General features: G+C 43.9%; 2 protein-coding genes and 3 long non-coding RNA genes across 9 annotated transcripts in view; 2 read left to right on the top strand and 3 right to left on the bottom strand.

Annotated features, from left to right (window-relative positions):
- The window catches only part of LOC118373669 (uncharacterized), an 11,791-nt gene extending 9,752 nt beyond the window's left edge, over positions 1-2,039 (top strand). For all 4 annotated transcript variants that reach the window (XR_008140414.1, XR_008140415.1, XR_004823463.2 and 1 more), the window contains exon 3: positions 85-2,039. This is a non-coding gene — a long non-coding RNA (uncharacterized LOC118373669). The remainder of the gene's footprint in view (positions 1-84) is intronic.
- A 40,472-nt stretch (positions 2,040-42,511) lies between these two features.
- LOC118373664 (sortilin-related receptor-like) lies at positions 42,512-127,629 on the bottom strand. 2 transcript variants are annotated; one of them, XM_052522917.1, is made up of 48 exons: positions 127,233-127,629; positions 107,804-107,920; positions 106,217-106,351; positions 102,964-103,125; positions 102,456-102,523; positions 100,325-100,505; positions 83,567-83,668; positions 83,011-83,180; positions 81,597-81,789; positions 80,349-80,466; positions 76,155-76,228; positions 74,875-74,963; positions 74,197-74,375; positions 73,755-73,941; positions 72,291-72,419; positions 71,019-71,104; positions 68,191-68,363; positions 67,862-67,993; positions 62,553-62,644; positions 62,052-62,298; positions 61,396-61,534; positions 60,984-61,157; positions 59,988-60,101; positions 59,542-59,664; positions 59,189-59,308; positions 58,907-59,032; positions 58,573-58,683; positions 58,058-58,189; positions 57,634-57,765; positions 57,407-57,541; positions 55,817-55,969; positions 55,412-55,585; positions 54,938-55,066; positions 54,406-54,532; positions 53,162-53,331; positions 52,345-52,457; positions 51,904-52,005; positions 51,705-51,771; positions 51,277-51,359; positions 51,095-51,185; positions 50,750-50,940; positions 50,143-50,262; positions 49,744-49,908; positions 48,528-48,702; positions 48,054-48,160; positions 47,738-47,930; positions 47,214-47,426; positions 42,512-46,545 (listed from the first exon to the last, which is right to left on the bottom strand). In XM_052522917.1, the coding sequence occupies exons 1-48, from the start codon at positions 127,614-127,616 to the stop codon at positions 46,478-46,480; spliced, it is 6,765 nt and encodes a 2,254-aa protein (XP_052378877.1). In that variant the 5' UTR covers positions 127,617-127,629; the 3' UTR covers positions 42,512-46,477. The 2 variants fall into 2 exon arrangements, with proteins under 2 accessions (XP_052378877.1, XP_052378883.1); XM_052522923.1 differs by having other exon boundaries at positions 55,412-55,582.
- LOC127931224 (uncharacterized) lies at positions 63,236-64,831 on the bottom strand. The gene is made up of 3 exons (XR_008140416.1): positions 64,750-64,831; positions 64,377-64,421; positions 63,236-63,767 (listed from the first exon to the last, which is right to left on the bottom strand). It is a non-coding gene; the product is annotated as an uncharacterized LOC127931224 (long non-coding RNA).
- Positions 127,630-130,805: 3,176 nt separating the features above from the next.
- Positions 130,806-132,831, top strand: LOC118373667 (uncharacterized). Its single transcript, XR_004823460.2, has 5 exons — positions 130,806-131,039; positions 131,413-131,512; positions 131,730-131,841; positions 132,135-132,186; positions 132,431-132,831. It is a non-coding gene; the product is annotated as an uncharacterized LOC118373667 (long non-coding RNA).
- Positions 132,219-140,081, bottom strand: LOC118373665 (carotenoid-cleaving dioxygenase, mitochondrial-like). Its single transcript, XM_035759867.2, has 13 exons — positions 139,970-140,081; positions 139,513-139,714; positions 139,180-139,391; positions 138,944-139,059; positions 137,402-137,504; positions 137,087-137,224; positions 136,702-136,862; positions 136,364-136,531; positions 134,443-134,580; positions 133,907-134,089; positions 133,647-133,757; positions 133,423-133,547; positions 132,219-132,509 (listed from the first exon to the last, which is right to left on the bottom strand). Exons 1-13 carry the CDS (start codon positions 139,989-139,991, stop codon positions 132,425-132,427), a joined length of 1,764 nt encoding a protein of 587 aa, XP_035615760.1. The 5' UTR covers positions 139,992-140,081; the 3' UTR covers positions 132,219-132,424.
- Positions 140,082-144,179: the final 4,098 nt, after the last annotated feature.

Raw genomic sequence — 144,179 nt, 5'->3', positions numbered from 1 at the left:
ATGGCTGATCTGTTATTATTGTCTTCTGTGGGATTCATACAATTTTGGACAGGTTTAAATGCTCTTTGTTCTTTGTATCCATAGACCCAGTCGGTGTTAGATGTGGTGACCCCACCTGGTGAAAAAACCTGTGGTTACCCGGGTGGCTAACTGCAAAAACTGTGCTCACAGCAAAACAGAAATGTGCTCATTCCCAGTCGGTGAAAGATAGAAAGTCGCCTGTGGAGAATACAACCTGTAGTTACCTAGGTTACCCCATTGGCTCACAGAAAAACGTGGCATTTTTCAAGCGCAATTGTCTTGTTGTCTGCTTGTTTTAGTCAATTACAACACTACATTTAAGAAAACATTTCTAAAGATGACTTTTCAACATTGCCTGCTCCCGAGCGTTCTCACTACTTAGAAAAACATAATATTGTAGGCCTTCCCTCATGCCTCTTTTCATGACGATGCTAACAGCCACTTGAGTGAGTGAGTGCTAGCTATCTACTGACCGGAACATTAAGCTAGCTAAGGCCTACAACACAAACAAACGGACGATGCAGCTACAAGTAGTGAGTGGAGTTACAAACAGACAGTACTAAACAAGTTAAATGCCTTACCTGTGATGACATTTTTTCCACACACATAGCTACATGTAGCCTACTTGGACACCATGTCCCCACATTTTCCACACTCCCACACCGAGTAGCCTGAAGTGTGTGTGTGTGTGTGTGTGCACGCAAGTGTTAAACTTCAAGAACATTGATAAGAGGGAGTAGGTGTATGTTACAGTGACTTTTGTGTTGTTTATGGTGAAAATGCTATTTAATCATTCTGATGTAGATCCTTTTGTGTTGTTTATGGTGCCATTAAAAACCTTCTGATGCAAATGATTTTGTGTTTCTTTCCCTCACAATCAATACATAGCCTGCCTATAACTCAATGCACTGCTTTTTAAATGGACAATTGTTTATTTAGGGACAAATTTGAGCAAATTTTAAATTGCAATTAAGGGATGCCATTAAGTTAATTAATTATTTTAATGGTTTGACAGCCCTAGGTTATACTGTACCCTAGTGAGTTAGGGGAGTGGTTAACGTCATTTTTAAAAATGACCAGTGATTGATGACGCTTTGACAGTGCATTATAAAACCTTTCACTTAAACTTTTAGATATAAAGATGAATAGGCTGGGGAAAAACAATGCCAAAATATCAAGTCAGCCTTGATATTTTGAAAATGTTGTTTTAGTATAATTTTCAGATAGGATAGTCCTACCGATTTAGATGAGATGTTGCTATACTGTACACTGAGTGTTCAAAGCATAAGGAACACCTGCTCTTTCCATGGCATAGGCTAACCAGGTGAAATCTGTGATCCCTTATTGATGTCACATGTTAAATCCACTTCAATCAGTGTAGATGAAGGGGAGAAGACAGAGTAAAGAAGGGTTATTAAGCCTTGAGACAATTGAGACATGGATTGTGTATGTGTGCCATTCAGAGGGTGAATGGGAAAGACAAGATATTTAAGTGCCCTTGAACGGGGTATGATAGAAGCTGCCAGGCACACCGGTTTGAGTCAAGAACTGCAACGCTGCTGGGTATTTCACGCTCAACAGTTTCATGTGTGTATCAAGAATGGTCCACCATCCAAAGGACATCCAGCCAACTTGACACAACTGTGGGAAGCATTGGAGTCAACATGGGCCAGCTTCCCAGTGTAACGCTTTCGACACCTTGTAGAGTCCAGGCCCAATGAATTTAGGCTGTTCTGGGGGTGCAACTCAATATTAGGAAGGTGTTCCTAAAGTTTTGTACACTCGATTGTATACCAAACCTAGCTTGGTGTCTCAGGTTCTATGTGGGGTTTTAGAATACATATCTTACAGGAAACCACCTATTTATAATGATATAATTGTATGTCTTTCTCTTTTAAGTGTATACTTGTTCAGAATATCTCAGATTGATGATGTACTGCATGTAAACAAAAACATTTCCAATTGCATTTGCAATTTGCAACATTGCTGTTTTCCAACAATAAAGATTCCGAAACATGTCTTTCTGTTGTTGTTGTTTAAATTCTGACCTTTTCTGACTTGGAAATGGAAACGCTTAGGAATGGGAATGGAAATCATACTTATTGTTTTAATCTATGAGGCAATGACAATTATTTCACAAGAAATACAGTAGAACACCAGTGGTAATAGGGTTGGAAAATAAAATGTGAACTATTCCTTTAAGTTAACACACATAATATCAGCAAAACCTCCGAAAGGATGGTGTTCACACATATCGCAAATGTCAAATTGATAGAAAATGTTATTGAACTACAATAAGGTGACAGACATTCAAACATAATATAAACAGCAGTCAATGGTGATGCTGGTCACGTATATCCAAGTGATATGATTCGGAATACAAAACCTGACCATATGCACTGTAGTATACAAATGTAGATGAACAAACTTCCCTTCCCTGAACAGCTCATAAATAATCTGATGGAGAGGGAAGAGTTAGTCTCTCTGACACAGATCAGACATTTTGTACGCTGTGACAGTGTGTAGGACACGCTGTTCACATCAGCTCAGACTGTATATTTCAAGAGATGCCAGCCATGTAGGAGAGGAGTGTGTCTACCCACCCGCAGGGATGGGACAGAACAGGAAGCTGCTCTCTTGGACACACAATGGCCATAGCTGTGTCGTCGTCCGTCCTCTGCCATCTACCAAAGGATTAACCAGGAACATCATGGGAAAATAGACATCTTTGTTTCCTTCTAATGTTGCGTTTCTGTACCACGGCTTCACTGCTTCGATGAGGTTTTGGTTGATGCCATTTTACTGAAGCTCACAGCTATAATGCTTTATCATTTGTTTATTATCTGTGGTAAGCATCTATGTCTCGTGTCGTGTCATAAAGCTCACGTCTGTTATATAGTCAGAATTCTCAAAATCGCGGTTATTTAGTCAGGATCATTAGAAGGCGATAATGCTTATGATAAGTGTTGAATATGAATGATTCAGTAACACTTGACTTGACGTCTAGCCTCATAACACGTTATGACACAGTCATAACCGTGTCGTAATGTGTCAAAACAGTTGACGTAACATGTCATAACCTGTCATAATATGATCATAACACTGTCATGTCCCATATACTTACCTGTTGTGACATATATTGTGTTATTTTATGTCTGGTTATGACACCTACATAAGAGTGTCAAACCTTTTTTCCCTGCAAAATAAGATTCCTTTCGTTTGAAAGTTTGTTTCTTAAATTCTTTGTTGTTGTTGTAATGAATTCTTTACAGTCGTGTTTTGTTCGTCATATTTGAAATGAAATATACTTTATGACACTGTCAAGAAGCATTATGACCGTCACAATCATATAGGCCAGATAGGCCTATCACGTACATGCTCTTATGTCAGTCATTAGTCACAACGAGGGTGTCTTGTCCTGCTCCTGAAATCTACTCTTGCATTCATCCCAGTCATCAGCAACCGAGCATTGTGGTAGGTGCATGTCTGACATCAATGTGTGTGCAATTACATTTACAATGATAATTTAATATGGTCAATTTCAGAAAATGCTATATTACATAAGCATACTGTTGACAAAATAATGCAATACAGTTAAAGTCGGAAGTTTACATACACCTTAGCCAAATACATTTAAACTCAGTTTTTCACAATTCCTGACATTTAATCCTAGTAAGAATTCCCCGTCTTAAGTCAGTTAGGATCACCACTTTATTTTAGAATGTGAAATGTCAGAATAATAGTAGAGAAAATGATTTATTTCAGCTTTTATTTCTTTCATCACATTCCCAGTGGATCAGAAGTTTACATACACTAAATTAGTATTTGGTAGCATTGCCTTTAAAATTTTTAATTTGGGTCAAACGTTTTGGATAGCCTTCCACAAGTTTCCCACAGTAAGTTGGGTGAATTGTGGCCCATTCCTCCTGACGGAGCTGGTGTAACTGAGTCAGGTTTGTAGGCCTCCTTGCTTGCACACGCTTTTTCAGTTCTGCCCACAAATTGTCCATAGGATTGAGGTCAGGGCTTTGTGATGGCCACTCCAATACCTTGACTTTGTTGTCCTTAAGCTATTTTGCCACAACTTTCCACATAATTTTCCACCCTCATGATACCATCTATTTTGTGAAGTGTACCAGTCCCTCCTGCAGCAAAGCACCCCCACAACATGATGCTGCCACCCCCATGTTTCACGGTTGGGATGGTGTTCTTCGGCCTGCAAGCCTCCCCCTTTTTCCTCCAAACATAATGATGGTCATTATGGCCAAGCAGTTCTATTTTTGTTTCATCAGACCAGAGGATATTTCTCCAAAAAGTACGATCTTTGTCCCCATGTGCAGTTGCAAACCATAGTCTGGCTTTTTTTATGGCGGTTTTGGAGGAGTGGCTTCTTCCTTGCTGAGTGGCTTTTCAGGATATGTCGATATAGGACTCGTTTTATTGTAGATATAGATACTTTTGTACCTGTTTCCTCCAGCATCTTCACAAGGTCCTTTGCTTGTTGTTCTGGGATTGATTTGTACTTTTCGCACCAAAGTACATTCATCTCTAGGAGACAGAACGCTTCTCCTTCCTGAGCGGCTGCGTGGTCCCATGGTGTTTATACTTGAGTACTATAGTTTGTACAGATGAACGTGGTACCTTCAGGCATTTGGAAATTGCTCCCAAGGATGAACCAGTCTTTGGGGGTCAACAATTTTTTTCTGAGGTCTTGGCTGATTTCTTTTGATTTTTACATGATGTCAAGCAAAGAGGCAAAATGTTTAACTCAAGTTTGAAGGTTGGCCTTGAAATACATCCACAGGTACACTTCCAATTGACTCAAAGGGTGTCAATTAGCCTATCAGAATCTTCTAAAGCCATGACGGCATTTTCTGGAATTTTCCAAGCTGTTTAAAGGCACAATCAACTTAGTGTATGTAAACTTCTGACCCCCTGGAATTGTGATACAGTGAATTATAAGTGAAATAACCTGTCTGTTAACAATTGTTGGAAAAATGACTTGTGTCATGCACAAAGTAGATGTCCTAACCGACTTGCCGGAACTATAGTTTGTTAACAAGAAATTTGTGGAGGGGTTGAAAAATGAGTTTTAATGACAACCTATGTGTATGTAAACTTCCGACTTCAACTGTATATGTAACAACAGGTAAATATATGGACCACGACAGTGTTATGACCATATTATAACAGGTGTAGGCCTCAAGGTGTAGGCCACAAGTTATGTCAGCTGTTATGACATATTATAACATGGTTATGACCGAGTCATAACACGTTTTGACTAGGTGTCAAGTGAAGTGTTACCAATAATAATAGAAATGAGGTGGGTGCTAATATTTGTCCTATTTCGCAGATGTACAAGTGTGTATTAATACATGTGGGAATTGAAAATGTGTTGTTTTTTTGCATATCCCAACTCCCCCTGAGACACCCTCGGAGAGCGTGGTCACAGCCATAGAAGTCTTGATATTATACGGCATTATAACGGAGTCCTCCTAATGCATTATACCTGTTGGCTTTGAGTGAAGCGTTACCAGTGGTTTTTCCCTTCTGGAACAGTTGATTATGGAAAAGGAGAAGCTGTAAAGGCAACGTTTATTAATAGACCATCTACTCCAGTAAAATCAGTGAATTAAAAAACACATCCGACATACATTATTAATCATAATGGTGTTGTTTTTGGACAAAGACACCAGAAACAAATATAGAATGCACTGCTTTTTCTTGATTCAGGAGAAAAAAAAATTCAAGATGGAAATGCAAATATAAGCAAGTATATTTGAATACTATCTATAATACAGGGCTCGATTGATTGATGGTTTCATTTGTTGGAAAGATGTAGAAAATCTGCCGAATGAAGGCACAGGAATCTACAAGGCACCCAGGGCTTTACTTGATGTATACATTCTGCTGACAATATGTTTTGTATTGGCTCACATATTAAACCGTGTCATTATTCTAAATAAAGGTTGTCTTTGAAAATAATCAGCACTTTTTTTCTCCTCTCAACAGCAACCTTGTTGGATGTATAGTTTTTTATGCGCTCTCTCTCCTTTCGTCTCTCCTTCTCTCTGTTTCTCCCTCGAATGGCTTTTGGCCTACTTTCTGAGGCAGAGAGCTTCAGCGTGTATGAGCGACTGCTCTGCATGGATTTTGAGAGAGAAGGGGAGAGAGATAGATTGGGTTTAAAAAAAGAAAATTACATCCATTTTTGGCTCTGTATACCTTTTCATGTTCATGTGCATATTGTGAGCCGCTACTTTCATTTACAGAATATCCCACCGGACACTGCATTTTCCATATGCGTTATGAGGAGGGTGGTGCAGGAAAGCAAAGCTGTGGTCTGGTTATTTAATATAATGTATATCATTTTGGTCTCGGCACATACATTTTGATAATCAGAAACTTGGTAGGACAATTTATGTAAAACTAACACATTTCAATGAATGCCTTCAGGCTATTTGCAGGAGGATCCTATTCAAACTTGAATACTTATATGAGTTGAATGATCCTGAAAGTTGTATCTCAATGTGTTTGAAATAGAGGCTGTTGGACCGTTTTTCACAAAATGGCTTCTTTGAACTCCTCCAAAGCCGCACCACAGACAGTATCCAGCATCCACCACTCAATGAATATCTTGAAAGGACGTCTTCCCATTGAAATCTAGTGTATTGTCATCCCGCATGGCCGTCTGGTCTGAGACTCTTCTGGATTCTACATACACCTTCTTTCTTTTTTTCTTTCTCTCACAAAACCGTTGCTGTAATGAAATTGTAACGATGCCATTGAGTTGGAGGAGCCTGCCAGAGTAAACCCATTGACCTTGAGGAAGCAGCATGACAGCCTCTGTGTGTTCCTAACAGGCCTCTTGAGCGGGTGCTTTGAGTGCAGGCCTCCTCCTTTCCTCCTCTCCTCACAGACCCACTCCCCTCTTGGAGTGGGGAGAGGAGAATGTTTCCAGCTGCTTCTGCCTAGCCCACCACCACCCAATCCCCCTCCTTCGCCCCCAGGCCAAGATGTTACTGCAGCTACTGCATATGATGTGGGCTTCCACTATGGTGAAGAAATATATGGTATATTATACTGATACGACAGAGTTGTATTGTGTTCTACTATGTTGACCTTTAATGGCCTGTCTATGTCTTGCATGCTTTATGTATTTAATTGCGTCCTTTAAGTACAATGATATTGCAAAATTCTGCAACTAACAATGTAAGTTAGTTTGTCGAAGTTGGCATCCAGTCTCTGATTAAGGCGTATCCCGAAACATAAGCCTATCGTTTGTTTACCTTTCAATAAATCTATCATATTCTCCCGAATAGTCACCAGTTCAAGTATCCTGGGGTATGGAATGTTTTTTTTTGTGTGTGTGTGTGTGTGTGTGTGTGTGTGTGTGTGTGTGTGTGTGTGTGTGTGTGTGTGTGTGTGTGTGTGTGTGTGTGTGTGTGCGTGCGTGCGTGCGTGCGTGCGTGCGTGCGTGCGTGCGTGCGTGTGAGTGTGTGTTGGTAACAGGGGAACGAGGGGTCTTTTCCGTGTACTCTGAAAAAGCAAAGCTATCCATTTCAAATTGAAATGGTGCTTCCTGTTCCATAATCATTTCCACCTTGGTTCCAGACAGGGGACCCTCTACAGCACAGTGCATTATGGGTCTAACAAACGGTGAGGTTGAGATGGACGTGACGTTCTGCTGAACCATAAACTACTCAGTGACTTGGCAATTTTTAGTGAATAGGAAATATTTGGTAACATTTTCACCCATCCATGTTTTGGATGTTGATATTATTCAACTTCCCCCCTGCCGCCAAAAAGTGCTTTTGAATATCTGCCAATCATGTTGGGCCTGAATCGTCATACACTTGTGCCTTACCAAAACTAGTGCTGGAATTCTCATAGCATTATTTAAGGGAGGGAAAATACTAAACCAAATAGAATACTGTATATCAATTAAATACAAGTGGTGGAGAGCACATATTTGGATGATTGAATTAATGATTTATACATTTTACTTTTAAAATACACATTTAAAGATAGACATATACAAGTTTTGTATTGGAGCATTGGGCACAACTATGGACATGTGATTGTTAATGATATGCTACTAAAAATACAGTAGGACATCAGAGATACAAATATGTTGGGAATGGAGGTTGTCTTGAAAATGTTTAACTATGAAATTTACAGTAAAACCACATCAACCTTTCAAATAAATGATGCCTTGCATATGTACATGCATTTTGTAACGATGTAGGAAGATCTAATAACTTTCAGGTTTGTCGGTACCATATAGTTATTCTGTTTTGTTGTTTGCATTTAATCATAAATGTCTTGGTTTGATATCCGCTCAGTTGACCGGTCAATCCGTAACTGGTTTGTATGAGGTTCTACTGTTAAGAAGAATGAAATGTGTGGTAAATCTTCCTTTTCTCAAGTAAAAATGTTCCCTCCCTCCTTCTTTTCCCTCCCGTGGCACAGTGTGAGAGTAACCCCTCTCCCGCTGTCCAGCTCTCCTCTCACTGTCAAGTAAAGTCCCTTCATAATGAATGACAGTGTAGGATAATAGCCTGTTGTTGCCATGGAAACCAGACTGCAGTTCTGGGTGCTGCATGTTTTTTTTTTTCAGGTGGAAAATGACAGTGGAATCCGAGGTGAAAAGCACTCTCCCTCCCCCCTCCCTCTCTCTCCATCTCTCTCCCCCGACCACCCCCAACCCCTCTCTCTCTGTCTGATACAAGCCTAATCTTCCAGTGAGCTACAGCCTGTTATAGAGCAGAAAGCCGGGGCAAACGTTTATGTTCATGTTTGTATGTTGTTATTGATGTCCTCTATTAAACTGTGATTTGAGAGGGGGACTTTGACAATGGAGAATTAGAGAATGCCTCGTGCTAAGCGGAGGGAGAACCCAGACTCTCTTCCAATGCAATTGTCGCAGGCTTTCTATGCATATAGCCTATGAACGTTCTTGTCACTTTAAAGTTTTCAGGAGAACAGTTTTTTTTCTACCTCCTTCAGCACATAATGTATCATCAAAGCTGGGATTAAAATGTTTCTAGATGAACAGCTCTGACTGCTGGAAGATTTAAGCTTATTAGCTTTAAAACCAGGATGGGAGTTTTCAACTGATGTATGGCAAACTTCAAAGATGTTTTAATCTGTCAGTATACATGCTTTGCACAGGCTATTTATATTGGGAAGCAGTGCTTCTCTTCGCCCTGGCTCTTCCCAACCCAGGGTTTGTCTGGCTGGGCTGGGGCTGGGGCAGGAACTGGAACTAAGGGCTGAGGCTAGGGTGAGACAGCTGCCTCATAATGAACCGAGACATAATGTATGTACCTACATTGACATGTTATATTTATTAAGTCATTGAGCATTCAAGTCATTGAGCATTTAAGTCATTGAGCATTCAAGTCATTGAGCATTTAAGTCATTGAGCATTCAAGTCATTGAGCATTTAAGTCATTGAGCATTCAAGTCATTGAGCATTTAAGTCATTGAGCATTCAAGTTATTGAGCATTTAAGTCATTGAGCATTCAAGTCATTGAGCATTTAAGTCATTGAGCATTTAAGTCATTGAGCATTCAAGTCATTGAGCATTCAAGTCATTGAGCATTCAAGTCATTGAGCATTTAAGTCATTGAGCGTACCATTAGCAATTTACGATCGGTGCATTCATTTGAGGTATATGAAACAAGCACATATCACAATCCTCAAAATCTGTTGTATATACCGATGTATAAATCATTTCAATATATTATTGCATCTTCAATTCCAATATGTAGTGTATAAGATGTACTATCAGTTTCATATCAACTGTGTACTAAATATTACTACACCTACTCTGAACAGTAACTGAATAAATGCTTTGTTCGAGTCGATCGGATGTGTCATTGAAGTCTTTTAATCTTCAGGAAACTCCCGTTAGTCATAATTAAAGGAGAAGAGCGATTGTGTTGAGTCATTAGTATCGTTAAGGATTAGGGACACAATAAGTCCATTTCCCATTAATGAAGAACAGTGATGTATCTCTTCGTACCAGGAGTCCACTAATGATAAGCCTAATGTTTGCTGCTATGGAGAAGACAGATTTACGGGGCGGTTATCACTGTAAGTACATGATCAGATCACAAAGCTCCTTTACTAAGTACACCTTAACGATGTTCCGGTGCTACCCACCACTGCAAAAATGGGTCATGCTATAAGGAATGTCCCGATGTCACCTGCTCAGCTTCTCAGTGAACATGTGTTTTTCATTTATACTGGTAACAAACCCTTGATGGTGACGCTTTTCTGAAAGAGACAACAACTCATTTTCATTCAATCATCTGACTCATCGGTAATGTGTAGGCCTTAAAGGTTATTAGCAGATTGACTGGCTGACCTAAATCGTCTTTTTAAATCAAGATGATATAAGAGGTAACCTATTCTCTACTTCTACAGGTGTATCCTCTTTAAGACTGAATGCAGAACATGGAAATTGAAATAAACAAATGAAGAATGACAATTGTATTGTAATTATTTTGTTGTGAGATGGCTCTTGGTACTATGCCTTTGGATGTAAATTGTTGAGAACAATAAACTTGAACTGTGCAGATGTCTCTCTTGTTAATATGCATACATCATCTACATTCAAATTAAAAAAGGCACTCGTCCTTCTGGAAGTTCACATCCACTGTATCACCTCTTGACTGTGTAATTGTGCGTTTAACTTACTGAAATGACAAGTCGTCTTTAGAGAGGGATAGTTCGAACAACCTCCTGTCCACTAGCAGGCCTATTACAGTCTGGTAGCAGTGTGTTAATTCAGTGGTTGTTAAAGCAATACTGTAGGTCACCTCGATGTCATTATTAACACTAGTTCTGTTAATAAACATTTAAAACAGGAGCATGACCTGCTACAATTCATAGTCTTCCAATGGTTACCATCAGTCACTTCACATTTGTTTAGCAGACGAATAAAACTAAAAGATTGGATTTAGTATAGTTGTATTTACAATGTTTAAAAAAATAGTTTTTATTAGTCCTAGTTTTTCTAGCGAGGTCCATCCTCTGTTTCAACCTGGAGGAACCTTCATTGGACTATACAACTATAGTGTAGCTGTGAATTACACTCCCTTAACATTGCAGTGGCTGATTAGTATTTAATCCAGCTGGTAGGTTGCGTCCCAAATGCCACCCTATCCCTATACAGTACGATAATTTCCTGCAGGACCTGGAAAAAAGTAGTGCACTAATAGGTTGCCATTTGGGACATATCCATAGTCTGGGTCAGTGGCGAGGTGATGTCATCGTTTTTCATTCTAAGCGAAGTGTGGCTGTGTGATTTCATGCGTCTGGGAGAAGTCGGAGTGTGTTTTTTTGTGACTGGCTATGAATAGCTGATAACAGCTCTTTCCTGTGCTAGAAATAGAGTCTCCGGAATTGGACTCACACTTTCCATTAAACAGCACTTTCCATTAAACAGGGAAAAAAATGCAAATGGTGCATCGCCATGGTAATAATTTACCATGAACTGAAGCTCAATATTCCATAATACTGCCACCCATATCATTGCTGCATACAGAAAAATTACTTTGTCATTTCTGAAACTCTGAGGTAATATTAATTTCCCCTGCCATGGGATGTCTTGTTACTTATACTAAATGATACTATACTATATAATGTCTAGTTACCGTGCCTTCACACACGTTTACTTTTTCCACATTTTGTTATGTTACAGCCTGAATTTAAAATGGATTCAATTGAGATTTACTGATTAGTTAAAAAATGCCAATCTAAAATGTCTTGAGTCAATAAGTATTCAAGCTGTTGTTATGGCAAGCCTAAATAAGTTCAGGAGTAAACATTTGCACTCTGTGTGCAATAATAGTGTTTAACATAATTTTTTATGACTATCTCATCTCTGCACCCCACACATACAATTATCTGTAAGGTCCCTCAGTCGAGCAGTGAATTTCAAACAGATTCAACCACAAAGATCAGGGAGACTTTCCAATGCCTCCAAAGAAGGGCACCTATTGGTAGATGGGTAAAAATTAAAAAAAGCAAACATTGAATACCCCTTTGAGCATGGTGAAGTTATTCATTACACTTTGGATGGTGTATCAATACACCCATTCACCGCAAAGATTACAGCCTCGATGCAGGCCTCCCAGAAGGAGATAATAGGCTTTATGTGCTACTTGAGCACCTGTGTTAAAGCCCAATTGCAGCTGAATAGGAGCGGGGCTCTCCTCTCTATCTAATCACCCTCCATGTGCAGCACAGCTCTCCTCCATGGACAGACCCCCAGCCTATTCACCTGCTGGAGCTCTCTGGGCAGAGTTTAATGGCTGTGATAGGAGAAAACTGAGGATGGATCAACAACATTGTAGTTACTCCACAATACTAACCTAAATGACAGAGTGAAAAGAAGGAAGCCTGTACAGAATAAAAAATATTCCAAAACATGCATCCTGTTTGCAACAAGGCACTAAAGCAAATCCAATAAAACACATTACTGAGTACCATTCTTCATATTTTCAAGCATGGTATTGGCTGCATCATGTAATGGGTATGCTTGTAATCGTTATGGACCGGGCAGTCTTTCTGGATAAATAAGAAACAGAACGGAGCTAAGCACAGGCAAAATCCTAGAAGAAAACCTGGTTCAGTCTGCTTTCCACCAGACACCAGGAGATAACCTAAAACACAAGGACAAATCTACACTGGAGTTGCTTATCAAGAAGACAGTGACGGTTTTTCTGCTTGAAAATCTATGGCAACACTTGAAAGTGCTTGTCGAGCAATGATCAACAACTAATTTGACAGAGCGTGAATCATTTAGAAAAGAATAATGGGAAAATGTTGTACAATCCAGGTGTGCAAAGCTCTTAGAGACTTACCCAGAAAGACTCACAGCTCTAATCGCTGCCAAAGGTGATCCTATCATGTATTTATTCAGAGGTGTGAATACTTATGTAAATGAGATATTTCTGTATTTCTTTAAAAAAAAGAAAAAAAAAGAAAAAAACATGTTTTCACTTTGTCATTGTGGGGTATTGTTTGTTAGATGGGTCAGATAAAGCATATTCAATCAATTTTGAAGTAACGCGACAAAATGTGGAATAAGTCAAGGGGTATGAATACTTTCTGAAGGCACTGTAAATACTCTTCGCCTTTCGCAGGAGGCATGGTCTGTGGAGGGAGTGAATGGGGATGGCTTCTCAAAGCTTTAGTTGTATGACTGCATTGTATGACACTTATCAACAAATTCATGTCCACTTCCGTTATCATTGACGACAACCCTTTCAGACATCATATGACGTCTGTGGAGCTTCAGCCATCTTTTCCCGGTGGCCTAGGTCACAATGCCTGACCTGAATAACAGCTGCCACGCTTGCATTAAGACCATAGACTTCACCAATTCCTAGCTAGTTGATCAGTGTGGAAGCTAACCTGTACTGTAAAATGTGTTTCTAGAGGCTCGATTCAATCCGTAGCGTGGAAGTTCAGTGCTATAGCGCGATTGAAGTTTAAAGTCAATGCACCTGTGTTCGCAGAGATGGTAAATGCTGCATATATCAGCACAATCAGAAATATGGATACAGATTCAATCAAGCCCTAAGTGGATGCAACAGCACCTTCAGGGGCATATTTCTGAAATGTATGTCATTATATCATGGCAGGTAGCCTAGTGGTTAGAGCGTTGGACTCGTAACTGAAAGGTTGCAAGATCAAATGCCTGAGCTGACAAGGTAGAATTATGTTGTTCTGTCCCTGAACAAGGCAGTTAACCCACTCTTCCTAGGCTGTCATTGAAAATAATATATTTTTCTTAACTGACTTGCCTAGTTAAATAAAGGTAAATAAATATATGGGTTATGGTAAGAGGATTGCTAATGCACTTGGCGTCACACTTACCCATATGCAACAAGGCCCTTTGAAAAGGGAACTTTTTAATAGCCTGAACTGTGTGTGTCATAGAGGATCCTAACAAACATCCTCACAAACAGAGGCGATGCTTCTGACTTAAAGACCTGGTGCTTCGGGCAGTGTGAAAACTGAGAAACTGTAGTTTCCCAAGATGTCTGACATAACAGTGAATATCGTAATAAGTGGTGAGATCTCATTCAGACATGTTTTTTTAATTTCACAAGACGTTCACTCACTAACTGAAGTGAGCCAATAATTCCGTCCTTAATGTTCTCTTCTACTACTGTACACATAAAACATCACTTTTTAAGCCATGTATTGACTGCTTCTTCAGATTTGAAATGATACCGTTGTAAATAAATATGAACTATAAATGTTCCTGGGGAGGTAAGTAACTATGTGTGTGTGCGTGTGCGTGTGTGCCTGTGTGTGTGTGTGTGTGTGTGTGTGTGTGTGTGTGTGTGTGTGTGTGTGTGTGTGTGTGTGTGTGTGTGTGTGTGTGTGTGTGTGTGTGTGTGTGTGTGTGTGTGTGTGTGTGTGTGTGTGTGTGTGTGTGTGTGTGTGTGCGTGCGGGCGGACAAAGCAGAGTTGTGAATACTGTGTGTGGTAATCTCGGGCCGGTCTTTGATCCAGCCCTTTCTCTTGTCCCGTTTCAAAAGGAGCCCGAGAAGAGAAATGGGTGTGCAGTGAAGGAGGAGAAGGTGGAGGGGGTCGAACCATTGAAGTGTTAAGAGTGTGCAACTTTCTTCCCCTCTCTCTCTTTCATTCCTCCCCCCATACTATAAGAGCCTTATTATGTCTGTGGAGAAGTGGTGGAATGGGCGGCCGTGTGACAGGCAAGGCTCTCTCTCCTGTTTATTAATAAAGGAAGCAGGTTCCCACACAGCTAACAATACGTTAGCCAAGCGAGGCGGCATTGTCTGAGTGGTTTGGTAGAGTCTGAAACGTTATACTGCGGCAGAAGGCGATGTCTGGAGGGGACAGGGAGCAGTGAGAAGCAACATGGTCCGTGATGTTAACATACCATCCACTGAAAGTGCATACTGTACAAGACGCAGCACATAGAGTTGGGATGTGTTGAGTCTATCTGGAAATAATTGTCTGTGTGTATCTGTACACTGTACCGTCAATACATTTCACCTCTATTGCCTTCAAAGGAAAAAAATACCTAATTGACTGGAACATTTTCTTTCCTTCTACCTCTCTTTCCTTGTTCTTGCCACAACTCAACAAAGCCCAAGCATTGCTCCGGCTGTAATGTGGTAGCAGGCTAGATAATACATACAGTGGAACCCGGAACCGAGTCAGAGGAAATAGCAGATGCTATCAGCCAAGTTCTAGAGCACCTTGTATTCTCCCCTTCCTGCGATTCTTTTTTCCCTCTCCTCTCTCCCAGGGCCACTGCACAAACGGCCGTCAGCAAGGTATATGACTCTCCATTGATTGTGTGCTGCAGGGGGTCCCTCAATTCAAACCAGGCCCCTCTAAAAGGAGGCTGCCAAAGTCCCACCGAGTCACCTCCCTGAGCCGTGAGCGGAGGGGACAGGCGTGACCGGGCCACGGCCAGGACTTCAAAGTGGGGCGTGGTGGCGTTGTGCCTCCATCCTGCCGACATGCCGCTGACCCTGTCACCCCGCTGGCTTGGAGGGACATCCTTCATTAGGGCAGGCGGGTGGCCGATCACTGAGGCACAAAAAAGTAATTTTCCCGAAATGGAGAATACCTTGCCATATGTCAGCTACTGTATATGGCCGAGTCACTGCATCAACAAATACCCAGGCGACAAGGAGTTATATGACAAAGCCACTTATTTCTCTTAAGACAAAGCCCAGGGACAGAGGAGGGCAGGGGAGCCCGAGGGGGGGGCTGCCCCAACAGCTCCAGCAGGTGAATAGGCTGGGAGTCTGTCCACAGAGGAGAGCTGTGTTGCACATGGAGGGTGATTAGATAGAGAGGAGAGCACCGCTCCTTTTCACCGCAATTGGGCTTTAAACACAGGTGTTCAAGTGGCACATGAAGCCTATTATCTCCTTCTGGGAGGCCTGCGTTGAGGCTGTTATGCAGGGCGAACAATATGAAACAAAGCTAAATCTGAGCCAACCACAGCTCCATTCTCCAGTGGTATTAAGGTGGCTCTAATGAGAGTGTTGTAGTTTACCGTATGTCCCTGTAAAGCTGCAGTAACTACATACTACACCATGCTGCACTCTGATTCAAACACCAAGGCTCATTTGGAAAATGGGTAAATCTACACTTTAACAAATTCTTTGCAGGGCATTTCAAATGTGGTATGGGGCTAATGTTGTTAAACATGTTTGGTTAATGGTCTCTGCAGTAGCTTGACGTGCTGTTTAGAGTGCTGCTCACATGCTGCTAGAATGTTCCTAATTTATGACGAATAACTCTGAGTTGATATTCACGTAATAATAAGGAATTCCTCTAGACCACACCCACAAATTGGGGAAAACAAACATTCTTTCCTATTGACCCCCATTGTAAGAGAGTCAACTTCGTCTTAGATTTTTTTGTCATACAGAAATAATAATAAATGCCGAAATGCTGCTTTGTTGTTCAATGTAAATGTAACCAGGTCAAAAATCCTGACCTGGGTAATAGACCCTCAGAAAATAACCCTGTGGCTTCAGGCTATTCGGTGTGGGAGATTGGGAAATGTGGGGCCCTGGTGTCCAAGTAGACTGACTACAAGTAGCTAAAGTTGAAGTCGGAAGTTTACCTTACCTTATACACCTTAGCCAAATACATTTAAACTCAGTTTTTCACAATTCCTGACATTTAATCAGAGTAAAAATTCCCTGTCTTAGGTCAGTTAGGATCACCACTATATTTTAAGAATGTTAAATGTATGAATAATAGTAGAGAGAATGATGTATTTCAGCTTTTATTTCTTTCATCACATTCCCAGTGGGTCAGAGGTTTGCATATACTCAATTAGTATTCGGTCACATTTCCTTTAAATTGCTTAACTTGGGTCAAATGTTTCAGGTTGCCTTCCACAAGCTTCCCACAATAATTTGGGTGAATTTTGGCCCATTCCTCCTGACAGAGCTGGTGTAACTGAGTCTGGTTTGTAGGCCTCCTTGCTCGCACACACTTTTTCAGTTCTGCCCACACAAATGTTCTATGGGCTTGATGTCAGGGCTTTGTAATGGCCACTCCAATACCTTGACTTTGTTGTCCTTAAGCCATTTTGCCACAACTTTGGAAGTATGCTTGGGGTCATTGTCCATTTGGAAGACCCATTTGCGACCAAGCTTTAACTTCCTGACTGATGTCTTGAGATGTTGCTGCAATATATCCACATCATTTTCCACCCTCATGATGCCATCTATTTTGTGAAGTGCACCAGTCCCTCCTGCAGCAAAGCACCCCCACAACATGAAGCTTCATGGTTGGGAGGGTGTTTTTCGGCTTGCAAGCCTCCCCCTTTTCCCTCCAAACATAACGATGGTCATTATGGCCAAACAGTTCTATTTCTGTTTCATCAGACCAGAGGACATTTCTGGGGATCTTTGTCCCCGTGTGCAGTTGCAAACCGTAGTCTGTCTTTTTTATGGCGGTTTTGGAGGAGTGTCTTCTTCCTTGCTGAGTGGCCTTTCAGGTTGTCGATATAGGACTCGTTTTTCTGTGGATATAGATACTTTTGTACCTGTTGTTTCCTCCAGCATCTTCACAGGGTCCTTTACTGTTGTTCTGGGATTGGTTTGCACTTTTTGCACCAAAGTACGTTCATCTCTAGGAGACAGAACGCGTCTTCTTCCTGAGCGGTCTGAAGGCTGCGTGGTCCCATGATGTTTATACTTGCGTTCTATTGTTTGTACAGATGAACATGGTACCTTCAGGTGTTTGGAAATGGCTCCCAAGGATGAACCAGACCTTTTTTTCTGAGGTCTTGGCTGATTTCTTTACATTTTCCATGATGTCAAGCAAAGAGGCGCTGAGTTTGAAGTTTGGCCTTGAAATACATCCACAGGTAACCCTCCAATTGACCCAAAGGATGTCAATTAGCCTATCAAAATCTTCTAAAGCCATGACATAACTTTCTGGAATTTTCCAAGCTGTTTAAAGGCACAATCAACTTAGTGTATGTAAACTTCTGACCCACTGGAATTGTGATAAGTGATATAATCTGTTTGTAAACAGTTGTTGGAAAATTACTTGTGTCATGCACAAAGTAGATGTCCTAACTGACTTGCCAAAAATATAGTTTGTTAACAAGAAATTTGTGCAGTGGTTGAAAAACAAGTTTGAATGACTCCAACCTAAGTGTATGTAAACTTCCAACTTCAACTGTATGTGTGTGGAGAACATTTCCTCACAGGTGAGACATTTAACTTGTTTAATTCAGTGAGTTTGTAACTCCACTCACAACTTGTAGCTGTATAGTCTGTTTGTTTGTGTTGTTGGTCTTGGCTAGCTAGCTATCCCTCATCATGAACGAATGCATGAGAGAAGCCCTACAATATTATGTTTTTCTAAGTAGTGAGAATGCTCGGGAGCAGGCAATGTTGAGAAGTCATCCTTAGACATGTTGTACTTTTCTTAAATGTAATTTTGTATTTGACTAATCAAATCGAATCAAATTGTATCGATCATGGTTAGCAGATGTTATTACGAGTATAGCGAAATGCTTGTGCTTCTAGTTCCGACAGTGCAGTAATATCTAACAAACAATTCCACAACAACTACCTAATACACACAAATCTACGTAAAGGGATGGAACAAGAATATATGCATATAAATATATGGATGAGCAATGACCGAGAGGCATAGGCAAGATGCAATAGATGGTATAAATAACCGTATATAAAACAAGCAGACAACAAGTAAATTGCTTTTGAAAAAGGTCAAGTTTTTGCTGTGAGTCAATGGGGTAACCTAGGTAACTACTGTACAGGATGTTTTCCCCACAGTCGAATTTCTATCTAACACCGACTGGGAATGAGCACATTATTGTGACACAAGATAATTAGCCTATGAGAAACCTGAACTCTGCCTATTTACAGTAAAAAGTAGGTTTGATAGAATGGTACAGTAGCCTACATACAGTAGCTGTTTAATCTTGTTCATAGTGACTGTGACAGTAAGTGTACAGTGCATTCAGAAAGTATGCACCCCCCCCACCCCTCTTCTCTGCAGATCCTCTCAAGCTCTGTCAGGTTGGATGGGGAGTGTTGCTGCACAGCTATTTCCAGGTCTCTCCAGAGATGTTCGATCAGGTTCAAGTCCGGGCTCTGGTTGGGACACTCAAGGACATTTAGAGACTTGTCTCGAAGCCACTCCTGTGTTGTCTTGGCTGTGTACTTACGGTCGTTAGAAGGTGAATCGTTGCCCCCAGTCTGAGGTCCTGAACGCTCTGGAGCAGGTTTTCATTAAGGATCTCTCAGTACTTTGCTCCGTTCATCTTTCCCTCGATCCTGACTAGTCTCCCAGTCCCTGCTGCTGAAAAATATCCCCATAGCATGATGCTGCCACCTCTATGCTTCCCCGTAGGGATGGTGCCAAGTTTCCTCCAGACGTGACGCTTGGCATTCAGGCCAAATAGTACAATCTTGGTTTCATCAGACCAGAGAAACTTGTTTCTCATGGTCTGAGTCTTTAGGTGCCTTTTGGCAAACTCCTCCAAATGGGCTGTCATGTGCTTTTTACCGAGGAGTGGCTTCCATCTGGCCACTCTACCATAAAGGCCTGATTGGTGGAGTGCTGCAGAGATGGTTGTCTTTCTGGAAGGTTCTCCCATCTTCACAGAGGAACTCTGGAGCGCTCTCAGAGTGACCATCAGGTTCTTGGTCACCTCCCTGACCAAGGCCCTTCTCCCCCCGATTGTTCAGTTTGTCCGGGCGGCCAGCTCTAAGAAGAGTCTGTGTTTGCAAATGTCTTCAATTTAGAAATGAGGAGGCCACTGTGTTCTTGGGGACCTTCAATGAGGCAGAAATGTTTTGGTACCCTTCCCCAGATCTGTGCCTTGACACAATTCTCAGAGCTCTACGGACAATTCCTTCGACCTCACGGCTTGGTTTTTGCTCTGACATGCACTATCAACTGTGGGACCTTATATAGACAGGTGTGTGCCTTTCCAAATCATGTCCAATCAATTGAATTTACCACAGGTGGACTCCAATCAAGTTGTAGAAACATCTCAAGGATGATCAATGGAAACAGGATGCACCTGAGCTTAATTTCGAGTCTCATAGCGAAGGGTCTGAATACTTATGTAAATAAGGTATTTCTGTTTTTTAGTTGTAATAAATGTGGAAAGATTTCTAAAAACCTGTTTTCACTTAGTCATTATTGGGTATTGTGTGTAGATTGATGAGATTTTATTTTATCCATTTTAGAATAAGACTGTAATTTAACAAAATGTGGAAAAAGTCAAGGGGTCTGAATTCTGTCCGAATGCACTGTAAATGTTGTAATGTTGTTGTCTATTAAACCACAGGCTATATTGAATGTGCTGTCTGTACTGTATGTTTGTTTGGTGCCAAAATACCACATGAAAAGTAAATGGCAAAGCCTAGTGATAACATTTGCTAACATATAATATTATATCCCAAGCAATTTAGCATGTGTCATTGTGTATACATTGTGTATATGGGTGTCCCCAGCGGGAATTGAACCCACAACATTTGGCATTGCAACCCCCATGCACTACCGACATGAGCCAAACAAATCACTTACAATCCACACTCAACACCAATTAATCTGTTAAGATAATGACATCAAAACCACTTCTACTGTTAATCTACTGTTTTCAATATTTAGCATTAGTTTGTGTTTGTGTTTGTTTGTGGGAGGGTGAGGATTTACTCTGTTCTCATGAGCTGCACAGCGTGATAGTATCACAATGGGTGCCACAGGCGAGGTCATTTCCGACATCCATACTCATATTACCGTTTGTTTAGATGAGATTGGATAAAACTACTGTACATAAACACTCTTTGCCTAGAAGGTTCGAGTCATTAGCAACTAAGTTACCAAGCAACCCCTTGCCTTTCAACTTTTCCCCGCAGAGATAAGTACAATTTCAGACGTTTTTATCGGTTAGGCTTGTGCCTGCACACCACAGGCATGAAAACAACGTGACCACAAGTGCCTCATGTACTGTAAACAACCTTCAGAATGTACTGTACACCACTGTGCGTTTAGTCCATGCCACACGCCATAAGATCCTACTGGGCTCAAAGGCTCAATGACACGATCAGTTGTAGCTAATGGTTCTTCACACAGTACTTACATTATCTTGATGATCCCATCATACTTACATTATCGTAAATGCTTCCGTCTTATTCTCCATTATCTTACATGATCACATCTTTCTTACATTATCTTACATGATCCCATATTATCTTAAATTATCTTACATTACACTAGTTCTTCAAATTGCGTAGGAATAACAGGTGCATTATCGAATTGAAGTTTTATTGTGCTTCAACTTAGTTACATTTTGAAACATACATTTTACAGCTACATTGAGCATTTGTTACTGAAAAACACACAATTGAAAAGCAAATTAAATATCGAATTAACTTTGAATCAGAACATTGCATTTTTAAAAATCTAAAGATGGAGACAATCACAAAAGCCACACATCATTTGACTTGCCAGATGATGAGTTACATATGTAGGATCTGAATTTGAGCCAGTTAGCTACAGCAGGAACAAAATCATGCAGCAACAGGAAATGTGGATTATAATTATGTGGATAATAATTAATGGACATTTTCATAGGGGTTGATACATTTTTCGTAAGGGAAAACCAAGTCTGAAATTTCTACGTGGAAATTACAAACTCAGAGCCTTTTTAAACCTCAAACACACTACAAGTTAAACATGTCCTGCATTGCAGGAAAGTTCTCCTGCAATAGGGTGATCAAATCTGTAGCTACTACCTGTGTCTCATTTCAATTTTGGCATAGCCTACAAATGTGTGAAAAACCCATATCCCCCTATGGGAAATATGTGAAAATAAGAAAAAAATTGTGTGGGAGGTAAGTGTAAACAATTAATTAGACAACTGTCTCACATGATCATTATCTCTCTCTCTCTCCCGGTCTCTCTCTCTCTCTCTCTCTCCCTCCCTCTCTAACTCTCTCTCTCATCCTCTCTCTCCCTCTCCCCCTCTCTGTAAGGGATGGGGGCTCTTTTTGCTTTTGTAGTTGAAATTGCCTTACATTCTTCAGATTAGTCTGCGCACAGCAAGAGCCAGCCCAGAAGTTGCCAGAGAATGTAAATTCCCTCGAAGTCCCTCCATGCCAAAGACCCTGAGGGAGGAACAGTGATATGCAGTAGAGAGCGGACACCACTGTATTAAGGCTACAGTCATACACCAAACCAAAACTTTAGCCATAGCTGCTGAGAGCCTATAGGTTAATTGGTCAATTTATGTCTGCTCTCAGGGATAAAGAAAATATAGACGGATGGGGTTAGTGTTATAGCTTAATCTCTCTAGATTTTACACACACACACACACATAACATATTTCATTATTTTTCCTAATTCAGAATTGTACTTAATTGTACTTAAACATAATGCAACATCAAAACTTGACATTATAGTTAACATTACTAATCATTATTAGATTCTGTATAGTCTACTAATGTAACAGGCTTCTACGGGAGTATAACAATATGAATATATTTGAAATTGCCCTAAACGGACAAATGATAATGACTTTCCACTGTATCCCAGAATCAGAGAACTACACTTCCTAGTCCATCAGTACAATAAGAACTCCAAACAAATCCTTTTCGTTGCATCGTTATAGAAAATAATATCTTTGCATCCAATTGCACTAAGTTATGTTGAACCAATTGGAGCCGGCAGTACTGTAAGGATAATGATGTTATCTACCAAGACAGATTACCTCCCCTTGTGTTGGGTGTGCGGGGGGAATATGTGAATCCATGAAAAGTGAAAGATTGCTGCTGTGTGTATATCCGCGCTGGCTGGCTGGGTGATACTAGCTGAGTGCAATGAGCCATTGGCATTTGAAGGCAATTAGCATGGGGGGAATACGTTCCGGAACTAGCCAGCCTATACAAACAAACTGCTCGTCATAATGAGCCTTGACTAGACTGGGGAGGGGTTACCATGGAGACCCCTCAACAAGCTGTCTCAGTATCATCCCATTTTGGAGAACCCGTCTTTTATTGGATGCGTTTAGCAGTAGTAGTGCATGTACTGGAGTATGCTTTGTCAGATGTGTGGCAAGTAGAAAGTCTATGATTACATCAAAAATATATGCTACAATTCAATTCAAAGACACATTTTTCACTGCACTATTTTTTACACAGAAACACATTCACTAAGTTTGAGATTCCTCAAGCGTCTCCCATCCTAAGCCTTAGAACTGCGTTGCCCAGCCAACCCTGACCTGGAACAACAGGCCAGGTGTTTGAGGCACTGTTCTGATCCCTCGGAAGGGGGTTCCTGCTCTCTGCTGGGAATGCACACACAGACACAGGGACACACACAGACACAGGGACACACACAGACACGGGGACAGACACACACACAAAGCTCACCGCATTCAAACTCATTCATCGACTCCCACTATGCGCAATTCTTCTGTTATCCCATTCAGTTGTTTCTATAGGCTAGTGGTGCTTCAAGATTGTTTCCAAATATCATATTGATATGTCATGCATCTATTTTATTCACATTTTTATTTTGGAGATGCAGTGTTTACGTAATATATATATTTTTTTATCTCACAGGGACCTATTTCATGCCAATATTATCTGACCAATGATACATGCTTTTTGTTGTTTCATATTTGAAGACATGGACTATGCTTGTCTCTTGCAGTAGCCCATTCTTGTTTTCACTGAATACTGTAGGAATTGAGGAGATCAATATGTGAGTGAAATGATCGTAATGACTTTGCACAGACAGACAGACAAAGTGGTTGTTGGTCCACTGGTTGGAGGTCGGAGGTCTCAGACACAGTGTTCCAGCCCAGCCTGCCGAGCTCAGCAGAGCAGCCTCCTGTCCTGTATGGTGCCCTGGTGCTGTCCAGTCACTGCACAGTCCCTCCCGGCTCCATTTGTCCGCCAGTGGCACATTCCTTCCTCTTGGCCACTCTTGTGTTTATTTCCAAGGAGAAGTCTTTTTCCCAGGTCTCTCTTGGCCTCCGACCGAAGGCTTTTGGCTGAGATCCACGCTAGACAAAAAGGCCCGGGCATTCCAGCTGTCTGCGTGTAATCCTCTGTGTCAGCTCGTGTTAATGTTGCAGTGTAAAATCTGAGGGCGCAAAGCGGCATGGAATATTAAAACATCACCCTCAGAATTCTCTGGAAAGGCAACTAGTCTGCTGGTGGCCACTATACTGTAGGAAAGACTAGCCACTGGCTATCCTTACAGTTCTAAGTGTGTTTTTGTGTGCGTGTGTGTGTTTTTGACTTGACTATCCTTGGATAGTCCCCACTTGTCAGAATCGCTAGATAATAAAACAATGAACATTCGGACATTTCACCTGTTCCCACAAGGAAAAAAGGCTATTTTAGGCTAAAGGTTTAGGATTATGGTTACAATTAGGGTTAGTGTTAGGAGTTTGGGGTTACGGTTAGGGTTAAGTTTAAGTTTAGGGTTAGGTTAAGGCTTAGGGTTAGGTTTAGGGGTTAGGGAAAATAGGATTTTGAATGGGATTATTTTCTTTGGTCCCCTCAAGGATAGTAAAACAAACGTACAGTATGTGTTTGTATGTATGTGTGTACGTGTAGCGAAGATTGCAGTTGCACTATCAGTAAGGAAAACCGATAAGATTCAAGGAGAATCTCATCCAAACCAAGAAAAGGAAGGAGATAATTGACTAATGCGAGGCTAAATCAGCATTTCCGTTTATCTGAAGGTCCTCCACAGACTACAGAGGCAGACAATGGATGAATGACACGGTTCTGTGGATGGTTCATTATCCAGACTCCCCCCCTCTCTGCTCCTGTCCAACACACCCCTCATCCCACACACCCCTCGTCCCGCACCCCTTCTCACTACTGCACCACCTCCCGCCCCTGTCCCCACCACCCAAATCCGCTTTTATTCACCAAAATGCATTGTCTGCAATAATGTGTTGCATGCAATATCTGTCTGAGGAAGGCATTGACTTCAGCTTCACGGAATCCATTCTTTGATTAATCGTGGCTTTGGATCGTGTTTATGCGTGTGTGTGTGTGTGTGTGTGTGTGTGTGTGTGTGTGTGTGTGTGTGTGTGTGTGTGTGTGTGTGTGTGTGTGTGTGTGTGTGTGTGTGTGTGTGTGCGCGCTCCTGCATGTGTGCGTGTATGTTTGGTATGTGTGTGTGCAGACGTGTGCGTACTCCTGATACGATGGTTCACGTTTGTCCTTTCTTCTTTGTCTACTTTCCTGTTTCCCTCAGTCTGTCTGCCACCCAGGATGTTCTCTCTCCTGATGCACAGCCAGTCTGAGATCATCGTTGGCACATTGAGTGAATAGAGATTTGGGATTTATTTACTGAGCAAAGCAGCTTTGGGATGCAGACGGTTTCTGGTTGTGTTTGGATAGTTTGGTTTAGAGAGAGCTGACACTGCTTCCAGCACTAGGAGAGGAAGAGAGATCAGGAGAGTCAATCATATCATGGATGATGTCTCACACAACGATACACACACACACACACACACACACACACACACACATACACAGGTTGATTAGCTAGTGTATAAAGAGAGTGCAGAGCAGACAGAGAGAGAGAGAAAGAGAAAGCTACGATGGAAAGGCACTGTGTGTGTCTCTGGGAGACTGGGAGGGGGCCACTGTTGCCAGCTGCTGTGCCTGCTTTCTGATGACTTGTCAGTTTGCGAAGGACAGGTTGTTTTTCTGTGCTGCTGGGCAAGGGCCCTCATTATCACATCAGTGTCATCTTTCTCTGTTTTCATCCACAAGGCAGCTCACACCCCTGCGAGAGGAGGACCATACCGGCCCTCATATCTACCGCCTCATACAGATGGGGCTGGCCATGTCAGTGCGTGTGTGCATGTGCATATTCTATTCTGTTTCATACATTTCATCCATGATAGTTTTTGGCATGAGTTTATGTGGAGGTAGGGGCTGAAGTGTTATAGATTTAAAGGTAATTCCCGACTGAGCCATCATATGCAGCATTTACAGTGAATGCAGTCTCCGCTTAACGCCTTTAAAATTCAGTTACGCCTTTGAATAGAGACCGAAGTTGTGGACTTTTCTTTAAATAAGGGACCATTGTAAATTGTTTTGCAGGAACCAAAGCGTTGGTTTTATTTTTACTTTCAGGTGAGAGAATGGACTTGAACTTGGTCTCCCTAACATTGTGACAAATGCAACTTTTGACCTCTTTTGTCCTCACAGTTCAATAACACAATACCAGTGTATTGCATATCATATAACTTGTCTTAGGTCTTCCTTGTGCCAAAAACTGGTACAACAGAGGTTATTTGATTTGCTGGGAAATTATGTCACAGGAAAACGTGCTCCAAACATTTCTGTTCGGAGACCAATTAGACCCTTTGGTTTGAGCAACAGTTTGGCTCTGTGAGCTCTGTTTAGACATCGAAGGAATACCTGTGTAGCTGGCTCTGTAGACCAGGTGTCTTCAGCACCGTCTGGGGGCACGGGGGGAGGTGTTGACCGCTCCTTTTGACGAAGAGACGGAGTCAGTACGCAACTGCATCGTGTTTCCCAGCTGTTCCAGCCCCTTGTGTCAGAACGCGATTAGCCCGATCTAGAATGAACCCAGACTGTGTTCTTAACACTTGCCTATCTGTCCCTCTTATCTATGCCCTAGATGCGAGGCTTCCGTTGGTACCTGTTCTAAACAAGAAAATGAGGGGGGAGAGAACACGAGGACAAAGCTGGGAGCAGAGGAACAGAACACAGTGGCTGTTGTGTACGAGGGGGAGCCCTGGCACAAACACAGGCTTTTCTGTAAGAATATCCCACTGCTCCTAGCTCTCTGCCTGGGCCCTCAATAAAGCCTTTGTCCTCTCACATCACCAATGACATTGAGAATCGGCACCCAGCAACACCTGGCCCCTCGCACCAGTGATAGCACTTTCTCTCCCAGCAGGCCACATGCAGCTCATGAGTTATGGTATAGAGAGGAGAGGAAGGGGGGATGAGGAGGACACTGTGGCTTTGTGCAACTCGTCTCACCTCTTCTCATTTCTTTTCTTCTCTTCTCGTCTTCTCTCCTTCCACTTTCAACAAAATGCCACCTATGTTCATTGGGTAGGCTACACTTCTATACTTATAATCAGGATACAGGAGACTCGTCTTCTCCTGTAATTTTCCTAGCAGCCATCTTTTGTGTGTGTGTGTGTGTGTGTGTGTGTGTGTGTGTGTGTGTGTGTGTGTGTGTGTGTGTGTGTGTGTGTGTGTGTGTGTGTGTGTGTGTGTGTGTGTGTGTGTGTGTGTGTGTGTGTGTGTGTGTGTGAGTGTGTGTGTGTGTGTGTGAGTGAGTGAGAGAGAGAGAGAAGGAGAGCGACACGGAGAGAGAGAGTGGGAGGGGAGGAGAGTTGCAGAGGCGGTCAGTCGGCTTTTCCTTTTTGCAACCTGATCTCTGTAACAAGGAGGTTGGGAGAGATAAAAGGAGAAAGGAGCCCTGTCTGAGCCTGACTACAGGAAGAAGGCCATTAGAGGTGAGTCAGTATCAGGTATGCGGTCAGAAATCCCAGCCAATCACAAGTTCAGTACATTAGGGAGACGGCAGCTCGTCTCCAGTCCCCCCTCCTCCCTCCCAACTGCTGCCCCATCAGAGTACAGCAATAACACACACACAACGTTGACGTATATCGTTCATGGTTGCACTGACCTATCGTGTTGTTTTCAGGTGTCTCAGCCTATAAGGGACATCCTGGCACATCAGTATAAAAAAACGGACACCCCATTTCCTACTTGCCACTTCCTGCCGTTCCGAAACTTCGGAGTGAGCGACAAATGGACTCCGGAGGTTGTGTCATTACGATGATCTCCTTATCAGAATGGCTACTGCTGAAGAGGATCAGGGGCAGCAGAACCTCTATCTGATCATGGCTGTGTCCAAAATGGCTCCCTATTCCTAATATAGTGCGCTACTTTTAACCAGAGCCCTATTAAAAAGGGAATAGGATGCCATTTGGGGCATAGTCCTTGACGGGTATAAAGCCTCCAACTCCTGCAGCTGGGAAAGTCTAGGAGAGCAATGGGGGCTTATGCCTGCCCGCAGGGGGTTCAGAGAGGGTGGAGGTGTGTGTACAGTATGTATGTGTACTGCTGAGGAATGCACATCTTTCAGACCACCTGACCCACTAGTCTCTGGGGTCTGTATAATTGAACCCAGGCTCAGAATAGAGCTGTCGCAAATACACTAGGTCCAGTTGCTTCACTTATTTTTAGATGCTTGCATTTTCTATTATCGGAGTACTCGGACAGGGTCAACAAAAATGGGTTGTTTCTTTTCCTGGTCTGGAATGTAAAGAACTGTCATTCGTCTTTGGGTTGGCTATCAATAATGTGTTGATGTCAGCATTGGTCAGACGGACCTATACAGTTCAGGTTATATTCGATACACATGATTGGATTGATTTCAATCCTGGGCAGAAAATGTACATGGAGGTTGACATTCCTCCTCACATGCTACTGCCACCTATCTCATTCAGTTGCTGTAGTCTATAATGTGATATTTTTGTACACATAACAAGATGGAGGGGATTCCATTCAATCAGAGAAACGTTCAGTCCTGAAGGTATTTACTTTACACTTTGAATTCAACTTTTTATTAGCATCCCCATTTGCTGACACAATAATGTCAGCTACTCTTCCTGGGGTCCAACACGGAACTAGAAATACATTACAAACAATACATTTACATTAAGACATTACAAACATTTAACAAGTAGACAGAATAGTCATTGTTTTTGAAACCAGCAAGCCAAAAACACTTGGAGACACAACCCAGGCCAGTAAAAAGTATGTGTGAACGGGTAAGAATTCAGTAGTATTCAAAGAGATGCACGAAAATATTTCCTAATATGACTGTGGGATTCTCTGTGTTAGGATTTCATGATCGTTCAATGGTCTTCCATTGATCTTGTGTAAAATGTTTTCCTGCGCCTCTCTTCCCTGTCAAGTAGTCACAAGTAGCCATCTGAATGCACATACTGTACTTCCAGCCAATGCCATGCCAATGTGGGAGGTTTGCTCCGCTCAACAGGCAGCCACAGAATACCCATTCAAATGTCACTGCAATAGCCAACAGATGGTTTCCATCTATATCACAAAGTGACCACACATGTCAGTTCTCTCTCTCTCTCTCACTCTCTCTCTCTCTCACGTGCAAATGCGCACGCGCACACTAACACGCACTCCTGGATTGACATGGCTGTGCATGGGACTGGGGGCCCCAGTTTTCCTCCTTTTCACCAGTAATGACATGTGAAAGAAGCTGGCACGGCCTAATGTGGCACCGTGTCCAGACCAGAGAGACATTTTCTCCCAGGATGCCCGTTGCCCCAGCCACATCCCCAGACGCTGTTTGGTAATGGCCTTCGTGATTGAATGGTAGCGGAGGGCTGGGAAGAGGGGGGGGGGGGGCAGAGAGAGAGAACATTTTGTGTTTTTATTAACTTGGGAAGTTGGCAGATTGGGGCAGAGTGTCAGAAATGAACCTGATGAGGACGGAGGAGTCATCAAGGTGATGGGGTGAAGGTTTAAACGGTCAACTGTTTCCCTATAACAGTGCACAATTTTTTATTTAATAGACAACCTATTCCCTACATAGTGTGTCGGTCAAAATTAGTGCACTTTATTGGCAATAGGTCATTTCAGACGCATCCTATTATGAGGGGGCCAATTACGTGTATTTTTGGTTCACACTCAAGTCATCTTTCATCTTTGGCCGTTTCAATGCCTCTCTGCAATCTTGCTAGTCCCAACTTCCCATCTTAGATGGAGAGAGCCTTACCCTACATGGTAGCATTAGCTTTAGGTATTGTGGATGAGACTGACTAAAAAAGGGCTTGAATGGCAGCTGCTCTGCTGTGTTCACCCCGGAGAGCAAGGGAGAGAGAGACGTGGACTAACTGCAGCCATCCCACACTGCAGAGCACGATGCCCATCAATCCCCCTACTGTCCCACACAGCCTCCCATTGTTGGGGTTCCTGAGAATCAAGAAACACGTTGGCAACCTCTGTTTGTTTTTTGTTCTCCGAAGGGCCCTGCAATAACCATCCCTTTGTCCGAGTCGTATTGATGGAATCTGGAGAATAAGCAGATTTGCAACGGATATTAATGTGCCAGAACAATAGGTGATCAGTGGTGCAACACAGGTCAAACAACAAGCGTGGCTTTTATGTTGCCAGGATACCGTGTGCTTGGGGGTTATTCACTCACAGGAGGAAATGATCATATCTACACTGGGCCTGTCTGTAGTCACCCAGGTCCAGGCGGCACACCCTTGACAGATGGACGGACAGACAATCACTCTTGAAGACCAGAGAACCCTCACAACGACTGAAGGAACAAGAGTTCACAGGAAAAGAACATCAAATGCACATGCAAGCAAAGCATCGACTCGGTAGGTTGTGCCTGTGCTGTTAACGTCTTCATTTCAAACTCGTACCCTCCTCAGAGATGCCTATGGGGCTTACTATAACCCTCTCGCCACATGGAAGGGATTGTATTGGTTTAAGCCACAGGGAGTCTCTGTAGCTACAGAACACCTCCAGCCTTGTTCAATGCTGGGGAGATGTCTAACATTGGAGACCAAAAAACAAGATCTCACAAGGCTCACATTTTAGGCTATGCAACATTTTTAAAAGCACCAATGACATTAAGGAATAGACATTTACGTCTACAATGAGCAATATGCGTAAAACGATTTATACGTACATGCATATATATGGTTTGTGCTTAGTAGGCCACCTTACGTAAGGGAGTCTGTGATTTTGGCAAACAAGTATGTACTTAGACACAGTGTTAAAGAGGTGAAAATGATTCAGTAGAGTGCCAACAGCCTTCTTCAAATATTTACGAATCATTTAAAAAATCTGTATTAATGTGTTAAAACATTGCCAGGGCAGGGCAAGTGGCCAAAACTGTGGAAGTGGGAGGAAGCTGAATTAAACTTAAACCGGCATCTAGGAAAAGGACTAAATGCAGCTCATGAATTTGTTTGATGGGGGTACAGCAGGAATATCAGGACACTGGGATTGCTACAAAATTGTCTCACAAGAGGTCATGTTTGAGCCAGAGGGTTTAAAAGTCAAGTTTGGTCTTTCTCACACTTCACAGTTGTCATTAAGTGGCCATTACGTTTCTGTGTGCGCACATCCATGTGTGTTTGTGCGTGCGTGTTTGTGAGTGCGTATGTTGAGCTGAGGGTTGACCCCTGAGCTTGATGCTGAAACAGCAGAAGGGCTAGGAGGGGGTAAGCCTTCTCAACCTTGTCCACTCTGTGAGGAGATAGGCAGCTAGCCCCAGTCCTGATGGAGACTCACTGAAACCTAGCTAAACATAGCAACCTGACCAGGCCCGCTATTATTAGGAAGTATGCACTGAAAGGGGTCAGCAGTCGCCATGGAGAGAATATGATAGTGGCCACTGTCCGGAGTGGTAGCACACCTCGAATGAGTCTGAAATGGTATTCTATGCCCTATAAAGTGCACTGTTTTAGACCAGGACCCATAGGGCTCTGGTTAGAAGTCATGCATTATAGGTATATAGGGGATATGGTGCCATTTGGGAGTTGGAGGAAGAGTCTAAGACATAAATGGATTTGTCATTATTGCGGCGATATAAATAAGATGTTCTGTCTCATGATATATCTCACAATATGACTGCACTGCAGACTATGGTTTCATCTACCCGTCTCTTTCTTTGACTTGGAAGATTTGACTTCATTTCTCTATTCTAATTCAAGTCCTCTCCTTTGTATCAATGATAAAGGCTTTTAAAGAAATTACAGAAAATGAATTGTACATGAGATTTTAGTTTCACTCAAGTCAAAGAAAAGACTGGTAAAATGATGCATCTTATGACACTCACACCAAGTAAGGACCTGTGTACTCTAGTCTACTGTTATTTATACTGTGGCCAGAGGCAGCTTCACAATTTGTGGACGGATACGGTATGTTTGATGACATAAAACCGTCAACGATAACAAGAATGAAAGACAGATGGACTGAAAGGAAAAAGAAAGAAAAAAAACATTTATTCTGGGTGTCAGTTAGCTAGCAGCACAGCACAGCTAGGGAGTCTTGTTGCTAGGAGAGGAACAGCACCAATCTCTCCAATTGGCTAGAAAGACCTGCATGATCCTCCAATAAAACCCCACACAGCACCAGGACAGTGCTAGCCACCGTGACAATTAATATGGTAGCCGAGTTCGGGGCTGAAGTGGATTGAAAGGTATATTTATTGGAAAGGTCAAGATTGGACTGATTGTGTGTGTGTGTGTGTGTGTGTGTGTGTGTGTGTGTGTGTGTGTGTGTGTGTGTGTGTGTGTGTGTGTGTGTGTGTGTGTGTGTGTGTGTGTGTGTGTGTGTGTGTGTGTGTGTGTGTGTGTGTGTGTGTGTGTGTGTGTGTGATGGTAGTAAATGGGAGTTATTAGAAATGTTGAGAATGCAAGGTGCTATTTTCCTGATTTGTATTCTCTGAAACCATAGTCATCACACATACTCCACACTAAGGAGTGGCTCCACACTAAGGAGTGGCTCCACACTAAGGAGTGGCTCCACACTAAAGAATGGTTCCACACTAAGGAGTGGCTCCACACTAAAGAATGGCTCCACACTAAAGAGTGGCTCCACACTAAAGAATGGTTCCACACTAAAGAGTGGGATCCACACTAAAGAATGGGATCCACACAAAAGAATGGCTCCACACTAAAGAATGGCTCCACACTAAGGAGTGGCTCCACACTAAGGAGTGGCTCCACACTAAAGAATGGCTCCACACTAAAGAATGGTTCCACACTAAGGAGTGGCTCCACACTAAGGAGTGGCTCCACACTAAAGAGTGGCTCCACACTAAAGAGTGGCTCCACACTAAAGAGTGGGATCCACACTAAAGAGTGGTTTGACACTAAAGAATGGTTCCACACTAAAGAGTGGTTCCACACTAAGGAGTGGCTCCACACTAAGGAGTGGCTCCACACTAAAGAATGGTTCCACACTAAGGAGTGGCTCCACACTAAAGAATGGTTCCACACTAAGGAGTGGCTCCACACTAAAGAATGGTTCCACACTAAAGAGTGGCTCCACACTAAAGAATGGTTCCACACTAAAGAGTGGGATCCACACTAAAGAATGGGATCCACACTAAAGAGTGGGATCCACACTAAAGAATGGCTCCACACTAAAGAATGGCTCCACACTAAGGAGTGGCTCCACACTAAAGAATGGTTCCACACTAAGGAGTGGCTCCACACTAAAGAATGGTTCCACACTAAAGAGTGGCTCCACACTAAAGAGTGGCTCCACACTAAAGAGTGGGATCCACACTAAAGAGTGGTTCGACACTAAAGAATGGTTCCACACTAAAGAGTGGTTCCACACTAAAGAGTGGGTTCCACACTAAAGAGTGGGATCCACACTAAAGAGTGGTTCCACACTAAAGAGTGGTTCCACACTAAAGAGTGGGTTCCACACTAAAGAGTGGGTTCCACACTAAAGAGTGGGTTCCACACTAAAGAGTGGGTTCCACACTAAAGAGTGGGTTCCACACTAAAGAATGGTTCCACACTAAAGAGTGGGATCCACACTAAGGAGTGGTTCCACACTAAAGAGTGGGTTCCACACTAAAGAATGGTTCCACACTAAGGAGTGGCTCCACACTAAAGAATGGTTCCACACTAAGGAGTGGCTCCACACTAAAGAATGGTTCCACACTAAGGAGTGGCTCCACACTAAAGAGTGGCTCCACACTAAAGAATGGTTCCACACTAAAGAGTGGGATCCACACTAAAGAGTGGGATCCACACTAAAGAGTGGGGTCCACACTAAAGAGTGGCTCCACACTAAAGAATGGTTCCACACTAAGGAGTGGCTCCACACTAAAGAATGGTTCCACACTAAGGAGTGGCTCCACACTAAAGAGTGGCTCCACACTAAAGAGTGGCTCCACACTAAAGAGTGGCTCCACACTAAAGAGTGGCTCCACACTAAAGAGTGGCTCCACACTAAAGAGTGGCTCCACACTAAAGAGTGGCTCCACACTAAAGAATGGTTCCACACTAAAGAGTGGGATCCACACTAAAGAGTGGGATCCACACTAAAGAGTGGTTCCACACTAAAGAGTGGTTCCACACTAAAGAGTGGTTCCACACTAAAGAGTGGTTCCACACTAAGGAGTGGTTCCACACTAAAGAGTGGTTCCACACTAAAGAGTGGGGTCCACACTAAAGAGTGGGATCCACACTAAAGAGTGGGATCTACACTAAAGAGTGGGTTCCACACTAAAGAGTGGGATCCACACTAAAGAGTGGGATCCACACTAAAGAGTGGGATCCACACTAAAGAGTGGTTCCACACTAAGGAGTGGTTCCACACTAAGGAGTGGTTCCACTTTAAAGAGTGGGTTCCACACTAAAGAGTGGTTCCACACTAAAGAGTGGTTCCACACTAAGGAGTGGTTCCACACTAAAGAGTGGTTCCACACTAAAGAGTGGTATAAGAGTGGTTCCACACTAAGGAGTGGTTCCACACTAAGGAGTGGTTCCACACTAAGGAGTGGTTCCACACTAAAGAGTGGTTCCACACTAAAGAGTGGTTCCACACTAAGGAGTGGTTCCACACTAAGGAGTGGTTCCACACTAAGGAGTGGTTCCACACTAAAGAGTGGTTCCACACTAAGGAGTGGTTCCACACTAAAGAGTGGTTCCACACTAAAGAGTGGTTCCACACTAAGGAGTGGTTCCACACTAAGGAGTGGTTCCACACTAAGGAGTGGTTAACTCCCAAGCTTTGGAATAATATAACCAGTATTACATGACAATAAAAGTCCCAACTGTGTCCCATCTGTTTCTCTGACGAGGTCAACCTGACGAGGTCAACCTGACAAGGTCAACCTACACGTCTCCCAAAGCAGAGGGAAGTGAAAGTTTGAACTTGGCTTTCGGCAAGAACTGGTTGTTCACCCAACACTTTACCCAGTGGGCAGAACTGGTTGTTCACCCAACACTTTACCCAGTGGGCAGAACCGGTTGTTCACCCAACACTTTACCCAGTGGGCAGAACTGGTTGTTCACCCAACACTTTACCCAGTGGGCAGAACTGGTTGTTCACCCAACACTTTACCCAGTGGGCAGAACTGGTTGTTCACCCAACACTTTACCCAGTGGGCAGAACCGGTTGTTCACCCAACACTTTACCCTGTGGGCAGAACTGGTTGTTCACCCAACACTTTACCCAGTGGGCAGAACTGGTTGTTCACCCAACACTTTACCCAGTGGGCAGAACTGGTTGTTCATCCAACACTTTACCCAGTGGGCAGAACTGGTTGCAATGACGTAAGGCGGATGTTTTTTTTTTGTTGTTGTGATATCATGGTACTGACTTTTACAACCAGAAATGACATCTTTCAATTGTAGTCCTTTAGCTCGTATCCAGAGCGACAAATAAACATCATTATGACTTCCTGTGCCAAATGTTGCCCACTTGGTAGGGTACACAGACAATCTATTTCTTAGCAAATAACTTATTACAAGTTGAGCATCATTCACCTTCAGAGAAATGTCACCTTCTTACTGAGCCAGGTTAGTCAATAATCATGTTTCCATCCAACCCTTTTTATGCAAGTAAAAAGTAGGCTGCCTGTCGGATAAAAAAAACAATTGCAATTGTCGGTAAACTTTCCTAAATGTTGACAAAACCAAAATAGGTTTTGAAAGGGTGGATCCTTATTTTGTCTGTGAAATACATCATGCGACAAATGGCAGTGAATTTTTATTTTGCGCATCTTTTGATAGAATAGCCATCATGTCGCAGTAAATGTGCAGTCACATGATGCTACGTTGTGTGGTCCTATGACAAAGTGCTTTTTATTTACACTACGTAATCATGCACAGCTTTTTATTTACACCATGTAATCATGCACAGCTTTTTATTTACACTACGTAATCATGCACAGCTTTTTATTTACACTACGTAATCATGCACAGCTTTTTATTTACACTACGTAATCATGCACAGCTTTTTATTTACACTACGTAATCATGCACAGCTTTTTATTTACACTACGTAATCATGCACAGCTTTTTATTTACACTACGTAATCATGCACAGCTTTTTATTTACACTACGTAATCATGCACAGCTTTTTATTTACACTACGTAATCATGCACAACTTTTTATTTAGACTACGTAATCATGCACAGCTTTTTATTTACACTACATAATCATGCACAGCTTTTTATTTACACTACGTAATCATGCACAGCTTTTTATTTACACTACATAATCATGCACAGCTTTTTATTTACACTACGTAATCATGCACAGCTTTTTATTTACACTACGTAATCATGCACAGCTTTTTATTTACACTACGTAATCATGCACAGCTTTTTATTTACACTACGTAATCATGCACAGCTTTTTATTTACACTACGTAATCATGCACAGCTTTTTATTTACACTTCGTAATCATGCACAACTTTTTATTTACACTTCGTAATCATGCACAACTTTTTATTCGCAACAAGCCAATTTGATGGAAACACACTGCTGCCTGAAAATGTTTGAATATTCTCTTTTTGTGTGAATATTAAAATATTCACCTGAAAATCTTTCGACAAATGGATGGAAACCTAAAGTAGCTATTGAGACAGATGTTTTCATATAAAAAACCAATACCAAGGTAAGTTAAAATGTCATTATCGTGACATGTCCACAAGGATAACTCTTTCAACCTGGACATCCAAAGATTTCTCAGAGTGAAAGTGCCTATTGAGTTCCCCCTACCAGTGGTCACAATAGACCACAATGGCTGTGGCTTGCTGTCCACAACGGCCTGCCTTCTCTATCGCAAGCCTGTCCTTGACCTTGACCAGCCATCAGTTTCCAGCCTAATGACCTTTCTGCTCCCAACCAATCAGTGGGTCAGGTACCTCTTGACCCCTGTGAAGTGGTAAAGGTGGACTCTCTTCCTCTGGTAAGTGGCTGTAGAAACTACACACCACACACGTGCACCCACACTGTTCACTGCCCGTCGCTGACCTTCAACCTCCTACTGAGTTGTACTGAGGAGCCTCTATGGTCCTCTGATTGGATTGGCCATGATAGAGCCCACTGTGTGAAGTGTCTAACGGTCTGATAATGGTAGGAACACTCATATAGATTGCGGTGTCATATAGATGATGACTCCGTGTGTGTGGTCATGGGGACATATAGCCGCGCAGCGTATAAACATGTTATCATCGACATACATGAGAGGCTCACTCGTCCCGCCAATTGGTTTGTCGGCGTAATGCTATCATAACGCGCTTAGCATAGCTTCCTCCATTTGTTGGAGGTTTCCCTCTCTTTTTCCTCGACTGATCTTTCACAGCTAAACTAACACAGTCAAACTGAGAAATCGCCAGCAGTAACTCTGATGTTGTCATGTTTCCATCTTATGAATTTAACTCAGATGTTTTCTTGTTAGCCTAGATTTGTAGTTTTACATTCAGTAACTGCAGTGGCATATTGTTTTAATATTTAGGTCGATAATGGTATTGATGTGTATGATATTGACATCTTAACACAAAGACTGCAAATTTGACTTTGATTATGGTAATTGTCTCATGTGCAATTATGCCATGAATGTTATTGTCTCAGTTTTGTGTTATGTTCAATGTATAAAATATATCCACACTACTTTGTTTTTCACCCCCTTTTTCTCCCCAATTCCGGGATTACGATCTCGTCTCATTGCTGCAACTCCTCGGGAGAGGCGAAGGTCGAGTCAAGCGTCCTCCGAAACATGACCCCTCAAACCACGCTTCTTAACAACTGCTCGCTTAACCCAGAAGCCAGCTGCAACAATGTGTTGGAAGGAAACACTGTTCAACTGACGACCGAGGTCAGCCTGCTGGCACCCGGCCCACCACAAGGAGTCACTAGAGTGCGATGAGCCAAGTAAACCCCCCCCCGGCCAAACTTTCCCCTAACCTGGACGACGCTGGGCCAATTGTGCGCTGCCCTATGGGACTTCTGGTCACTGCCGGTAATGACACAGCCTGGGAACAAACCCCTGCAATGCAGTGCCTTAGACCGCTGCACCACTCGGGAGGCCCCTATTTTGTATCATTCGAATAAAGTGAAAAACTTTGGTAACGTCTAAGTTCTGTATAATACAGGCTAATATAGCCTGTATTATACATTTTTTTTAACTAATTATGACTAAGCAGGAGATCTCCCTTCTCTCTCGAGGTAGCCTAGTGGTTAGAGTGGCAGGTAGCCTAGTGGTTAGAGAGGCAGGTAGCCTAGTGGTTAGAGTGGCAGGTAGCCTAGTGGTTAGAGAGGCAGGTAGCCTAGTGGTTAGAGTGGCAGGTAGCCTAGTGGTTAGAGCGGCAGGTAGCCTAGTGGTTAGAGCGGCAGGTAGCCTAGTGGTTAGAGCGGCAGGTAGCCTAGTGGTTAGAGAGGCAGGTAGCCTAGTGGTTAGAGCGGCAGGTAGCCTAGTGGTTAGAGCGGCAGGTAGCCTAGTGGTTAGGGAGGCAGGTAGCCTAGTGGTTAGAGTGGCAGGTAGCCTAGTGGTTAGAGCGGCAGGTAGCCTAGTGGTTAGAGCGGCAGGTAGCCTAGTGGTTAGAGCGGCAGGTAGCCTAGTGGTTAGAGAGGCAGGTAGCCTAGTGGTTAGAGCGGCAGGTAGCCTAGTGGTTAGAGAGGCAGGTAGCCTAGTGGTTAGCTAGGCAGGTAGCCTAGTGGTTAGAGCGGCAGGTAGCCTAGTGGTTAGGGAGGCAGGTAGCCTAGTGGTTAGAGCGGAAGGTAGCCTAGTGGTTAGAGAGGCAGGTAGCCTAGTGGTTAGAGAGGCAGGTAGCCTAGTGGTTAGAAAGGCAGGTAGCCTAGTGGTTAGAAAGGCAGGTAGCCTAGTGGTTAGAGCGTTGGACGAGTAACTGAAAGGTCGCAGGATCGAATCCCTGAGCTGACAAGGTAAAAATCTGTTGTTCTGCTCCTGAACAAGGCAGTTAACCCACTGTTCCTGGGTTGTCATTGAAAATAAGAATTTGTTCTTAACTGACTTGCCTTGTTAAATAAAAGGTAAAAATATATCTTAAGTCTCAGCATACAGGACACAATCATTTTCTTTTTGATTTTGAGGTCATTCACCTCTCTATACAAGAGGGTTCGACAAAGTAGTTGACTAATGATGTTTATCAGTTTGATTGGGTCTTGGAACACTATAATGTGGCAGTAATAAATGTCTTGTTGAGGAGGCAACACAGATGGTGTTATATCAAGCATGCCCTCTGCTGGAGGAGATTCCAGGCTGAGAAATAAACACTTGTTCAAGTTTCCTCCTCCCAAATCTCTGGCCAGTGAGAATCCTTAGCAATCTGAGGCCCACTAGAGGGGTACTGTAGGCTACAGGACTATGTAACAGGGTTGTTTGAGTACTTACCAGAAGCAATGTAGGAGTCTGAGAACCATGGTGCCGGAAAATTACTATATATGGGGCTGACAATTGTTAAATCGGAAGACGTTCATCCGAAACTGTGACATGCACACATTTGTGAACTGGGTAACCTATTGGTTTAAAAATACCTTGGGATGTGTGTGTGTTCTGCACTGTCCAGTGTGTGCTGTGTACGGTGAACGCTGCCTGGCCATGACAGTACGGGCTGTTTATCCAGACTACCCCTCTCACCCCCCTCCTCCCCAGCATCTGCTCATCGTCCTCCCAAGGCCCGGGCCTTTTCCTGGCTGCAGTACACACTGGAGCCCACTGTTGCGTCTGCTGGGGCTGATAAGAGGCACCGACCTCAATGCTGCTCCCTCCGATGCACTGACAGGTCACCAACAGAACAACTGGCTGTTGTATAGGGGGGAGTGGGAGGGAGAGTCAAATCGGTGACTGACATGAAATTACACCAGTTGAAGGGAGGGTCAGGGCCTGGCCGCTTATGTTTGGGGTCATTTCTTAAGCACTGTTTAGCAAATCATTGTTGTCTACAAAGGTCGATAGTGATACCATGGTGTGGAATATTCCATACAAAATCTAGAACTGATGGTCTCAAATCTTGAACAATGTAGTTTTCTCAGTGCATTGGCATCCGTTACTCACATAAACAGTGATTGTGATTTGGAAAGAGATGAATAACCCTCGACTTGAAAAGAGAAACAGGGAGGAATTAACTTCTTCAACAAGCAGGTCTTTCTCTGACAGCTCTGAAACCGAACACGTGAGACCTCTAGTGGTAGCCTTGAGAACGACAAAGCTTTTCCACAAAAGAAGAAAAGCTTGTCTGGATCCCAAATGGAGCCCTACACTCTAAAAAGGCAAACAAAAAAAGATAAAGACAAAGACAAAGAGCATCCCTGGTATGACGGCACAGTCACTGTGAACAGTTGAGCCGAGGAAGGAACTTTTCTGACTGCAGGTCTGTGTTTTCTGAACAACAGTGGGGGCTAAATGCATCACAGCGTCAGATAAATCCTGACACTCCGTGGTGTCAGTGCTCTCTGTCTGAGCTGCCCTCAGAATCTGATGGACCGATGAGAATGGAGAGGTGAGGAGAGAGGAGTACCGCAACTCAATTTAGAACGTCGTAAGAGTGGAGTGCTTTCTTTTTGGAGCAGAGAAAGAAAGAAAGAAAGGAGAGCAGTCTGTTACAGTACATCGTCATTGAGCTTTTAAAAGAATCTGTAGCCTACACAACAAATATACTTGGATTCATCCGAGCACAGCATGTCTGGGTCCGCTGTCTGTGGTTGACCAGGACGAGTCAGATCTGAAAATAAATACAGCCAGACGAGTTTAGTCAAGAGAAATAACAGAGAGGAGACAGTTGAGAAGGAGCAAACATTTCTAATAGCGGTTCCCGACAGGGTATTTTTGCTGAGGGAGACTGCCCAGTTGGTTACTCTTTGGGCAATATATGATAATGTCCCTTTCAGGATTTCATTCCCTGTACTATAACAGTGTTGTTTGAAGTCATGTTTGAAGTTCAAGATTATTAACTATGTTTGGGAGCGTTTCTTTCGGCAATGTCCGAGGGTTCTTTTCAGGTGGAACACAACAATGAGCTGGCTCAAAGGAATGAGGGAGATTAAAGAAGAGGTCATACAGAACTTTTGCCCGTTGGGGATGCTCTTGAGAAAAAAGGGCTAAGTGGACAAATATATCTAGAAGTGCACCTTGTTATGATAAAAATATTGTGTGTGATAATGTGCTGTATATGAACCATACAGCCAACATTCAAGTCTAAATTTAGCACACAATTAGGGAAAGGGGATACCACGTCAGTTGTACAACTGAATGCATTCAACCAAAATGTGTCTTCCGCATTTAACTCAACCCCTTGTAATCAGAGAGCAATTCAACTTCCATATTCAACTTCCAACGTTCGTCTTTAAGTCTTACAGTATTTATTTGATGAAGTTTGAACTGCTGTTGATATACTGAAAGCATGACATGCAGTATAGAAGTGTGAAGAGCGTCTTGCTAATGACCTTGTTAAACTTAGCAAAATCATGAACAGCGCTGTTTAAGTACACAATTATCCCAAAATAAAATAAATATGTACACTTGATTAAGGTAGCACTTCAAAACTTTGATCAAAAACACAAAAGATATTACTCTCTTTTGCAGTTATTGTGTTGTTCTGTTCTTTCATTTCATGGATGTCTTATTCCATTGATTACTGTACTTTGTACCTTCAAAGCACCTAGCCTGACAGTCTACTCTTCTGAGAAGCACACCTGCCTCTTTACTTAATCATAGAGCTGTCTGGGGAATTGTGCAGCCTGCATTAGAGCTGGAATGACCTCACTGTTTGTTTCTAGCCCTCTGTCTCTTTCTCAGAAGTTCCCCTGAGAGCATGGACAATGCCCTTCACTCAACAGTCATAAAAGCCTTATGAGCGTCAGTGGAGCTGTGGTCGTTCTGCGTGACTGGAGGAACGAGGGAGAATGAAAAGACCAGGAGATGAGACGCGAGTCAAAAACCACAGTGAGAGTGGCCTGATTAAGGACTGACCCCAGTTCATCTCCAGGACGTCCGTACTCTAGAACCTCTACACACACACATACACACACACACACACACACACACACACACACACGCATACACTACACCACACTGTCTACATGCACTCCTTCCTGTTTCACGCTGCCAAATACTGAAGGACTTACTCATAGCATTGTGGTTAACCAAGGCTGAGTTCGTCGTTGCTTTGTTAAGGGTCTTTGAGGAGACTCGAATAGGGGATTTGTTTATTTCTATCAAAAGCATTTGGAAGTTGGAAGGACATTGACTAAAGACAGTAAATTAAACAAAAATAATTAAATGATTTTAGAAAGCAGAGATCTTCAGTGTTGTTTTTGTCTATCCATCCATCCATCCATCCATCCATCCATCCATCCATCCATCCATCCAAACGAGGAAAATGAGGCTTCGGCACATTTCCAGTAAGTTTATTTCAGTAGAAGTGGTTTTTAAAACACTTCACACTGTACCTCAAACATCTCACTTCCTTGAGACCCCCATAAGCAAGCAAGACCAACATATTCAAATATGGCGGTGTCCAATATCATTATATTCTGTGCAAAAACTTTTTTAAGCATACTATTTTACAGAAAGAAAGAAAAAAGTACATTTTGGAAGGGTTGGGGGTTGAAACGGTCACAACAATCAAGAATTATATTTTGTACAATTGTCAAAACTTGGGACTACATGAGATAAAATCCATCAGGGGGCTTTAGATATGTGCCTTGTTTAAAACAGCCAATGCAGACAGGAGTAGTGACCTGTATAGAACAACAAACGACTTCTACTGCTCTCTCTTCAGTACAGATCATTCTCTTTAGCAATTGTGTAAGGATACTGAGTGTGTGTGTGTGTGTGTGTGTGTGTGTGTGTGTGTGTGTGTGTGTGTGTGTGTGTGTGTGTGTGTGTGTGTGTGTGTGTGTGTGTGTGTGCACTCGTGTCGTCATAAATACAGTACATACACACAAACTCACTGTGTTCTAATAAGGCATATGTGGCAAATCAAAGTCCACAGAAAATAAACAGTCCCATCAGTAACTTTACAGCACTATTTAAGGCCTGGAAAACAGAAAAGGGGGAGATAAAATCACAAGTACCTTAAGGAAAGAATGTCAAAACAATGTATTGAAAGCAGCCCTGCAGTGGCCGGGGGCCGGAGAGTGCGATGGGGGGACTGCTGTGACGTCACCCCCAGAGTGGGATGGGGACGTGGTCCTGGAGCCTGGGGGCGCGATGCCTGCCCTGAACCAGTCTACAGTCAGACACTATCAAAAGTCATTATCAGGTCTCTCTTCCAAGATTATAGGGGTGAACCATTCAAAGTAGAGTTCTTGGCTTTACAAAGTGAGAGGACTGCGAGTGTATCCATTTCACATGAGAGGTGGGAGGGAGAGGGGGGCACATTGCCTCGTAGCCATGAAATCACAGATATAAAATACATTCATGAACAAAACCCCAAAACAGGTCAATGAATAAAAGCATACCTCACATCAATTGAAATGGCTCTTTAGCATAGAGGAAAATACACGTTTCAGTTCATGACTACACAATAGGATGAGATGGGGAAGAGTAAAAACAAAAACATTTCCTGGCGCATCAAACTGACGTGAGGCGTTTTGCTAAACAGGGAGAGAGCCGGACACACAGTCCACTTCACTGTGACCTAAACATCATATTGTTATCCCAGCAAGCAAAAGTGGTTTCAATGACATCGTTATGATGTCTATTATTAAATTATGATCAGGTTGTAGATTAGACGTTTCCTTTTTTTTAAACAAAAAAACAAACAGCAACCACAAAATGCAATAATCTGGTTCTGACCAGATAACAACCAAAACATGACGTTTTTCCCCATGACATCTTGCTCTCGTCATGAAAAATATATCTTGCTGTAACAGAGACCAGTTCCTTGTCATCTGGTTTTATATTTTCAACCAGAAAACCAGTTTACAACAACATTACGTCATGCTCCAAATGCTGTCTCTAGGGTTACGATAGTACCTCAGTGAGGGTTCTGGCGAAAGACTCAGATGATGGTACCACGCCAGTGTCAGACCAGACAAAGACCCAGTTCCCTGAGAACATCAGAGACAAAGGTTCCAAACACTACAAACTAACGGCAGCAGATTGGGCGTAATAATATTTGAATAACAAGAATATTTACATCATGGTGGTCCTGAAAAAAACTAAAATCAAACTTTCCTATTGATGCAGCATTGGGAGTAGAGAAACACAACAGAATGATCGAGCTGACTTTTTGGAGTTAATAAATGTGAACAACTCCTCTGTGTTATTGTTACTGCTGAGTAGACTACAGCAACTCCTCTGTGTTATTGTTACTGCTGAGTAGACTACATCAACTCCTCTGTGTTATTGTTACTGCTGAGTAGACTACATCAACTCCTCTGTGTTATTGTTACTGCTGAGTAGACTACAGCAACTCCTCTGTGTTATTGTTACTGCTGAGTAGACTACAGCAACTCCTCTGTGTTATTGTTACTGCTGAGTAGACTACAGCAACTCCTCTGTGTTATTGTTACTGCTGAGTAGACTACAGCAACTCCTCTGTGTTATTGTTACTGCTGAGTAGACTACAGCAACTCCTCTGTGTTATTGTTACTGCTGAGTAGACTACATCAACTCCTCTGTGTTATTGTTACTGCTGAGTAGACTACAGCAACTCCTCTGTGTTATTGTTACTGCTGAGTAGACTACAGCAACTCCTCTGTGTTATTGTTACTGCTGAGTAGACTACAGCAACTCCTCTGTGTTATTGTTACTGCTGAGTAGACTACATCAACTCCTCTGTGTTATTGTTACTGCTGAGTAGACTACAGCAACTCCTCTGTGTTATTGTTACTGCTGAGTAGACTACAGCAACTCCTCTGTGTTATTGTTACTGCTGAGTAGACTACAGCAACTCCTCTGTGTTATTGTTACTGCTGAGTAGACTACATCAACTCCTCTGTGTTATTGTTACTGCTGAGTAGACTACAGCAACTCCTCTGTGTTATTGTTACTGCTGAGTAGACTACATCAACTCCTCTGTGTTATTGTTACTGCTGAGTAGACTACAGCAACTCCTCTGTGTTATTGTTACTGCTGAGTAGACTACAGCAACTCCTCTGTGTTATTGTTACTGCTGAGTAGACTACAGCAACTCCTCTGTGTTATTGTTACTGCTGAGTAGACTACAGCAACTCCTCTGTGTTATTGTTACTGCTGAGTAGACTACAGCAACTCCTCTGTGTTATTGTTACTGCTGAGGAGACTACAGCAACTCCTCTGTGTTATTGTTACTGCTGAGTAGACTACAGCAACTCCTCTGTGTTATTGTTACTGCTGAGTAGACTACATCAACTCCTCTGTGTTATTGGTACTGCTGAGTAGACTACAGCAACTCCTCTGTGTTATTGTTACTGCTGAGTAGACTACAGTAACTCCTCTGTGTTATTGTTACTGCTGAGTAGACTACAGCAACTCCTGTGCTGGTGGTAGGAGGAACATGGATCTATATGACACTGCCTGGTGCCATCGATTACATCTAATCGCTACTCATTGGTTGGTTACGCGGACGCCGAATGCTGTGTTCAGGCCAACGGACAGTTTCAAATCAAATATCGACAACAGATTAAAGTGATCTCATTCGAACAGACAGCAACATATTCAGATCGATTTCAGTATGGACACTAAACAACGTACCATGGGCAAATAGTATAGTCTTTAAAGTGACATAAATCCTGAATAAATACCATAAAGACTGTTAATTTATGCTGTGTCAAGAGCTTGTTTTCCTCACTCCCTTCAAGAAGCTTTTACTGGTAACTTTTGAACAATATTTTTTTTACATACAGTATATTGATTATGTGTATATTTTCTTTCCTTAGGTGTGTTTTTTTCTGCATTGGATATTCCAGTTGCTAGGTACTTATTTTGGCTTCAAGCAATGAACTGCTCTTTATGGAGTTAGTTTGTAGTTGGGTCTATTCTCCCAGAGCGACGAACACACGACTCGACTCGCCTGACAGACTCCTAATCCTTCACAGTTAGCATCAGTTCCCGACCAATAAAGTCTTTTGACCGATATATATATATATTATGTATAAAAAAATAAGTTATTGCGCATCCCAAAAAAGTGCATCGTTTTTTTTCTTTTAAAAAATATCTCTCGTTGCGTTTCACTTTTTCTTCCTTTGATCCGGAATCGTATTAAGACTGTTTCCTCGGAGGGGGTTGGTTGACGAAAGTGTTGGCGCACCTTCTTTCTTGACCTCTGACCTTTTGTCGTACCAGTGGGCACGGGCGCATAGGTGACGGGTTGGGACAGGCAGGGCAGAGTGTATAGTAGAGGGATAGAGGATGAGGAGGGGTGGTCCTGCTACGCAATCACCATGGGAACGTCGTCTGAGAAGCCGCTGATCATGGGGGTGTCTTCGTCATCGTCACCTTTAAGGAGGACGGGTAAACAAGAGAACAAGGGAGGAGGGAAGAATGACATGATAGTTGCATTCAGAACGATTCATGCTAAAATGTGGTTTATGATCCTGGTCATACCCATGAGAAATGAGTGGGGCCAGGAGTTTCTCCGGGCAATGGGACCTGACAAAGACAAACTACGGTCCCTAGCAGCACAGCCTTTAATTGGGGACCAGAGTTTTCCTGGTCAGGTCACACCATCAGGAGAAACTCCGGGCCCTACAAGTGATTTTTTTTTTTTAACCTTTATTTAACTAGGCAAGTCAGTTAAGAACAAATTCTTATTTTCAATGACGGCCTAGGAACAGTGGGTTAACTGCCTGTTCAGGGGCAGAATGACAGATTTGTACCTTGTCAGCTCAGGGATTTGAACTTGCAACTTTTCGGTTACTAGTCAAACACTCTAACCACTAGGCTACCCTGCCGCCCCAAAAGCCATGCCAATCAGATGGACGCAGAGCGGGATATCCGATGGGTGTTCGTTCACAAATAAAGACAACGTGGTTCAAGTCCAACACAGTGTAGACTGATAACATTAAGGCTCCTTAGCAGCCATCACACGCAGGCAAAACAAGGGAGTGACGCAATTACGGACGTATGTGGCTACTTCGATATAGAACTTAACCAAGGAGTCTTACCCAGCTCGTCCCCTGAGGAGAAGATGGCCGACCCCAGGCGGGAGTTGTAGTGGCTGTTGGAGAAGGCGGTGAAGTTGTTCTGCAGGCGGCGGTGCCTCAGGTACAGGACCACCAGGACCCCACACAGCCCCAGCAGCAGCAGGAACAGCACCGGCACCACCACTACCGCCATGTCCCCTGACTGACCCGAGCTCCGCACCGCGTCACTGGGACCTGCAGGGAGGAGTTACACCTGGTGAGTGACATTCACTGACTGACGTGGTTGACATTGCATATACAGCACATGAAGGAGCCATTATGAGAGATTCTTTATATACTTTTATCTCACAAAGTTGATTGATGAAGTAAGATGAACATGGAAAACAATCATCATATCCATCACATCAGTATCCTACCTCCTATACCTCTGTTGTATGAATGTCAGCACACATTGTTACTGAAACCGACGTTGAGGATTTATGGATGTTGGTAGTAAATCTGTCCCGTAACTTCCCATCCTCCCCAGTGTCCCCTCCCCGCCTCACCTTGTCCCAGCTGGTCGTAGAGCAGCAGGGCGGGCTCGCCACACAGCTGTCCGTTGAGCAGGCAGCGGGCCTGGACGTAGAAGGTGTAGTTGTGGCCCGCCAGCAGGCTGCTGATCCGGAAGAAGGTCTCCGTGGTGTTTCCCAGGAGCACGGTGGAGTTGGACAGGCTGTCGTACACGTGCACCTCGTAGCCCTGCGGAGAGACACCGAGCACAGATGTGCAGACAGACACAGACAGACACAGACAGTGATGGTGAATATCAGAGGAACTAAAATACAATGGGGTAGATCTGTCATCACTGTGTGTGTCCCTCACCCTGCTCTCATTGAAGCTCCTCTCCTTCACGGCCAAACTCTTCCAGAAGAGGAACACGTGGTCTTTCTCCGTCAGGATCTTCAGAGCCTCTGGAGCAGGCAGGGGCACTATGTCCACGCAGAGTAGAAGGAAAACGTTTTAACAACATACATTCATACAACTATGTTCATGTAAGAACACTAGGTTTTGAATGTGGTCTCCCCAGAGCTGTTGGTGCTCTAGCTTGAACTCCTTTAATATTCAAGAAACCTTGACTAGCCCCCAGCCACTATATAACAGACTGTGGGCGCGTTCCAGGTCGTCTATCTATATTGCAGTCGGGCTGCACATGCCAGAAGATCGCTACATTACATTAACATGACCCCTGAGATGTTTTAACTCTTTCCCGGGGGATTGTGGGAAAAAGAAACAGCTGATCGTCGGCTGCAATAAAGATGACCTGGAACGCGCCCGTCTCCGGGACATAAGCCGTACTTGTGTTGAGCGTGTAGCTGGCCTCCTTGCTCATGTTGCGCAGGCGGACGGAGACGCTGTAGTGTCCTCCGGGCTCCAGGCCCTTGAGGCAGTACTCCACCGTGTTGTTCTGGGTGGTCAGCTTGTAGCTGCTCTCGGTCTTACGCACCACGTCCTTCAGGTGCACCGCGTACGTCTGCACGGGACGGACACATTCAAATCAAACTTTATTGAAAGTGCATTTAACAATCTCAACAGAGTTTACAGTAATATAATACAACACAAGAACAATGAATGACAGACGTGTTGGCATCCAAAATGGCACCCGACTGACCAGAGCCCTGGTCAAAAGTAGTGAGGGACAACTGTTCATGGTACTACACTGAACAAAAATATAAACACAACATGTAAAGTGTTGGTTCCATGCGTCATGAGCTGAAATAAAAGGTAGACATTTTCCATACGCTCAAAAAGCTTATTTCAAATTTGTGCACAAATTTGTTTCCATCCCTGTTCGTGATCATTTCTCCTTTGCCAAGATAATCCATCCACCTGACAGGTGAGGCATATTAAGAAGCTGATTAAACAGCATGATCACAGGTGCACCTTGTGCTGGGGACAATAAAAGGCCACTCTGAAATGTGCACTTTTGTCACACAACACAATGCCACTGATGACTCAAGTTGAGGGAGTGTGCAATTGGTATGCTGACGTCAGGAATGTCCACCAGAACTGTTGCCAGAGAATTGGAGGCTAATTTCTCTACCATAAGCCGCCTCCAACGTTGTTTTGGAGAATTTGGCAGTACGTCCAACAAGCCTCACATCCGCAGAACACATTTATGGTATCGTTTGGGCGAGCAGTTTGCTGATGTCAACGTTGTGAAAAGAATGCCCCATGGCGGCAGTGGGGTTATGGTATGGGTAGGCATAAGCTACGGACAACCAACACAACTGCATTTTATCAATGGCAATTTGAATGCACAAACATTCCGTGACCAGGTCCTGAGGCCCAATGTGAGGGCCGTTTTTTAAGGTATCTGTGACCAACAGATGCATATCTGTATTCCCAGTCATGTTTCAAACAATGTATCCTTACACTGAAAGAAGTCAATGGACAAGGAGAGACTGCAATCCAGACATTGGGTATGTTTTGAAGTTTAAGCTTCAACTTACTTAAAAAGTTACCCATCACATTAACTGTATCTGAAAGAGCTGACGCTTGAGTTTGGCCGTACCAGAGGGGCGCTGGGGGAGTCGTAGGGAGGCTGCCACTTCAACGTAGCCTGGGTTTTCTCAACTCGCACCTTGTGCAAGTTACGAGGAGGAAGCCGCTCGTTGGGAATCATCTTAACCACCGCATACTCCGAGGGAGGGCCCAGGTAGGGAGAGATGGCCCGCACCTATCACACACACGTGAACAAGCACACACACATTGAGATATTGTTCTTCAGAAACCAAAATGTACACATTGGTTAACTGTGAGCGGATTTTCTGCAGTCGATCATTTTACAGTTCAGTTAGGACCAAAATGGAATCAGTGGCGATAAATGAATCAGTCTAATAAATTTGTCGGATTCTGTATCTGAGGCATTGAGAGAGGAATCAGGGTGAAGAGGAATAAGGGGTGAACTCACGAGGAACAGGTACTGCTCATCACTGTCCACAGTGACGGTCCGGCTACTAGCGCTGGTGTTCACACTGTGAGGGCTGCGGTACAGGTCCAAGAAGGAGGTGGCAAAGAAGATGCCATACACCTGTACAGACAGACAACAACCACACAGTACATCACTGGCTGCACAGGGAGCCAGAATACTCCAGCAGGGTGCTTCACAGTAGCGGTGGATGAGGAGAGTTCCCCCCTTACTATGGAATGAGCTTTGAGCATCTAAAAAATACATCCAATCAGTTATGTAATTCCTTATTTTATGTTGTTTGTGGGGACTCGCTTTATTGCTCTTGCGTAATGGAACCAATGAAACAGTGCAAACCCCGCCCATCGGGCACCCGAGACAGCCTTAATCAAATGCTTTAAGCATTTGAAATTATACTACAGATACTACTTAAACCCAGGGTCATGTTCATTAGGCACCAAATAGAAGAAAACAGACTAGAGTAGGGACTACCCGAACTTGTCCAAGAAGAAGCGCTCATTTTCGTTTTCAGGTCAAAAAACGTTGTATGATGTTTTCCGTTGTGAAGGATGTCTGTAATACAGTAGCTGTCATGCTGTACCCGTGTTACCTGTGCAGGGGATCCGGTTACAGTCCAACTGCAGTCCACAGAGCTCTGGTTGAGGGCCCGGGCCTTGAGGAGGGGAGGCTCCGGCTGAGTGCCTGTGGTCTGCTGGCGGGACAGGGCTGTGGGGCTGTCTCCTACACTGGTCTGGGCCCACACAGCCACCTCGTAGATGGTACCCGTGGTCAGGTTGGCAGCTGCAAGTGTACAGGTAGATACAGACAAGGGTTGGATTAGGATATTGAAAACACTTACGTGTGTGTTTGTGATGCATAACACGAAGTCATGTTGGAAAAACACTTGTTTTGTTGTCTGAAAATGTGTGGACACTAGTGGCAGACAGGGGCCTACCTTTCAGTACGCTGCCTCGCACAGTGTAGTTCCTGCTCTCCTTCACGTGAGCATCAAACACCCAGGACAGCACCACCACATACTGCCTCACCTGCACACACCCACGGAACAACGGTAGAATTATAGGGCAAGTTAGAATACATAGACAAGCACTAAGTCACTCAGAGACGCCACCAACTGACCTCATATTGGGAGTTAAAGCTGAAAGACAGGCTCATGGAGTCTTCTGTGATGCTGTCGGTGATAACTGAGGGAGGTGGTAGAGCTGAGAGAGAGGGAGAGACAAAATAAGCATCAGCTCCAATACATAAGGCACCTACATAGTGGTGGCCAGCAGAGGGCGATAGAACACTGTAAATCTCCACAACGCAACCAGTGGAGGAAGAGCACTGAAGGATGACAGCTCGAGACCCATATAAGTAATGTGCCATCCTCCGGTGACCCAAACTAAAAGGAAATAGCGTGTGATTACAGATACATTCTTCTAACTTGCGACCCACCTCTCACATACTTTAACAAACCATGGATTAGTGAATTGGTCAAATTTATCAAACTATCACATTGCCAAATTATATATTGTCAGGGCAATGATCATGAGAGATTGTCATACCTTTCTTGGGCATGATGGATTTAACCTCAGTCCAGTTCCCCATACCTCGACCCGTCACTGCTGCCACCTGGAGACACACAGGTTTACAACTCATCAGACAGGCTCACTACTCAACAATTCTAAGAGCTCATGTTACCTTGTTCTAATGCTAAGGACCCAAATGTCAATATGAAGCTGCTCTGAAAGACAGGTCTCTTACTCTAAACTTGTACAGAGTGCTGGGCTGTAGGTTTTTGACCTCCACACTGTTGCCGGTGCCTCGCTGAGAGAACCACTCCACACCTTTTTCACTGTACTCCACCTGTCACACACACACACACACACACACACACACACACACACACACACACACACACACACACACACACACACACACACACACACACACACACACACACACACACACACACACACACACACACACACACACACACACAGGAAAGACAGGGTTGAAACTCTTTTCATGTTCAAAGTCTTTCATATTTTTCTGGTGAACATCTACTTTGATATCCAGCAAAGCCAACGGTTGTGCGTATGTTTCTTCTTATAGCCCTGCTGCTCAGGACATGACACTAACGGAGAGGCGGTTAATAGGTTTACCAGAGGAAACGGCATCGAGTGTCTGGGCAGGCTAACTCACAATGTACTCCCGGATCAGGCCGTGGGCTTTGTCCGGAGCGCTCCACGAGGCCTCCACCGTGCCGTCCTCTCCGTGGTCACACGACAGCTGCAGGTTTCTGGGGGGGTCGGGCACTGCAACAAACATTACATAACAGTACTGTCGATCCACCATAATATTCCATTCGAAAACACTGTTAGCGGGCAGGCCACAAACTTCACAAGTAACATAACAGTGATATAAACACTAAAGAGGTATTTCCAAGACCCTTGGAGATTCTCCACTGAGCATCAGTCCGGGGGCTTAATCTGGGTCCAGAAAAACCTCTCTGTATTCCTTCTGTTACTCATTTTGCCTGTCAGTTAGCCGTGCAATTTACAAGTAGTGCATTCAACTAGGGTGAGCAAAACAACCACAATAATTACAACGTGTGAAATCAAACCTCAGACAAATCCTCTGCTGTGAATGGACACAGTGAAATGATCGTGTGTCTCGCTCCCCCTCATCGCTCCCCTTCCCCTCTACCCTCTCCATTTTAAGAACAGTGATCAGCAATAGCCAATGAGAGCTCGCCACGAGCAATGCCGTTCAACTCAAAAATGGATTGAGTATTTCAACTCTGTACGGCAAGTCTGACTAGCCACAGCTAACGTTAACAATCGAATCACATCATTGTTTTCGCGAGACAGCGTGGTGTCGAGAATCATCGCGGCCAAGTGAAGAATCTTGTAGTGTGCGACCCCCCCCGTCGGTGTCACATCGTTCAGCGAGCGCACCACTACGTCGGAAAGACAAAACCCCCGCAGGAGAGACGGTGGTTTAACGAGACAGTACTCACATCCCTCGGGCGTTCTCAGGGTCAACACATCGTTGGTCTTGTGCTGCTTGCTGAGACACTGGGTCAGAACCTTCACCTGGTACGTGGTGTCTGGCTTCAGCACCGACAGGGTGTAGCTGCTCTTGTTGCTGTGTGTGTCCATAGAGGTCCACTGCTGTGTGCCCACCAGCCTAGCACACAGAGACAGACATACAAACACAGTCAGACACACACAGTCAGACACACACAGTCAGACACACACAGTCAGACACACACAGTCAGACACACACAGTCAGACACACACAGTCAGACACATACAGTCAGACACACACAGTCAGACACACACAGTCAGACACACACAGTCAGACACACACAGTCAGACACACACAGTCAGACACATACAGTCAGACACACACAGTCAGACACACACAGTCAGACACACACAGTCAGACACACACAGTCAGACACACACAGTCAGACACACACAGTCAGACACATACAGTCAGACACACACAGTCAGACACATACAGTCAGACACATACACGCATACGCGGTTGCTTAGAGGCCCCGGCTGCTAGGGGCCCCCAAGCCCTAAAAACGCTAACTTTTTATTTTTGGGGGTCTCAACTTACTATTGAGAGTAAGAATATTAGAATACACCAGGCGTAATTTGAATTGGCTGTGCGTCATTCACAGACAGTCACTCAATTAGCCAAGTCAGCTGACAATTTTCAGATTGGTAGTTAGCTAGCTAGTTATCGAAACTTGTAGTAATCATGGCTGAATATGGAGCGGGCACGCAGGACATGTGACCAGGGCCCTGACATCCAGGGGGCCCCCCATTTATTTTGTTAGTCATCCTCACGCAGACATCATATTAATATGGCATAACTCATGGGGAAATGTGAAATACTATAGGAATTTAGCTTTAAAACTACATCTCCAACCCATGGGAAAATGAGTAGAATTGCAATGTGTTATAACAATGTTATACAATTTTTACAATTACAGAAAACTTGCTTTAAAAGTGCAAAATGTTTCTATGTCCCATGGCAAAATGTGTAGAATTGCAGGAAATTAACTAAAAACTTAAACTCTTCTCTACGCTGTCAAGAGAGGAGCCACTAAAAATGTTAACCGCAAGGTTGGGGGATCTTGCTTAGGGCCCCCAAAGGCTAGAGCTGGCCCTGGAGACACACACACACACACACTCAGTCACTCACTCACGACACTCTCACACAGACAGACAGAACACACAGACTGACCTGAAGTAGATGAGGAAGTAGCAAGAGGTCAGGGGCAGGTTCTTAGGTCTGGACCAGGTGAGGGTGATGACGCCAGAGAAGTCTGCCGTCCACCGCAGGTTCTGGATCTTGTAGACCAGAGAGTCCGCTACAAGACAGGTCAGAAACCCAGCCCCAGTACAAACGTTAGAGAGGAGAGATACTACGTCATCACCCTCACCTGGATGACTGAAGCCTCTGCTTATGTACATTGATTGGGGCTGTGACATGAGTTTCATTAAAAGTAGACTCAGCAATATGACGTCGTAATAGACAGCAGGGCCACTTCCGGAATACAGAAATAAACAATAACATTAGAATTGGCCAGGACTGCCTCTATTAGCTCAGTGTGGGTCTGTTTCAAGAGCCAATAGGGGCCGTCTTTCTTGGGCAGAGTTTTAATTCTGTTGTTGTTGACGTCTGTAAAGCAGGAAGTTGCCCGCAGCGTGTGATGGTTGTACATTCCCTCGTCTCCCTTTTAAGTGCGGAAGAAGCCTGGCTCCTGAAGACTCACTGGTGCAGTTGTCCTCGTCGCTGTGGTCGGAGCAGTCCATGAAGCCGTCACATTTCTCACCGTCCGGCACGCAGGCCTCCCCGTCAGCGCAGCGCGTGCCGTTCGCACATGTCAGAGGCCCTCGCGTGGCTACCAGACAGAGAGAGAGAGAGAAAGAAGACAGGGGAAGGAAGGGAAAGAGAGAAAAGGAGTGTGAGAACCACATCCCCTTTCAAGGTTTTACTTGGCACGCAGAGTGAAACGTCAACACTCCAGTGTCTTAGTCGGGTTTTTTTTGTGGTACTGACTCAAGATGGAACTGTGTTTTGTGCATTTTATGAATGAACACCGTTACTGGGTTGTGTATCAGACGCACCTTTCTGGCCAGTTTGAAAGTCTCCAAGACTTCAAGTCTGTGTACTGACTGGCTGGCTGATTTAGACCCCTGGCCCCATGAGGAGCATAGGTCCTTCACACTCTGTGTGTAACACTTACGACAGTGGGCTTCGTCCGAACCGTCGAGACAGTGTTGGTGGCCGTCGCAGCGCTGCCAGTCAGAGATGCAGGTGGGGGGCTTCCGGCAGAGGAACTGGCCCCTGCTGCAGTGGCCAGGGGGCAGGGGAGGCGCTTGGGTTAGCCACGGAGCCTGTGTCGCCGTGCCGTTGGCTGCTGCCATGGAAACAGAACATAACCACACGTCTGAAACTGAGATTCCACCATCAGTATTTTCCAATCGTTGCAGATGAATGAAAGGAGACAAGTAGCTCCAAAGTGTTTTCTGGCCAAGTCACATGGTCAGGAATAACCACCTGGCCCTACTTACATACAGCTATATAACTAGTCCTGAGCTGTGTAGCCAAGGTGACAAGCCCTTTGGTGTAGATGGAGACGGTGGCTCACCTGTGGGACAGCCCAGTTCATCACTGCCATCGGGACAGTCAGCGTAGCCGTCACACACCCAGGAGTTGACTATACAGGCTCCCGAGCCACAGTGGAAGCGGTTAGGGGCGCAGGACGACGGGCCTGGGGCAGGGGTGTGGGGCGTGACTCCTCCTAAGAAAACAGAGAGGAAGAGGTGTAGATACACATAGTACTTCAAATGGTTTGGTAATAGAGATCTGGCAGGAGTGACAGAGTAACAGAGAGAGAAAATGAGAGAGAGAGCGAGAGAGTCAGAGAGAGAGCGAGCGAGAGAGGCAGAGAGAGTGAAAGAGGCAGAGAGAGCGAGAAAGGCAGAGAGGCAGAGAGAGAGTCAGAGCGAGAGAGGCAGCGAGAGGCAGAGCGAGAGAGGCAGCGAGAGAGGCAGCGAGAGACAGCGAGAGAGGCAGAGAGAGCGAAAGAGGCAGAGAGAGCGAGAAAGGCAGAGAGGCAGAGAAAGGCAGAGAGGCAGAGAGAGAGTCAGAGCGAGAGTCAGAGCGAGAGAGACAGCGAGAGAGGCAGCGAGAGGCAGAGCGAGAGGCAGCGAGAGGCAGCGAAAGAGACAGAGAGAGCGAGAAAGGCAGAGAGTCAGAGAGAGAGCGAGCGAGAGAGGCAGAAAGAGCGAAAGAGGCAGAGAGAGCGAGAAAGGCAGAGAGAGAGTCAGAGCGAGAGAGGCAGCCGAGAGGCAGCGAGAGAGGCAGCGAGAGAGACAGCGAGAGAGGCAGCGAGAGAGACAGCGAGAGAGACAGCGAGAGAGGCAGCGAGAAAGACAGCGAGAGAGACAGCGAGAGAGACGGCGAGAGAGGCAGCGAGAGAGGCAGCGAGAGAGGCAGCGAGAGACACAGCGAGAGAGGCAGCGAGAGAGACAGCGAGAGAGACAGCGAGAGAGGCAGCGAGAGAGGCAGCGAGAGAGACAGCGAGAGAGGCAGCGAGAGACACAGCGAGAGAGACAGCGAGAGAGGCAGCGAGAGAGACAGCGAGAGAGACAGCGAGAGAGGCAGCGAGAGAGGCAGCGAGAGAGGCAGCGAGAGGCAGCGAGAGAGACAGCTAGAGAGAGAGTCAGAGAGAGGCAGCGAGAGAGAGCGAGAGAGGCAGCGAGAGGCAGAGCGAGAGAGACAGCGAGAGAGAGCGAGAGAGGCAGCGAGAGGCAGAGCGAGAGAGGCAGCGAGAGAGACAGTGAGAGAGAGAGAGGCAAAGAGAGAGCGAGAAAGGCAGAGACAGCGAGAGAGACAGCGAGAGAGCGAGAGAGGCAGTGAGAGGCAGAGCGAGAGAGGCAGCGAGAGAGACAGCGAGAGAGAGAGTCAGAGAGAGGCAAAGAGAGAGCGAGAGAGGCAGAGACAGCGAGAGAGGCAAAGAGAGAGCAAGAGAGGTAGAGACAGCGAGAGAGGCAGGGAGAGAGGCAGAGACAAAGAGAGCAAGCGAGACGGACACAGAGCGAGCGAGACAGACGGACACAGAGCGAGGGAGACAGACGGACACAGAGCGAGCGAGACAGACGGACACAGAGCGAGGGAGACAGACGGACACAGAGCGAGCGAGACAGACGGACACAGAGAGAGTGAGAGGGGGTACCAGAGCACTGAGCCTCGTCAGACCAGTCTCCACAGTCATTCTCTCCGTCACACTTCCACCAGGAGGGCACACAGCGCCCGTTACGACACTCGTATTGGAAGTCCCGCGTGCAGCCTGGCCCCTCAGTGGGGGAGCCTGAAACATACACACACTCAGGAATAATCTCATTTCTAGATACAAACACTTGATGCACGTGACACGCAAACACACACAACGTGTGTACTCACCACAGTTGGCTTCGTCAGAGTAGTCCCCGCAGTCGTTCATGCCGTCACACTTCCACCCCAGGCTCACACACAACCCGTTGGCACACTGGAAGTTGTAGGGGTCACACGTCTTCTCAAACTCCGGGTGAGTGGCTAGAGGGAGAGATGTTTCAATGCCTTTCTAGGACCAACAGATTCATTTCGTTTTTCCTGACCAAAACATGTTCCTGGTTCACGGAGAAAACGGAGTGAAACCAAATAAGGAATGAATGCTTGTTCCTTTTCCGTTGCACGTTTTTAAATGTTTCCCTCCGGATTTTGTCCTTTTGAACATGACCCAGGTTCGGTCACATGCACAGGAAAATATATGTGTATTTAGTGACTGTAGATATCAGCAACGTTGTAGTGTTTTCTGTGAAGGTGGGGTTAGCGGAGTAGGACTCACAGCAGCCGGCGTAGGCCACGTCCTCATCGGATCCGTCCTCGCAGTGTTTGGTGCCGTCACACACCAGAGACTGGAACAGGCACTGGGCTCGGTTCTGACACACAAAATCCATGTAGCGCGTACACAGGGGATCTGCAAGGAGGACACACACACACACGCACACACACACGCACGCACGCACACACACACACACACGCACGCACACACACACACACACACACACGCACACGCACGCACACACACACACGCACACACGCACGCACACACGCACACGCACACACACACACACGCATATATTACAATGGGATATACGTCTCAACCAAACGTTTCATTTAAACTCTTTTCTACGACAATAGCCCTCAAATGTTTCCGTTTTTCGAAAGACCAAAGTGCATCTGGGGTCGCAGGCGAAAAACAACACTAACGGTACGCATACACAATGTCTGCAGCATAGAAATAGATTCTATTTCTATAGTTTGCAGGGGTTCTAGTTCGACTTTCGGTTGGTCACTCACCACAGTGTTGCTCGTCGGCGCCCCCTGGGCAGTCCTGTACTCCGTTGCAGTGGGCGCTGGCAGGCAGACAGGTGCCGTTGGAACACAGGAAGCCATTACAGCGATCCCCCACTGTCAACAACAACACAGCATGTGTTAGTGCCAAGCCCTCCTATCAAAGGCTGGGCATAGAAATCTGGCTAACACTGGTTGAACTGTCCTTCATAAAGGCTACCGAACACTGGCATAGCATTGTCATAACAATGACATAACATTGTGGGTGTTGTTGTCAAGCAGAAAGAGGGCTGTGTCTGTGTGTGTGTGAGTTTGTGTGTGTGTGTGTGTGTCCCCTCACCGCAATGTGCTTGCTCCTCGTCAGAGCTGTCCTGACAGTCGTCATCACCGTCACACACCCAGCGCTTAGGGATACAGTGGCCCGTAAGACACTGGAAACTACTGGCCTCACAGGTGTGGTGACCCACTGAGACCGGGAGGGAGGGAGGGGGGAGGGAGGGAGGGAGGGAGGGAGGGGGAGGGAGGGAGGGAGGGAGGGAGGGAGGGAGGGAGAGAGAGAGTAAGAGAGAGACTTGTGCAACGTTCCACAGCGGATTCTTTTTTAACATGTTCCTGGTCGCACCTGTACAGTTGGCTTCGTCTGACCAGTCCCTGCAGTCATTGTCTCCGTCACATCGCCAGGCGTCGCGGATACACACGCCCCGCGCACACGAGAACTCCCCTGGTCCACACTGGTGACTCTCTGGGATACACACACACAGTCAGTCAGTAATCAGAGGAAGAATCACATAGGCTATATACAATCTCAAAAGTCATACAGGCTAGAGCACACGTTGTCAGGAAAAAAAAACATGCTTGGAAGTGCATGCACACGCACTCACACGCACACACACACACACACACACACACACACACACACACACACACACACACACACACACACACACACACACACTCTCTCTCTCGTCCTCGTACCACAGTGTTCCTCGTCACTGTTGTCCCCACAGTCGTCCTCGTGGTCACACTTGAAGGCCAGCGGGATGCAGGAGCCGGACGCCACACAGCGATACTGGATGGACGGGTCACAGGAGGTGGTGGCTGGAGGGGGACGGACAGGGGGCAGACAGAATGACAGGGTGTTGACATTGAGGTCAGAGAGAGAACAGCAGCAGAGACTCAAAGCAGAGTGTATTGTGACAGTGACAGCAACAAACTCTAGTCCGGCTCTATTGAACACTATCTGTTGGATCCATTTTATTCACTATGTACACAAACAAGAATTCAGCACCCAATCATTTTTTACAACAATAATAATAAACAGAATAATCTGAGTGAGTTGTCCATGGTCTGTGTGTCTGAAATGGCCTGACCCAAAGTAGTGCACTATATAGGAAATAGGATGCCATTTTGGCTTCACTCACGGCACTCCTGCTCGTCGCTCATGTCGCCACAGTCGTTGTCGCTGTCGCACTTCCAGATGCTGCTGATGCACTTGCCGTTGGCGCAGCGGTACTGGTTGGGCAGGCACGTGTGTTCTGGGGGAGTTGAATTTCATTACATTTTGGATTGCAAATAAAACGCACATCATCAAAGAAGTGTATCTGAATCCTGAAGGACGGCAACTAAAAGTGTCAATGAAAACACTTCTTTCCAAAGTGGTCCTTGCAGAACAACCACCAGTCACACAGCCAGTCAGGAAGAGAGGGGGAGGAGGGCAGTGGTTCTCTGCATTCACTGAGGCAGGGATCTTCAATCCCGCATCCTGGCGACGGGCCCACCGCAGGCTCTGCAGGCTTTTGGTCCAGCCCAGTACTAACACGCCTGATTACAACTCATCGCTTGGCGATTAGTTGAATTAGGTGACACAGGTGTTAGTGCTAGGTGGGAACAAAAGCCTGCACCATTGTGGATCTGTAGTAGTGTAGTAGTGTGATAGGGTCGCCTGAAGGACTATGTCGAGAACCTCAATACTTTATCATGCATTTGTTAATTATCTATGTGTAGTCATTTTACCACTATATCCATGCACATATTACCTCCATTACCTCGACTAACCCCTACCTCTGCACATTGACTTGGTATCGGTACCCCTTGTATATAGCCTCGTTATTGTTATTTTAATTGGGTTACTATTTTTTCATTAGTTTAGCTACAACATTTTTCTTACCTACCTTTTTCAAATTGCATTGTAGGTTAATCGCATGGCATGAATTAGTTAAGTGCTCGTAAAGAAGCATTTCACAGTAAGGTCTACTACACCTGTTGTTTTCGGCGCATGTGACAAATAAAATGTGATTTGATCAGTAGTATTTTGTGCCCACAGAGACCATTGTGTGTGTGTGTGTGCGTGTGTGTGCTTGTTTGTCTGTCAGAGAGCCAGTGTGCACGTATGTTAGTGTGTGTGTGCCAGGCCTTACCTGTCTTGACACAGGTGCTGTTGTGGAGCTGGTAGCCGGTGGGACACTGGCACTGGAGCTGTCCGTCGGGTAGGGTGGTGGTGGGCGCGCCGTCGGGGCATACACAGGTGTGGCGGTGCCCGGGCTGGGGCAGACACAGTAGGCTGCAGGGTTGGTCTGCACAGGCATTATGGCCTGGAAGAGTGGAGACACACATGGGTTTGTCATGAGCAGACAGGTACACTTAGATCCAATCATGCCATTCATCTAACTCTGCTAAAGTAGTGTGGCTGTCCAAACAAAGCTTCCAGTATTGTCCCTTCCAGAGCAGCATTCTGATAATATCTATTTAATGCTGACAATTGAAGTTCTTGGAAGGTGTACTTACAATGGGCATGGATTCTTAAATATGATTTCGCTGCTTGTCTCTCACCTCTGGTCTTGCCTTTGTAGAAGATTTTGAGGTCCATGACCCCGGTCAGTCTACCCACTATGAGTTCATTGTCCTGGGAGCCTGCTTTGGGAGCTTTGAAGATGCCCCTCCTTGACCAGTCATCCCAGTACAGGTCATTCTGAAAACACACACGTGCCAATGAGGATTTGCCCAGTAACTGTGAGATTATGAAAACAAACCTGGATATCTTTTACAGTGGGACTTATCCCCAGTGTTGCACACTCAACACTGGGGATATGACATCATCATACCCAGTTTGCTGACGTTTTGCTTCCAGCCATCAATAACATTCTTATTTGCCAAGACTGCCTCTATTGGCTAATTCTAATGTGGACATGCCTCAAGGGAGGGGAGGGGGCACATTTGGAAAAAGTCAATAAGGACAGTTCTGGGCAGATTTTAAATCTGTTGTTGATGACATCTGAAAGAAGGAAGTTGACAGGCTGTGTACGATGATGTCTACGGAGTCGACATCGAAAGACGTTAACACAAATTAACTAAGCTTGTAAAGGCATTTATAAGTGATATTCTTCAAGAATCAACGGGTTTACATTCATTTAAATCATCAAAAACGGCTATAAATATCACAGTGGGCCTGAATAGTCCATAAGCACACATCGACCGTACTACAGTACCTTGAAAACAGCAATGGCATAGGGGTGAGGCAGGCCCTCCATGACCACGCTGCGCTGCCCGCCGGCGAAGTTGGCCCGCTCGATGCGGTCGCCGTAGGCCTCGGTCCAGTATAGCCAGTTGTCGTCAGCCGTGATGCCGTTGGGCCAGCGGACGCCCTCGGACACGATGCGAGACACGTTGGAGCCGTCCATGTAGCCACGGTACACGCCGGCTGCACGGTCGCCCCAATCTGTCCAGAACATCAGGCTGGTAGGAGAGACGCATCACAGATTAAGGACGTATATCAGACAGATATTAGCATTGATGTTATTTATGGTAAAGGGGCAATCTGCAGTTCAAACAAAAACAAAGCGATACAGTCCAAGATGTATGTAGCGATCACAGATTGACCCTTTACCAGTCGGTCACGAGGGAGACATTTTTATGTGTAAAAAAAGCTTTCTAAATGTATTTGATTGAAAAATGTATGGTAGTTATTCAAGGTTATTAGACTGTGTTACCTCTCTCCTGGCATGAGGACCAGAGCTCTGGGATGCTCCAGCACTGAGGAGTTGAGCAGAGTGTGACGTAGGTCCCCATCAGGGTTAGACACCTACACAACAACACAAGGAGTGGGTCACCATCAGGGTTAGACACCTAAACAACACATACACAAGGAGTGGGTCACCATCAGGGTTAGACACCTAAACAACACATACACAAGGAGTGGGTCACCATCAGGGTTAGACACCTACACAACACATACACAAGGAGTGGGTCACCATCAGGGTTAGACACCTAAACAACACATACACAAGGAGTGGGTCACCATCAGGGTTAGACACCTACACAACACATACACAAGGAGTGGGTCACCATCAGGGTTAGACACCTAAACAACACATACACAAGGAGTGGGTCACCATCAGGGTTAGACACCTACACAACACATACACAAGGAGTGGGTCACCATCAGGGTTAGACACCTACACAACACATACACAAGGAGTGGGTCACCATCAGGGTTAGACACCTACACAACACATACACAAGGAGTGGGTCACCATCAGGGTTAGACACCTACACAACACATACACAAGGAGTGGGTCACCATCAGGGTTAGACACCTACACAACACATACACAAGGAGTGGGTCACCATCAGGGTTAGACACCTACACAACACATACACAAGGAGTGGGTCACCATCAGGGTTAGACACCTAAACAACACATACACAAGGAGTGGGTCACCATCAGGGTTAGACACCTACACAACACATACACAAGGAGTGGGTCACCATCAGGGTTAGACACCTAAACAACACATACACAAGGAGTGGGTCACCATCAGGGTTAGACACCTAAACAACACATACACAAGGAGTGGGTCACCATCAGGGTTAGACACCTAAACAACACATACACAAGGAGTGGGTCACCATCAGGGTTAGACACCTAAACAACACATACACAAGGAGTGGGTCACCATCAGGGTTAGACACCTAAACAACACATACACAAGGAGTGGGTCACCATCAGGGTTAGACACCTAAACAACACATACACAAGGAGTGGGTCACCATCAGGGTTAGACACCTACACAACACATACACAAGGAGTGGGTCACCATCAGGGTTAGACACCTACACAACACAACACAAGGAGGGGGTCACCATCAGGGTTAAACACCTACACAACACAACACATGGAGGGGGTCACCATCAGGGTTAGACACCTAAACAACACATACACAAGGAGTGGGTCACCATCAGGGTTAGACACCTAAACAACACATACACAAGGAGTGGGTCACCATCAGGGTTAGACACCTAAACAACACATACACAAGGAGTGGGTCACCATCAGGGTTAGACACCTAAACAACACATACACAAGGAGTGGGTCACCATCAGGGTTAGACACCTAAACAACACATACACAAGGAGTGGGTCACCATCAGGGTTAGACACCTACACAACACATACACAAGGAGTGGGTCACCATCAGGGTTAGACACCTAAACAACACATACACAAGGAGTGGGTCACCATCAGGGTTAGACACCTAAACAACACATACACAAGGAGTGGGTCACCATCAGGGTTAGACACCTACACAACACATACACAAGGAGTGGGTCACCATCAGGGTTAGACAACTAAACAACACAACACAAGGAGTGGGTCACCATCAGGGTTAGACACCTACACAACACATACACATAGAGGGTGTCACCATCAGGGTTAGACACCTACACAACACATACACAAGGAGTGGGTCACCATCAGGGTTAGACACCTACACAACACAACACAAGGAGTGGGTCACCATCAGGGTTAGACACCTACACAACACAACACATGGAGGGGTCACCATCAGGGTTAGACACCTACACAACACATACACATGGAGTGGGTCACCATCAGGGTTAGACACCTACACAACACATACACAAGGAGTGGGTCACCATCAGGGTTAGACACCTACACAACACATACACATGGAGTGGGTCACCATCAGGGTTAGACACCTACACAACACATACACAAGGAGTGGGTCACCATCAGGGTTAAACACCTACACAACACAACACATGGAGTGGGTCACCATCAGGGTTAAACACCTACACAACACATACACAAGGAGTGGGTCACCATCAGGGTTAGACACCTACACAACACATACACAAGGAGTGGGTCACCATCAGGGTTAGACACCTACACAACACATACACAAGGAGTGGGTCACCATCAGGGTTAGACACCTACACAACACAACACATGGAGTGGGTCACCATCAGGGTTAGACACCTACACAACACATACACAAGGAGTGGGTCACCATCAGGGTTAGACACCTACACAACACATACACATGGAGTGGGTCACCATCAGGGTTAGACACCTACACAACACATACACATGGAGTGGGTCACCATCAGGGTTAGACACCTACACAACACATACACATGGAGTGGGTCACCATCAGGGTTAGACACCTACACAACACATACACAAGGAGTGGGTCACCATCAGGGTTAGACACCTACACAACACATACACAAGGAGTGGGTCACCATCAGGGTTAGACAACTAAACAACACAACACAAGGAGTGGGTCACCATCAGGGTTAGACACCTACACAACACATACACATAGAGGGTGTCACCATCAGGGTTAGACACCTACACAACACATACACAAAGAGGGGGTCACCATCAGGGTTAGACACCTACACAACACATACACAAGGAGTGGGTCACCATCAGGGTTAGACACCTACACAACACAACACAAGGAGTGGGTCACCATCAGGGTTAGACACCTACACAACACATACACATGGAGTGGGTCACCATCAGGGTTAAACACCTACACAACACAACACAACACATGGAGTGGGTCACCATCAGGGTTAAACACCTAAACAACACATACACATGGAGTGGGTCACCATCAGGGTTAAACACCTAAACAACACATACACAAGGAGTGGGTCACCATCAGGGTTAGACACCTACACAACACATACACAAGGAGTGGGTCACCATCAGGGTTAGACACCTAAACAACACATACACAAGGAGTGGGTCACCATCAGGGTTAGACACCTACACAACACATACACAAGGAGTGGGTCACCATCAGGGTTAGACACCTACACAACACATACACATGGAGTAGGTCACCATCAGGGTTAGACACCTACACAACACATACACAAGGAGTGGGTCACCATCAGGGTTAAACACCTAAACAACACATACACAAGGAGTGGGTCACCATCAGGGTTAAACACCTAAACAACACATACACATGGAGTGGGTCACCATCAGGGTTAAACACCTAAACAACACATACACAAGGAGTGGGTCACCATCAGGGTTAAACACCTACACAACACATACACAAGGAGTGGGTCACCATCAGGGTTAGACACCTAAACAACACATACACAAGGAGTGGGTCACCATCAGGGTTAGACACCTAAACAACACATACACAAGGAGTGGGTCACCATCAGGGTTAGACACCTACACAACACATACACAAGGAGTAGGTCACCATCAGGGTTAGACACCTACACAACACATACACAAGGAGTAGGTCACCATCAGGGTTAGACACCTACACAACACATACACAAGGAGTGGGTCACCATCAGGGTTAGACACCTACACAACACATACACATGGAGTGGGTCACCATCAGGGTTAGACACCTACACAACACATACACAAGGAGTGGGTCACCATCAGGGTTAAACACCTACACAACACAACACATGGAGGGGGTCACCATCAGGGTTAAACACCTACACAACACAACACAACACATGGAGGGGTCACCATCAGGGTTAAACACCTACACAACACATGGAGGGGGTCACCATCAGGGTTAAACACCTACACAACACATGGAGGGGGTCAACATCATCACACACTGTATTGCCTGACACTGTATTGCCTGACACTATTTATCAGGTGAGGAAATAAATCTAAATCAAACAAGGCGTCAATAAGATGGAGAAAAAATATGAAATATTTAAGCAATAAGGCCCGAGGGGCTGTGGTATTTGACCAATATATCCAGGCTGTACAACATCTGGCTGTGATTGGGTGTCCCATCGGGTGACGCACAACTTGCCCAGCGTCGTCCGGGTTTGGCCAATTTTGTAAATACTATTTTTTTCTTAACTGACTTACCTAGTTAAATAAAAGGTTAAATAAATAAATATATATATATATATATATACCACGGCCGAAGGCTGTTCTTAAGCACAACGCAACGCGGAGTGCCTGGACACAGCCCTTAGCCATGGTATATTGGCCATATACCACAAACTCCTGAGGTGCCTTATTGCTATTATTATAAATTGGTTAACAACATAATTAAATGTTTTGTCATACTCATGGTATTCGGTCTGATACACCACAGTGTTTAGCCAATCGGCATTCAGGGCTCGAACCACCCAGTTTAAATATATATATAATCTAAATAAATATATATACATATATATATATACATATATATATTTATAAATAAATAAACACATTTCCTAAACTAATAAAAACACAAACTGAACAAAAATATAATCGCAACATGTGAAGTGTTGGTCCCATTTTTCATGACCTGAAATAAAAGATCCCAGAAATGTTCCATACGCACAAAAAGCTTATTTCTCTAAAATGTTGTGCGCATTTTTTTATACATCCCTGTTAGTGAACATTTCTCCTTTGCCAAGATAATCCATCCACCTAACAGGTGTGGCATATCAAATGACTTAAATGTAATGTAAATGTAAACAGCGTGATCATTACACAGGTGCACTCTAAAAATGTGCAGTTTTGTCACAATGCCACAGATGTCTCAAGAATTTGGCAGTAGAGAATTTGGCAGTACTTCCAACCGGCATGACAACCGCAGACCACGTGTGACTACGCCAGCCCAGGACCTCCACATCCGGCTTCTTCAGCTGCAGGATCCTCTGAGACCAGCCACCCAGACAGCTGAGGATACTGAGGAGTATTTCTGTCTGTAATAAAGCACTTTTGTGGGGAACAACTCATTCTGATTGGCTGGGCCTGGCTCCCCAGTTGGGCCTGGCTCCCCAGTGGGTGGACCTATGCCCTCCCAGGCCCACCCACGGCGGCAGACCTGCCCAGTCATGTGAAATCCATAGATTAGGGCCTAATGACCGTATTCAACTGACTGATTTCCTTATATGAACTGTAACTTAGTAAAATCACTGAAAATGTTGCATGTTGTGTTTATATTTTTGCCCAGTATATATAAAATATTGGACAAATCCCTGTTCCTCATGTTTACCTCAATCCTCTGCGCTCCGGCGTCCACCCAGTAGAGAAGCCTGCTGATGGGGTCAAAGGTGAGGGCCTCCACATTCTGCAGGTCCTTCCTAACGATCACTTCCTGTCCCGTACTGCCATTTAGACAAAGCCTCTGGAGGGGGAGAAGTGTGGGTATATGGTTTTCACTAATCACAATTCACTATGTACTTTTGGTCACTGAAGTGTGTGTAGGATAGATTCTGTGTCCGAAATAGCATTTAATTCCCTATATAGTACACAAGTAATGTACTATATAGGGAATAGGGTAAGTCATGGTTACAGCTGAGTGCCTTCTGTGAAGGCCCTAACCTGTATGGTGTCCAGCGAGATGTCGGCCCAGTAGAGGCAGTTCCTTTCGTAGTCAAAGTCCAGGGCCACGGCCTCGCGGAGACCAGAGAGGGGCAGGGCCTGGTCGGTCCCTGTGGCCAGATCATAGCGATGGATGGAGTTCCTCACAGCGTACAGGATGAACTCATTACTCTCTGGAGAAGAACGGGAGAAAAAAATAACACTTAAAACAATTCATTCTAATCTACATCCATGTGAAGAGTAACAACTGGTAACAAAATAGCAACAAATAGACTTTTATTTTGTAACTCGACTAACCGCTGCCCCCGCACGTTGACTCTGTACCGGTACCCCTTGTATATAGCCTCCACATTGACTCTGTACTGGTATATAGCCTCCACATTGACTCTGTACCGGTACCCCCTCTATATAGCCTCCACATTGACTCTGTACCGGTACCCCCTGTATATAGCCTCCACATTGACTCTGTACCGGTACCCCCTGTATATAGCCTCCACATTGACTCTGTACCGGTACCCCCTGTATATAGCCTCCACATTGACTCTGTACTGGTATATAGCCTCCACATTGACTCTGTACCGGTACCCCCTCTATATAGCCTCCACATTGACTCTGTACCGGTACCCCCTGTATATAGCCTCCACATTGACTCTGTACTGGTACCCCCTGTATATAGCCTCCACATTGACTCTGTACTGGTACCCCCTGTATATAGCCTCCACATTGACTCTGTACCGGTACCCCCTGTATATAGCCTCCACATTGACTCTGTACCGGTACCCTCTGTATATAGCCTCCACATTGACTCTGTACCGGTACCCCCTGTATATAGCCTCCACATTGACTCTGTACCCCCTGGTACCTCCACATGACTCTGTACCGGTATATAGCCTCCACATTGACTCTGTACTGGTATATAGCCTCCACATTGACTCTGTACCGGTACCCCCTGTATATAGCCTCCACATTGACTCTGTATCGGTACCCCTGTATATAGCCTCCACATTGACTCTGTATCGGTACCCCTGTATATAGCCTCCACATTGACTCTGTATCAGTACCCCTGTATATAGCCTCCACATTGACTTTGTACCGGTACCCCTGTCTATATCCTCCACATTGACTCTTTACCGGTACCCCCTGTATATAGCCTCCACATTGACTCTGTACTGGTACCCCTGTATATAGCCTCCACATTGACTCTGTATCAGTACCCCCTGTATATAGCCTCCACATTGACTCTTTACCCCTGTATATAGCCTCCACCGGTACCCCTGTATATAGCCTCCACATTGACTCTGTACCAGTACCCCTGTATATAGCCTCCACATTGACTCTGTACCGGTACCCCTGTATATAGCCTGTATATAGCCTCCACATTGACTCTGTACTGGTATATAGCCTCCACATTGACTCTGTACCGGTACCCCCTGTATATAGCCTCCACATTGACTCTGTATCGGTACCCCCTGTATATAGCCTCCACATAGACTCTGTATCGGTACCCCCTGTATATAGCCTTCACATTGACTCTGTATCAGTACCCCCTGTATATAGCCTCCACATTGACTTTTTACCGGTACCCCCTGTATATATCCTCCACATTGACTCTTTACCGGTACCCCCTGTATATAGCCTCCACATTGACTCTGTATCGGTACCCTCTGTATATAGCCTCCACATTGACTCTGTACTGGTATATAGCCTCCACATTGACTCTGTATCGGTACCCCCTGTATATAGCCTCCACATTGACTCTGTATCAGTACCCCCTGTATATAGCCTCCACATTGACTCTTTACCGGTACCCCCTGTATATAGCCTCCACATTGACTCTGTACCGGTACCCCCTGTATATAGCCTCCACATTGACTCTGTACCGGTACCCCCTGTATATAGCCTCCACATTGACTCTTTACCGGTACCCACTGTATATAGCCTCCACATTGACTCTGTACCGGTACCCCCTGTATATAGCCTCCACATTGACTCCATACTTATTTTCCACCATAATTTGCAAATAAATTCATTAAAAATCCTACAATGTGATTTTCTGGATTTTTTTTCTCTCGTTTTGTCTGTCATAGTTGAAGAAAATTACAGGCCTCTCTCATCTTTTTAAGTTGGAGAACTTGCACAATTGGTGGCTGACTAAATACTTTTTTGCCCCACTGTATCTATATAGTCTTAATTCATCATTCCTACTTAGATTTGTGTGTATTGGGTATATGTTGCGAAATTGTTAGATATTGCTTGTTAGATATTACTGCACTGTTGGAGCTAGAAACACAAGCATTTCGCTACACCCGCAATCACATCTGCTAAACATGTGTATGTGACCAATAAAATTAGATTTGGATAATTTATCTATTTGATTATGAATTTTAGGCCCTTTAGGTAATATTAAAATACTTCCTTTGGCCTTTACTACTATAGCCCATAGAAACACAAGGAATAACACATTCAGAAATGGCAAAAAATGAACAAGGTTCTCCCCTTTCCTTTGTGGCCTTTCAAAGGGAAAATAATTGTGAACCCAGTATCAAGCGTCTCAGAGTGTCTCTTATTCATTCATTCAGGTATCTCTTATTCATTAATTCAGGTGTCTCTTATTCATTAATTCAGGTGTCTCTTATTCATTGTGATCTAAAAGACTAAACTGATCTTAAATCAGCATACTCCCAGGTGCTTGATACCTGCGGCCCATCGTCTGATTGTATGTGGGTAAGTAAGTTGTGCACTAATGTTTCTTTTATTGGCCCATCCACCATGATGGCTATTGGTCCAGCTCAAATGACAGTTACTTAATTGAGAGAGGGGAGGCTTACCTCCTACAGGACAGGGCAGCATCTCTCCATCCAGTCTGGCTTCTACATCCCCTCCACTACAGCTGTCCCCAGAAACCTTCCTGTACCTGAGAGAACGAGAGAGACACACAAACAAACTTGTTGTGCACGGGGACTTACAAACGTTTACAAGTTCCCCATTTTATATACACCGAGTATACCAAACATTAAGAACACCTGCTCTTTCCATGACATAGACTGACCAGGTGAAAGCTATGATCCCTTGTTGATGTCAATTGTTCAATCCACTTCAAAATCAGTGTAGATGAAAGGGAGGAGACGGGTTAATGAAGGATTTTTAATTATTGAAACAATTGAGACATGGACTGTGTATGTGTGCCATTCAGAGGGTCAATGGGCAAGACAAAATATTTAAGTGCCTTTGAATGGGGTATGGTAGTAGGTGCCAGGCACACCGGTTTGTGTCAAGAACTGCAACGTTGCTGGGTTTTTCACGCTCAACAGTTTCCCGTGTGTATCAAGAATGGTTCACTACCCAAAGGACATCCAGCCAACTTGACACAACTGTGGGAAGCATTGGAGTCAACATGGGCCAGCTTCCCAGTGTAACGCTTTTGACACCTTGTAGAGTCCAGGCCCAATGAATTTAGGCTGTTCTGGGGGTGCAACTCAATATTAGGAAGGAAGGTGTTCCTAAAGTTTTGTACACTCAGTGTATGTCAAGATTTTGCTGGGACATTTCTCTCCTTATGACACTAGGTGGGGCTGTTCTCCATGATAAACGAGGGCTATGTAATGGAATGACGTCACTACTTCCTCTTCCCCACAGCACTAAAAAAGAACAAAGAGAGTTCCCCCCTGACAACAAAAGACGCCAATTACATAGAGTTCATATCATATTCATCAATAACCATGCTGATATCGAACGCTCATCTCCTGGTGGCAGTAAAAAACATAGAAGACTGGTACGCTAGGTAATGGCATTTGTTTTTGCAAGACATATGTCACTGCCAGTCTGCCACCAAGGACAAATGTATCTCAACCTTTGTTTCGTACGTCCCAAATGGCACCCTATTCTCTTTATAGTGCAATACTTTTTATTTTTATTACCAAGGCCCATTTGGGACACACTATGAATTCAGTCCAAACCCCTTCAGCCCACATTGCAAGGCCGTAACAGTCACCTTAACAAAAGGGTAAAGCCTATAATTATGAGCCTATAATTATGAGAAGGGTAAAGCCTGGTTTCTGATGAAGTGACAATATGTTAATACCAAAGGGATATTGACGTACCCCGTACTGCGACGGTAGGTAGTGCCAACGGGGCAGGGCACGGGAGGGGTGTAGAGGTTCCCCGAGAACTCGGGGTCGGGCAGGCACACCTGGAGGGACAGGTCCTCGCTCAGCTTGAAGCCATAGTCACTGAGAGAGAGAGAGAGAGAGAGAGAGAGAGAGAGAGAGAGAGAGAGAGAGAGAGAGAGAGAGAGAGAGGAGGGTGAGAGAGACAGAGAGAGATATAGAGAGAGTGTGAGAGACACAGAGAGAGATATAGAGATAGAGAGAGACACAGAGAGAAATATATATATATAGAGAGAGGAGAGAGAGAGAGGAGGGTGAGAGAGACACAGAGAGAGATATAGAGAGAGAGCGTGAGAGAGACAGAGAGAGAGAGAGAGAGAGAGAGAGAGAGAGAGAGAGAGAGAGAGAGAGAGAGAGAGAGAGAGAGAGAGAGAGAGAGAGAGACACAGAGAGAGATATAGAGATAGAGAGACAGAGAGAAACAAAGAGGGAGAGGAGGGTGAGAGAGACACAGAGAGAGAGAGAGAGAGAGAAAGAGACACAGAGAGAGAGAGAGAGAGAGAGAGAGAGAGAGAGAGGGAGAGAGACAGAGAGAGAGAGAGAGGAGGGTGTGAGAGACACAGAGAGAGATATAGAGATAGAGAGACAGAGAGAAACAAAGAGGGAGAGGAGGGTGAGAGAGACACAGAGAGAAAGAGAGACAGAGGAGGGTGAGAGAGACAGAGAGAGAGAGAGAGAGAGAGAGAGAGAGAGAGAGAGAGAGAGAGAGAGAGAGAGAGAGAGAGAGAGAGAGAGAGAGAGAGAGAGAGAGAGAGAGAGAGAGAGGGAAAGAAAGATACGCAGAGGGAGAGAGGAGGGTGAGAGAAAGAGACACCGTGAGACAGAGGAGGGTGAGAGAAAGAGACACCGTGAGAGAGAGGAGTGTGAGAGAAAGAGACACCGTGAGACAGAGGATGGTGAGAGAAAGAGACACCGTGAGAGAGAGGAGTGTGAGAGAGACACACAGAGACAGAGAGCGACAGAGAGGGAGAGAGACAGAGAGACACAGAAAGAGAAACAGAAAGAGATACAGAAACAGAGACAGAAACAGAAAGAGAAACAGAAAGAGAGAAACAGAAAGAGAAACAGAAAGAGAAACAGAAAGAGAGAAACAGAGAGACCCACTGTTCGCCGACCTAACTATGAAACTATGAACAGATAGAGATGAGTGGAAAAAGACCGTGGCCCAATTCCAATCAACCCCTAGCTCCTACCCTGAAATGATAGCATAGCTATAATTAAAGGAGAAACATTCCACCTAGTCCTAGCTTAATATAAGGAAACATGGAGCTGTTACCTTTCTAGACAGCAGCTTTCCAATCCTTTCATCCTTTTATATAAGGTGCCTCGGGGTAGATAGAGTTTAGGGATAGAGGCAAAGGGTGGATTTGGGCTTGGCAATGATGCCTCTGGTCTCACCACTCGTAGTCCTGGCGTGTGCAGGAGCAGTTGGACACGGTGACAGGGCGGTCAAAGTCTTCCCCGTTGAAGCAGGTGGCGTGGGGCGTGCGTCGCTTGTACACCATCTCTCTACCCAGAAGGCAGTCGTTGCCGTGCTCGTCTGACGGGGACCAGCGCTTGTAGTCTCCCTCGGCACACGGCACGCCTGAAGAGACACACAAATACTTGATTTGGGATTTGGTGATATTTTATTACCGTAGCATGTGGACAGAAGATTACATATGCCTGGACAGTGGACACACATGGACGCACAAACACACACCTCAGTGAGACTCTGGGTCAGTGGGCGTATGTTTCTCATTTGCGTTGTGAAAATGGAAGACAAACAGACGCAAAAGCACCAGGCTGAGCATACTTCAGTCATGACTTCTGCCCAGTAATATCGTGAGAGTCCCCTCACCGAGCACGTCGCTGGCGTTGACCTGCAGGATGAGCCAGCTGTGTCTCTGGTCGGCGTAGGAGCCGAAGATGGTAAAGACGGTGCTCTTCTCCCCCGGCTCCGTCAGCAGCTGGTAGACATACACCTCCCTGTCAGAGAAACGGAAGTCTGTCCACGTCTCCCCCTCATTGGTACTGAACCTGAGACAGAGAGAGACAGTAGGTAGGTAGCCTTGTCCGAGCCAGAATGGCCCGTAGGGAAAATCTCCTAATTCACCATCTGAACAGGATGCTAGTCTATAGATGGGCCGGCAGAGACAGTACAGAGATCAGAATTAGCATGGTTACAATATGTATACCCTTTTTACACTACTGAGCCAAGCCAAGCTGTAGTGCATTAGCCTGGTTACGTATCCCCATGACCTGTAGTAGCTGGAACCGTGCTGGAAAGGACAATGTGAAAATAACATTTCAGAGCCAGCACAGTACTGCTTGGGCTGGCAGTGACACAGTGGGTTGAGACGGGTATAATTCGCTGAACCTTTAATTGACAAGGTAAGCAGACTGAAAGTCAACATCCTAGGGCAGAGTTGCAGTGGGGAGTAGAGGGGTGCAATGAGGGGGTAATACACAGCACACTGTTCTGTTCTAGCAGTGGATATACAACAGCCCTAAATAAGGCCCCTGCTGTGAGACTCACTTGAGGTGTGTGCTGGAGCCCCCCTGGGCGATGGCCATGAGAACGCCCCCGTGGTCACCCCACGTGTAGAAGTGAGGACCTGCCAGCGCCTTGAAAAGGGGAAATGTGAGGAACACCCATTAAAGCCACACTCCATAAGATTGCTGGTCAATTGATATAGTTACCATAATAAGACGAGTACAACTGTCGGGCTGTATTATTACAAATAATATGACACTATGACATTCTGCTCTTGTGGACTGTGACATCGTAGACATCAAGAGCAGAGGAAAATGTTGTGGGTGCTTTTCCATTGTTTCTGTTTTTGAGGGTTCCCTTGTGTGGCTTTGTGGGTGCTTTTCCATTGTTTCTGTTTTTGAGTGTTCCCCCGTGTGGCTTTGTGGGTGCTTTTCCATTGTTTCTGTTTTTGAGGGTTCCCCCGTGTGGCTTTGTGGGTGCTTTTCCATTGTTTCTGTTGTTGAGGGTTCCCCGTGTGGCTTTGTGGGTGCTTTTCCATTGTTTCTGTTTTTGAGGGTTCCCCCGTGTGGCTTTGTGGGTGCTTTTCCATTGTTTCTGTTTTTGAGGGTTCCCCGTGTGGCTTTGTGGGTGCTTTTCCATTGTTTCTGTTTTTGAGGGTTCCCCCGTGTGGCTTTGTGGGTGCTTTTCCATTGTTTCTGTTTTTGAGGGTTGAGGGGTGCTCCCTGTTTTTGAGGGTTCCCCCCGTGTGGCTTTGTGGGTGCTTTTCCATTGTTTCTGTTTTTGAGGGTTCCCCCGTGTGGCTTTGTGGGTGCTTTTCCATTGTTTCTGTTTTTGAGGGTTCCCCCGTGTGGCTTTGTGGGTGCTTTTCCATTGTTTCTGTTTTTGAGGGTTCTCCGTGTGGCTTTGTGGGTGCTTTTCCATTGTTTCTGTTGTTGAGGGTTCCCCCGTGTGGCTTTGTGGGTGCTTTTCCATTGTTTCTGTTGTTGAGGGTTCCCCCGTGTGGCTTTGTGGGTGCTTTTCCATTGTTTCTGTTGTTGAGGGTTCCCCCGTGTGGCTTTGTGGGTGCTTTTCCATTGTTTCTGTTGTTGAGGGTTCCCCGTGTGGCTTTGTGGGTGCTTAATAATATGCTGTCAAAGAAAGTGTCCTCCGCTGGCCATTCAGCACTATGGCGAGGCGCTGCACAGAAACCCTTTGGCATATGAGGGGGTGGCATCGGCAGGAAAGAATAACCAACGTCATGATTTACAGCATGCTCATCATGTGCACAGTTACGTTTATGGAGCACACGCACAAATACAAGGCGCGCACAGACAGACACTGACCTCTCTCCATCTGGCCCCAGCACTGCTGGACACATACACATTGGGCTTGTTGGCCAGGTTCTTACCCACAGAGCCTGCAGGGGAGACAGACACAGACACAGGATGATCAGTGGAATGGCTGTGAGAGAGGAGGTGATGAATTAAACATTACACACAGAGAGTGATTCAGTAGGAACACTACTGCAGCTTCAGGTGGTCTTCAGTGCCAGCAGTATCCCGGGCGTTGTCCCAAACAGCACCCTATTCCCTACATAGTGCACTACTTTTGACCAAGGCCCCGGTCAAAAGTAGTGCACTACATGCATAGGGAATAGGGTGCGATTTGGGACGAATTCGAGCACAGCCCAGAGCCTACAAAGTGACTTGAGACGCAGGCCATGGAGAAAGGGGCTAGTGTAGCATGGCCCTATAGCTGGGTGGCTCTATGTAGGGATAGATTCTATCCAGGGTTTTTTAAACGGATGCTTGAGATCAAGCGATAGACCTGTGTTCCCGAAAAGTTCCTATTCTCTCGTGTGCTTTATTGTCAACATTAGATTGCAGTGTCAATACTCTGTCCTTACCATGTGCTGAACATACAGGCATGAATAATATCAACATCAGTCTGCAGTCATTCTAGGGGGAAGGCCCTAACGTGTGTAATGAGTCTAATGTCTAACATCATATATCTATTTATCCTACGTGGATGTAGACTACCATGTTGCACCTAACGGTGTGCGCGTACTGGTACCTGTTGTACAATTCACCAGTGCAATATGGATTACAGCAGGTATCAAAGCTCTGACTCCAACTCCTTATTGTTTTATGTAGTTGCGTACGGCTCTCTCTCTATGTGACACTCATCCTGAGAGCTGTTTAATGAAGCCACTGTATGTGAATGATGTTCTCCTCTCCTGCACCACCACTAATGACTGTCGCTCTTGGAGGCCATATTAACGGTGCTTTTTACAAATTAAGAAATTGTATATACAGGAACCAGTCACAAAACAAAACGCTTCGGTGGAAACATTCCCCCTGATAGGTGGTGTGGGGATGCTGGTCGTGTGTGGCTGGCTGGGTCCACACAAAGAGGGAGACGGTCTGTGTGTGCGTTTGCTTGTACACGCTGGGTGATGCAGAAGTAATTAGTGCATCTGTGTGTGAGCGATAACATGGACGAGAGAGGGCATAGTGTTTCCGCAGCCCTCCCTCCCTGCTCCTCTCTGCACTTCTCCCCGTGGCCATTATCTACTAATAATTTAATTAAGGGTTCTAGCAGCTCGCAGGGTGTAGAGGCTTCTTCCTCCTTCCAGACACAGCTACAAAGGAAATCAATGTACTCGGCCAAGCAGGCAGAAGCGCGACGAGGTAGAGACAGAGAGACAATTTTAGTGGTTGAAACACAATGGATGTGTCCAACTGCTCCTCGTGTAGCTCCAGTCAAAGTCTATTGCTCTGACCTGAGTACACGCAGTTATACACGCACACACACACACACACACACACACACACACACGCACACACACACGCACACGCACACACACACACACACACACACACACACACACACACACACACACACACACACACACACACACACACACACACACACACACACACACACACACACACACACACGTTCGCACAAACAATGAACACAAGAACTCAGAAAAAAAGCACTCAAAGATGAGCACTCAGGAAAAACGTGTGTGCGTGCACGCACAGCCACAGCCACACACACACACACACACACACACACACACACACACACACACACACACACACACACACACACACACACACACACACACACACACACACACACACACACACACACACACACAGTGAATAAGAATTTGCTTTCAACTGAATTGCCTGAATAAATAAAGGTTAACCTCTAAGTAAGGTTAAAATATATTTTTTTTTTTATGAACACAGGCGCAGACAAACAACAGGAAGGAGAGACTAGGCAGCTTCTCTATGCTTATAGTCTCATTTCCTGTGTGATTGGCTGATGAAGGAAGTGGTCCTCTCTATCAGATCAGACAACAGCGGAAGTTGCACTACCTTAAGAGAAGTCACGTATTCGCCATGGAAATGGTCATTAAGTGGCCTGGCGTGTATAGCTGTAATGCCGTAGCAGTATGGGCTCCCTTTAACGCAACCTTCCTCCTTCTTTCCCCACTGTCCTCGTCTCTCTCCATCTTTAAAGATATACGGTACCAGTCAAAGGTTTGGACACACTTACTCATTTAAGGGTTTTTCTTCATTTGTACTATTTTCTACATTGTAGAATAATAGTGAAGACATCAGAACTATGTAATAACACATAAAAAATAAAAAATAAAGTGTCTCTTGGGTCGACCCGAGAGTCGGCGCTACACAAAACGCAGAAATAAAATATAAAACATTCATTACCTTTGACGATCTTCTTTGTTGGCACTCCTAGATGTCCCATAAACATCACTATTGGGTCTTTTTTCCGATTAAATCGGTCCATATATAGCCTAGATATCGATCTATGAAGACTGTGTGATCAAGGGAAAAACAGCGTTTTATAACGCAACGTCATTTTTTTAAATTAAAAAAGTTGACGATAAACTTTCACAAAACACTTCGAAATACTTTTGTAATGCAACTTTAGGTATTAGTAAAATAATCTATCAAATTGATCACGCGGCGATGTATATTCAATAGCTTCACGTCTTCAAATCATGTTCAGAAATTTCTACTCCAAAACATCCGGTTGGAGACCAGAAGAAATGGGCTGTCTCTTGTTCGTTTGACCAAGAAACAAAGCCTAGGCAATTGACAAGACTGGTGACATCGTGTGGAAGCTGTAGGAATTGCAATCTCGGCTCCAGGTAATTTGGTTTCCATTCAACAATAGATGCAAGTGGCGCATTGATCATTTTTCCAGTTTTCAGTGATCAGTTTTTCTTCCGCTTTTCGATGAAACGCAGGCTCTGTTATAGTCACAGCCGTGATTTAACCAGTTTTAGAAACGTCAGAGTGTTTTCTATCCACACATACTAATCATATGCATATACTATATTCCTGGCATGAGTAGCAGGAAGCTGAAATGTTGCGCGATTTTTAACAGAATGTTCGAAAAAGTAGGGGGTAGGATTAACAGGTTAAAATATCAAAATATATTTTAGATTTTAGATTCTTCAAAGTAGCCACCCTTTGCCTTGATAACAGCTATTTTTTACCCCACACCTCCTCCTCCATGCTTCAAGGTGGGAACAACACATGCAGAGATCATCCGTTCACCTACTCTGCGTCTCACAAAGACATGGCGGTTGGAACCAAAACTTTCAAATTTGGACAGATTTCCACCAGTCTAATGTCCATTGCTCGTGTTTCTTGGCTCAAGCAAGTCTCTTCTTATTACTGGTGCCCTTTAGTGGTGGTTTCTTTGCAGCAATTTGACCATGAAGGCCTGATACACGCAGTCTCCTCTGAACAGTTGATGTTGAGATGTGTCTGTTACTTGAACTCTGTGAAACATTTATTTGGGTTGCAATTTCTGAGGCTGGTAACTCTAATGAACTTATCCTCTGCAGCAGAGGTAACTCTGGGTCTACTTTTCCTGTGGCAGTCCTCATGAGAGCCAGTTTCATCATTGCGCTTGATGGTTTTGCGACTGAAGAAACTTTCAAAGTTCTTGAAATGTTCTGGATTGACTGACCTTCATGTCTTAAAGTAATGGACTGTCGTTTCTCTTTATTTATTTGAGCTGTTCTTGCCATAATATGCACTTGGACTTTTACCAAATAGGGCTGTATACCACCCCTACCTTGTCACAACACAACTGATTGGCTCAAACGCATTAAGAAGGTAAGCAATTCCACAAATTAACTTTTAACAAGGCACACCTGTTGTTTGAAATGCATTCCAGGTGACTACCTCATGAAGCTGGTTGAGAGAATACCAAGTGTGTGCAAAGCTGTCATCAAGGCAAAGGGTGGCTACTTTGAAGAATCTCAAATATAAAATATATACCACTTTTTTGGTTACTACGTGATTCCATGTGTTATTTCATTGTTTTTTTGATGTCTTCACTATTATTTTTACGATGTAGAAAATAGTCAAATTTAAAAATAAAAAAAACTTGAATGAGTAGGTGTGTCCAAACGTTTGACTGGTACTGTACGTATTTTCAAATAAATAGTCATTGTAGTGGTATGATGCTAGTCTAAGCCTCCCTACCTGTAGCCATGATGAGCCCTGGTGCTGACTCTTTGGACAGTATGGGCATCCTGCGCAGCTGAATGTTGAGAAGCTGGCTCCAGCGCTGGGCCAGATGGAGGGAGCAGCCCTTGGAGAGCTACAGAGAGGGAGGGACAGGATGGGGGGGATAGAGAAGTACCGAGAGGGTATCGAAGAGGGATGGAGGGGAGGGAGGGATAGAGAGGAGAGAGATATAGAAAGAAAAAATGGAGGGATAGATAGGAAAGGTGAAGGGAGATCGAGTAGGGGGGAAGGGAGGGAAGGATGGAGAGGCGTTGTGGAGGGAGAGGGGAGAGATAGAGAGAGAAGTCAATGGAGACAACAATCTGGCAAAACCAAAAATAAATAAATACAAATATAAACTATTTTCTCAGAAGTGAAGCTACATTTACATCATAGTAAATTTAGCAGACACTTATCCAAAGCGGGTTATAGTAGTGAGTGCATACATTTTAGTACAAGGGACACAACCACTTTCTAAAACCAAACAGAACACATCTGTTTGCATCCAAACTTACTTCCCCTTCAGAATGCAAACACACCTTGTGGCCTCATGGCTGTTGTTCCTAACCACTAATGTAGGTTCATATTAACCCACCCCCAATTCCTACCTCAAAGGACTCATAGACTCAACACTTTGACAGTGTTACACACAACGAGGCAACTTCCTGCTTACAGACATCAACAAGAAAATAATTACATTCTGCCAAGACTGTCACTTTAATGTCTCTTCCCAATTTGTGCCCTCCCTTCAGGCATGCCTACATTAACAAGAGCCAACAGTGGGAGTCTTGGGCAGATCTTAATTATGGCTGGGATGATAATAGTATCGCGACACACGCTAGTATCGTGGAAAAGAAACAAAACCCGAAGCGGATATGATTTATTTAGGAAAACAGCCCTAATGCTGGAAACAAATATTACGTTGTCATCCAGACTCACATTTATTTATTTTCCAAGCTATAGCACACAATATTTTACATGCAGCGGGTTTTTAAAGGAACAAAGAGAATGGTCTGCTTCCTGTAATCCTGTTGTTGTCGCCCCGATGTGTATGATGTCACATTGCTGAAGCTGCCAGCAATGGTCTGTCAGGCAGCTATAACCTAGAGTCTGTGTTTCAGTATCCTGTATCAGTGGTTAGGGGAAACCCACCAGGGAGTAGGTGAACGCTTTCTCTAACCACTGATACAGGATCAGGTGTTACTGTAACAGCCAGCTAGCTACCTGGCAGTCCAGGGTTCCTCCCAGGCTGTCGGCGGAGGGGGCCTGCAGCAGTTCCCAGGTGCCCCCCTTGTCGAAGGTGATCACGGAGCGCATGTTGTCCTTGCTGAGTGAGCCGTTGATGAGCGTGGCCACGAAGACGCCACGCAGACCCTCCACACGGTGCAGGTCAGCAAAGGGCTCATTGGTAAAGTACCTGGGATGAAACACACACACACACAAACACAGACAGATGCACATATACACACAGACATGATAAGCATCAACAACAATACAGGATCACGTTCAGTGTATCTTGTGGCTATGTTGGTTAAAGGAAACACGTGTTCTGCTCCTGTCGTGAGGTCGCCTCACTATCAAGAAGCAATCAAGCTGCTCTCACAACACAACAACTCCAGGTAGCTGGAGACGTGTTGGGAACCTAGTCATTTGACTAATTATAGGCCCTGGACGCATTACACTACACTGCAGCGCCGTGACAACATGGACTCAGCAAACATCCAACATCCTGGTCCCTGGGATTTAAACATGTGAACACATGCAAAGGCCCTGCTGTTGTTGACCAACTCTGAGGAGAAAACGCGCACACACACACACACACACACACACACAGTGACTCATCGTCGTCACTAGGAATGCACACCAGGAGGTCCCCCAGTGCTGCAATGATCAGACGTAGAACAGCCTCCTCTCTCTCCAAAATAAATCAAGTTGGGTGGGTGCGCTTGATCAAGGTGGGTATAATTGATCCAAGGGTGTGTGTACTCGATCAAGGTGAGTTCTGTTACTTTGTTCCTAGAAAGACACTACAGATCTCATAGTGTTTCCTACTAATTAGGCTGCCTTAACTGTGAGTCACATCAGAATATTGAAGACTTCAAATAGCACTTGTTTTCTTTGAAATGCATTGGGTGATTGATTGAGCCTGCCTGGAGTGTCAGACGGGAAGGGTTTGCACTTTTGGGACTTTTCTTTTGATTCTGTTGTGTCAGGTAAGCTCAATCAAGGGCAGCTTAAGTATTTGAAAGATACCAATACTAATTGAACCCAGATCTCAGATCCATTGTTGCTTAGTAGAATACTGCAGTGTTTCCAAATCTGTTCCTGGGGGGATACACCAAAGGTGGCGCACATTTTGGTCCTACCCCAGCACTAACAAGCCACTAATCACAGTGATAAGCAGATTAGCTGAATATAATGGGTTAGTGCTGGGATGGAACAAAAATGTGCAACCTGCGATTAGTTAATAGATCAAATCAGGTGGGTTAGTGCTGTGCCGGCCTGAAACAAAAATGAGCAACCCGAGATTGGTTGATTAGGTCATATAGAGGAAGCAGTTGTGTAAGTGCTGGCCTGGAGCAGAATTGTGCAACCCCCCCAGTAGAGTATTGAGAAGCACTAGGAATATTGTACCTACCTGATGAGGGTGTTGCTGCCTGAACCCTCTGGGCTGTAGTATAGCACATTCTCCAGGGACAGGGAGAAGGACAGGCCCTGCGTGTCTGAGATGTACAGGTGGGTGACGTTGTTCAGGTGGTTGACGCAAACAAACACCTGGTCCTCCGAGGCGTCAGCGATGTAGTACTCCTGCAGGAGAAGAAAAGCGACGTTGAGCAGTTTTCCTTATTTGTGAAGGGCATGGTGTGATTCTCTCACAACTAAAAGCTGATGATTGTAATTAAACTCTTATTACACAAAAACAGGTTAATTTTTAAGATAAATAATGTCATGGAATTAAAATCTTTCTACTGTGAGTGGAGTGTAACGCCTTACAGTATTGTTCTTGTGATTTCTGGCTCATGTTGAGCTGTCAACTACATACTAGCTACATAGTCTAGTTATAGCATTTCCTTACAAACACATTTTCCCAATTTCATCAACGATACAGTGGCAGGTTTGTTCTCTAGACTAGGAATCAACTAGGAGCCACAGAGAGGATATTCTGGTGTGGCGAAGCAGGCCTGGAGACTCACTGTGATTGGGTGGCGGGTCATGAACTGGGCGGCTTTCATTGGCTGGCGGTTGTAGGACACCCACAGCTGGACGGAGGATGGTTCATGGCTCCCCAACAAAGTCTGGAACCAACAGATGTACAATTAATAAATCAATCAATGAATCAATAAATAAGAAACACAAAGAGCCATGGAGACGGCTTAATGACCACCTCCAAATTATGCCTAATGTGACAAAATGATTATAGAATCTGCTATTATTAAAAGGACCCCCCAGAGAAAGTTGACAACACTACATCAACGTAATTTCCTGTCCTAGAGAGGAAATGCACGTTTAGGTTCCATCTTCGAAGATTAACTACTTATTCATATTCACAAATTGGGTGTGGGCTTTTCCACGTGGCGTTTATAAACATCAGCAAATAGGGCACTGGCAGCTGGCAGTGTAGCTAGCTAGCATGCTAACCTTACTAGCTAATGTTCTGTTATTTTTTTTTTTTTCTAGGCCTATACTATTTTCTAAATATTAGCCAGTAATGGCTGGTTCTGGATTTGTCATGAGCATTGATTTAGGGAAAACCTTCTCACAGATGGAAACCACTGGCCTATCTTTGACTTCACCATCTATTGTGATCTCCAAAGTTTTCGCATCTTCCAAAAAATGATGACCGCGAATCCGCCATCGAAAGGCTTATAAAGAATAAGATGAAGCTCCGGTAATAGTGTTCATTATCTGGATATACAGTTGTGGTGTCTAGGTAATGTCAGACCAATCAAAGCAGTGGAGTGTTCATTACCTGGATATACAGTTGTGGTGTCTAGGTAATGTTAGACCAATCAAAGCAGTGGAGTGTGTAGTGAGGCAAAACGTTAGTGGTCAAAATAATCCGTCTTGGGGCGACGGGGGATTGCAAAATACTATCACATCAAGCAACTATAACATTTATATACAGTACCAGTCAAAAGTGTGGACACACCTATTCAAAGGTTTTACTTTACTTTACGTAGTAGAATAATAGTAGAGACATCAAACTATGAAATAACACATATGGAATCATGTAGCAACCAAAAAAGTGTTAAACAAATCAAGATTATATTTTATATTTGAGATCCTTCAAAGTAGCCACCCTGTGCCTTGATGACAGCTTTGCACACTCTTGGCATTCTCTCAACCAGCTTCATGAAAAATGCTTTTCCAACAAGAAGGAGTTCACACATATGCTGAGCACTTGTTGGCTGCTTTTCCTTCACTCTGCGGTCCAACTCATCACAAACTGGTTGTGGAGGCCAGGTCATCTGATGCAGCACTACATTACTCTCCTTGGTCAAATAGCCCTTACACAGCCTGGAGGAGTGTATTGGGTCATTGTTCTCTTGATAAACATATTATAGTCCCACTAAGCGCAAACCAGATGGGATGGCATATTGCTGCAGCATGCTGTGGTAGCCATGCTGGTTAAGTGTGCCTTGAATTCTAAATAAATCACAGACAGTGTCACCAGCAAAGCACCACCACACCATCACACCTCCTCTTCCATGCTTCAAGGTGGGAACCACACAGTCAGAGATCAACTGTTCACCTACTCTGCATCTCACAAAGACATGGCAGTTGGAAGCAAAAATCTCGAATTTGGAATCCATCAGACCAAAGGACAGATTTCCACCGGTCTAATGTCCATTGCTTCTTATTGGAGTCCTTTAGTAGTAGTTTCTTTGCAGCAATTTGACCACAAAGGCCTAACTCACGCAGTGTCCTCCAAACAGTTGAGAAGTGCCTGTTACTTGAACTCAGTGAAGCATTTATTTGGGCTGCAATCTGAGGTGCAGTTAACTCTAATGAACTTATCCTCTGCAGCGAAGGTAACTCTGGGTCTTCCTTTCCTGTGTCGGTCATCATGAGAGCCAGTTTCATCATAGCCCTTGATGGATTTTGCGACTGCACTTGAAGAAACTTTCAAAGTTCTTGAAATTGATATACCACCCCTACCTTGTCACAGCCCAACTGATTGGCTCAAACACATTAAGAATGTAAATACATTCCAGGTGACAACCTCATGAAGCAGGTTGAGAGAATGCCAAGAGTGTGCAAAGATGTAATCAAGGCAAAGGGTGGCTAATATAAAATATATTTTTATATTATTATTATTATTATTATTATATATTATTTTGATATTTATTTTTAAAATATATTATTCTAACACTTTTTTGGTTACTACATGATTCCATATGTGTTATTTCATAGTTTTGATGTTTTCACTATTATTCACTATTAATAATCATAGGAAAAGATACCGCACTCACAAGGATTTGCACGAAGTGGAAACTATGACTTATTGACTTAAATAATTGTGAAAATTCATGGGTAAACTCTGGCCATGGTCTTATAGGGCATTTAAAGACTCAAGTGATGAATCTATCTGCACTGTTGGGCAGATTGTAAGCTCAGTGGGCCAATGAGAACAATCAAAGGCCAAATCTCATTGTTATGTCAGCGAGACCACTTTGTTCAAGAGAGGGGAAAGGGGCTGTACTCTAATGAATTACAAGCAGGAAGACCAAAGCGCCGAGTCTCGCCGCCCTCCGGATCCCCAGAGAGACCTGAGACGCTATTTGCATCCCAAATGGCACCCTATTCCCTACAAAATGCACTACTTTAGACCAGAGACTAATGGAGCCTGGTCGCAAAAGTAGTGCACTGTATAGGGTGCCATTTGAGACGCAGCCAGTGATGCGTCTCCTCTTACGTGTCAGTCTGGCAACACCGACGCCATGTGATCTGCCTCCCAGGGATTGGCTAAGCTAGGCTCACATCAGCAGGATGGGACCACTAACAGCCTGTCTGGCCTTCCACCCTCTATTAACAACTAACAGAAATATTCTCTTCATTAAAAGCTGCAGGTAATAAATGTCAAGCGAGTACACTTTATTAGGGAGGCCAAATACACAGTTTAATATGATTATATTTGTAGTTATTGAGGCGCACACGCACACGCAATACACACACACACCGATTAATACAAGTATCTTTACCGAGCTGGGACAAAACAATGTTATAAAATATGACTACAAAGGTCAGTGTTAACATCATAGAGCAGCCAACAGTTTGTGGAAAAGAGATGTGTCACAGACATGGAAATCCCACGATGATGCTAACAATGAAGAGGACAGATGGCTTCAGTAATGCACTGAAATAATACTTCAGTCTGACGGGCCACACAGACAAACACACACACAGGCAAAACACAGCTACACTAGTGGTGCACAGTTGGAAAGCAGGCAGCAAATCACAGAATTATTCACCGCATAGGACGGCAATCAGGTTCATGGCATCATCTTGGATTAGCAGAGAGCGCCCTCAAGGCAGCCAAGATGATCAATAAAAACAAAACATACGCGCGCTCACTGAGAGCTTTCCCAGTTCCCCCACTGATGACTGATGGATCTAGGCAAGCATTCATGTCATGTAGTCCGTCTTTTATCTGATGACCCAGCAGGCGCAACAAAGTGACTCCCTGTTCCCCGAGACACAATGTGCCTGCCTGCGTGTGAGTCCGTCTGTCTGCCTGCCTGCAAGTCTGTCCGCAAGTCTGGGTCCTCACAGTGCTTTTCAACCTATTGATTTATCTACTGTTGCTGTTAACGTTCCGTCCCCGCGACAGAGTCTGCCGTGTTCTGAAAGCCAAGCAGCCACAACAACACAATGTGGGCATGGAGAATACCAAGGGGAGAGAAATGTATTCTCGGAAAAGACTACTGCTTCAATGCTTCAATGACAGCAGGCCAGGGGGGTCATTTCAACCACAGTAGCTTGACTGGCTTCCATGACAGAAGAGAGGTCTGACGATCTGTGGAAAATGGATTCTATCCACCAGGGATTCATATCAAACCTTGCTTTAGCAAATGTACGGTGTCTTAATAATAATTTCATGATAGTTGGATGGATGGTTAAGTCATTATGAAGCGTCATTATGTTAATATAAATACCAGGAACAGATACTGAGCACCATGCATTCTTATTGAATTGATTCACCTGTACATATTCATAGCAAGTATATACCTTCAGCAGTCTAGCTGCTCAGAACAGAAGCACTGTTTCCAATGCAAATGATGATATTTGGATAACCCCCCTCCCTTTTCACATTCTATATCTAAACCAATAAACTAGAAGAATAGTAGTGTGTGGGGGGCGCACATGAAACCCTGTCCTCTCCAGTCCTCCTGCAGAGCCGAGCCTATGGGAGCTGTCGATGTGGTTTGTTTATCCAGCCAGAAGGTAACTGTTAATCTGAGGGACATAGAGCCATTACCCAGACCTCCCATTGCTTTTAAGTGGCATGTTTATCTCCGCCCTCCTTCTCTCACACTGGACATGCCGCATTGTTTTTTACAGCGAAGTGCCCTGTTGTTTGTGTGTGTGTGTGTGTGTGTGTGTGTGTGTGTGTGTGTGTGTGTGTGTGTGTGTGTGTGTGTGTGTGTGTGTGTGTGTGTGTGTGTGTGTGTGTGTGTGTGTGTGATGCGTCACACATTGCAGTGGGAGCTGGGGAAATGTGGGGTTTGGCATCACACGTTAACCTGTTAGGGAAGTCGAGAATTTAAGCAGCTTTTCGCAGCTTTTTGTTAAAAATCGTGCAACATTTCAGCGCCCTGCTATTCATGCCAGGAATATAGTATATGCATATGATTAGTATGTGTGGATAGAAAACACTCAGACGTTTCTAAAACTGGTTAAATCACGGCTGTGACTATAACAGAACGTGCGTTTCATCGAAAAGTGCAGGAAAATCTGATCACTGAAAATGGAAATAAATATCCATGCACTACTTCCAGGAATTGTTCAAAGTGAACCGGATTAAATGAGGCCGAGGTTGCAGTGCCTACAGCTTCCACACGATGTCTAGAGTCTTGTCATTTGATTCGGCTTTGATTCTTGGTCAAACCGACACAAGGGAACCGATTCCCTCCGGTCACCGACCGGATGTTTTGGTTGAGATTTCTTCAGACATTATGTTCCGACGGACACCTATAGAATTTACATTGCCTCCTGATGAATTTTATCGCTTATTAACGTGTACTAATACCTAAAGTTGCATTACAAAAGTATTTCGAAGTGTTTTGTGAAAGTTTATCGTCAACTTTTTTAATAAAAAAGTTACGTTATGAAACGCTATTTTTTTTCCGTTTATCACACAGTCTTCATAGATCGATATCTTGGCTATATATGGACCGATTTAATCGAAAAAAGACCCAAAATTATGTTTATGGGACATCTAGGAGTGCCAAGAAAGAAGCTCGTCAAAGGTAATGAATGTTTTATATTTTATTTCTGCGTTCTGAGTAGCCCCCGGCTATCGCAAAATCTGTCGTTAGGTGACGGTGCAGTATTTGGGGGATACATGCTATCAGATAATAGTTTCTCATGCTTTCGCCGAAAAGCATTTTACAAATCTGACTCGGTAACTAGATTCACAACGAGTGTAGCTTTAATTCAGTATATTGAATGAGCATTTTAATGAAAGTTTGAGTTTTATCAAAAACTATACGTGGCGTACTTGAAATTTCCGCTGATATATGTTCCCACCACGGGACCACTGCCTTATTAAGGAAGAAAGTAAAGGACCACTACAGCGTTAAGGGCCATTGCGACCAATATGGCTGCCCAAAGGAATAAAGCTAGGTCTTGTTCTCTGGGTGTCGCAACACTTAAATCTATTTTACAGGGGAAACAAACAAGTCCAAACAGCAGCTTAAATAGGCATTGCAATCTCCTGTTCAATGTGGTTGTCGGTCTGCTCTATGCCGTTATGGCTACATTAAACACAATGGGGGTATTGACGCATCAGGGAAAGCACAGGCAGCCATTCGAAAAGGAAGTCCTTGATCTTGTTACACTCCCCCTCCTCTCGTCGCCACTGAGACACCTTGCAAATAACAAGGAGATGTGTTCAAAAGAGAAACCCAAGAAACCTCTTATTGACGTCCATTTATATTAATTAAGCCAGTTATCTTCCGGAGGACTATGGAAAGGAGTAGAGGTCTTAAGGTCTGATTATCAATCATTACTCAGGGATCTATATTGTCAGGCCTGGGATAAAACTCTGCATTTCTGGGGCTTTTAATTGGCCTAAGAAGCTCGGTGCTGCCAAAAGCTCGTGATATTCATTACGGTAATCCTATTAGCTCCAGCCGAAGATATTAGTAGGGGCTGGGTAGTGGGTATGACTAGAGACGGATGAGAGTGAGTGAAAGTGACGAGTTAGCGTTGACACGGTGTTGCTAATGCTCGGCGACTGGGCTGCGTCACTGAACATTTCACATGCTCACTGCTCAACTGTATCTGGGGGGGGGCTGCTCTGTAGGTTGGGTCAGGCTGTGGGGTCACAGACTGTAGTAGTTTTATTTAATTAACTGAGTGCCTAAGCTAATGATGCAAAGATATGACAACAGAGGCTCTTAGATGGGAACTAACATAGCTTTATATTTATTAAATGTAAGGCTCTGGTGATTAATTTAACCACTGAGTGTACAAAACATAAGGAACACTTGCTCTTTCCATGACATAGACTGACCAGGTGAATCCAGGTCAAAGCTATGATCCCTAATTGATGTCACTTGTTAAATCCACTTCAATCAGTGTAGATGAAAGGGAGGAGACAGGTTAAATAAGGATTTTTAAGCCTTGAGACAATTGAGACATTGATTGTGTATGTATGACATTCAGAGGGTGAATGGGCAAGACAAAATATTTAAGTGCCTTTGAATGGGGTATGGTAGAAGGTGCCAGGCGCACCGGTTTGAGTGTGTCAAGAACTGCAACTCTGCTGGGTTTTTCATGCTCAACAGTTTCCTGTGTGTATCAAGAATGGTCCACCACCCAAAGGACATCCAGCCAGCCTGACACAACTCTGGGAAGCATTGGAGTCAACATGGGCCAGCATCCCTGTGAAATGCTTTTGACACCTTGTAGAGTCCATACCCCAACGAATTGAGGTTGTTCTGAGGTCAAAAGGGAGTGCAACTCAATATTAGGAAGGTGTCCCTAATGTTTTCTACACTCAGTGCAGTTTTCCATATTGTTTTTTAATTTGCTATTTTGGATTCATGTGAATGGTGTTGTTGATTAACATAAACTACAATCCAACCATTCGTTTGTGTTTAGCCTTTCGTATATAGCCTCATTACCATCTATAAAAACAATCAAAATCTACAATGGAAGTGGGAATATTTATACAAGTGGAAGTGTGAAATGATATAGCTTGGGATACAATTCTAGCCAGAAGAAAAACACACACCGTACTATCCTTTGGCTATGGAACAAATCAGCCCATTGGGAATAGCAACAGTACTTGAGACTGCAGCACACGGCAGCACTGGGCAACAAAACCCTGATGAGTGTGTGCATGAGTGGTTAGTGACACCAAGCAACCAAACCACAACATCATTAACAGCACATAGATCGGTCATGTCTGACAAGTTGCAGTCTCTAGCTCCGACCAACAGGAGTGCTACTGGCCAACAGGTTGGTTGGTACGCAGACGAGACACAACATAAGCCATACACTCGCCTCTATGGAGACCGTCATAGCGCATTCTGTCACATGCAAATGTGTTGTTAAAGTCTGCTAGCCTTACCCAAAGAGAGTAGGGACCAGAGGTGAGGACTCGAGTCACATGACTTAGACTCGAGTAAGACTTGAGTCACAAATATGATGACTTACAACTCGACTTTGACTTTAACACCAATGACTCGTGACTTGACCTGGACGTGAGCCTTTTGACTCGATCTGACTTGATACCCTCCCCAAGCCCAGATATTAAAAATGATGCTATTAAATAAAGTGTGCAGCGCATCAACTCTTCATTTAACGGATTACAGTTTGAATCGGACAGCAGCCAATCAAATTGTGTGTAGCAGTGTAGAGTAACGTCGGCAGGTGAATTCAGACGGAGCCCTTGGAAGGATGATACCCAAAATTATTTATTTTCGGATATAAAGACGATGCTGTATCAACAAAAAACGGATTGCAACTTGCAAAACAAGCGGCAAGAAAATTACAGACGGAGGCGCAACCATTTCCAACTTTGTTCGACATTTGAAGCTGCACAAAGAACGGTAAGTCGTGGCTAATATAGCCGACAGCTATCCATCACACGAGGCTGTGTGTTTATGAGTGTGTGTAACTTGTTTGTTTCATGGTTGTTGTTTTTTGCCTGGCTTGTGATGTCTGGAGCCTGTATTGTTATCTGCACTCCTCACTGCTTGTGATGTCTGGAGCCTGTATTGTTATCTGCACTCCTCACTGCTTGTGATGTCTGGAGCCTGTATTGTTATGTGCACTCCTCACTGCTTGTGATGTCTGGAGCCTGTATTGTTATGTGTGCTCCTCACTGCTTGTGATGTCTGGAGCCTGTATTGTTATGTGTGCTCCTCACTGCTTGTGATGTCTGGAGCCTGTATTGTTATGTGCACTCCTCACTGCTTGTGATGTCTGGAGCCTGTATTGTTATGTGCGCTCCTCACTGCTTGTGATGTCTGGAGCCTGTATTGTTATGTGCACTCCTCACTGCTTGTGATGTCTGGAGCCTGTATTGTTATGTGTGCTCCTCACTGCTTGTGATGTCTGGAGCCTGTATTGTTATGTGTGCTCCTCACTGCTTGTGATGTCTGGAGCCTGTATTGTTATGTGCACTCCTCACTGCTTGTGATGTCTGGAGCCTGTATTGTTATGTGTGCTCCTCACTGCTTGTGATGTCTGGAGCCTGTATTGTTATGTGTGCTCCTCACTGCTTGTGATGTCTGGAGCCTGTATTGTTATGTGCACTCCTCACTGCTTGTGATGTCTGGAGCCTGTATTGTTATGTGCACTCCTCACTGCTTGTGATGTCTGGAGCCTGTATTGTTATGTGTGCTCCTCACTGCTTGTGATGTCTGGAGCCTGTATTGTTATGTGTGCTCCTCACTGCTTGTGATGTCTGGAGCCTGTATTGTTATGTGTGCTCCTCACTGCTTGTGATGTCTGGATCCTGTATTGTTATGTGCACTCCTCACTGCTTGTGATGTCTGGAGCCTGTATTGTTATGTGCACTCCTCACTGCTTGTGATGTCTGGAGCCTGTATTGTTATGTGCACTCCTCACTGCTTGTGATGTCTGGAGCCTGTATTGTTATGTGCGCTCCTCACTGCTTGTGATGTCTGGAGCCTGTATTGTTATGTGTGCTCCTCACTGCTTGTGATGTCTGGAGCCTGTATTGTTATGTGCACTCCTCACTGCTTGTGATGTCTGGAGCCTGTATTGTTATGTGTGCTCCTCACTGCTTGTGATGTCTGGAGCCTGTATTGTTATGTGCGCTCCTCACTGCTTGTGATGTCTGGAGCCTGTATTGTTATGTGTGCTCCTCACTGCTTGTGATGTCTGGAGCCTGTATTGTTATGTGTGCTCCTCACTGCTTGTGATATCTGGAGCCTGTATTGTTATGTGCGCTCCTCACTGCTTGTGATGTCTGGAGCCTGTATTGTTATGTGCGCTCCTCACTGCTTGTGATGTCTGGAGCCTGTATTGTTATGTGTGCTCCTCACTGCTTGTGATGTCTGGAGCCTGTATTGTTATGTGTGCTCCTCACTGCTTGTGATGTCTGGAGCCTGTATTGTTATGTGCGCTCCTCACTGCTTGTGATGTCTGGAGCCTGTATTGTTATGTGCGCTCCTCACTGCTTGTGATGTCTGGAGCCTGTATTGTTATGTGCACTCCTCACTGCCTGTGATGTCTGGAGCCTGTATTGTTATGTGTGCTCCTCACTGCTTGTGATGTCTGGAGCCTGTATTGTTATGTGTGCTCCTCACTGCCTGTGATGTCTGGAGCCTGTATTGTTATGTGTGCTCCTCACTGCTTGTGATGTCTGGAGCCTGTATTGTTATGTGTGCTCCTCACTGCTTGTGATGTCTGGAGCCTGTATTGTTATGTGTGCTCCTCACTGCTTGTGATGTCTGGAGCCTGTATTGTTATGTGTGCTCCTCACTGCTTGTGATGTCTGGAGCCTGTATTGTTATGTGTGCTCCTCACTGCTTGTGATGTCTGGAGCCTGTATTGTTATGTGTGCTCCTCACTGCTTGTGATGTCTGGAGCCTGTATTGTTATGTGCGCTCCTCACTGCTTGTGATGTCTGGAGCCTGTATTGTTATGTGCGCTCCTCACTGCTTGTGATGTCTGGAGCCTGTATTGTTATGTGTGCTCCTCACTGCCTGTGATGTCTGGAGCCTGTATTGTTATGTGTGCTCCTCACTGCTTGTGATGTCTGGAGCCTGTATTGTTATGTGTGCTCCTCACTGCCTGTGATGTCTGGAGCCTGTATTGTTATGTGTGCTCCTCACTGCTTGTGATGTCTGGAGCCTGTATTGTTATGTGTGCTCCTCACTGCTTGTGATGTCTGGAGCCTGTATTGTTATGTGTGCTCCTCACTGCTTGTGATGTCTGGAGCCTGTATTGTTATGTGTGCTCCTCACTGCTTGTGATGTCTGGAGCCTGTATTGTTATGTGTGCTCCTCACTGCTTGTGATGTCTGGAGCCTGTATTGTTATGTGTGCTCCTCACTGCTTGCCTAGATTAGATTTGCAGATTGACTCGCCACCACGCTGTTTGGAGCTGGAATAGATCAAATGAGCACATTTGTGGCAGAGTGCCTCCTAGAATGGTTGTGTACTCTTCCTAACCTGCTGATTACAGCGAGTGCTTGAACCTCTGGTTGGGTTTATGCTTCACACAAATCCCACCATCCCGGTCTCTGCTGTCCTCCGCAGTTTTGAGCTTTCTCCATTGATAATGAATGAAGAACGGCGGCTTTTTTCATCTGAGGCATCGCATTCAGATACAGTCTTACAGATAGAAATGCAATACATAGATCTGTACTCGATTCTCTATTCTACACGGCAACGGCTGTTGTAGGTGATGTATTTCTATGTGAATTGCCATGTTGGATGGCCAGCAGATACTCTGCTGCTTAACTCATCTACAGGAGAGCAACCACCCCACATGACCCAGCCTACCACTCCTCTCACGCTGTCACAGAGGGGGGTTCTTTCTCATGGCTATCCATGTATTTCCATGGTAATATAAAATGTATTTGCAAAGTAAGAAATATATTGATATTTTTAAAAGCATGCATGATTTGCGTAAATGTAATATACTAACTATTACTCTTGTTAAAAACATGAAATGGTATTACATTTGGTGAAGAGCATGTTATGACTTGTTTAGGACTTGAGACTTGTCTCACTTGCCTGTCTTGCCTTGGAACTTGACTCGGGACTTGAGTGCTAAGACTTGAGACGTACGTGTGACTTGTAAAACAATGACTTGGTCCCACCTCTGGTAGGGACGACATTATGAAGTATGCTTGTAGCTGTGAATGTTGAGTCAATTGATTTGTAAGAGACATGATATGAATAAAGATATGGTAGTTACAACGCACAAACATTCACAATACACAATGTGCATATTTATAGGGGTTTAACAATGCATATTTCTTCAAGGTTGCACAAGCTAAGCAGCAGTGCAGAACCTCAGCTCTCCATTCAGTTTCTTTACAGAAACACCACTTCCTCATAGTGAAAATGCCCCAAACAGCGGTCCTCTGCAATTGTACTTTCAGTCTCTCTCTGTGTGTGTGTGTGTGTGGTAATGCCAGGATTCAGATACGTGTGTTTGGCCATGGCTGTTTAACAACACAGCGTTGACTGCAGTGAGTCTGTGTGGTTATTCAGGGCTAGGACTGAGTTTGCACAGACAGAAATCATTACCCGTAATTGGCTCAGAATAGACATGTGTGCTATCAAATTCAAACTAATATCTCAGCCTAGTTTTGATGGGATCGGTATGTATCAGACCACATTAACCCCAGTGTTCCACAGTACATGACATGGCCCGTCTCTCCAGTCCACATTGTGTACACAACAAAAGATATTCCTCTTTTCATGGAGGAGTCAATAATTAAGTTCCTCTTTCATTGTATGACACTTTATTGGACTGCATGCGCCCAGGCAAAGCACGCTGGATATTTGTGACACAGATTCACAGCCAAGGAAGGAGCCTGGGATCAAACCGTCCCCATCTGTTTCAAAAAGCAGCAGTCATGTGCCTGTGGTTTCCATATGCCAAACAACGTGCGACTTTATCGCAAACAGACACTGCTGGGGTTATAGGAGGCCAAATACTTTAGCTAGGGATAAGAGATACTACCTTTAGAACGATTCTATGCACGTGGTGGACTTATCAGGTATTTAAGCCTACCAGTTCAATATGATGGGTTTGACTAATGACTTACAGTCCCTCAGAAAGTATTCATACCCCTTAAATTATTCCACATTTTGTCGCGTCACAGCCGGAATAAAAAAATGTCTCATCCATCTACAAACAATACTCCATAAAGGCAAAGTGAAAACATGTTCGTAGACATTGTTGCACAATTTTTGGAAAAGAAATACTGAAATATCAAATTTACATACGTATTCACACCCCTGAATACATGTTAAGATCACCTTTGGCTGCGATTACAGCTGTGAGTCTTTCTGGGTAAGTCTCTAAGAGCTTTGCACACCTGGATTGTACAACATTTGCATATCATTATTTTTATTTTATTCTTCAAGCTCTGTCAAGTTGGTTGTTGATCATTGCTAGACAGCCATTTTCAAGTTTTGCCATAGATTTCTAAGACAATTTAAGTCAAACTTTAACTAGGCCACTTAGGAACATTCTGTTGTCTTGGTAAGCAACCAGGGTGTATATTTGGCCTTGTGTATTAGGTTTTTGTCCTGGTGAATGGTGAATTTTTTTCCCAGTGTCTATTGGAAAGCAGACAACCAGGTTTTACTCTATGATTTTGCCTCTGCTTAGCTCTTCTCCCTAGTCCTTGCCAACGACAAGCATACCATAACATGATGCAGCCATCACCATGCTTGAAAATATGAAGAGTGGTACTCAGTGATGTGTTGTGTTTGCCCCAAATATAACACTTTGCTTTCAGGACAAAATTAATTTCTTTGCTACATTTTTTGCAGTTTTACTTTAGTGCCTTGTTGCAAACAGGATGTATGTTTTGGAATATGTTTTATTCTGTACAGGCTGCCTTCTTTTCACTCTGCCAATTAGGTTAGTATTGTGGAGTAACTACAATGTTGTAGATCAAACCTCAGTTTTCTCCTATCACAGCCATTAAACTCTGTTCCTCACCCAGGAGAGTCATGACACAAAGGCCTCAGATCAGCTTGGTAAATAGCTGACAACAACCAGACCCTCTTACCCACAGAAGAGGGGAAGGGGGGGTGGCCCGGTTGACACCTTAACACTCGGTCGTAAATTAGGCAGGAGGAGAATCTCTCCCTTTGCTCCTCAGTATTGGGAAAGAAATGTGCTTTGTCTCCAGAAGACTTTTGCCCCCAAAACCTTTTTGCCAAGAAAGTGAACATTGGAACATCTGAATGTTTAGAATGATCAGTGGAGACTTAAAGAATATATATTGTCATATTCTTTATTATTTTGATGTCATTAAGGATGATATCAAGAAATAACTGAAAGTGTCAAGTTTACATCTAAATGTTATACAAAATATATGATTAAGTATGAGAGTTGTTTTGTTAAGATAGGAATGTGATTTTAGTCTTCTAATGAGATAATTGTTTTTCATATAAACTTTTACCCAGTCAGTAGCCACACCCCAAGTGAGCACAGACATCGTGTCGGCGTGATTGAATGACCCCTTTTCCCTGAGGATAAAAAGCCTTGATAACAAAATTTACAACAGACCCGAACATTGCCGGGTTGCTACTGACATGTAAAGTGGTCGGGAGCTGAACCCTGAATAATCAATCTTGAGACCAGCAGAGGTGAAGCATGAGCTAAACATTACAAACTGTTGGAAACTCAAAACGAGGTGAAGAAGATAAAAACTAGGCATTACAATCTCCAGTCTGCAGCTGGGCATGTAAAAGTGGTCCTAGAACTTTGACTAAAGACACGAGGTGGGAAAGAAGAAAATTCCATCTCAGACAATCACTGAGTATCTGTTCTGGAGAAACACTCCACTCCAAGCCAGGACAAGGACATTGCGACTTCTGGTTAAAAATCAGAGCCTTACATTATCGAGCCATTCCCCATAGAAGGATTGATTGGTTTCAACAGAGACACAACAAACAAGGACATCTACACATAAATACATTGCATTTCTTACCCAAACGGGTGGCAGTGTGTGTGCAAATTATAGGATTAATGTGAGAACAGGCCTAGAATGTATCCACGATAAATGTCCCTTTCTCCCTCTCCCTCTATTTTCCCCACCCCCTTCTCCATCTCTGTGTAACAAGCTGTCATATCTTGTCAGTCCACTAGGGAATTTTGTCTCATGTAAGTGTGTACAGTCTTGGCCAAAAGTTGAGAGAATGACACAAATATCAATTTTCACAAAGTCTGCTGCCTCAGTTTGATGATGGCAATTTGCATATACTCCAAAATGTTTCAAGAGTGATCAGATGAATTGCAATTATTTACAAAGTCCCTCTTTGCCATGCAAATGAACTGAATCCCCAAAACACATTTCCACTGCATTTCAGCCCTGCCACAAAAGGACCAGCTGACATCATGTCAGTGATTCTCTAGTTAACACAGGTGTGAGTATTGACAACGACAAGGCTGGAGATCACTCAGTCATGCTGATTGAGTTCGAATATAACAGACGGGAAGCTTCAAAAGGAGGATGGTGCTTGGAATCATTGTTCTTCCTCTGTCCATGCTTACCTGCAAGGAAACACGTGCCGTTATCATTGCTTTGCACAAAAAGGGCTTCACAGGCAAGGATATTGCTGCCAGTAAGATTGCACCTAAATCAACCATTTATTGGATCATCAAGAACTTTAAGGAGAGCGGATCAATTGTTGTGAAGAAGGCTTCAGAGCGCATCTGAGTGCATCTGCATGCACAGTGAGGTTAAGACTTTTGGAGGATGGCCTTGTGTCAAGAAGGGCAGCAAAGAAGCCACTTCTCTCCAGGAAAAACATCAGGGACAGACTGATATGCTGCAAAAGGTACAGGGATTGGACTGCTGAGGATGGGGTAAAGTCATTTTCTCTGATGAATCCCCCCTCTGATTGTTTAGGGCATCCGGAAAAAAGCTTGTCCGGAGAAGACAAGGTGAGCACTACCGTCAGTCCTGTGTCATGTCAACAGTAAAGCATCCTGAGACCATTCATGTGTGAGGTTGCTTCTCAGCCAAGGGAGTGGGCTCTCTCACAATTTTGCCTAAGAACACAGCCATGAATAAAGAATGGTACCAACATCTTCAGAGAGCAACTTCTCCCAACTATCCAGGAACAGTTTGGTGACGAACAATGCCTTTTCCAGCATGATGAAGCACCTTGCCATAAGGCAAAAGTGATAACTAAATGGATCGGGGAACAAAACATCAATATGTTGGATCCATGGCCAGGAAACTCCCCAGACTTTAAAATGCCATAGAGAACTTGTGGTCAATCCTCAAGAGGCGGGTGGACAAACAAAACCCCACAAATTCTGACAAACTCCAAGCATTGATTATGCAAGAATGGGCTGCCATCAGTCAGGATGTGGCCCAGAAGTTAATTGACAGCATGCCAGGGCGGATTGCAGAGGTCTTGAAAAAGAAGGGTCAACACTGCAAATATTGACTCCTTGCATCAACTTCATGTAATTGTCAATAAAAGCCTTTGACACTTATGAAGTGCTTGTAATTATACTTCAGTATTACATAGTAACATTCTGACAAAAATATCTAGACACTGAAGCAGCAAACTTTGAAAATTAATATTTGTGTCATTATCAAAATTTGGCCACAACTGTATGTGTATTCGGTTTTACTATTTAGTTAGTTATTAAATGAAATACATTTGTTTAGTACTGAATAGTCAGAAAAGGATGGGGTTCTTGCAGATTTAAGAAGTCTGCGACGTTCCAAATGAGACTGATATGAGGTAATGATTAATGTTATCGACATACAACTTATATAGTTTAATTCAGGAGATGGTAACTCATTAAACAACTTCTTTCGTGGTGCACAAAATTCCTAATCAGTTCATTGTTACATGACTCATTTAAATGGGGTAACAATTAAACATAGTTAGTGGATTGAATAAATAACAGTCATCAGATTAATGAAGGTCACGTCACGACATCTGTAACTGTTTTAAAGTCACCATTGGTGAAGTCCCTGAGCGGTTTCCTTCCTCACCGGCAACTGAGTTAGTTAGGACACCTGTATCTTTGTAGTAACTGGGTATATTGATACACCATCCAAAGTATAATTAATAACTTTGCCGTGCCCAAAGGGATATTCAATGTATGCTTTTTATACATTTTTTACCCATCTACCAATAGGTGCCCTTCGTAGCGAGGCATTGAAAAACCTCTCTGGTCTTAGTTGAATCCGTGGTTGAAATTCTCTGCTCGACTGAGGAACCTTAAAGATAACTGTATGTGTACAGAGATGAGGTAGTCCTAAAAAAACATGCATAACACTATTATTGCACTATTTAATCAATTTTCACTTCAGGTTTTAACAACAAAATGTGGAAGAAGTCAAGGGTGTAAATACTTTCTGAAGGCACTGTATTAGAACATAGTTAAGGTTAGACCACCCCATTTTTGTGTTGTTAAAATAATCAATGTGGGCATTCCTCTCCATAATAACATGAGCATTCTCAACACTGCAAGAGCAACAGAATGCCTGTCATGTATAATTCCCCCTGCAAATCAACCTCACTTACTGTGGAAGTGGTGGCGAACATGTACTTGTCCCGGAGCTGGAAGTTGTCCACTCTCTCTAGGACGACTCGGCGGTTCTGCTCACTCTGGAAGAAGTCGGTGCTGCTGAGGATGCTGGACACCCCCTGGGGCTCGTGCCTCTGGACCAGCACCGTGGTGGGGGAGTCGTACGGTTCCACACCCCTGGAAAGATGCAGAAAACGGCCGCAAGTGGGACATAGGTAGGGCCAAAAGTTTTTCTTTGTTGACCATGTGAACTGAACTGGAAGAATTTATTGGCCAAGGGCCTTGGAATTCTTCCCATTCAGATAGCATGGTCTGGACGTCTAACCCTAGCTAAACCCTCCACATCCACGCCTTTAAATCATTAACAGATCAGTCAAATACTTCCAAAGCAGGGCTTTATCTTTTATGGATGGGGTTTGAAAGGAAAATATGTTTTATGTTTGAATGTGCCACTCTCCTGCCTAGGCCTACTATTTGTGGTGAGAGACACATGGCACTGAAAGTGTCGCAATCATCATCGTTATCAGATTGTTTTAAGCAAGTTTGTTGTTGTTGATGTGCTTGATAGACCTTTTCTCTGCAAACTCTGCGCTTCTGGCACTCTAGGCAGGCTCAAGCAAACGTTCAAAGTATTTGAAAGATTTAAAACACTATTTGAACCCAGATCTGATTGATAGCAGGGTTCAAAATCCTTTAGGTGTTACCAGAGTCATTAAGCCATTCACACATAGTGAGCTCCAAATAAAAATCTTGTAATCGGTCTCTCTCTTCCTCAGGGATCGTAGTGGCATTTTCTTTGCATTGTCATTCAGACTCATATCAAACATCTCCAATCTAAAATCAAATCTAGGGTCGGCTTTCTATTCCGCAACAAAGCCTCTTTCACTCACGCCGCCAAACTTACCCTAGTAAAACTGACTATCCTACCAATCCTAGACTTAGGTGATGTCATCTACAAAATAGCTTCCAATACTCTACCCAGCAAACTGGATGCAGTTTATCACAGTGCCATCCGTTTTGTTACTAAAGCACCTTATACCACCCACCACTGCGTCCTGTATGCTCTAGTCGGCTGGCCCTCCCTACATATTCGTCGCCAGACCCACTGGCTCCAGGTCATCTACAAGTCCATGCTAGGTAAAGCTCCGCCTTATCTCAGTTCACTGGTCACGATGGCAAAACACCCGCCCGTAGCACGCGCTCCAGCAGGTGTATCTCACTGATCATCCCTAAAGCCAACACCTATTTGGCCGCCTTTCGTTCTAGTTCTCTGCTGCCTGTGACTGGAACGAATTGCAAAAATCGCTGAAGTTGGAGACTTTTATCTCCCTCACCAACTTCAAACATCTGCTATCTGTGTAAGTCGCTCTGGATAAGAGCGTCTGCTAAATGACTTAAATGTAAAATGTAAATGTAATCTGAGCAGCTAACCGATCGCTGCAGCTGTACATAGTCTATCGGTAAATAGCCCACCCAATTTTACCTACCTCATCCCCATACTGTTTATATTTATTTACTTTTCTGCTCTTTTGCACACCAATATCTCCACCTGTACATGACCATCTGATCATTTATCACTCCAGTGTTAATCTGCAAAATTGTAATTATTCGCCTACCTCCTCATGCCTTTTGCACACAATGTATATAGACTCTCTTTTTTTTCTACTGTGTTATTGACTTGTTTACTCCATGTGTAACTCTGTGTTGTCTGTTCACACTGCTTTGCTTTATCTTGGCCAGGTCGCAGTTGCAAATGAGAACTTGTTCTCAACTAGCCTACCTGGTTAAATAAAGGTGAAATAAAAAAATAAAAAATTACAAGGGCCAATCTAATCTATATATTTAACTTGGAGAGGCAGGGGGTTTGCTGGCGAGCTGCATGCTTGGTAAGCAGACAGAAATCGGAAGACATTAAGGTCTAGTGAGGGCCAGATGATGGAGGAGGCAGGCAGTCACAGAAAAACAGGAAGTAAACAGGAAATGAAGACACACACGCACATCCCACCCATCCCCAGACCGATGCTTTAATGTTTCGCAGACAGTCTGGTACTCAACATCGACAATTGGTTATACTGATGACTGTACGTTCTGCCTCTCCTCACACAATCACAGGGGCATTGATCTTACCAGAAATAGGCCTTCACGTGCTCTTGGATCAACACCCATGTCTCTCCAAAATCGTCAGATTTCCATAGCTGCAAAAATAACAAGAGGCGGGGGGGTGGGGAGTAAATGTAGGTCAGGGGCTCATTTGCACATGTTGACTCCAGGCTGCATAGAACTGGCAGAATGTTTGAGAGTTAACCGTTTTCCATCATTTCTGTTAAGCTGAAACGTAAATAAGTATTTAGGAAAAATTCCACAAAATGTATTGTGTTTTTCAGAGAGACAGTTTAGTATATGCAGCTGTGACATTTAATTACTATTTGCATTATGAAATATTGGCTGTGTTTCTCTAGAACACTGTATTATAAACCAAATGCTGTAGAGCCATTAGTCCACATAGGCATCTAACCCCAAACCAAAATGGTAGCCACAGAGCTACAGGCAAAGCGCTGATCATCATAATTAGACACCTCCTGCACAAAGATCTCCATTTCTATAGCAGTCAGTTCTATAGCAGTCAGTTGAGTACCTGTTTGTTGGGGTGGGAGCTGTCATAGCCCAGGACCAGGTTGGCCCTCTTGCTGTGCAGCAGCAGGTCTGTGGGCTTGAAGGGGATGGAGAACCCCTGGATGGTCTTGCAGAAGTCAAAGGAGTTCCAGAGGTAGCTGTTGGTGCTGTCTGCAAAGAGGTACTAGAACAAGAGAAGGACAAGACAGGCCAAGGTTAGGCTAAATACCCACTGGGGTCTGTTTAGGAGTGTTAAGGAATGTTAAGATATAAATATATTGTGTAGAAGAGATAGGACATTCTTTCCTGTAGAACAGAGAATCATTCTTGTTCTATACATAGCATTTGTATTTGTAACTGCAACTTTCTAAACTGAATCAACCTGCTAAAACGTCAAGTCTGACTGATTTCAACAAACTAGAATAGTAAGAACCGGCCTAATATCTCACCTCCAAATATCTCTCGTCTAGCTATTTCAAAAGACTGTTTGCAAACCCCCCAAAAAAAAAAATGAGAAATTCTAAATTAATATTCAGAGATATTTAATTTGAAATGCCTAATTGCAAATTCAGATTACGTAATTATACAGAAGCTATAATCCCATTTTTTCGGTCCTTCCTTTGATCTATTTTTTTTAACTGCCTTCCCAATAACTCCTATATTCTCAACAGCCTCCACTTGGAAACGGGACAAATACATTTTTACAAATTATTTAAAAAATGACAACAAAACAAGTATTCAACCAATTTGTTACGGCAAGACTAAATAAGTTCAGGAGTAAAAATGCACTGAACAAGTCATAAATTGCATGGATTCACTCTGTGTGCAGTAATAGTGTATGACATGATATTTGAATGACTACCTCATCTCTGTATTCCACACATACAGATCATTTTAAGGTCCCTCAGTCGATTAAGGAATTTCAAACAGATTCATAGAAAAATACCAGAGAGGTTTTCCAATGCCTCGCAAAAAACCTATTGGTAGATGGGTAAAAAAAAAAAGCAGACATTGAATATCCCTTTTGAGCATGGTGAAGTTGTTAATTACACTTTGGATGGTGTATCAACACACCCAGTCACTACAAAGATACAGGCGTCCTTCCTAACTCAGTTGCCGGAGAGAAAGGAAACCACTCATGGATTCCGCCATGAGGCCAATGGTGACTTTAATGGCTGTGATAGGAGAAAACTGAGGATGGAACAACAACATTGTAGTTACTCCACAATACTAACCTAAATGACAAAGGAGGAAGCCTGTACAGAATACATTTTCCAAAAGATTGCATCCTGTTTGCAATAAGGCACTAAAGTAAAACTGCAAAACATGTGGCAAAGAAATTAACTTTATGCCCTAAATACAAATCGTTATGTTTGGGGTAAATCCAACACAACACGTCACGGAGTACCGCTCTTCATATTTTCAAGCATGGTGGTGGCTGCATAATGTTATGGGTATGCTTGCCATTAGCAAGGACTATAGATCATTCTTTACGATAAAAATCAAATTAATAAGAGCAAAACACAGTCAAAATTCTAGAGGAAAACCTGGTTCAGTCTGCTTTCCAGACACTGGAAGACAAATTCACCTTTCAGAAGGACAATAACCTAACTCACAAGACCAAATATACACTTGAAGAGGACATTGCATGTTCATGAGTGGTCAAGTTACAGATTTGACTTAAAATCGGCTTGAAAATATGTGGCAAGACTTGAAAATGGCTGTCTAGTTATGATCAACAACCAACTTGACAGAGCTTGAAGAATAAAATAAAAATAATAATGTGCAAATACTGAACAATCCAGGTGTGCAAAGCTCTTAGAGACTTACCCAGAAAGACTGTAATCGATGTCAGAGGTGATTGTAACATGTATTGACTCGGTGAGTGTGAATACTTATACACATGGAAACATGAAATGACCCCGGGAATAGAACATCGGTCAGAGATGAAAAAAATAAAACATTCAAAATGGGTGAATCCTTCTTTTAAATAGGCAGATAGGCAGATCCGTAACCAGTCAGACCTAAGTGGTATTATGGACAGAGAGGAACTGATCCTAGATCTGTACTCCTACTCTGAGAAGCTTGCTAAATACGGGCCCTGAATTCAAAAGGGAAAGCTCACAGGTCAATGTGCAGATGAGAAGAAACCACTCATTTCCCATCGTAACCATCTCCATGATGTTGGGAACATGTTGCAGACTGAGAGGGTGGAGTCCTCCAGCTGTTATACCAGGCCGCCCTGCCTCGCTCTCTGGAGTCCACCTGTCTGCAGACTGATGGCCCAAGCCTGCAGGGCTCACAAGGCAGGCCACACGCGAATGCCTGCCTGCCTGCTAATGGAACAAACTGCGTTTCCCATGCACCCTTACACCTTGCAATAACCTCCACTGGGCTGAGTGCCAGGGAGAACGGCTGGGGGCGGGGCCAGGGCTATGACTCACCGGCACACAATGAGACATAATCGAACACGGCACCGCACCACACCTCAAGGCACTGCATCGAACAATCTCGAGCTCGTGACTGATAACTACGCATGTACACAAGCACACACACACACACTATACAGGTAAATCAACCCTAATAAACCACAAGTTCAATAATGTTATGTGCCTTGCGCTGGTTGTGCGGAGATGGGAGAACAAATGAAAAAGAGCTATACACTCAAACTTAGAAAACATAATAAAACTCCTATCAGGGCAGTCTTCGATATAGAGAAAGGTCTTAATACAGTGTGTCTTATCATACTGTACACTGAGTAGACAAAACATGACATAGCTTTCACCTGGTCAGTCTATGAAGTTAAATCCACTTCAAATCCGTGTAGATGAAGGGAAGGAGACAGGTTAAAGAAGGATTTTAAGCCTTGAAACAATTGAGACATGGAGTGTGTATGTGAGCCATTCAGAAGGTGAATGGGCAAGACTAAACATTTAAGGGCCTTTAAACGGGGTATGGTAGTAGGTGCCAGGCGCACCGGTTTGAGTGTGCCGAGAACTGCAACACTGCTGGGTTTTTCATGCTCAACAGTTTCCTGTGTGTATCAAGAATGGTCCTCCACCCAAAGGACATCCAGCCAAATTGACAATTGTGGGAAGCATTGGAGACAACCTGGGCCAGCATCCCTGGGGAACACTTCCGACACCTTGTAGAGTCCATGCCTGACGAATTGAGGTTGTTCTGAGGGCCAAAGGGGATGTGACTCAATATTATGAAGGTGTTCCTAATGCTTCGTACACTCAGTGTACGTACATCTATGGTCTTCAGCCACTTACCCTCTTATTGTCAGCGGGGCTGTGGTAGAACTGGGAGATGACCTGCTTGTTCCCCTCTTTCTCCTTCTCCCCACTCAGCTGAAACCTCTCTGAGATGGGGGAGAAGCTGGTTCCATAGTCATAAGACACGTACACCTACCATGTGACAGAGGAGAGAGGAACGAGGTGAGAACATGGAAGTCACAGTGCATGGTAAACAAATGAAATCCACTATCGCTGTTCTTTTTGTTGTGATGCTTTTTGGACAGGAAAAATTATTTTTGATAAAGGACATTTCTTGTAGAGGACAAAATCATTTTAGAATGGGTGTATTGGGAGGGGGGCCATTAACTGACTCAGTAAAAGGAATCAAAGCATTTAGGCAGTAGCTAGACTTTCCAGCTACAGACTTTATCTACGGAGAGAAACACAATACTTGGGAAAAAGCTTTGTCCATGTTAAGTGACTAGAGAGTTTAGTGTTCCGTTCTGTTCCCTCCTGTCCTGCAGATTCTACCAAAGACAATATACGAGTGAGGTCAGAGCTCTCAGATTCCCGTCAGAGTGCCAGAGACCGAGGATCTCAGACCACAGAGAACAGCACACAAAGACCACTGAATCCACAATGCTGGCTGGAAGTTATATCGAGGAGCGTACTGAACTGGGAGCGGAGAGAGACACAAAACTAACAATTCGTGTACAAATAAACTGTCCTTCACCAGCGGTATATCTGCGGTTTAGTATCAAACACTTTTTTTTGCAAATGGCATTACATCTAAAGTTAATTTCATTAACCCCTTGAGGAGCGCAGGAGGTCCTTCTTACACTGTGCACAAAAGCAGTGGGAGGTGCTTGGGTTACTGTAAGCTGAGTGTGAATAACAGGCAGGACAGGGAGCTGATAACATCAAAAGAAGACAGAGTAGAGAGAGAACTATTTTGGTGGTGTAACAGATGGAGGGATTTATCCGTGGCTCAGTGAATCTGATCTGTGAGAGGAGAGGAAGCACACGGCCGGCTGGCAGGCCACGGCGCCATCTCCTTGGCACAGGAGAACAGGTCCGGGTCCCGCAGCACTGACAACACGTGGCCTGTCACTGTCACTGACCAGATGGGCGCCCGCGCGCACAACGCACATGCATGCACGCACACAAACACACATGGATACACAAAGACAACATGACACAGTCAAACTGTGGTTAACATGGCACTACCATTTCTGCCATGGTAACTCGAACAAAGGAGTCTACATTTGAAATGGCAGAATCCTATGTGTGTTTTCTGAATAGAGGGAAATGTGAATTGAGAGGGAAGAAGATTCAAAAGTGGTTCAAAACAACATGTAGGCGTCAGGCTATGTGGTGGTGGATAGGTTCATGGATGTTTGGTGCGATTGTGGATCACCATCCAACACAGAAGGTATGTGACTGTACTTACAGGAAATGTAGGCTACTACATTATTGTGCTCACGGGAAGTGTACTACTGTACTCGCAGGAAGTGTTCTACTGTAGTCACAGGTAGTGTATTCCGGTACACATAGGAAGTGTACTACTGTACTTACAGAAAGTGTACTACTGTATGCGCAGGAAGTGTACTACTGTGTACTCACCGAGCTAGTCTTGGGACCTGCGGCTCCGACACTGTCTCTGGCCAGCGCCACAATGACATTGCTCTTCTCCCCGGCCCAGTGCACCACCATCTGGTTGTGGGAATCGTTCAGGTTGGCCTGCAAAGAAAATCATATTCAACTGACCTGTTGTATTTTTGTTCTGTTTGGTCAAAATGCAGCTCAACTCAGAGTCCAATGAATTAAGCGACTATCTGATCAATTACAGAGGCTTTTATATCTGATAAACATCCTTGGACCGTATCAAATGTGTTATGAAATGCTATTATCAGCTCGACATTGTAATGATTTTGCTGGGTTCGCAGCACCTGCTTAGCTGGTAGAAATGAGTGAAAGGTTGCTGTACCTTGCCTGGCTGTGTCTGGTGTATTGAACAGGGCTGTTGTGCTTTTCTTTATTCATCCTTTTAACCAGTTAAGCTCACTGGCGCACGTTACTATGGCAACGGACTTTGTGGTCTTATTGTTATGACCTTGTGAGGAGCACCTGGCTAAAGGCTCCTATCTGTGTGTGTGTGTGAGTGAGAGAGACAGTGAGCGAGAGAACAAGCAGTGAGCAGCTTTACCTCACATCGCCCACTTTCAGAGGCCTTCACTTTGTCCATTGAAGCAACACAATGCTGCTATACTAGGTGCTTGTGGTAGATGTAGTAGTGTAACAGCAGAAGGCACAGGTCAAACAAACGCCAACGCTCCATTGGTGCAGCTCCGACATTAAGATCTGTGAAGTGTGTGAGTCCCACAAAAAAGTATGTCATTTTAATTCCCACTGCCGTTGCCTCTCATCCGAGTGCTCCTCTCTCTCATTCTTCATTTATCATTCTGCAGGGGGCTGTGGCTCTTTGAAAAGCTTGGTTTTCTCCCTTTACTACAGTATTTCTACAGACTTGCACTGTTGACCACACAAAGACTGTCATTTCTGTCTAAATGATGAACAGACGTTCCTCTTCTTTCAGTGGTAACTTTACACCCACTATTGGTACTACGGCTTGTAGACTTAGTAATGGAATGTGATTTCTGCCGCAAATTGCTCCAAAACAGCCTGCAAGGGTTTGTTGTGTGTGTATAAGAATGATTTCAGCAGGAACATTGTAATACGGTAACCCATTCCGTGTAATAACATTCTCATTCGCTGAGATCAGAGTTCCAAAATAGTAGAAGAACACTTCTACTAACGGGACTTGTCGAATAAGAAACGCTCATTCAGAACGTGTTAAAACATTTTCACTACGGTGGGCCCTACTGAACACATCCCAGGAGGTCAGCTGAGTCAAAGGCAAGGCCGTCTTCAAGGCTGAGATGACTCTGCGGGAAATCTCAGAGCCGTTTAAGCCTCGTTGCCCGTCGACCATGTAAAAGGGTGCCGGCGTGGTCCTCCTGACACAGCTGAATCGGGAGAGTGATGGCACTGGTAAACTGCTGCAAATGGCATCGTGAGACACAATCTATTAATCTCGCCGCGCTCGATAACAAATCAACCATTAACAGGTAATGACGTGAGCGTCACTCAAACCATCTCCAGCTACGTGAAGCATTGGACTACGCTTGGGGTTAAGGCCTCATAAACTCACTGTTGTCCGTTTGGTCCCAAAAGGCCTGGCTACCATTCGCTAAATCTCACAACACAGCTTTTAGGGTAGATGGGACTGACTGTAACTGCCTTCTATTTAGATTTGTGATGAATTAATAATAGGTCTAATCACTGTGTCTTTAAAGTCTTTGTGTGTAGACATGTTGGGCGACCTCGAGCACAATGGCATCTCCTATTGCTTGTGGTCTTGCAAGTGATTGACGTTATTACCAAAGACAGTGCAGCATGAAGAGGCTATAACTGCTTCTCCAAAATAAATCCCTGATCACACTTGTAGGCGATGTCATGGCGACGTTGGCGAGCAAAGCTCATGCGTATAAACACGTAATCGGGTCGAATGGTCGTCTCGTGCCAAACTGGGCATGTGCAGGCCCTCAAATCAAAGGCACTCCTTCGATATAGAGTTGTTTTTGACAAAAACGTGTCAGTTTGTCACTTTCATAAGGTTGGAATAATAACATTTAACTACTTAAGACATTGGCTCGGATCTAGGTTTTGCCTTTAGATTGAGAAAATTAACAAGTAAGGAAGACATTTTCACTTCGGTCATTGACTTCTCAAACCCCAAATACCAGCCTGGTCTGTTTGGTCTGTTTTGTATGCGTTCTCGGAAGTCTCTGATGTCACAGAGGCCTTGAAGTAAATGTTGGGCCCGAAAATGTGCCTAACTTTGATAATAGCGTCCTGTTTAACACTGCCAAATGATTTTTAGCATAGATAGTCATGATTGCTAGTATGCTAGTTAGAGGATAGAAAGTTGCAAAGAAAGAAGTGACCCTGTACATTAAAAAGACAACCAGCAGTCTTCACCAAGCAAGTCCCAGGGATTCTAACATTACAAATTCCTTTGCATTAGTGCATTGACGTAAGCTCTGGTATCACCAGACAAGCCTGAAATTATTCAACACCAAGTCAGGAAGAACGCAGGCCCATTTCTCCTTTATTTATTTACTTATTTTTTATAGACTTGGCCAAACCTTGAAGGAACAGTAAATTAATCTGTCCATAGCTCAAGGCTCATGCTCCTTTTGCACTAACCGGGCGAAGCTAGATTAATATCAGTTGCAAAACATCATCAGAATGGAAAAGGAAGTATGCAAACCATGCTTTACAAAAGCCAGGAGACACTTTCGTGGTACCAAAAACAACATTCTCTCCTTTTCTCTTCTCATGTACCCTCCTTTCTTTGAGAAGCATGGTTGTGTTCAGTGGAGAGAAATCGATTTGAAACGAGTGAGGTTGGCTAATACCTGAACTTGTCCAAGAAACGCTCCTTTTCTTTTACCGCGGCAAAGCGGTTTTGTGCCCTACTAAACGCGACCCTGGCGCTACTAAACGCGACCCTGGCGCTACTAAACGCGACCCTGGCGCTACTACGTAAAATCGGTTTCCTCAACAACAACAAGCAAAAAACAAAATCCAGTCAAATAGGGTGAGTATACATCTCCCCCATCAAGTTTTCCCTCATTATTCAAGTAGCATAATGAACCACGGCTGAAAGAGTGTCACTTTTGGAGCAGCGCTGAACCGCCGATGATACATTTGCATTTTCAAACTACCAGTGTGTATTTCTGGCTGGATGCAGCACAATCGAGCCACTGTCCTCTGTGACAGTCATGCCACACATTATTTAATATATATACATACACACACACACACTGGAAGATGGCCAACTAGCTGCGACAGGACCTGATGTAAATGTGTCATAGGCTAGATGTTTATCTCCCCATGGTGTAGTCTGGGCTCGGCTATGTTATATAAAAGGGCTGCCCTGCTCTGTGGAATCTCTGAAGTGGGCTCCTTGACAGAGACTAGAGAGTCCTTCTTCACAAGGCTGAATGATAAGTGGGTTAACATGGCAGATCATGGTGAATGTCTCAATGCTGTTGCCAGCTGAAGAGTAGCCAGCCAGCAAAACATTAGTGAGTGCCTGGCACATTCTTTTGGGGTAAAATGTGAGAAACAAGCTTGAAGTGAGACTTGAAGTGAACTTGGTGTGTGTGTGCGTACACATTTTACTATACTTGTGAGTACCAGAAGTATTCACTTTAGTAAACCAACACAAATTCAGAGAAGAGAGGAACATTTTGCAGATCCACAATTTTGGACATAGGGGTTATGTTTAGGATTAGAGTTTGGGTTAGGGGTTAAGGTTAGGGAAAATAGGATTTTGAATGGGAATCAATTGTTGGTCCACAAAAAGATATACAGTACCGGTCAAAAGTTTGGACACACCTACACATTCAAAGGTTTTTCTTTATTTGACTATTTTCTACATTGTAGAATAGTGAAGAAATCAAAACTAATGAAATAGCACATATGGATTCATGTAGTAACCCCCAAAAAAGTGTTAAACAAATAAAAACATATTTCTTATTTGAGAATTTTCAAAGTAGCCACCCTTTGCCTTGACGACCGCTTTGCACACTCTTGTCATTCTCTCAACCATCTTCACGAGGTAGACACCTGGAATGCATTTCAATTAACAGGTGTGCCTTGGAAAGAAATTACACAAATGTAACAACTTAATGAGTTTGAGCCAATCACTTGTGACAAAGTAGGGGTGTGGGTGGTGTACAGAAGATGGTCTTTTACCAAATAGGACTATGTCCATATTATGGCAAGAACAGCTCATATAAGCAAAGAGAAACAACAGTCCACCATTAAATCAAGACATGAAGGTCATTCAATTCAGAAAATGTCAAAACTTTGAAAGTTTCTTCAAGCGCAGTCGCAAAATCCATCAAGCGCTATGTTGAAACTGTCTCTCATGATGACCGACACAAGAAAGGAAGACCCAGGGTTACCTCTGCTGCAGAAGATCATTAGTGTTAACTGCACCTCAGATTATAGCCCAAATAAATGCTTCACAGTGTTCAGTAACAGACACATCTCAACATCAAAATGTTCAGAGAAGAATGTGTGAATCAGGCCTTCGTGATCGAATTGCTGCAAAGAAATCACTACTAAAGGACACCAATAAGAATAAGAGACTTGCTTGGGCCAATAAACATGAGCAATGAACATTAGACCAGTGGAAATCTGTCCTTTGGTCTGATGAGTCCAAGATTGCGATTTTTGGTTCCAACTGCCGTGTCATTGTGAGACGTAGAGTAGGTGAACGGATGATCTCTGCACGTGTGGTTCCCACCGCGAAGCATGGAGGTGTGATGGTGTGCATTCTGCAGCGATACGCCACCCCATCTGGTTTTCGCTTAGTGGGACTGTTTTTCAACAGGCCAGTGACCCCAAACCCACCACCAGGCTGTGTAAGGGCTATTTGACCAAGGAGAGTACTGATGGAGTGCAGTATCAGATGACCTGGCCTCCACAATCACCCAACCTCAACCCAATAAAATGGTTTGAGATGAGTTGGACCGCAGAGTGAACGAAAAGCAGCCAAAAAGTGCTCAGCATATTTGGGAACTCCTTCAAGACTGTTGGAAAAGCATTCCTCATTAAGCTGGTTGAGAGAATGCCAAGAGTATAAAAAGCTCTCATGAAGGCAAAGGGGGGCTACTTTGAAGAATCCAAAATATATTTTGATTTGTTTAACACCTTTTTGGTTACCACATGATTCCATGTGTTATTTCATAGTTGTGATGTCTTCACTGTTATTCTAAAAGTTAGAAAACAGTAAAAACAAAAGAAAAACCCTGGAATGAGTAGGCGTGTCCAAACTTTGGACTTGTAATGTAGCTGTGTGTGTGGTGTGTTCGTTCCTTGGAAGGTTAAGTTGGTTCAGCACAAACATTCATTCAACTCCAGGTGATTTATAGTACAGTTGAAGTCGAAAGTTTACATACACTTAGGTTGGAGTCATTAAAACTCGTTTTTCAACCACAAATTTCTTGTTAACAAACTATAGTTTTGGCAAGTCAGTTAGGGCATCTACTTTGTGCATGACACAAGTAATTTTTCCAACAATTGTTTACAGACAGATTATTTCACTTATAATTCACTGTATCACAATTCCACTGGGTCAGAAGTTTACATACACTAAGTTGACTGTGCCTTTAAACAGCTTGGAAAATCCCAGAATATGATGTCATGTCTTTAGGTAGCCTCTGACAGGTTAATTGACATTATTTGAGTGTACCTGTGGATGTATTTCAAGGCCTACCTTCAAACTCACTGCCTCTTTGGGAAAATGGGAAGAGAAATCAGCCAAGACCTCAGAATAAAAATTGTACACCTCCACAAGTCTGGTTCATCCTTGCGAGCAATTTCCAAACGCCTGAAGGTACCACGTTCATCTGTACAAACAATAGCACGCAAGTATAAACACCATTAGACCACGCAGCCATCATACCACTCAGGAAGAAGAAACATTCCGTCTCCTAGAGATGAACGTACTTTGGTGTGAAAAGTGCAAATCAATCTGTCATGTTTTGTCTTATATTGTCTTGTCATTATGCTTTCCCTTCTGTTCGTTTCCCCCTGCTGGTCTTATTAGGTTCGTCCCCTTTTTCTCTCTCCTTCCCTCTCTCTCCTCTCTATCGTTCCGTTCCTGCTCCCAGCTGTTCCCCATTCTCCTACTCACTCATTTAGTCTTTGCACACCTGTTCCCTATCTTGTCCTCTGATTAGAGTCCCTATTTCTCCCCTTGTTTTCCGTTTCTGTCCTGTCGGATCCTTGTATGATGTTCGCTGTGCTGTGTCTTTGTCTCGCCCTGTCGTGTCTTGTCTCCTTCAGATGCTGCGTGTGAGCAGGTGTCTGAGTCTGCTACGGTCGGTGCCTTCCCGAGGCAACCTACAGTTAATGGTCGAGTTTCCAGTCTGTCCTCGTCACTACGAGTGGATTTAAGTTTTTTATGTTTTGTTTTCTGCTCTGATTGTCCAGGAGTATTGCTTTTATCCTTTACTGGAATAAAGACTCTGTTTTCGCCAAGTCGCTTTTGGGTCCTCATTCACCTGCATAACAGAAGGATCCGACCAAGAATGGACCCAGCGACTACGGATTCTCGTAACACTGCCGTCGAGATCCAGGGAGCCATGCTCGGCAGACACGAGCAGGAATTGTCTGCTGCTCGTCATGCCGTTGAGACCCTGGCCGCTCAGGTTTCCGACCTCTCTGGACAGTTCCAGAGTCTTCGTCTCGTGCCACCTGCTACTTCCTGGTCTGCCGAGTCTCCGGAACCTAGGGTTAATAACCCACCTTGTTACTCCGGGCAGCCCACTGAGTGCCGCTCTTTTCTCACCCAGTGTGATATTGTGTTCTCTCTCCAACCCAACACATACTCAAGAGAGAGAGCTCGGGTTGCTTACGTCATATCACTCCTTACTGGCCGGGCTCGAGAGTGGGGCACAGCTATCTGGGAGGCAAGGGCTGATTGTTCTAACAATTACCTGAACTTTAAAGAGGAGATGATACGGGTTTTTGATCGTTCAGTTTTTGGTAGGGAGGCTTCTAGGGCCCTGGCTTCCCTATGTCAAGGTGATCGATCCATAACGGATTACTCTATAGAGTTTCGCACTCTTGCTGCCTCTAGTGACTGAACGAGCCGGCGCTGCTCGCCGTTTTCTGGAGGGACTCCACGCAGAGATTAAGGATGAGATTCTCTCCCGGGAGGTTCCTTCCAGTGTGGACTCTTTGATTGCACTCGCCATCCGCATAGAACGACGGGTAGATCTTCGTCACCGAGCTCGTGGAAGAGAGCGCGCGTTAACGGTGTTTCCCCTCTCCGCATCGCAACCATCTCCTCCCTCCGGCTCAGAGACTGAGCCCATGCAGCTGGGAGGTATTCGCATCTCGACTAAGGAGAGGGAACGGAGGATCACCAACCGCCTGTGCCTCTATTATGGACTTGCTGGACATTTTGTCAATTCATGTCCAGTAAAGCCAGAGCTCATCAGTAAGCGGAGGGCTACTGGTGAGCGCTACTACTCAGGTCTCTCCATCAAGATCCTGTACTACTATGTCGGTCCATCTACGCTGGACCGGTTCGGGTGCTACATGCAGTGCCTTGATAGACTCTGGGGCTGAGGGTTGTTTTATGGACGAAGCATGGGCTCGGAAACATGACATTCCTCTCAGACAGTTAGGGAAGCCTACGCCCATGTTCGCCTTAGATGGTAGTCTTCTCCCCAGTATCAGATATGAGACACTACCTTTAACCCTCACAGTATCTGGTAACCACAGTGAGACTATTTCCTTTTTGATTTTTCGTTCACCTTTTACACCTGTTGTTTTGGGTCATCCCTGGCTAGTATGTCATAATCCTTCTATTAATTGGTCTAGTAATTCTATCCTATCCTGGAACGTTTCTTGTCATGTGAAGTGTTTAATGTCTGCTATCCCTCCTGTTTCTTCTGTCCCCTCTTCTCAGGAGGAACCTGGTGATTTGACAGGAGTGCCGGAGGAATATCATGATCTGCGCACGGTCTTCAGTCGGTCCAGAGCCAACTCCCTTCCTCCTCACCGGTCGTATGATTGTAGTATTGATCTCCTTCCGGGGACCACTCCTCCTCGGGGTAGACTATACTCTCTGTCGGCTCCCGAACGTAAGGCTCTCGAGGATTATTTGTCTGTGTCTCTTGACGCCGGCACCGTAGTGCCTTCTTCCTCTCCTGCCGGGGCGGGGTTTTTTTTTGTTAAGAAGAAGGACGGTACTCTGCGCCCCTGCGTGGATTATCGAGGGCTGAATGACATAACGGTTAAGAATCGTTATCCGCTTCCCCTTATGTCATCAGCCTTCGAGATTCTGCAGGGAGCCAGGTTCTTTACTAAGTTGGACCTTCGTAACGCTTACCATCTCGTGCGCATCAGAGAGGGGGACGAGTGGAAAAGGCGTTTAACACTCCGTTAGGGCATTTTGAGTACCGGGTTCTGCCGTTTGGTCTCGCTAATGCTCCAGCTGTTTTTCAGGCATTAGTTAATGATGTACTGAGAGACATGCTGAACATCTTTGTTTTTGTCTACCTTGACGATATCCTGATTTTTTCACCGTCACTCGAGATTCATGTTCAGCACGTTCGACGTGTACTCCAGCGCCTTTTAGAGAATTGTCTCTACGTGAAGGCTGAGAAGTGCGCCTTTCATGTCTCCTCCGTCACTTTTCTCGGTTCTGTTATTTCCGCTGAAGGCATTCAGATGGATCCCGCTAAGGTCCAGGCTGTCAGTGATTGGCCCGTTCCAAGGTCACGTGTCGAGTTGCAGCGCTTTCTAGGTTTCGCTAATTTCTATCGGCGTTTCATTCGTAATTTCGGTCAAGTTGCTGCCCCTCTCACAGCTCTTACTTCTGTCAAGACGTGCTTTAAGTGGTCCGGTTCCGCCCAGGGAGCTTTTGATCTCCTCAAGAAACGTTTTACGTCCGCTCCTATCCTCGTTACTCTGGTCACTAAACAATTCATTGTCGAGGTTGACGCTTCAGAGGTGGGCGTGGGAGCCATTCTATCCCAGCAGTCTGACGATAAGGTTCATCCTTGCGCTTATTTTTCTCATCGCCTGTCGCCATCGGAACGCAACTATGATGTGGGTAATCCCAACTGCTCGCCATCCGCTTAGCCCTAGGCGAATGGCGACAGTGGTTGGAGGGGGCGACCGTTCCTTTGTCGTTTGGACTGACCATAAGAACCTTGAGTACATCCGTTCTGCCAAACGACTTAATGCACGTCAAGCTCGTTGGGCGTTGTTTTTCGCTCGTTTCGAGTTTGTGATTTCTTATCGTCCGGGTAATAAGAACACCAAGCCTGATGCCTTATCCCGTCTCTTTAGTTCTTCTGTGGCTTCTACTGATCCCGAGGGGATTCTTCCTTATGGGCGTGTTGTCGTGTTGACAGTCTGGGGAATTGAGAGACAGGTTAAGCAAGCACTCACTCACACTGCGTCGCCGCGCGCTGTCCTAGTAACCTTCTTTTCGTTCCTGTTTCTACTCGTCTGGCTGTTCTTCAGTGGGCTCACTCTGCCAAGTTAGCTGGTCATCCCGGCGTTCGAGGTACTCTTGCTTCTATTCGCCAGCGCTTTTGGTGGCCTACTCAGGAGCGTGACACGCGCCGTTTCGTGGCTGCTTGTTCGGACTGCGCGCAGACTAAGTCAGGTAACTCTCCTCCTGCCGGTCGTCTCAGACCGCTTCCCATTCCTTCTCGACCATGGTCTCACATCGCCTTAGACTTCATTACCGGTCTGCCTTTGTCTGCGGGGAAGACTGTGATTCTTACGGTTGTCGATAGATTCTCTAAGGCGGCACATTTCATTCCCCTCGCTAAGCTTCCTTCCGCTAAGGAGACGGCACAAATCATCATCGAGAATGTGTTCAGAATTCATGGCCTCCCGTTAGACGCCGTTTCAGACAGAGGTCCGCAATTCACGTCACAGTTTTGGAGGGAGTTCTGTCGTTTGATTGGTGCGTCCGTCAGTCTCTCTTCCGGGTTTCATCCCCAGTCTAACGGTCAAGCAGAAAGGGCCAATCAGACGATTGGTCGCATACTACGCAGCCTTTCTTTTAGAAACCCTGCGTCTTGGGCAGAACAGCTCCCCTGGGCAGAATACGCTCACAACTCGCTTCCTTCGTCTGCTACCGGGTTATCTCCGTTTCAGAGTAGTCTGGGTTACCAGCCTCCTCTGTTCTCGTCCCCAGCTTGCCGAGTCCAGCGTTCCCTCCGCTCAGGCGTTTGTCCAACGTTGTGAGCGCACCTGGAGGAGGGTGAGGTCTGCACTTTGCCGTTACAGGGCACAGACTGTGAGAGCCGCCAATAAACGTAGGATTAAGAGTCCTAGGTATTGTTGCGGCCAGAGAGTGTGGCTTTCCACTCGTAACCTTCCCCTTACGACAGCTTCTCGTAAGTTGACTCCGCGGTTCATTGGTCCGTTCCGTGTCTCCCAGGTCGTCAATCCTGTCGCTGTGCGACTGCTTCTTCCGCAACATCTTCGTCGCGTCCATCCTGTCTTCCATGTCTCCTGTGTCAAGCCCTTTCTTCGCACCCCCGTTTGTCTTCCCTCCCCCCCCCCGTCCTTGTCGAGGGCGCACCTATTTACAAGGTACGTAGGATCATGGACATGCGTTCTCGGGACGGGGTCACCAATACTTAGTGGATTGGGAGGGTTACGGTCCTGAGGAGAGGAGTTGGGTTCCATCTCGGGACGTGCTGGACCGTTCGCTGATTGATGATTTCCTCCGTTGCCGCCAGGATTCCTCCTCGAGTGCGCCAGGAGGCGCTCGGTGAGTGGGGGGGTACTGTCATGTTTTGTCTTATATTGTCTTGTCATTATGCTTTCCCTTCTGTTCGTTTCCCCCTGCTGGTCTTATTAGGTTCGTCCCCTTTTTCTCTCTCCTTCCCTCTCTCTCCTCTCTATCGTTCCGTTCCTGCTCCCAGCTGTTCCCCATTCTCCTACTCACTCATTTAGTCTTTGCACACCTGTTCCCTATCTTGTCCTCTGATTAGAGTCCCTATTTCTCCCCTTGTTTTCCGTTTCTGTCCTGTCGGATCCTTGTATGATGTTCGCTGTGCTGTGTCTTTGTCTCGCCCTGTCGTGTCTTGTCTCCTTCAGATGCTGCGTGTGAGCAGGTGTCTGAGTCTGCTACGGTCGGTGCCTTCCCGAGGCAACCTACAGTTAATGGTCGAGTTTCCAGTCTGTCCTCGTCACTACGAGTGGATTTAAGTTTTTTATGTTTTGTTTTCTGCTCTGATTGTCCAGGAGTATTGCTTTTATCCTTTACTGGAATAAAGACTCTGTTTTCGCCAAGTCGCTTTTGGGTCCTCATTCACCTGCATAACACAATCTCAGAACAGCAGCAAAAGGACCCTGTGAAGATGCTGAAGGAAACCGGTACAAAAGTATCTACATCCACAGTAAAAACAAGTCATATATCAACATAATCTGAAAGGCCACTCAGCAAGGAGGAAGCCAGTGCTCCAAAACTACCATAAAAAAAGACAGACTACGGATTGCAACTGCATATAGGAGCAAAGATAGTACTTTTTGGAGAAAAAGTCCTCTGGTCTGATGAAACAAAAATAGAACTGTTTGGTCATAATGACCCTCATTATGTTTGGAGGGAAAAGTGAGAGCTTGCAAGATGAAGAACACCATCCCAACCATGAAGCATGGTGGTGACAGCTTCATGCTTTGGGAGTGCTTTGTTGCAGGAGGGACTGATGCACTTCACAAAATAGATGGCACCATGAAGATGGAAAAGTATGTGGATATATTGAAGCAACATCTCAAGATATCACTCAGGAAGTTCAAGCTTGGTCGCAAATTGGTCTTCCAAATGGACAATGACCCCAAGCATACTTCCAAAGTTGTGACAAAATGGCTTAAGGACAACAAAGTCAAGGTATTGGAGTGGCCATCACAAAGCCCTGACCTCAATCCCATAGAAAACTTGTGGGCTGAACTGAAAAGGCGTGTGCGAGCAAGGAGGCATACAAACCTGACTCAGTTACACCAGTTCTGTCAGGAGGAATGGGCCAAAATTCACCCAACTTATTCTGGGAAGCTTTTGGAAGGCTACCCGAAACATTTGACCCAAGTCAAACAATTAAAGGCAATGCTACCAAATACTAATTGAGTGCATGTAAAATTCTGACCCACGGAGAATGTGATGAAAGAAATAAAAGCTGAAATATCACTCTCTCTACTATTATTGAAATAGGGGTGGCAGCGTAGCCTAGTGGTTAGAGCATTGGACTAGTAACCGGAAGGTTGTGAGTTCAAACCCCCGAGCTGACAAGGTACAAATCTGTTGTTCTGCCCCTGAACAGGCAGTTAACCCACTGTTCCCAGGCCGTCATTGAAAATAAGAATATGTTCTTAACTGTCTTGCCTGGTTAAATAAATGTAAAACATTTAATTATTCTGACATTTCACATTCTTAAAAGAAAGTGGTGATCCTAACTGACCTAAAACAGGGAATATTTACCGTCAGGAATTGTGAAAAACTGAGTTTAAATGTATTTGGCTAAGGTGTATGTAAACTTCCGACTTCATCTGGCCTTGACAGACTAGTGAGCTGAAATACAGCACACACACACACCAGAGCATTGAAAATGCCCTTTTTGACATACCTTTTCCACATCTGTATTGTTTACCTTCTTTACTGCAACTTGCAGTGAATTCGCACCAACTCCTAACTGTAAGTGAGTGTTAAGGGTCAAAAACTAGTCTATGGTTTTCGTCCTGAACGGATCTGTCAGACTGTAGTGAATGATATACAAACACAAAAGAAACCAATGAAATGGATGAAGGGGACCACGCTGGTATAGCTTGCCAATGCTTGTTCTCTCGCTCGCTGTCTCACACACACACACACACACACACCGATGGGCCAAAATAGTGAATGAGCAACAAGGTGTCTAATACAACTGCAGATATTCAACCATAATTTCTTCATTACGGTCAAAGATGATCAGGATTGTTCAGGATTGTTTACCAGAGCACTTGTTTTTCACCAGCACTCACTTCACTGCAGTTAGCAAACAGTAATTGTTCTACTACATTCGGCCTGATCTCTTGAAACTCAACACATAACCGCAAACATATGTATCCTCCTTGCTCACACAGGCTCATAGACGTGGGCTAGATGACATGCATCAGAACGAGTCCAGGCACCAGACAAGTCTAGTCAAATGTATTCATCAAGGCTCCTTACGTGTGACATGATGACCAGTATTTAATGAGGAAAATGAGTAGAGCCAAGCATTCCCCAAGCCAGACCAAACATCACCATGGCACTGAAATAGTGTTCTTATGCACAAACCCTGTTTGATATGTTGCCTGTGTGTCCTGTGGCAGGGAACCAGATCCTGCTTGCAGTACACCTTCAGAGTGTGTCATGTATTTTCCCTGGAGATGTTTGTGAACTGTGGGAAATCATTTACTGGATAGATTGAGCAACTTCAGGGGTGTGTTCAGTAAGGCACGCCCTAGCAAAACAAAATCACTATTGGACAAGTTCAGGTATGACTTCCGCGTTTCGCTCTGTTTCAAGACGTTCTGTCTCTGCTGAACACAACCGAGACACTAGACTAGAGGCTTGGCTCGCTTGTTTGTTTTGAGTGAGAATCTCAACTGGCAGATGCTCGAGACAGGTTTCAGTCACACTTCGCACTTGAATTTCACAATCCAGCCCCCTCGAATGCTGCCTCCACCGCAAGTCAAATCAAATTGTATTTTTCACATGTGCCAAATACAACAGGTGTAGACCTTAACATGAAATGCTTACTTACAAGCCCTTAACCAACAATGCAGTTTAAAAAATTAAGTAAAGAAAATATTTACTAAATAAACTAAAGTATAATTTTCAAAGTTGTTTTAAGTAACAATAAAATAACTATAATGAGGCTATATACAGGGGGTACTGGTACTGAGTCAATGTGTTAGTCGAAGTACAGGTTAGTCAAAGTAATTTGTACATGTAGGTAGGTGTAAAGTGACTATGCATTGATAATAAAACAGCAAGTAGCAGCAGTGTAAAAACAAAGGGGGGTTCAATGCAAATAGTCCGGGTGGCCATTCGATTAATTGTTCAACAGTCTTATGGCTTGGGGGTAGAAGCTGTTAAGAAGCCTTTTGGACCTAGACTTGGCACTCCGGTACTGCTTGCCATGCGGTAGCAGAGAGAACAGTCTATGACTTGTTTAAAGGTCTTACTCACATCGGCTACGGAGTGTGACAAAACAGTCATCCAGAACAGCTGGTGCTCTCATGCATGCTTCAGTGTTGCTTGCCTCAAAGCAAGCGTAAAAAGATATTTAGCCCATCTCGTAGGCTCGCGTCACTGGGCAGCTTGCAGCTGGGTTTTCCTTTGAGGTCCGTAATAGTTTGCAACCACATCCGACGAGCATCAAAGCCAGTGTAGTAGCATTCAATCTTAGTCCTGTATTGACGCTTTGACTTTGATGGTTTGTCTGAAAGCATAGCGGGATTTCTTAGAAGCGTCCGGATTAGTGTGTAGTTTTTTATTTTATTGTTATTGTAATAATGACAATTACAACAATACTGACTTAATATAATACATCAATAAAATCTATTTAGCCTCAAATAAATAATGAAACAAGTTCAATTTGGTTTAAATAATGCAAAAACAAAGGTGTTGGAGAAAGTAAAAGTGCAATATTTGCCATGTAAGAAAGCTAAAGTTTAAGTTCCTTTCTCAGAACATGAGAACATATGAAAGCTGGTGGTTCATTTTAACGAGTCTTCAATATTCCCAGGTAAGAAGTTTTAGGTTGGAGTTATTATAGGAATTATAGGACTATTACTCTCTATACCATTTGTATTACATTAACCTTTGACTATTGGATGTTCTTATAGGCACTTTAATATTGCCAGTGTAACAGTATAGCTTCCGTCCCTCTCCTCGCTCCTCCCTGGGCTCAAACCAGGAACACAACAACAACAGCCACCCTCGAAGCAGCTTTAACCATGCAGAGAAAGGGAAACAACCACTCCTAGGCTCAGAGCGAGCGAGTGACGTTTGAAACGCTATTAGCGCGCACTAACTGGCCAGCCATTTCACTTCAGTTACACCAGCCTCATCTCGGGAGTTGATAGGCTTGAAGTCAGAAACAGTGCAATGCTTGACGCACAATGAAGAGCTGCTGGCAAAACGCACAAAAGTGCTGTTTGAAGGAATGTTTACGCGTCTGCTTCTGCCTACCACCGCTCAGTCAGATACTTAGATACTTGTATGCTCAGTCAGATTATACGCAACTCATGACACGCAAGATAATATCTAGTAATATCATCAACCATGTGTAGTTAACTAGTGATTATGATTGATTGTTTTTTATAAGATAAGTTTAATGCTAGCTAGCAACTTACCTTGGTTTACTGCATTCGCGTAACAGGCAGTCTCCTTGCGGAATGCAACAAGAGGCAGGTCGTTATTGCGTTGGACTAGTTAACTGTAAGGTTGCAAGATTGGATCCCCCGAGCTGACAAGGTGAAAATCTGTCGTTCTGCCCCTGAACGAGGCAGTTAACCCACCGTTCCTAGGCCGTAATTGAACATAAGAATGTGTTCTTAACTGACTTGCGCAGTTAAATAAAGATTAAATTAAGGTGTAGTAAAAATAAATAAATAAAATAATCGTCAAATTCGGTGTCCAAAATACCGATTTCCGATTTTTATGAAAACTTGAAATCGGCCCTAATTAATTGGCCATTCCGATTAATCGGTTGACCTCTAGTTGGGATATGTACGCACGGTCACTGTGGGGATGACGTTGTTGATGTACTTATTGATGAAGCAGTGACTGAGGTGGTATACTCCTCAATGCCATTGGATGAATCCCGGAACATATTCCAGTCTGTGCTAGCAAAACAATCCTATTGCGTAGCAGCCGCGTCATCTGACCACTTCAGTATTGAGTTTTTGCTTTTAAGCAGGAATCAGGAGGATAGAATTATGGTCAAATTTTCCAAATGGAGGGCGAGGGAGAGCTTTGTACACGTCTCTGTGAGTGGTCCTTCTGTAGCTCAGTTGGTAGAGCATGGCGCTTGTAACGCCAGGGTAGTGGGTTCGATCCCCGGGACCACCCATACGTAGAATGTATGCACACATGACTGTAAGTCGCTTTGGATAAAAGCGTCTGCTAAATGGCATATATTATATATTATGAAGTAAAGGTGGTCTAAAGTTTTTTTTCTCCTCTGGTTGCATGGGACATGCTGGTAGAAATGAGGTAAAACGAATTTAAGTTTGCCTGCATTAAAGTCCCCGGCCACTAGGAGCACCACTTCTGGATGAGCATTTTCTTGTTTGTTTATGACCTTATACAGCTCGTTGAGTGCGGTCTTAGTGCCAGCGTCGGTTTGTGGTGGTATATAGACAGCTACGAAAAATATAAATGAAAACTCTCTTAGTAGTGTGGTCTAACCAAATCAAACTTTATTTGCCACATGCCCCGAATACAACAAGTGTAGACTTTACAGTGAAATGCTTACTTACAAGCCCTTAACCAACAGTGTAGTTCAAGAAGAAGAAAGTCTACAGCTTATCAAGAGGTACTCTACCTCAGGCGAGCCGTACCTCGAGACTACCTTAATATTAGACATTGTGCACCAGATGTTATTGACAAAACGACACACAACCCCACCACTGGTCTTACCGGACGTAACTGTTCTGTCCTGCCGATGCACGGAAAACCCAGCCAACTGTATATTATCTGTGTCGTCATTCTGCCACGACTCGGTGAAACATAAGATATTACAGTTTTAAATGTCCCGTTGGTAGGATAGTCTCGAACAGAGCTCATCCAGTTTATTCTCCAGTGATTGCACATTGGCAAATATAATGGATGGTAGAGGCGGGTTACCCACTCACAGACGGATTCTCACAAGGCACCATGATCTTCGCCCCCTTTATTTCCTTATTTTTTCATGTGAATGATGGGGATTTGCTCCTCATCTGGAAGCAGCATTATATCCTCGCTTCAGACTCATTAATGAAATTCTCTTCATCCAGTTATTAGGTGAGTAATCTCTGTTCTGATATTCAGAAGCTCTTTTCGGTCATAAAAGACAGTAGCATCAACATTATGTACAAAATAAGTTACAAACAATGCGAAAAAACACAAAATAGCACAATTGGTTAGGAGACCGTAAAATGGCAGCCATCCCCTTGGGCGCCATTCTTTGTCTCAGAGATTGTTTTTTCTACTTCCTTTCCTCATTCTTTTTAGCTCATTATCAGGAATGAACTTTAAACCAACATTTCACATTCCTTACTTAGACTAAGAAACTGATTAATTGTATCCACATTTCACACACACTGACAACATCCGATACAGATTTGTACAATCATTACATTTAAAGGGAGAATTATATCTATATAGGATATATCTATATAGGTTAGCATTTCACTACACTCGCATTAACATCTGCTAACCATGTGTATGTGACCAATAACATTGGATTTGTTTTGATATGGCTAGGGATGGGGGACTGAAAGCTTACTTAAACTTAAATGCCAAAATAACAGCCACACAGTTTCTACCAATAGCCTACCTTATCACTAGTTGCTACAAATAGCCAACCTTATTTATTTATAAACAAACAAAGTACCTTTTTGTGCATTTTTGGCAAACAATTTGTGCATTTTCGCTGCAGCACCTTTAGAAACATCTAGGCTGAACCCCATGAGTGCCCTGTCTAGTGAACAAAGCTATTTAATCCCTGAAGATATTGGCTTTCCTCTACTGTCACAGAAGAGACACCGACTGTCCAGAACAAACCATGACATCTGACCAGCAGAGGAATTATTTCCAAAGTTGATCACATAAGCAACCCTGTCTGTTCCAATTCGAGGTTGTGTGGAATGCAGTGCAACCACCAGTGACTTTTAGTTTCATTTTAAGGAATACTGAAGAGCTGACTACCTTAACAAATAAGAAATCACATTATGGAGCTACTCAGCAGTGTGACCCGACTCTTACAGACTTGATATCATTGGCCACTTTAATAAATGGAACACTAGTCACTTTAATAACACCATTTTAAGAATGTTTACATATCTCGCATTACTCATCTCATATGTATATACTGTATACTACACTATCTATTATCTATTGCATCTTAGCTGCTCTGTCACTGCTCATCCATATCATTATATATTTATATATTCTAATCCCATTCCTTCATTAGATTGTGTGTATTAGGTTTTGCGGTGGAATTGTTGATGTCACCTGTTAGATACTGCTGCAGTCGGATCTAGAAGCATAAGCATTTCACTTACGCTCGCAATCACATCTGCTAACCATGTGTATGTGACCAATACAATTTGATTTGATTCATCATACACAACAGCCCCAACGTCTTACAGAAATCAATAACAAAAATATAATATACAAAGACTGCCATTATTGGCTCTTCGCAATATTTCCACCATCCAATATGGCAAGCATGTCCACATGGGGAAGACTATAGTGGCAGTCTTGGCTAATTAGAATTGTGTTGTTGTTCACTGTCATCAACTGTGTGATTGTGGTGACATGCTGTGATCACGGGGTTTCTGAAAAACTGGTCAAATAAAAATACTGCATTAGTTTGGTCAAGAAGATAATTCAAAGACTTTGTGCAATACATGTGTGTGTAACAGTCTGTTGGTAGACAGTAAAACGGAGGGTTTGTTTACTAGATGGACTGACGTCATTGAATAGGCAGCGCTTTCTTTATGCCAGTTCTTTCTATGGTAGCTCGAGCCTTACATCGGGGAGAAAAGCGCCCGCCATGGCATCGCATGCTGAAAGGGGACGGTCTGTGTCAAAAAGTCGAGATGCTATCTCGCTACAGTGGTACTGATAATCACACACGGACTACTGACTGGCTATTTGCTCTTCACCTCTCCTCGTTCAAGGGTCGTGCATGAAATGAGAGCCATACAGCAGGGTTCCCCAACTGGCGGCCAGCGGGCCGAATTTGGCCCACGGGTGGTTTTATTTGGCCCCAAGTTTGTTTTTGTTTTTTATTAAATGCTCCAAGTGATTTTTATTTAAGAAATCTGTTCTCAAGTATTCACACATATAATAGAGATACACTTGATCGTATACAAACGTAAGCCATGTTTGAAATTATGTTTTAGTCAAACATTATATATGTTGTGGCTTCTTGCGGTCAATTTGCAGTTTACAAATTATTTGTAATTATGTTCAGGTCCCCGACCATCCACACAAGAAAAAAATCGTCCCGCAGCTGAATATAGTTGACGATCGCTGACATTGAGGTTTCTGAGTTCCGTTACTAAACTAGCTAGGTAGTTAACGTTAGCTGCTCAACCTAACTAGCTACTGTAGCTAACTGTAGATAGCCTGACGATAGATCAGCTAGCTAGCTGCTTTCAGTAGAATGTTAGTTACACTGGAAAAGTAATGCATTACCTGTCCATACACCTTTGGCACGGGTGGTTGGACTGCACTCCTCCGAATGCGATGCTGATACATGCCCGAAACTCTGTCTTCCCTTGCATTACGTGCAGCTCGTCGTTTCGCATCGGCGCCTATTCCATGGATACATTCTTCATTTGCGTTCACCGTAGAAAAACCCCTGTCCTGCAGTAGCAATAACCGCTGGTCTCGATGAAGACGAAGGGTGGAGGAAAATGTACCAGGAGCGAAGAAAAATAACAAATATATTGTAAACCTAAGAGGGGACAGCATCTTGACTGTCTGTCTTGTCGCCATGATTGTGTATGTTTCGTTTGGGTAAATAGAAGTGCTCCTTCGAGAGGCGATTGGAGTAAGCGTAGGAGGCACCCCCATCATCCCCCTCTCCTAAGCAAAGTATGCTCGTTGCATTGGGCAAGTTCGTTTTGCATGTCTCGGTGCGTCGTGTGGGTGGAGATTTCACTTAAGGACCAATGGAATGTCTAAAATGTATAAACTCCGGATATCACGGGCACCGGGCAATGGAAAATGAACTCGCCCGTTGTTAGCGACTTTTTGGTATATTGAATGAGTTTACAGTTGTGGATGCACTTGAAAAATATGATATACAACATGATATACAACCAATTATATATATATAAATAATTGTATACAACACTACATGGCAAATCCTTACACATCTACCAACCCCCAAAAATCTGAATGACAAAAATCTAAAAAGTCTGAAGGACAACGTTCAAACGGTCCAAAATAAACTAATGAGAAGTATAGGCCTACTCAAGCTCAGCCGTAGGACGCACATTGGTCTTAATCTGGTTGTACATGAAAGAACTTGCCCCCAGTTACCTGTCTTGTTATTTTAATTTCATTAGAGACTCTCACAGCCATCACACAGACCAGAGAATATTTTCTCCTGGTTTGAGAGTCTTTAGGTGTCTTTCACAAACTCCAAGAAGGCTGTCATGTGCCTTTACTGAGAAGTGGCTTCCGTTTTGCCACTCTACCTTAAAGGCGTGATTGGTGGAGTACTGCAGAGATGGTTGTCCTTCTGGAAGGTTCTCCCATCTCCACAAAGGAACTCTAGAGCTCTGTCAGAGTGACCATCGGGTTCTTGGTCCCCTCCCTGACCAACGCCCTTCTCCCCCGATTGCTCAGTGTGGCCGTGCAGCCAGCTCTAGGAAGAATTTAGGTGGTTCCAAGATTCTCCCTCTTTCAGAGATCACCGTTTACAGGGAATGTTTGACTGGAACACTCTAGAAAGAATTTTGGTGATTCCAACTGTGCCTTGACACAATCCTGTCTTGGACAATTCCTTTGACCTCATGACTTGGTTTTTGCTCTGACATGCACTGTCAACTGTGGAACCTTATAAAGACAGGTGTGTGTCATTCCAAATAATGTCCAAACAATTAATTTCCCACTGGTGGATTCCAATCAAGTTGTAGAAAAATCTCAAGGATGATCAATGTTAACAGGATGCACCTGAGCTGAATTTCGTGTCTCATAGCAAAGGGTCTGAATACTTATGCCAATAAGGTATTTTTAAAATGTATTTTTCTATAAATTTGCAAACATTTCTAAAAACCTGTTTCTGCTTTGTCACTATGGGGTAGATTTATGAGGATTGTCTTAAATTTCATCCATTTTAGAATAAGGATGTAACATAATGAAATGTGTAAAAGGTCAAGGGGTCTGATTACTTTCTGAAAGCACTGTATGTCAAATATTGTTATAACTAGCTCTGGCTGGGTTTTTGATATTTGTATTTATTAAAGATCCTCTTTATTAAGGATCCCCTTTACACACTCTTCCTGGGGTCCAGCAACATTAAGGCAGTTAAGTCCAATTAAAAATATTGCTTGACATTACATTCCAGAACACTTTACCCAAAACATTTAGTGTGTTCCCTCAGGCCACTACTCCACTATCACATATTTACAATACAACATCCATGTGTACGTATGCATAGAGTGCATGTCTTATCATGTGTATGTGTGTCTGTGCCTGTGTGTGTGTCTCTTCACAGTCCCCGCTGTTCAATTAAGGTGTATTTTTATCCTTTTTTAAAAATCTGATTCTACTGTTGCATCAGTTACTTGATGTGGAATACAGTTTCATGTAGCCATGGCTCTGTGTAGTGCTGTGCGCCTCCCATAGTCTGTTCTTGACTTGGGGATTGTGAAGAGATCCTTGGTGGCATGTCTCGTGGGGTATGCATGGGTGTCTGAGCTGTGTGCTAGTAGTTTAACAAACACCTCGGTGTATTCAGCATGTCAACACAAGTAGTGATAAAATCAATCTCTCCTCCACTTTGAGCCATGAGAAATTTACATGCATATTATTATATGTGCTGCATTGTTCTGAACCAATTGTCATTTTCCGAGGTTTCTCTTTGTGGCACCTGACCACATGACTGAACAGTATTCAGGTGAGACAAAACTAGAGCCTGTAGGACCTGCCTTGTTGATAGTGTTGTTAAGAAGGTAGAGCAGCGCTTTATTATGGACATACTTCTCCTCATCTTAGCTACTGTTTTATCAATATGTTTTGACCATCACCTCAACTTGCTCAATTTCCACATGATTTTTTACAAGATTTAGTTGAGGTTTAGTGAATGCTTTTAGTTTTTGAAATATTTAGGACTAACTTATTCCTTGCCACCCATTCTGAAACTAACTGCAGCTCTTTGTTATGTGTTTCAGTGATTTCACTCACTGTAATAGCTGACGTGTCTAGTGTTGAGTCATACGCATACATAGACATGCTGGCTTTACTCAAGGCCAGTGGCATGTCATTCGTAAAGATTGAAAAATGTAATGGGCCTAGACAGCTGCCCAGGGGAATTCCTGATTCTACCTGGATTATGTTGAAGAGGCTTCCTTTAAAGAACACCCTCTGTGTTCGGTTAGACAGGTAGCTCTTTATACACAATTTAGCAGGTGGTGTAAAGCCATCAGCAGACTATGATCGATAATGTCAAAAGCCTCACTGAAGTCTAACAAAACAGCTCCCACAATCTTTTTATCATCAATTTCTCTCAGCCAATCATCAGTCATTTGTGTAAGTGCCGTGCTTGTTGAATGTCCTTCCTTTAAGCGTGCTGAATGCCTGCTGTCAATTTGTTTAGAGTAAAATAAAAACAGAGGTAGTTAAATCAATTCACAGATAACATAAGGGAATTTTGGGCTCCTGAGTGGTGCAGTGGTCTAAGACACTGCATCGCAGTGTAATTGTTTGATTTTTTTATTTTAATTTCACCTTTTTTAACCAGGTAGGCCAGTTGGGAACAAGTTCTCATTACAACTGCATAAGAGATGTGTGTCACTGCAGTACCTGGTTCGAATCCAGGCTGCATCACATTTGGTCGTGATTGAGAGTCCCATAGGACAGGTTTGGCTTGGGTAGGCCTTCATTGTAAATAAGAACTTGCTCCAAACTGACTTGCCTAGTTAAATAAAATACAAATCTGACTTCCTTTATTATAGACAAGACAGCCAGGCAGCACATGGACTGACAACACACAAGTATTAACATCATGCAATTCAGGACTTGCGGATCATAAAGTACCAGAGGTTCGTTGCATAATCAGACATTTCCATCAAGATATTGGATTATTTTGGGATATTGGATTTTGTCCCAAAAATTATGTCATATTTTCGCTGTCTAGAGACAGTAGGTGGCGGTAGATCATGATATTGTGAACTGTAGCACGTCCTGGTTCGTGAAATTGATGGAACGTTCTGATTGGCTCGCGCAAAACACTCGGAATTCGAATTTGGCAAACCAAACGGATACGCAAAAGTAAGTATACTTTTCAAATGTTTTAGGTAGCTAGCTAATCAATTTATCATAAGATCATTTTTGTTAATTACCTCGATAGATTACCTTTAAATAAATTAAGGATGTGTTTAAGTTAAACATGTTAGCTAACTAGTGATAAGGCCCTGCCAGCTACCGTTGGCTAACCAAACTTTAGCTAGCTAGTTAGCAGTGTTTGTTAGTTGAGGTCAGCTGTGCTGATTCTGCAGCCGGTAGAATGTTGTTAGTTAGCTGCAATTGTTCAGTTAGACAGGCGCATAAACATTACCCAACGTTAACATGTTACACGGTGTTAAAATGTAGTCTCTCATCAGCCATTGTAGTTAACCACACATCTCTCCACGTAACTTTTTAGAAAGCAGTGAGGAACTTTTAAGTGACAATTGCCAGGCAAAGTGATGCCACCGACAGGGAGGGGAATGGACAACAAAGGCCCCCAAAAAATGACTCAAGAGGTCAGAAAATGCTGCAGTTTTGATGTTATCTGCTGGAAAATTACTCCCTGGGGCCATCAGAAAAACATGTATTCCATCTACCATTGGGATAGCTAATTTACGTATTTCAATCTGTTCTGAACTCAGCCATATCAATTTTATATGAGCTAGTCCCTGCAAATCCATATTGATTGTGTTGTAGTCATTGAGAGTTGTCTTTTCTCTTTCATTGCAATAGGTTGAACAAACATCTGCATATTGTGACAGTTCTCCAGCAAAAAATAAAAAAACACACAGTAGTAAAACACCAGCTTCAATCTCTTCAGATTTGTTTGAGGGTGCACTTGCAGGTATGCACATATTTGCATTAGGAATAATTTCTCTGTTTCATAGATCAGAATGATAAATGTTTGGCTCAATTGATACCATCACTTATAGCTAATAATAGAATGTAGCTCAGGTGGTAGGGCATGGCGCTTGCAACGACAGGATAGTGGGTTCAATTCCTGGAATCAGCCTTTCATAAGTTCATACACTTGCTATGGGTAAAAGTGTCTGGTAAATGGCATGTAATTATCTTTTTTTTATGTGTTTGCTACAGAGAAATTGACATTACTGCTCTTTATTTTCCTTCAAATGATAGGTGCAAATAGAGAGGTTAACATGCTATTTTCCAAATACTCTGAAGTGTTGAGGTAGGTACAACAAAGGTAACGTGACAAACGTGTTGAACAGGTTTTCATTCCATTCTTTATAATGTCAGACCACATGAGTTTAAATGTCAGTGCTTTGCCCACATCACATATTATGTTAAGTACCCAGGCAATTTTATTGCATACACACGTTTTTTATTATGATTAACAAGCATTAGGTGAATATGCTTTTCTTGAAATCTGTATACACCATGTCGATCATACATAGTGCCTTTGTTTCCTACAGTGAGAGGACTGCAATAGATGCTTCACAAGTTAGGGAGTTGGAAGACATATTGATGGAGGCCAGAAACTTGGAGTCACACCTGAAAGAGAAGAAAGATCACTTGAGGCGTACCTTGGCTCTCATTTCTGACAAACTGCAGGGATAGACTTGCTACATGGGCCACAGACATTTGTAAATATTTCTTCACTGATCTCAATAAGTAACATGTCAGTACTTTTATTTTGACCTCTGTATGCTTTTTAGGTTTACTGTCCTCACTCTTTATCCCACAATGGCAAACACAATGTGAGTGTCATTGTGGTTCATTTCTTTATAAATTACCTATTTATATTGAAACATTGGGAATACTGTAGATCTAGGCCTATGTAGCCTACTGTAAACAATAAATAGGTTAAAAAATATTGACGTTTCAGTGTCTGCAATATCCAAAGTTAAGCACTAGTTTTTGAAAATGTATAAAATCAATGATTTTTTACTTGAGACAGTGAAATATAGCCTAACCATTACCAAACAGGAAACTAACTTTTAGGTAGTAACTGTGTTGTGAGTGACCACAAGTAGGTCACAAGAGTCAATGGATTCAGTTCAGGCTGTAGGACTAATTAATCTGTGTATCACATGGAATATTGTGTGGTGTTATCATAGCCTATGTTTCACTTTTTCCAATAGTATATTTGAAATATTTATTACAAGCTTTTCGTTGGTGAGTGAAACAAATTAAAATTGCACATTTTTTGTTATAAGTTGTTTATATAGAGGATTGATATATTCACAAAACAGGAGTGGATGTAAATCTTACAAAAAAAATACACATATTTAAGAACATTAAAAATGTTCTTTGTTTGCATGGAACAGGTTTTTCAGTGCTTTTAAAGGAAACTTCACAATAAGGTGTTTTGATGGTTATCCAGTCAATAATCAGAAAGGATACTTGGCAAGAAATGAAAGATGAATACAGTACTCTAATGTGCCTCCAATTTCCTTTCTAATACCTTCTATGAGTCATAGTGGAGTTGAATGTCCCATGGAAACCATAGGGAATGTTCACAGGCACTTCCGCTCTGCCCAACTCTTTGAATGTCTTGGCATCCAAAACCAACAGGAATGTGCTCTTGTCCTAGAGAAAGGGAACATGCTTACATTAGGAGGCTAACATTGGGAGTTAGGAGAGCAACAATTGTTAACAAACGGGCATAGGTGTTTAAGGGGGACTGACCTTATTTGGAGTGATGACCACAGACATAATGACACCGTCATCCTCTTCTGTAGCGCCAGGCAAGGGTACAAAGACAGGCTCTGAAGGGTACAGTCCAGGATGCTCCCACACCTTAAAGCACAGCAGTGTGAAGGTCAGCATTGAATTTCCTATTCCTATTACCTAGGCCTACATCACGCATCGCAATAGAGTACTGTGTTACTGATGCAGATATTCTTGAGTAAAAAAAAAATTAAAAAGAGGAATGAATGACATCCGACCTTCATTTTTTTGCCTTGGAGATCCATCTTGATGAGAGTGTCTCCTACTAGATGTCTGAAACCACAACCGTAGAAGTAGCGATATGGTTTGGTGTTGTAGTTGGCATAGTTGATTTGTGGGAACTCAAGACCACCATACGTATGGAGTTCCTCATCGTGCAGATCCTCATGTGTACAGAACACCTGCAGAGAGTTAATGAGGCTCTAATAGTGAATATTCACATAATGAGGGTAATCACAACCTTTTGTTTGCTGAACTTGGACATTTTTAAAAATGTAACTAGCTAAGTCCGTTAAGAACATTCTTATTTTACAATGACAGCCTACCCCGGCCAAATCCTCACCTAAGCCGGACGATGCTGGGCCAATTGTCCCTATGGGACTCCCGCTCACGGCCGGTTGTGATACAGCCTGGGATCGAACCAGGGTTTGTGGTGACGCCTCCAGCACTGAGAGGCAGTGCCTTAGACCGCTGCCCCACTGATTTATTTCAGCAGTGATGTATAACAGAAAACTTATGATTATTATTCACACACCTTGTCCTTAGCAGTCTTGGTGGCAGTGGCGGTACTGTCAGGGCGTGTGTTCAGATTTTGCCCACTGGGTGTCTCCTTGTCTACGTTGAGAGGCAAAACAAATCGCCGGGGAAACACTCTGCACATAGTGTTGTATACCTAATTTGAACAAATACATATTTTCAACCTCAAGCAGTTCACATGTAGGATTCCTGATCCTAGTGACTTCAGCTAGTTACACTTACAGTGCATTCGGAAAGTATTCAGACCCCTTCACTTTTTCTACATTTTGTTAGGTTACAGCCTTATTCTAAAATTTATTTTAAAAAAACATTTTTATCTACCTAAAATACCCCAGAATGACAAAGCAAAAACAGTTGTATTTATTTTTATTTACATAAGTATTCAGACCCTTTACTCAGTGCTTTGTTGAAGCACATTTGGCAGCGATTACAGCCTTGAGTCATGGGTATGACGCTACAAGCTTGGCACACCTGTATTTGGGTAGTTTCTCCCATTCTTCTCTGCAGATCCTCTCAAGCTGTGTCAGGTTGGATGGGGAGCGTTGCTGCACAGCTATTTTCACGTCTCTTCAAAGATGTTCGGTCGGTTTCAAGTCCGGGCTCTGGCTGGGCCACTCAAGGACATTCGGAGACTTGTCCCAAAGCCACTCCTGCGTTGTCTTAGCTGTGTGCTTACGGTCATCCTTTTGGAAGTGAGCCTTTACCCCAGTCTGAGGTCCTGAGCGCTCTGGAGCAGGTTTTCATTAAGGATCTCTTTGTACTTTGCTCTGTTCATCTTTGTCTCGATCCTGGCTAGTCTTCGAGTCCCTCCCACTGAAAAACATCCCCACAGCATGATGCTGCCACCACTATGCTTCACCATAGGGATGGTGTCAAGTTTCCTCCAGAAGTGACGCTTGACATGAATCCAAATGATTTAATCTTGGTTTCATCAAACCAGAGAATCTTGTTTCTCATGATCTGAGATTCTTAAGGTGCCTTTTGGCAAAGTCATCCAAAGGGGCTGTCATGTGCCTTTACTGAGGAGTGGCTTCCGTCTGGTTACTTTACCATAAAGGCCTGATTGGTGGAGCACAGCAGAGACGGTTGTCCTTATGGAAGGATCTCTAGCGCTCTGTCAGAGTGGCCATCAGGGTTCTTGGTCACCTCCCTGACCCAAGGCCTGTCTCCCCCAATTGCTCAGTTTGGCCGGGCGGCCAGCTCAAGGAAGAGTCTTGGTGGTTCCAAACTTCTTCCATTTAATAATTATGGAGGCCACTGTGTTCTTGGGGACCTTCAATGCTGCAGAAACATTTTGATACCCTTCCCCAGATCTGTGCCTCGACACAATCCTGTCTCGGGCCTCTACGGACAATTCCTTCAACCTCATGGCTTGGTTTTTGCTCTGACATGCACGGTCACCTGTGGGACCTTTATATAGACAGGTGTGTGCCATTCCAAATCATGTCCAATCAATTGAATTTACCACAGGTGGACTCCAAGTTGTAGAAACATCTCACGGATGATCAATGGAAACAGGATGCACCTGAGCTCAATGTTGAGTCTCATAGCAAACGATCTGAATACTTATGTAAATAAGGTATTTCTGTAAAACTGTTTTCGCTTTGTCATTATGGGGTATTTTGTGTAGGTTGCTGAGAAATAATTTTTATTTAATCAATTTTAAAATAAGGCTGTAACAAAATGTTTTAAAATTCAAGGGGTCTGAATACTTTTCGAAGGCACTGTATAGCTAATGAACAAGCCATTATTAATGCTTTATAAGTTATACAAAAAAGTATATATTCTTCTGAATTGTAATGCATATAACTTTACAAATAATGGTATATGTATTTGTAGTTCGTAATAGTATTTGTAAATAGTTTTTTAATGATTATTCATTGAAGTGGTTATACCCTTCAGTTTAGACTTATACTGACCTCGTCCAGAGCCTCTCCTGACTTGCGCATGTTCTGAACAATGTAGTTGTTGATGGCTTTGCCATCATCTGCGGCACAGAGGTCCATAACCAGGAAGCCATCCTCCTCCCAGGCGTTGATCTGGTGGAATGTGGACAGCGCTTTGGCATGATACTTGACTGAGTTGAGCTGGAAGAGAATAAAGGATGTCAGTCATCAGAAATTAAATGTATAACTTAAAAGCAATTACTGTAGGCTTAGTATCCTTTGTCTCGTTCATAGCTTGTCATTTACCAAAAATTTCAACACGAATTGAGAGACTCGCAACAATTCAAGGGCGTTCTAGACCAAGGTCTTACCTTGCCTGTCTGCTTGTTAATCAAATGAAAGATGGTCTCAAGTTTAGGGTCCCAGTAGATCCCATTGCTGATACCCTTTCCTCTCAGCTTGCCTGTCACAATCTTCAAGAGGTCCATTTTGATAGGCTGCTCAATAAACACCACGTAATTCTCAGACATTGCTGAAATTGAATGAGCAGTATATCAATTGCCACTCTTTTGGAGTTGAGTCAGATCATATCAGTATTGATAGATCATTGCTGTGCATTCTGATTAACAAAAGGATGAAACATGACAATTTTGCTTTGAAGATGGTTGGCAGAGTGAGCCATCTACTGGTGAGAGGGTTTACATTAAATGTGTCATTAGCTATGGAGCCTCTGGAGGCTTTGTGTGGTCTGCTCACCAAAGCTGTGGTAGTATGAAGGTCTTGCCTTGTCCACTGAAGGAATAGAACAGACCACTGTAGCTCCCTCCAGGGTTTCCTTTGGGTTTTCTGGCATTGTCCTTGTCGGAGGCACACGGATGATATTGTAAATTGCACCTGAAAAAAACACTGGTGGTTTTAGTTTTATTTGGAACCTGGAAAACTGACCTTTGGCCAATTTCTGCAGGCAGATTTCAGGTTTAAGAGGTTTGTGTTTTGTCATTCTTAATCTGCAATTTGTTAGACTTAAGTGAAGGTGGTTAGTGAATGGGCAGGGTCTGATTCCTTATTTACCTTTAGCAGAGTAAGAATTCCCCATGTTGTATGTTGTACCATCAGGGTCTGTGTGGGGGTGGGCAGTGGCTCCATTGACAGCAATGAATTTGCTCCAGTCCACCTGTTAAGAGCATCAACAAAAATTAAATGTCTTGATAGGCCTTCAATCATCCTATCCTAAACTTAGCACACAAAAAAACGTCCTCACTGTCAAGCAAACCTAACATGTGTATGAACATAACAAGATTCAACAACTGCGACCTAAACTGAACAAGTTCCACAGACATGTGACGAACAGAAATTGAATGTGTCCCTGAAAAAAGGGGGGGGTCAAAATCAAAAATAACAATCAGTATCTGGTGTGGTCACCAGCTGCATTAAGTACTGCAAGTGCATCTCCTCCTTATGGACTGCACCAGATTTGCCCGTACTTGCTGTGAGATGAGATCCGGGCTCTTCGCTGGCCATGGCAGAACACTGACATTCCTGTCTTGCAGGAAATCATGCACAGAACGAGCAGTATGGCTGGTGGCAATGTCATGCTGGAGGGTCATGTCAGGATGAGCCATGACGGACCCTCCACCTCCAAATCAATCCCGCTCGAGTACAGGCCTCGGTGTAACGCTCATTCCTTCGACAATAAACGCAAATCCGACCTTCACCCCTGGTGAGACAAAACCGCGACTCGCCTGTGAAGAACACTTTTTGCCAGTCCTGGTCCCATATGTGACGTTGTTGCCGGGGATGTCTGGTGAGGACTTGCCTTACAACAGGCCTACAAGCCCTCAGTCCAGCCTCTATCAGCCTATTGGGGACAGTCTGAGCACTGATGGAGGGATTGTGCGTTTCTGGTGTAACTCGGGCAGTTGTTGCCATCCTGTACCTGTCCCGCAGGTGTGATGTTCGGATGTACCGATCCTGTGTAGGTGTTTGTTACAAGTGGTCTGCCACTGCGAGGACGATCAGCTGTCCGTCCTGTCTCCCTGTAGCGCTGTCTTAGGTGTTTCACAGTACGGACATTGCAACTCATTGCCCTGGCCACATCTGTAGTCCTTATGCCTCCTTGCAGCATGCCTAAGGCACGTTCACGCAGATGAGCAGGGACCCTGGGCATCTTTCTTTTGGTGTTTTTCAGAGTCAGTAGAAAGGCCTCTTTAGTGTCCTTAGTTTTCATAACTGTGACCTTAACTGCCTACCGTCTGTAAGCTGTTAGTGTCTTAACGACCGTTCCACAGGTGCATATTCATTCATTGTTTATGGTATATGCATGGCAAACAGTGTTTAAACCCTTTACAATGAAGATCTGTGAAGTTATTTTGATTTTTCGAATTATCTTTGAAAGACATGGTCCTGAAAAAGGGACATTTCTTTTTTTGCTGAGTTTATAATGTAATAGGTCTCTTATTAAATATTTCAACGAAATCATTTGGTTATTTGTTTATACTGAATGGAACCCTTTGTACTGTATGAGGCTACTGTAGGTAGTGTTTGTGTAGATCTTTAAAAGGAAAAGCTACACACTCGTAGATGCGATGCAATATTTTATTAGCCAAGGCCTACCTTTTCCTTTGTCTCAAGTGTCTCAGGGTCCACCTTGTGCATGAAGTTTGTCTCCGTGCTCACATAGTAATCACCCTTGTACGTCACAAAGCTCACATTGTCATTATCTGACGCTTCTGTGGACCAAAGACCGTTTTCATGTGATTAGTACAACGTAAATCAATTCTCCGTCTGTCATATATTCTCCACTCTTTGACCTCAAACTCTTGAATTGCAGACTTGAACTGTAAACTCACTTGGCAGTTCGAACCGGGACAGAAAGCGTTGGAAGAAGTTCTTGCAGGGGTCTGGCATGGCCACAGTCCCGAATTCAGACACAACGATGCGGCTGTTATCACTGTTAGCTGTGTAGCAGTCACTGCCCAGGAAGCGGCTCTTGTAGGTCACCTGGCCTCCCGCGATTTTGAATTGATGCAGGAGGGCCATTCCATCAAACCAGTGGTTGAATCTGAGAAGCAGAAGAAATAGTTAATATAGTACAGTAAATCATTTCATATATGCAGCAATAGTAATTTTTCTCCTCATTTGATTCTGGTTAAACTTATATAGCTTGTTTAAAATATACTCACTTGTTATTACCAATCTCAAACTTTCCTGGTCCGTTTCTGAGGAAATTGCCACTAATCCACTCTGGGATAGTTCCACTGATATTAGTGCTGATGGCCTCTGGGGTCTCATCCACAGAAGCCACGATCTTCTCAATGCATGGCAGGCCGTGCACGTCTGTGTAATGATGATCCTTATTCTTCTTTGACTTAGTCTTTTTCAGGTCTGCAAGGGGAAACAGACAATATTATTACTCAAAAACACCTGAAGACCTACGAAGAAAAACAGCAGATGGATATCAAAGCAGAACTAGAAATTGTATTAAAGGAGCTTGTGAGGATTAATAGGCCTAAAATAAGTTAAGTTACTCTAATCTTTTTTACAAACTGAATAATTATGTTTTAAAGATGAGATGAAAGGTCATTAGGCAATGTTTGACTGCAAAAATGCTTTAACCCTCATTGGAGAACATCAACTTACCTATAGAGCTTGGAGGTGACATTGCTGTCAGGTTTGAGAATGTCTGTGGCTGTCTTGCTTGAAGGGAGTGCAAGTGATAGGACTCTTCTCATGTGAAGCTCCTGTGTGCCGCTTAGTGTAACGGGCTGAACTTTTATACGGTCGCTGTAGCGCAACCCTTTAGACCACGTGGTGGTTCTTACATAAGTCTTTGCAGAACAGAAGTTCTGTAAGCATAGCCGGGGGAGGTAGGGGTACTGAGGGTGCAGCAGATTGATAACCCAATCATGGGGATAATATCTAAATAGTTTACAACTTCTGGAATCCATCACAGCAGTAACTACACTATGCAGGACATTATATTTTGGACCAGGTTCATTCGCTATCTGTGTACATTATTTGTTACTTAACCTTTTACTGAAGTGGGCTAAATCAAGGTCACACACAGTGTTTCAAGGTGGTTTTAAACAAATGTACTTTGAAACAAAAGTATACACCCCACACACATGGTTGTGGGCTTAGAAAAAGACCTGTACCATGTCCGAGTTTAATCTATTCAATTTTGAGTTTGCATCCCAGTATTACATTTTACAAACATCATAGAAGACTGAAATATAACAAAACCGTTTGTCTTATACCCCTTTAAGACATGGAATGTGGCCCCTTGGCATGTTTGTTTGTCTGAAAGGGTACATTCACAACGGCTTTTTAAATGTCACCACGAAACCTTCTCAGGAGATAGTTTTGAAGCTCCACTGAAGGGTTATTTAACATGTCTGTAAAGGAATGTCCATTCTGAAGCTGGACTAACTTCTATCTCCAGGCAACCAGAACTGCCAATCAAATGACCTCGAGCTGCCTACGTGCACCCTGCCTGGTGCCTGCTTGCAGACCACTCTCTCCTAAGAAAAGTATTGTGAAGTTTGTTAAATACAATGGCGTACCAGTACATTTAGTAGAAAACACAACACATCGATCTACCATTTAAAAACATCAGAAAAAGAACACAGCAGCACATCAATCAGCAACGTTTGTTGTCAGGGAAACGATGCTGAACATTCTATGCAGGAGCAGAATTCTGTCTGAAAAGGTACACTATTATTTTCTGGAAATGTTTCAATTGTCGCTATCAACCTGTTACTGTAGCCGTGTCCTATGTATGAAAAATATATACTTCTTAAATTATTTATTTTATTATGAAAAATATGAATAACATGCCACAAGGCCAGGAAAGTCCAACATAAAACTATCCAGTCATAATATTTGACACGCTCCGGCTCTGTATCCTTAGGCTGTTTTATTAATAAAAGAACACAAGCTATTTGTGTCGGGATTTTCAGAGATAAGCTTATAATTTACAGACAATGAATGTGGATAAAATAAAATGTTTATGCATACTTTATGTGAACTGATATCCATCTTGGACATCATGTTCCTCACCTTTTAAGTTTCATCCAGTTTTCTAAGATGCTTCAGGGACCTTAAAGTTGATCCTATCCTTATTCTATGAAATATTTTTTATCGTTAATATACTATAATTTTGTATTATTTCTAGGGACAAACATGGCCATATTTGGTAGAACAATCTACTGTATCTAACCCTTTAAAAAATTGCCAAGGCAAGAGTAATACCAAAGAGATTGGTGTAATATGTGCCTGGGTGTTTTAAGAGTTGACCTCAATTGCACAGTGCTGAAGTTCGAGACTAGGGGACGTTTACAGTCATGAACAGTAAATGTTAACTTACAAGAACTGCTATTGTATGATAACTGACCCCTGAGTAGTGCATCACCTAAATGTGTCCCTCAGTTAACTTCAGGAAGCATGTCACACAGCTGCTTTTAAGCTTTTATCATTATTACATGTCATGTTACAGCTCAAACACATCCTCACTGGACAGATGTATGAAAAGGTGGAGATTAACAAAAGATTTGTGGTTTCACTTTATTTGGTAAACTAACTAAAAGTAATTCAGTAATTACAAAGAAAATTACATTATGGGATGCCTGGAACCTTATCAGACTCTAGCCAGGCAATAACTTAACTGCAATGGACATTGTACCATCTCATAAAGATGGGTCATATAAAAGGTGATACTGAGGGACAGCAGTTTGTATGTAGGCTACTCAAACATCCAAATATGTGGATTCACCTGACACATTGGCTAAGCTTGTGGTTATCAATCAACTCTAAGTTGGGCATATTGGTTTGCTTTGGCATAAGGTTTGTTTGTTGTCTGATTGCGTTTCACTTTGTCTAGTATTTAACAACACCTTTGACAATATATCCTATAAAACCTGCTCACTAGGCACAAACTGGTTGAATCAATGTTTCCGTTTGAATTTAAATCTATTTTACGTTGTTCCTTATGACATTGAATCAACGTGGAAAACCTATTGGATTTGCAAAAAGTCATCAACATAAAGGAATTTGATTTCCTTTCATTTGTCTTTACTCAACTTTTAACCTAAATCCATTGACCTGGTAAAAATGTTTGTTTATTTCACTTTGTTTATTTCACTTTGAATTCACATTAGCTGACACAAATGTATGTTGAACCGACGTCTGTTCCCAGTGGGTGGCTTCTCTGGCATCATCACGTACATGTCGATTTACTGTTACTTTCTCTGCAGTACTCTGAATTTACTGTGTTATAGTCCCCCCCATTATATCTTATTACAAATCTGGAAGTTGTTAACCAACTCAGTCGATAGAACATGTGTTTGTTTTATTATTATCTCTAGCTGGCACAACATTTGAAAAGTCAATAATTGGTTAAATCAGCTGATTTCAGTACAGGAAATTCCCACTACAAAAATCATCCATGCACTCATAATATTGAACATCCCCTCCAGCTCTGTACACTGAAATTTGAGAACAAGGCTGTTTTGAAAAGCGGAAACTCCAGCTGTCTTTGCCAGTATTGTAGGGAATTTCCTGAGATGTGTTTGTCTGTCGCCATTGTCCATGTCTCCATAATTATTACTGTGTATGATGGTTTAATTTGAGATCATGGTCCATGTCTCCATAATTATTACTGTGTATGATGGTTTAATTTGAGATCATGGTCCATGTCTCCATAATTATTACTGTGTATGATGGTTTAACTTGAGATCATGGTCCATGTCTCCATAATTATTACTGTGTATGATGGTTTAACTTGAGATCATGGTCCATGTCTCCATAATTATTACTGTGTATGATGGTTTAACTTGAGATCATGGTCCTCATCTTCCCTTTCGAGCCGGGTCAGTGGTGGTCAACTTCTCTGAACCTTTCTTCACTTGCGGTTGAGCTACGTTCTATCAGCTTGGAACGTTTGGTCCCCCTGGCAACTTTCCTCATTTAGCCAATAAGACTCATGTTTTATTTTTATTTAACCAGGTAGGCAAGTTGAGAACAAGTTCTCATTTACAATTGCGACCTGGCCAAGATAAAGCAAAGCAGTTCAACACATACAGAGTTACACATGGAGTAAAACAAACACTGTCAATAATACAGTAGAAAAGCCTATATACAATGTGAGCAAGTGAGGTGAGATGAGGTAAAGGCAAAAAAAGGCCATGGTGTCGAAGTAAATACAATATAGCAAGTAAAACACTGGAATGGTTGATTTGCAGTGGAAGAATGTGCAAAGTAGAGAGAAATAATGGGGTGCAAAGGAGGAAAATAAATAAATACAGTAGGGAAAGAGGTAGTTGTTTGGGCTAAATTATAGATGGGCAATGTACAGGTGCAGTAATCTGTGAGCTGCTCTGACAGCTGGTGCTTAAAGCTAGTGAGGGAGATGTGTTTCCAGTTTGAGATTTTTGTAGTTCGTTCCAGTCATTGCCAGCAGAGAACTGGAAGGAGAGGCGGCCAAAGGAAGAATTGGTTTTGGGGGTGACCAGAGAGATATACCTGCTGGAGCACGTGCTACAGGTGGGTGCTGCTATGGTGACCAGCGAGCTGAGATAAGGGGGGACTTTACCTAGCAGGGTCTTGTAGATGACCTGGAGCCAGTGGGTTTGGCGATGAGTATGAAGCGAGGGCCAGCCAACGAGAGCGTACAGGTCGCAGTGGTGGGTAGTATATGCGGCTTTGTTGGCAAAACGGATGACACTGATAGACTGCATCCAATTTATTGAATAGGGTATTGGAGGCTATTTTGTAAATGACATAGTCTAAGTCGAGGATTGGTAGGATGGTCAGTTTTACAAGGGCATTTTTGGCAGTGTGAGTGAAGGATGCT

The sequence above is a fragment of the Oncorhynchus keta genome, chromosome 1 (genome assembly GCF_023373465.1).
Source record: "Oncorhynchus keta strain PuntledgeMale-10-30-2019 chromosome 1, Oket_V2, whole genome shotgun sequence".
Taxonomy (NCBI): domain Eukaryota; kingdom Metazoa; phylum Chordata; class Actinopteri; order Salmoniformes; family Salmonidae; genus Oncorhynchus; species Oncorhynchus keta.
This window is presented reverse-complemented; position numbering and strand designations above follow the sequence as displayed.

What these genes read in the sequence shown, in the direction of transcription:
- LOC118373665 (XM_035759867.2), bottom strand. Translation starts at nt 139,991, where the DNA reads ATGTCACCTCCAAGCTCTATAG. An exon ending in CCAAGACTGCTAAGGACAAG is followed by an intron (nt 134,090 to 134,442) that starts GTGTGTGAATAA and finishes AACTCTCTGCAG; the next exon opens with GTGTTCTGTACACATGAGGA. An exon ending in TCCACTATGACTCATAGAAG is followed by an intron (nt 132,510 to 133,422) that starts GTATTAGAAAGG and finishes CTTCTCTTTCAG; the next exon opens with GTGTGACTCCAAGTTTCTGG.
- LOC118373664 (XM_052522917.1), bottom strand. Translation starts at nt 127,616, where the DNA reads ATGATGGGGGTGCCTCCTACGCTTACTCCAATCGCCTCTCGAAGGAGC. An exon ending in GCCTGATCCGGGAGTACATT is followed by an intron (nt 52,006 to 52,344) that starts GTGAGTTAGCCT and finishes TGTGTGTGACAG; the next exon opens with GTGGAGTACAGTGAAAAAGG. An exon ending in ACTCCCCCAGCGCCCCTCTG is followed by an intron (nt 48,703 to 49,743) that starts GTACGGCCAAAC and finishes CGTCCCGTGCAG; the next exon opens with ACGTACGCGGTGCACCTGAA.